The 107711-nt window shown below is 41.6% G+C and overlaps 3 protein-coding genes across 7 annotated transcripts; all 3 read right to left on the bottom strand.

The window, feature by feature from the left end:
* Positions 1–7568: 7568 nt before the first annotated feature.
* Positions 7569–15200, bottom strand: slc52a3-2b (solute carrier family 52 member 3-2b). Of its 2 annotated transcripts, none has more exons than XM_069693033.1 (4): positions 15074–15200; positions 9876–10953; positions 9518–9641; positions 7569–8380 (listed from the first exon to the last, which is right to left on the bottom strand). In XM_069693033.1, the coding sequence occupies exons 2-4, from the start codon at positions 10904–10906 to the stop codon at positions 8171–8173; spliced, it is 1365 nt and encodes a 454-aa protein (XP_069549134.1). In that variant the 5' UTR covers positions 10907–10953; positions 15074–15200; the 3' UTR covers positions 7569–8170. The 2 variants fall into 2 exon arrangements, with proteins under 2 accessions (XP_069549134.1, XP_069549133.1); XM_069693032.1 differs by lacking the exon at positions 15074–15200 and adding an exon at positions 13049–13644.
* A 7284-nt stretch (positions 15201–22484) lies between these two features.
* On the bottom strand, positions 22485–46132 carry macf1b (microtubule actin crosslinking factor 1b). Its single transcript, XM_069693040.1, has 40 exons — positions 45847–46132; positions 42041–42777; positions 41779–41835; positions 41497–41667; positions 40815–40981; positions 40571–40730; positions 40405–40489; positions 38657–38901; positions 36952–37071; positions 36743–36850; positions 36419–36637; positions 35869–36072; positions 35549–35780; positions 35213–35439; positions 35002–35124; positions 34814–34915; positions 34360–34461; positions 34084–34248; positions 33702–33857; positions 32504–32701; positions 31910–32038; positions 31620–31790; positions 31346–31501; positions 31041–31247; positions 30802–30921; positions 30533–30702; positions 30242–30401; positions 29669–29863; positions 29245–29370; positions 28790–28933; positions 28404–28592; positions 28113–28227; positions 27848–28014; positions 27508–27670; positions 27188–27342; positions 27038–27112; positions 26662–26779; positions 25741–25886; positions 24558–24678; positions 22485–24411 (listed from the first exon to the last, which is right to left on the bottom strand). The coding sequence occupies exons 2-40, from the start codon at positions 42695–42697 to the stop codon at positions 24386–24388; spliced, it is 6351 nt and encodes a 2116-aa protein (XP_069549141.1). The 5' UTR covers positions 42698–42777; positions 45847–46132; the 3' UTR covers positions 22485–24385.
* Positions 46133–56411: 10279 nt separating this feature from the next.
* LOC138617776 (plectin-like) lies at positions 56412–100464 on the bottom strand. Of its 4 annotated transcripts, XM_069693036.1 has the most exons (36): positions 99641–100464; positions 96443–96504; positions 92692–92781; positions 91182–91217; positions 90392–90469; positions 90200–90292; positions 88677–88843; positions 84813–84928; positions 84606–84709; positions 83780–83899; positions 82517–82612; positions 82284–82411; positions 81031–81124; positions 79574–79728; positions 79096–79420; positions 78892–78969; positions 78593–78754; positions 78331–78435; positions 78135–78230; positions 77910–78035; positions 77663–77815; positions 77421–77575; positions 77128–77254; positions 76639–76822; positions 76500–76523; positions 75009–75166; positions 74302–74480; positions 74071–74209; positions 73536–73892; positions 73357–73440; positions 73144–73248; positions 72927–73025; positions 67671–71024; positions 57742–64826; positions 57397–57513; positions 56412–57207 (listed from the first exon to the last, which is right to left on the bottom strand). In XM_069693036.1, exons 1-34 carry the CDS (start codon positions 99756–99758, stop codon positions 58647–58649), a joined length of 13647 nt encoding a protein of 4548 aa, XP_069549137.1. In that variant the 5' UTR covers positions 99759–100464; the 3' UTR covers positions 56412–57207; positions 57397–57513; positions 57742–58646. The 4 variants fall into 4 exon arrangements, with proteins under 4 accessions (XP_069549137.1, XP_069549138.1, XP_069549140.1 ...); XM_069693037.1 differs by lacking the exon at positions 76500–76523; XM_069693039.1 differs by lacking the exon at positions 91182–91217.
* Between the last annotated feature and the right edge of the window lie 7247 nt (positions 100465–107711).

Raw genomic sequence — 107711 nt, 5'->3', positions numbered from 1 at the left:
GGAGCCTGGCACTGGAGATGAGTTCACGACAATCACTGTGAGGCTTTTAGACGCCTTCTCCTCGCTCAATCTTCATTTCCCCTGACACTGATTTTGCAATAAGGATCCGGAGAAAAGGGGAATGTCCATCTATTCATTTTAATGATCCCTCATTATTGACTGCTGGCAGGGAGGGGGCGGGCAAAGGTAATGATTCTTTGTCTTTGCTAGCCAATCACTCCTCTTAAAGGAATAAGTCTCTAAATAAGACCACTAATGGATGCCCAGTCTGACCTAAAGCTGACCCCAGATGCAACCCCTGCGAACTGACTTCCCGAAATGAAGGACTGACAGGTTGCAGCTTTAGTTATATCCTTTTTTTCTGAATTGTTTATGATTTGTGCAAAGAGGCGAAAGAATCAAGATCATAAATGTGTATCCACAAATTCTGTGCTGTATGTAGATACTGATTTAAAGAAACAAGCAAAGCATGACACTCCACAGTCCTAATCAGTGTGTTGCTGTGAAGTAAATGAGAAAATTGATAGCACACCATTAAACATGAAGCTAAAGCAAGCGCCCTGTTGTGATAGTTTAACCTTAACACTGAAAACTTTAAAGCAGAATATTTAACCATTTAAAAGATTTAAAGAAAAATATGTGAAAATGACATGTGTTACAGGGGTTTGTGCGTGATTATTTGATCAGCCATTTTGCTCTCTGGAATTACCTAACAAGCTTAATTTGATGAAAAAAGTTATTGCGCCAGGCTAAGAAATACATTTGGATATCTTTTTCTGTCTTGTTGTAAGATAAATATGAAATCACAGCTAGGAAATGTTTACTTAGGAAACAGCTAGCCTAACTCTGCATAGGTAGAGAAAAACACCTACACCTTGTTATGTAACAATTGTCATTCTATAGTATGTTGTCCAAAACATCATGAAAATGTCATTATGGTATGTTGTCATGAATGTCATAAATATGTTATACCATAATATATCCTCCAAAATGTCATGAAAATGTATGTCGTCCAAAATGTCCTAAAAACTTAATAGTATGTGATGTGTGTATGTTAATATGGTATGTTGTCCAAAAAGTCATAAAAATGTCATAAAAATGTCATAATATAGCGTGTCGTCCAAAAAGTAATAACAACGTCTCACTAGAGTATGTCGTCCAAAAAGTCATAAAAATGTAATACTTTAGTATGTCGTCTAAAAAGTCATAAAAATGTAATACTTTAGTATGTCGTCCAAAAAGTCATAAAAATGTAATACTTTAGTATGTCGTCTAAAAAGTCATAAAAATGTCATATTTTATGACATATTGTCATATTGTAGTATGTCGTCCAAAGAGTCATAAAAATGTAATACTTTAGTATGTCGTCTAAAAAGTCATAAAAATGTAATACTTTAGTATGTCGTCTAAAAAGTCATAAAAATGTAATACTTTAGTATGTCGTCTAAAAAGTCATAAAAATGTCATATTTTATGACATATTGTCATATTGTAGTATGTCGTCCAAAGAGTCATAAAAATGTAATACTTTAGTGTATCGTAAAAAAAATCATAAAAATCTGTGGTCCAAAAAGTCATAAAAATTTAATGATATAGTTTGTTGTCCAAAAAAAAATCATAAAAATGTCATAGTATAATGTGTCGTCCAAAAAGCCATTAAAAATTTCATAATATAATTTGTCGTCCAAAAAGTCATAAAAATTTCATAATATAGTTTGTCGTCCAAAAAGTCATAAAAAATTTCAGAATATACTGTCGTCCAAACAGTTAAAAAAATTTGTCATAATATAATGTGTCGTCCAAAAAGTCATTAAAATGTAATACTTCAGTATGTCGTCCAAAAAGTCATTAAAATGTAATACTTCAGTATGTCGTCCAAAAAGTCATAAAAATGTCAAAATATAGTATGTCGTTCAAAAAGTCATAAAATTGTTATAATATAGTGTGTCATCCAAAAAGTCACAAAAATGTCATAACAGTATGTTGTCCAAAAAGTCATAAAAATTTCATAACAGTATGTTGTCCAAAAAGTCATAAAAATTTCATAACAGTATGTTGTCCAAAAAGTCATAAAAATGTCATAACAGTATGTTGTCCAAAAAGTCATAACATTTTTATAATATAGTGTCGTCCAAAAAGTCATAAAAATGTCATAACATAGTATGTTGTCCAAAAAGTCATAAAAATGTTATAATATAGTATGTCGTTCAAAATGTCATAAAAATATTTTAGTATAGTGTGTCATCAAAGATGTCAGTCATCGCACCCAACCAAGGACTAGTTCGACTCATAACCACTGGTGCTTTTCCTCTTGTGTTTTTCTGTACACATAAAATGTGATATAATATGTTAATTTGTGACCTTTAGAGGAGCTTGTAACCTTTCAAAGAGCAACTCTAACTTTTTCACTGTTAATGTGCTGCTGATCGACTTGACTGTTGGTTTCATATTTACCTCAAAGACGTAGGAGTGGTATCAATACTCTTATCTGACTCTTGGCAACGAAAAGAGAATTTCCCAAAAAGTCCAACTATTGATGTGAATCCTTTTCCCACCGAACTTATTTTAGAACCACATATTTTCTCTGCACCTTTGGCAAATTTATATTGATTTAGATGTCTTCCCCAAATAACTTTCAGATGACTTGTGAAGAAGTGAGAGCTCGAGAAAACACAGAGGTACCTCCTTCCTTGACTGTAACGCAGGCATTCTGGTTCATGCTGAATCCTACCGTGTGTGAAAAGCACAAGGATCACAGATGGCACATCATTGCACCTTTATTCTACTGGTTTATGTGAGTGTGTGCATCTCAGCCAGTCTTGGCTGTCATCCGTTTGTCAAGCTAATGAACCCTACTTTACTGCAGCCTCCAACAGCTCTTTAAGGCATACTTCACACCACCGAAGAAATACACCCAGGTATTAGTTGTTCTGCCCGGATCATCTGGTGGATGACGGCTGGGCGGGGATGTTATTAGGAGCATTCATCTACAAGGCTCCCCAAGCAATACTATACAGAAACTGACCACAAGACAACCCTATCATCCTCAAAGATTACCTGTCTCCTGCACTGTGGATGAATGTTTTATCATAAAAGCTTTTCTTTTTTGCTAAGTGCCTCCTTGAGTGTTTGCTTTTAACTTTTGATTACTTTATGTCTTGTTGCGAAGAAGAAAAAAAAAAAAAAAAAAGGCCCAGCCCATTTGAATATAATGGACTTAACGGGAAAGGTAGTCTCTCTTGCTTCATTGACAGGATATTTCGCGGCGGTGTAATCCAACACAAAGGGTGTTAATAAGTGTTGGCGGAGTGGTAATATCAGTGTCTTGAAGTGAGTTGAATTTTTATCTAGACATTGTCAAAGTGAGCCAAACAGGTGGAGAGCAAAGGGAGAAAACAGACATGACACAATCATATAAATAAAACAGTATGGCAGGCCATATGTTTCTGTTTCTGTCTGTGAGGAAATATAGGATGTCATGCATTACGGTGTATAAAGACTCATTTACAACCATTAAAAGCAATCCAGTTGAACATCTCTGCTTTTGTTGTGCTGGATCACATCTCATTTGGCTCTTTTTACACACGATAGCCAAGTTCCTCTTTTATAAAGTCTTGAGTCATTTAGAAGAAAAAAAAAATGTTTTTCTCTCTTTTGGTCCAGACGTTGAGGTTTCCAGCCCTTGGCCCCCCTCCTCCACCCCCTCCTCCGCCCCCTCCTCCACCTCCTCCTCCACTGCGTTTTACCAGACGTCGCGTTGTGAGAGGGGAATGGTCGATTGCATAACGCCAGGCGAGACTTGATCGTTCCTGGCCTTCTCACAAAATTCAATCATTCTCTGCATACTCCAATCCCATGACGGCCCATTAAAGAGCAGCGCGGGTTAGGATTTCCCCTCATGTGTTTTAAATTGAAATTACGGTCACAAAGTCTGCCATATGCATGAATCGAGAAAGACAAGGAGCTCAGGGAGAAGGAGATATCACAATAGATGAAGGAGAGGAAGAGAGGCGCTAGGCTAGAATGATAACCAGGAAGACCCCACTCTCCCTCTTTAAGTCAATACATAGAGACTCAATATGTACAAATGTTTTTGTTTTAAACGCTCAAAAAATATCAACAGTATGTGAAGAAAGACAGTTTTTACATTATGACAAAGATTTTTTTGGGGGCGGGTCGTAACGTCACCCGATTCCCAATCAGATTGCGGCAAGATGGCGGGGGCCAAATTACAAACTCAACGCTTCATAACGGCAGATCACATACCGATGGGTGACGTCACGGTTGGAAGCCACATGGTCTAAACCGGGGGTGTCAAACATACGGCCCGCCGGATGACTGTGCTAAGTGTGAAAATTACAGAAAGACATAAATTGCATTTCTATGAGAATATGGAGGTTTATGAGTACCAACGTTTTGTAATTTTTTTTTAATCGATCCAGTAATTGCTTCAAAACCAGCGTAAATGCGACGTCTGCTCCGGAGGCAGCAGCGCTCGCTGCTCGCTTTGTGACGCGTTTGACGTCAAACGCGTCACAAAGCGAGAGAATCTGCGGAGGAGAGCCGGGGCAGATAAACAGTGGGCTGATGTCTGAGGTTTTTCTCTTTATGTTTCTAGTTTATTGTAGAAAGACCTTAAAATGGGGTTTATCATCCAAAAACCTTCACCAATGATTCAAACAAAGAGAAATGTTGTCGTTATGTATGCGTTATTATGCTGTGAATTTACTGGTCTGGCCCACTTGAGATCAAAGTGGGCAGTATGTGGCCCCTTAACTAAAATGAGTTTGACACCCCTGGTCTAAACCGAGAATGAATAGAACAGTGAATGCAACGACAGCTGACATTTTTTCCAATAAGTGACTATTATCACCACGACCAGCTGCCTGCAGGAAACCACCATTGGTGGCGAAGAAAAGAAATTACAGAGACAGAAGCAAAACAAGAGTTAACACTGGCGTTGCTTTCCACCACTGAAGACAGCTCTTGGTCAGTAAAGAAATAACATCTCATGCTGAGCTGGCAACGTTTCTTCTCGACTGCTGGGTAAACAGTTGTTAAAGTTAACGTTGGCTATAAAGCGCTCGCCAATATAGGTAGCCAATCGTGTAACGTCATTGACAATGTTATAAGTTTGTTGTTTGTTGATATGCGGTCCAGACAAGTTAGAATAGCTGTACGTGACTAGCTGAATTGGTTTGGCATCCTGCTATCTATCGAACTGAAGCAATTTTATGGAGCAAACAAATCGGGCGTGCTGATCATTTTTGGACAATACAAAGCTGATCTTTCGTGCAAGTAACTAAACTACAAACACATAAACTACAGAAAAACATTCAGAATGACACCAATGTATTGATTTGCCGTGGCTGTTTTCTTACTACTGTGGTCTTGCTAAAAATGAAGGTAAGCAAGCTGTAACATAAACTATAGGCTTAAACTATCGATCACGATCTCAACTATTTAAGTTTCCAGTCACCAGTAAAACAAAAAAATCCAAATCAATATTGCACCACATATTGGTCATGTGAGAGAGACTGTCCATCTCACTGCATTTTTCTTTGTATGATTTCACAATACTTAAAAAGACCTGTCAAGATTTCCCAATTTCAGAAAACCAAATGAAAAATGGACCTGGTCTTGAATGTTTCTCCATATTCAGACCTTGCTAAAATCATTTCAAAGAGGTCTGCAGCTTTTAAACTCAGCACACCATAAGTCACAGAAGCAACAGGAAGCGATAAGGAGAATAGGTGAAGTATGAGACACCAGGAGATGATGACCCCAGATGTTCTCTGAGGAACCTCTGGGATCTGAATCAGACTCTGACTGGCCATGAGTTCCTCATTCATGTTTTTCCCCGCGGACTGGAGGAAGGATAAATACGGACACACATACTCACACACCTACATGGATAAGACACTCTCTCTCTGAGGAGGATGTGATGCAGACACAGTGACCTGGGCAAACGACCCAGAGAGACACATCACTCCTTCACCATAACTGAGGTTGGGCTATTTCTGTTTGCTTCAGGAAAACTCCAATACACACACACACACAAAAAAGCTTGTATATTTATGCCCAGCGTTTCAAACTGAATACATCCAAGATCCAATTTTACTGAACGACAGACTACTAAATATTATTGTATTGTGTCATTCAGCAAATTAGGCTCAACAAAACAACACTTGGACTTTTTTGTAAAACTCAGATCAAATCACTGTAGCAGCATTTGATTCTTGACATGACTGCAGCAGTGAAACACCGTCAGTTCCTGGTGATGATCTTTCAGTCTCACAGTGCCATCTAGTGCTGGTTATAAGGAGGTGCAGGCTACATGTACCGATGCTCTGCAGTACATATGAGTGTGGAAAGATTCTGACTAAAAATAGCTTTTTTATTAAAAAAAGAAGAAAATGAGTGGTAAATTAGCATAACAATACACAAATATATGATGATGAATTGTTTTGTATTGGGGGTAAGGTCGGCTATTTTCTAAATAGATAACCTGAGGAATGCATTACCTTTCAGATAATATAAAGCCCGATCATTGTATGACTTTCCATATATTTCATCTGCCAGATTTTTTTTCTTTTCTTTTTTCTTTTTTTTGGTCGTGCATATAATCGATTGAGTACCTAAAAACTGCCCATCATAGCCCATTGCGGAAATTCTGAGTTTAAACAGTGGATGTGGCCTCTCGTGTTTAGTGAAAAACACATCATACTGTCTGTGTAAAGCGGTACAGTGTCTGTAGGGAGTGAAGATTTATTCAAGCATGGATCCCAAATCCAGTATTCACCTTTGTAACTAAATTCCCAAAATCTATTTGTACATATTACATTACCACATGTTGTTGAGTATCCTGACAGTCATTATTTTTAGTTTCTTTTATCAGATAGTAATAGGATTAACATTCAATGCCTACCAAGCACTGTGCTATTGAAAGAGAAGTCACTCTTTAAGTAAAGTATTTTTCTTACTTGTTTGAAGATTAGAACATTCTTATTTAAAGATGTAATGCCCCACATGGTTTATATATTAAACTGTGGATGTCCTCCTTTTACAGTGTTTTAGGTTCAGACATAAATATATGTAAATTGTCTGAATGAGAGACAGTGATTTTTAATTTACAGTTAAGCAAATGGTTGTTTTCTTCCTTTCTTTGGTTGTTTTTCTTCTCCTTTTCAGTATTTTCTTTTCATTTTATTATATTTTGAGCTTATTCTGCAATTATATATCAGTTGTAAATTTACACTTTTAAAAAGCTTTTATGTAACACATGAAAATAAATAAATCGCAAGACGTGGAAACTAGAACTTCTTCCTCTAACATCCTGCCTGAATACGCACATATTATTTGACTGAAAAATGAATGACCTTATTTATACCATTTAACAATAAAGACACAATAGAAGCCATTTAAGACAGCTTTAAATGAGCACTGTCTCCCCCTGGTGCCTAACATGAACCCTGCTCTTTTATTTTTTTTGCCCCATTTACTCTCTCTGCTACAGAACATGGCAACTTCTGCTGCAGCTGGATAAGGATAGGACTACATGTTCGATGATTTGCAACACAATGAAACACATGTTTTATTTGGCATTGTTGAATAGTTTCTCCAATCCAGTAACAAATAAAAAGCAAGTTATCATGTTAAACAACCTTGTACACTACAAACGAAAAACACAGATCTTTTAGTGTTTAGAATTAAGGCACATTTTAAAGCAAAAAGTATCATCCGTTAAAATAAAACGAATGACTTTCACAATCATATACTTTTACATTATGTACATTATGTTAAGAGTTCAAGTAAAATAACTTTGACCTCTTGATTGAGGGATTGTAATATGTTCAGTAGTAAAATACTATTTTTGGTCTTGTGTGGTCAGAGAACCTTACGATGTAGATGTAACTGAAGCTTTGTGTATAGCTCACTCTATAAATCAATAAATACAGATATATGTATAAAGCATCGATCACTCATAAGAGCAATTCTATTAAAAAAAAACAAAAAAAACAAGGAGTGATGCAATGGTAGATGGTCACCTGTGACCTCTCTCTCTAATATGTAAATCTCATGACTGCAGTGAGTTCAGTGCTACCAGAAGAAGTGCAATCTATAACTGACTTATGTACAGCAGTGTTTAACTTCAACATATTTACTGTCTATCATGGGCACTTGGTGTTGCAAGCATCACCTGACTTGAAAAGGCCATAGACACTGACCAGTGGGAACATGGATACAGCACCGAGCATGGAGCCCAGCTGCACCACAGCCCCACACCACACGAGGGCGCTGTGGCCCTCATCTCTCAGAATCACCCCAATGATGACTTTCACATAGGACAGGCAGAGGACAAACAGGATCCAGGCCAGCACCTGCAGAGGAGGAGAGGTCAATGTGTGCATGAAATGGTATCCAGTTCCTATATACAGAAATAAGTCCGACTGAAACGCGTCCTGGTTTGACCTCAACATGTTAGCTGGCTCAGCGGATGTCAGTGTTAGCCACCATGACCATGTTTTGGACAGGAAGTTTTCAATCAAAACTAAATCTGAGTCAGTTCACTTATTATTTCCTTCTCTCTAGTTGGTGCTTCCATTTAAATACAACTGTTAAAACCCTGTCTTACACCTGCTTGGTAGAACTTTTTGTACATTCCTGAAGGTTTTAACGTGTTGCTGTTGTATTCTGGGTTTTTAACAATGTCTGAATGTCTCATTATGTTTTGCAGTTGTATTGTTTGGAAAAGTGTATCAACAAAGTCATCATTATTGTGACAAAATAACACCCACTAGAAAAACATTCATAACGTGTTGTACCACAAAATATAGATATCTCTATTGGGTTGATGTGATCTCCAAACCTGCCAATCACAGTACACTCTACAACCATGACAAATCTTACAAACACTGAGTGATTGTAACAGGTGGGTGGTACTTTCATTCTTTAACAAGGTTAAGTCCCATTTATAAGAGAGGACTCACAACTTCTATTTTAGAAAATGACCAACGCTGTATCACGCCAAAGTGTGTTTTAGACTCACCAGTCAACTAGTCGTCAATGTTAGGTCAAGGCACTAAAAATCATGTGATTAGAGTAAGGAAAATATCATGGTTTGGGTTATATGTGACAGAATCGCAGTTTGGTTAGGTTTGGGCACAAAAAAAATGTGGTTAGATAATTTTAAGATAAGTAACATTACGTAGGTTAAGGAACTGAAATATGTTACATTATGTAAGTAACTTACTTAAAATTACCACAATGACTTTTCTTTCTTCCAAGTCCAATGTTTGTTCTGACCAACCACGCCCAACATCTTCTCTTTTCAGACTTTCTCACTTTGTATTAACTTAAATGACCTCCTTCTTTGACGGTCATACATGTGTGTACTTCTAATGCCGAGGCAAAACTCAAAACTTACATAGTATCTTCTAGAGCACTGACGGGTGTATTTGACATGCAGGCGTGATATCAGGCTGGTATAACAATGTCTTTGAAAGAAAGAGGCTTACTATGACCACAGTTCCAGAATCAGTGTGGACCAGCAAAGGACAGGGGCTCAGAGCAGCCATGGCCATGATGTAGGATCCGAATCCAGTCCCAAACATGGTCAAAAAACACATGAAGACAAGAGACCTGGAAACAAAATCCAATGCATGGGGAAAAAATTAGCATTTTCTGTTACACTGCATCGGTTCACATCACCAAGCACACTAATATGGTTGTTTTTCAGAGCTTGTGACGACCTCCACAAGCTATTTGTGAACGCCACTTATTCCAACTGAATGTATTTCCTCTGTTTCCGTTTTCTGAACATCTTGTCATCATCAGATGTCATCAAATAATCATTGAGATGTTTGTATTTCTTACCTTACTGGCACAAACATGGCGATGAAACAGGCCATGGGGTTAGCGACAGCAGCCATGGTGGTAGCTAGATGGTAGGCCTTTTTCCCGTAGGGCAGACAGGAGTAGGACTGCACTGAGGGGAGCACTGCATTGGTCATAGCATTGACCCAAGCCAGTACAACGAAGATGAAAAGCAGCTCGAAGTTGCTGTACGTCCCCCTCCCAAAAGAGCTCCTGGGTTCCCTCTGGGCAGCCTCCAGAGAACTGATCATTGGCCTCTGCTCAGGTGATTGGCCATGCAGTGACATACCCTGCTCTTTCTTCTCACGCTCCAGTTCCCCGCTGAAGTACCGGTCGTTCTTGCTCTCCCGAGCCACAGCTGGGTGGTGGTTGAGCAGAATGAAGGCCACCAGGCACATGACCATCATGGCACTGAGGAACATAAAGAAGACCTCGGCAGTGAATCTAGCCGGCTGGTAGATGGCTTCTAGCTCCCCACTGCCAACCGTACTGGAATCATTAGCTGTTATATTACCAGCCAAAGTGGCATTTTGACAGTGGACTACACCAACACCTTGAATCAGAGCTACGAGTGCCGGCACCAGACCACTGAGGCCTTCACCTGCAAAGTATGTAGTAAGATATTGTGGATGCAGATGCATCATGAACGGAAGGAAGGTAACAGATGAGGTGCAGTCCACCACAGAAAGCAGGAAGCTTAACGTCAGCAAGGGAACGCTGCGCAAGGAGCCGCCTATGGTCATTGTCTGCTTCCAGAAAAAAGCCAGCAGGAATGTGGCCACGATCCCCAACGCAACAATGCAGTAGATGACCGGCCGCTCGTCCAGAGCTCCCGGGCGGAAGCGGTGCATCAAGGTGATGAAGAGAGCACTTATATTGGCCAGTTGGATGAGGACTGTGAGGTTGGAGGGCAGGTACCATTTCTCTGGGATATCATGTACGATCAAGGGGAGTTCCACCCACATCCCATTGATGGCCACCCAGGAGCCCATACCGAAGAAGCACGTCAGCAGGTGAGTCAGCAGTGACATGATGGAGACAGGAATGAGGCAAAACAGGAAATGTTGATGTACACAATCTGAAAGACATCAGCAACAACAGGAAGGTTGATTAGTGAAGTTTGAAGAATGACAATCTCAAAATGTGTTTATAGTTAAATGGAGCTCAGTTTAAAGGAATACGTATAATTTTCTTTTTTGGATATTTGGAATATGAGCCTTTCAGTTTTATCCAATTCTATATGTTATACCATTTGCATTTGCTCTGTTACTGCTTAGTCATACACAAGTTATCTGACATAAATTTAATAACTGAGGGTATTGTTGATATTGATCTCGTTACCGGTGTTCTGTTTGAGAGATTTCATAGACGACAGAGAAGAACATCACTATTTTCACATCAAGTAACCTTTGAAGAAATGACTTGCATTGGGCTCAATGTAAGCATGTTGGCATGCTCGATATGACAACACTAGCATGCTAATGTTTAGCAGGTTTAGTGTGTTTGCGTGCTGAAATGTACCCATTGGCGCTAAAAACAGTGTGCAGCTAAGGCAGATGGGAATGTCATGTCAGCATATTGAAGTTATTACATGAACTTGAATTTCTGTACCAGCATTCGTAACAATCCATTCACGAGTTGGTGAGACATACATTCATTTGAAAAAGTAAGTATATAACAGTTCATATGAGTTTCTTTAGTCTGTGACAAACATGTGGCCAAACAACTTTATCTTTGTTCCATCTGTTCGGAGCACATGAATCCATAAAGCCTGGTCTTTGCCTCTATGCTCATTAACAAACCGTAGTTTTGCTCTTATGTTCTTAGGCTCTTATGTTGTTCGGCTTTTTTCCGGCATGCCTTCCATACAGGTCAAAGTTTTTGCAATATTTTTGTGATTATAGACACCTGCACTTTGAGACCAACAGTCGCAGGAGTTACCAGCAGATCTTGTGAAGAAATGTCGAGGTTCTTGGAGACTTCTTATTGTTTCAAACTGTCTGCTCTTGGGCTGATGGTTGTTTGAAATCTCCACCACTTGTAGATGGTTTTCTTTAAAGGGTATGATATATTTTTTTTTAAATAATTTGGAGCTCTTTATTAAATCTCTTGCCAAACTCATCGGCATCTACTGTAGGCCTCAGAGGGATCATTTGATCTCGACATGATGACATCACACACCTCGATCGCAAAGAGAACACCAGGCCTTCGATGTCAGAGGATTTAATAAAGCAGGTCCACCTGTCATAGTTAAATTTCACTGAGGTACTTACTTTTTCACATGACTGTATCCGTGTGGACCAAAGTGGAATACAGAGCAAATGTCCTGGGGATATTTGGTAGCTACATAACATGTTAACATATATAACACATAGTAATATCCAATATCCAAATTTTAATTGAATTTTGCCTGAATGTAAAAGCCTGTGCCCGGGTGTGTGGGATTGACCTTCCTATAATCTCTGCCTCCTCTTCCATCACTCTCACATGTCTTGTTTGGCAATGGATGCATGGCCTTTCACACACTGACACACTGCCCCCATAAAAAGCACCATGTGGTGCCGACATCAACACACACATTAAAAGGAGATGATTGTTTATCTATGTAGTAAAACTACGTATAGTACATAGTGGATGTGAAGAATTTGCTCCATTTCAAAATGTAAACAAGTGGAAAACCTTTGCTTACTATACCATCACGTGTGTTTTTATGGAGTCCTCTAATGTCTTTCAATGGGACGGGGTCAAAGAGATTTTTCAGTGACAAAATACCTCCATATGAAGGGAACACCAGGGCTTGTAGCAGTCTAAAAGAGGTTTATTTAATGTAGAAGTTGACCTAAATATATATGAATAATAATAATAATAATAATAATAATAATAAAAAAGTATTTAATTCCAAACGCATATCAATAGAATCAATAATGTCACTCAATAATATTCAGAAACAAGAAAGAAAACTATAACATCAGCCTTACATGAAAACGTCCTGGTCATCAGAACCACAATATAATATCTTAACTCTTAAAGTTATCTTGGTAAATAGATGGACTACAGCACAGAGCAGATGCACTGTTAAGACTCGAGTCTTTGGGTTCTAGGATGATCCAATAACCCTTACTCCCTCCATGCATCGGGTCTACGCTGTTATCAGGAAGCAGAATCCATCTTACCTTCAGAGCACAGGAAGAGACATCTCTCCTCTGATCTCTGTCCTTACAAAACCGTTCACTCCTTTGTGACCACACTTTTTTTCCTGTTACATCTGCAATGTAAGTGTGTGTGTCAATACACTCCCTCTCCCCTACTTTTCTTACACACACACACAGGGTTACATCCCGCTTCCTTGTCTCTGCTGCACTTGACAGGGGAGGGACCGCACAGGCACACGTGTCCTCTACCGCCATGACACTTGCATGTTTCTCTGTAGGAGATTGGACGGTGGTTTCAAAACCAGACAGCCATGTGCACTCTGTTTCTGGGAGCTCAGCAATAGGAGGAAGCAGAGGAGGAGGAGGTCTGACTCCTCCCCTTCCTTTTCCCCTCCCCCAACCAGCAAACGACCTTGTGGTCTGCCCTCCTTTAAACACACAGGCAGCAGAGTGAGTGAGAGGAGTCCAACTGCTTTTGGCTTCACACTCAGTAGAGTTATATATCATATATAAACACCTCTACTCCTCTCTCCCTGCTTTTCTTTGTTTGTATGGCCTCACTGTGCCAGCAGTTGCCGTATGATTGTGAACCTACCCGTTTCCTCATCACAGATGGTGTGAATACAATTACTCAACTGAGAAGACCAGTCTGTCAGGTTCAACTCGGGCAGAGCAAACATGACATTGCAGTTTAGATGTTTTTAGTGTAAATCAGTTTAAATGGAAACATGCCAAACATATGATGGTTGTTTTTTTTTTTAAATTCTGAATATGGGTCAGTGCTCCACATTTTCAGTGAGACACATTTGATTGAAAGTCATTACGTGACTACAGTAATATGCCATAGGTATTCTGCAATTTAAAACAATGAACAATGATGGTGACCTATAAACAGCTTAAAATCACCCAAGCTCATGTTAAGCCAAAAGTGTGTAATGTGTCTGTCAATCTGTGTCAGTGTAACTTTTTACCTCACTAGGCGTAAAACGTAAGGTGTCCTAGAATGAGCACCAAACACAAACGCAAAGTGCCAACCAACAGGAATGTCACCCATTGGTTTGTGAACAGCCATAATGAAGTCTCGAGTTTGGATTTTTGACCGTCGCCATCTTGCTAGTTTGGAGCGGTTTTGAGTCAGAAGTGACCATATTTGGACGAGCTGAGGAGGAGCAGGCAGCAGATCTGACTCGATCTGTTTGGAAGCTCAACGATACTACGTACCGCCCACCGATAGCCGTAACCTGACTGCACTACAGGCCTGTCAATTAAATGAAACACCCCCAAAAACTCTGCTTTTTGAAGCTTGTTTTTTTTTTTTTTTAATTAATGACGGGATTATTTTCAGATGGGCTGCCAGAAAACTAATTAGAAGGAGTGATTTTAGCTAACAAAACCAAAATAACTTAAAAATGATTCACTTCAAATTTCATGAGAAGTTGAATGGGAGTCTATTTGTTGTTCTCACCAAATACACCAGGATGTCCTTCTGCAAGCTCACAAATTAATCAAAGCAGTCCCCTTTGTCAAAGTTGTCAGCTACAAGTAGGAGGCTGGGAACAGCTTAGCCAAGGCTGAATGTAAGACACATTTTATGTTACAGATAAGATTATTCTCCTGTTGGCACACTGTATTAAAAAATAGATATTAAAACTGAGTTTATGCTGCCTTTATCTCATCATGAAATTAAAAGCTTAAAACAGGTCAAATCAAATTGCTTAACTAAAGTCATCTCAGAAGATTGCATTAGAATATCAAATTTGGTTTGGATTCAAATTATACAGTTTAGTTCTTACAGATAAACACGGGGTTCGATGACATCATTTGTTAACGTCAGGTCAAAATCTGTGAGAGTGTTGTAGAAATCTACAAAATCTATCTTTGGCTGTAATAAATAAAATCATTTCTTGTTATTTAGTTTTTCTAAAATCCAAATTTGTAACAAAATTCCTCGTTATAAGATTACCTAACCAAACACAATAAACCATGTAAGCTGCTTATATTAAATCTATTAATTATTCTTTATTACACTTTAGACACACCACCTACCTGCTTGTGGGAACTGAAGCACACAGTTGGTTTTGATGTGAGGTTACACAAGTGCAGCGTTGCTGAGGTGTTGCTCCGCTCAGATATTTAATGGCTCTGCAGCCTTCTGATGTTACTGTCTGTAGAGTATGCATGCACAGTGAGTCCAAGGGCTTTGTACTTTACGGGTCTGGATCTCTGAATCCGTGTCATGTGACTGTTGAGGGCTGAGCCAGGGGTTCAGTTTGGGAACCAAAATCCTCAGCAGTAAAAGTAGGTGGATGAAGGGAATGAGGACAGACGAAGGAAAGAAACGAGGGAGGGAGGGAGGATGTGGCTCAAATGTTGGTGTAAGATAAGGAGAAAGGAGTGGATGAAAGCCTGTCTACAATATTATTACATAGAACATAGTACTCGTCGTTTACTCAGCGCGAATGCAGGCAGCCTAGCCAACCAGAAGATGACTAGGGACAGCTTTCTCAGTGGGTGTTGGGTCAGGGTCAGTTTGGCTTTTGTTCAGCACAAATTCCAGCTCAAATGAATGACCCCTGTTGAGCACCAACTTCACTGGATGGCATTTCATTGGAGTGCCCTTGCACCCACCTCTGCTCTGCCTGGAACTACATGTTCCCTTCCCAAGTACCAGCATGACTGTGAGATTTGGGATTCCAGCAACTGCTGCGTTTCTAATGAATTTGCTGTAGATATCAGTTAAACTTCTGTTCTTTCTTGTCCCCACAATTTTTCTCTATTTCATACAAGAAAACAGTGGAAAACTTGTTCTGTTTTGCTGGTAACAAATTAGATTACAGAAATGTAACAGCAGGGCACATTTTCTAGAGTAAGTGGTCTTGTGAATGGCTTTTTATATGTGCAGTAAATCTTAAACATAATGTGTTAATAATTGCACATTTTTGTTCACAACCCAGTCCCAACTTTTTTTGTGACGTGTTGCTGGCATCAGTTCAAAAATAAGCATATATCTTTCATAAAAAAAATAAAATGTCTTTGTTTCAAGATTTGTTATGTTGTCTTTGGTCTATCTGCAATTAAATATGGGTTTACATAATATACAAATCATTACATTTTGTTTTTATTTACATTTTACGCAGCATCCCTACTTTTTTGGGAATTGTTATCCACTGCAGCATGTTTGCTATCCTACAGGAAAAATACATCAGTTTTCCTCATGGGGCACATATAATAACATGGGGAAAATATGTGGAAGAGTTTTCACATTGTAATCTACACGAGTATCACATTACATCATGAACATTTTCCAAAACACGTTCCAATGGCCAAAATACACACATATCAGAATCACGTGTGTATGTCGTCACGTTATCATATGACTTTTTACACACGTGTAATTCATGTGGTTTTTCTGTAAGGCAACATGGCAAATTTTGATGTCTGTCCCCATGTGACCAATCTGCCATACAATTCTATAAAAGTCCTTATTCATTAATCAATCAATCAATTAGCAATCTTGTTTGCTGACATGGCAATGCTCCTATCTCTGGTTTTAAATGTTGTGTTTTGGGACTGAAGCGTGACCACAAAAGGAACCTCAAATTGCATTGAAGCTAACTTGGTGAGTATGAGTGTCATTTTTTTTATTTTATTGTGATGCAACATCACAGATACAAACTCTACAGTCTTCACAACTATGTGAGATTGTATTTTATGAGAGTCATTAACGCATCATCAAATGAATGAATATCTTTTGAGAGAATCGTGTCCAACCCTCCAGTAGACATTTGCAGACCTGAAGAGTTCATATTTTCTTTTTCTGACGTACCTAATGACCTAACAAATGATGAGTGAGCAGTAATAAACACATTGTACACATCGTGAAAAGATCCAAATCATTAAAGATAAGTTGGCTGTTCAGTTCAGATGTTTTCTGCTGATTTTATGACCTCTCTGGTCTGCTAAACTAAATGTGTTTTTATTATTGTGAGCCGAAGACACTGATGTCCAGCCACAGGACATGTGAAATAGACCTCAGGACTCTGGACGTACAGGGAACTTCAGTGACTTGGAGTCAGGGCGAATATTTGTGTAGAAACACAATACTCTGCTTTCTTTCTCAAAACTGCTGGGGCTCCACATTTAAACAAATATGTCTGTATTTTGGTACTGCTTGTACTGTGTGAGTGAGTCTGAAAAATTCACATGTTAGATATCAACAGGAGGTCAGTGTGAGCTGAGGAGCTGCTGATAAGATTTCTTTCGTTGCATACTTTATCATTAAATAAGAGTGAAGAGCATGCACACCTGACCTTCAGCCTCATTCTGTTTGCTACTGTGACTGGTCTCACAGCCTTTCAGCTTACTATTTGGATATTTACTTATCAGACTGTCACTATCATGTTGTGGAGCATCACAGACTAAACTTAACGACAAATTGGTTTTAGAATTTCATAGCAGCCTCTTTGAGTGCAAAGTTGCATCACTGTGTTGTAAGGAAATAATTAGATTATTTGGATCGTGATCATTACCTCTAATCTGAGCAGAAATACTGATTTAGTTGTGTTCCTGGTGAAAGTTGCAGCAGTTACTATCTTTACTGTAATAGTGAATTAAATGATAGACTTTAATGGTGAAAGGTAGAGGTGCAAATCCACACAGAATTATTAGCTGTGCAGTTCCCTCCTACACGGCAGGATTTCATCTTTTTGTCTAACTCTCGCAGCATTGTTCCCAACAGCATCAGGCAATATATGGTTTTGCTGTGGCTGTTTTCAGATTGCAGATCTTAGTGTAACCCTGAACTGAGGACAGACTGCCTGGATGCTACAGTGACTCACTACTGCCTCCTCATGCACAAAGTGGTATTACAAGATGGGAATTATGTTAATTCATAAGGAAGCGTTTCACCAAAAAAAAAAAAGAGAGACAGTTTATCTCGTAATTATGACTTAAAATCTCATAATTACGTGATCTAGATCTCGTACGAGAAAAGTTAAGGTGTATGGTAAAGTTAAAAAGATATTGGCAGATTTGAACTTCCCGACAAAATAACGGAACACCTAAACTTTTGTCAAAACCCAAATGAAGGCCCTTCTCGGAGCTGGCAAAATTACATTGGCCTTTTTGCACAGCCGGCTGGGAGACAAGTGGACAGGGACCGTCTGAAAAGTGCAACACTGAAAAGAAATGCTACTCACTCAGAGTAGTGACACATAAATCAAATTACCTATATAGAAAGTATGATTTTCCCTAATTCTGAGGAGTTTTAAATAGGAAAAATATTAAATAACTTCTGTCATTTTCCTTGTCATATCTCCAAAATCACTCAACAATAGTCTCCTGTTGGTTATAGACTAGGCTACTGCAACTCTTAGTTTATGCCTTTGTATAGCTGCGGTCTTATTCAATTGTAGTGTCACCAAAATCACTTCTCACTGATGAAGACGTAAATTGAACACTTTTGGAGCATTTCTTTTCTTTTCATTGGTGCACTTTGCAATCGGTCCCTGCCCAGTCCTATCAGCCGGCGAAGAGGCCAATGTAATTTCTCCAGCTTCAAGGAGGGCTTCTTTTATTGAACTACACCTTCCTGCAAGTAGGAAAAAAAAAAAAATCGTCAAATTTGAGTTTTTGATTCAGTAGGTTTGAATCTGCCAATATCTTTCTAACTTTACGGTACTAGCCAACGTCAGCGCCATGAGGCTACACCTTAAGTTGTCTCATAAATAAGAGATCCAGATCGTATACTTGTTATGTAATTGCAATGCTCTTCCGTAGTTTCAGAGAAAATCGTGGGTTCTTCTTTTTTTGTGGCACGGGACAAAAGAGTTTGCTCACATCTGTAATTGATCTCAATACTTTCTCCACCAGTGATGACTAAAGACCTGCGAAAGTAAAAACATTTTCATCCATTTCAGCTGTACTTTGTGTTTAGTGCCTATTTGCACATGTTAACATGCAAACACATGAAACTAAAATGGAAAACATTATACCTGCTGAACATCAGCATAATAGGATCGCCGTTATGAGCATGTTAGAACATAATTTAATTAGTTATATAAAAGGTTTGGTACAAAAATCTTTATGATACAACTTCAATCCTGTTCAAGCTCAATAAAAAAAATTCAAAATCATTTACAAAGATGTAGAACAAGCAATGATATGTGTTAGTTTTATTCGTTTTTATTTTTGGTTTAATTTTTTGGGGGGAAGGGTCCTGGGTGACGATGATAGCAGAAAGGGTGGGTTTGGGGGAAGAAGAGGGGTGCGGGTGAGAGGAAAGGGAGTAAAATGGAAGTATAGGGGAGAGAAAGAGAGGAACGAGAGTTTAAGGGGAAGGATAGAGGAGACTAACAGAGGAAAGGGAGCATTAGGGGAAGGATAGGGGAGACTAAGAGAGGAAAAAGGATTATTATGGGAAGGAAAGGGGAGACAGAGAGGAAGAGGAGTATTAGGGGAAGATAGGGGAAACTAAAAGAGGTGAGAGTATTAGGGGAAGGATAGGGGAGACTGAAAAAGGAAAGAAAGTATTATGGGAAGGATAGGGGAGACTAACAAAGGAAAATGATTATTAGGGGAAGGATATGGGAGACTCAGAGAGGAAGAGGATTATTAGGGGAAACTAACAGAGGTGAGAGTATAAGGAGAAGGATAGGGGAGACTGACAAAGGAAAGGGAGTATTAGGGGAAGGATAGGGGAGACTAAAAGAGGAAAGAAATTATTAGGAAAAGAATAGGGAAGACTAACAGTGGAAAGAAAGTATTAGGGGAAGGATAATGGAGACTAAAAGAGGAAAGTGAGTGTAAGGGAAAGGATAGGGGAGAATAAAAGGAAATAAATTAATAGGGGAAAGGATAGGGGAGATGAACATAGGAAAGAAAGTATTAGGGAAGGATAAGGGAGACTAACGGGAAAGAAATTACAAGGTAATGGATAGGGGAGACTAACAGTGGAAAGAATGTACTAGGAGAAAGATAAGTAAGACTAATAGTGGAAAGAGATTATTAGGGGGAGGAAAGGGGAGACTAAAACAGGTAAGAGAGTATTAGGGGAAGGATAGGGGAGACTAACACAGGAAAGAGAGTATTAGGGGGATGAAAGGGGAGACTAACAAAGGAAAGGGAGTATTAGAGGAAGATAGGAGTAACTAAAGGAGGTAAGAGAGTATTAGGGGGAGGATAGGGGAGACTAAGAGAGGAAAAATAGTATTTTGAGAAGGATAGGGGAGACTATAAAAGAAAAATGATTATTATGGGAAGGAAAGGGGAGACAGAGAGGAAGAGGAGTATTGGGGGAAGATAGGGGAAACTAAAAGAGGTGAGAGTATTAGGGGAAGGATAGGGGAGACTGACAAAGGAAAAGGATTATTAGGGGAAGGATAGGGGATACTAACAGTCAAAAGGGATTATTATGGGAAGGATATGGGTGACTCAGAGAGAAAGAGGAGTATTAGGGGAAACTAACAGATGTGAGAGTATAAGGAGAAGGATAGGGGAGACTGACAAAAGAAAGGGAGTATTAGGGGAAGGATAGGGGAGAATAAAAGAGCAAAGGAAGTATTCGGGGAAGGAGAGGGGAGACTAACACAGGAAAGAGAGTATTAGGGGAGAAAGGGGGAGATAACAGATGTGAGAGTATAAGGAGAAGGATAGGGGAGACTAAGAAAGGAAAATGATTATTAGGGGAACAGTAGGGTAGACTAAAATAAGAAAGGAATTATTAGGGGAAGAACAGTGGAGACTGACAAAGGGAAGAGAGTGTTAGGGAAAGGATAGTGGAGAATGAAAGAGGATTGAAAATATCATGGGAAGGATAGGGAAGACTAACAGAGGAAAGAGAGTATTAGGGGGAGGTTAGGGAAGACTAAAAAAAGAAATGGATTATTAGGGAGAGGATATGTGAGACTAAGAGAGGAAAGAGAGTATAAGGGGAAGGATAGGGGAGACTAACACAGGAAAGACAGTATTAGGGGGAGAATAGGGGAGACTAAGAGAGGAAAGAATGCATTACGAGAAGGATAGTGAAGACTAAAAAAAGGAAAGGGATTATTAAGGGGAAGATTTGGGGAGACTAACAGTGGAAATAAAATATTAGGGGAAGGATTGTGGAGACTAAGAGAGGAAAGAGAGTATTACGAGGAGGATCGGGAAGACTAAAAAAAGGAAATGGATTTTTAGGGGAAGGATAGGGGAGACTAATAGAGGAAAGAGAGTATTAGAGGAATAATAGGGGAGACTAAGAGAGGAAAGGTGGCTTTCTGTTGTTAAGCCTTTGCTGAATAATCAGTCACCTCCTCGTCCTCTTTCAGATCTCCCTTTTATTTCTTCTTCTCCTCTCTTGCTTGCTTGCCTTTCTCGTTCTTCTCCTTCCTTGCTCATCTTTCTCCCTCTGCACCTTTTTTTTTTTCTGTTCTCTGTCCTTCCTCTTTTCTTCAACTTTCTTTTTATCCAGTTTTGCTTTCATGTCTTTTTCCTTCTCAGTTTGTGATTTCTGTTGTCTCCTTCCTTCCCTCTTTTACTTTCTGAAGGAGCTCCTTCCTCTCCTCTTTTTTTTTTTTTAAGATCCCTCCTCTCTAGTTTACCTTCTTTCATGATCTCTTCCTGTTCAGCCTCCAACTCCTGATATATCCTCTGTTTCTTTGTTCGCCTTCACAACGTCTTTATTCTTGTCTTGTTTTTTGTCTCCAGTTTTTTGGTGCCTCCTGTTTTAATCTCGACCGCTTTCATTTCTTTCTTTTTTTGGTCCATTTCATCAATCTCCTCCACTTTTTCAGTTGTCTCCTCAATTCTTTTCCTCTGGCACTTGCAGGTCTTTATTGTTGTCTTTAAAGTCGCTGTTTGTCGTTTTACTTTTATTTCCTCAGTTTCTGAAGAAACCAAAATCTCAATTTATTTTTTCTCCTCCTCGTTTTATTTTTTATTCTCCTCCAACTTGCTCTTTTCCTCTTCAGTTTCTGTATTCTTGTCCTGTTCTTTCTGTCATTCTGCAGATGATGTGAAGCACAATAATCTGGGCCTTGTAACTATTGTCGCAACATCCAAGAACATTAATATATGTTTCTAATACATGTGACTCGTCTGTCTGCACAATCTCTGCATATTTCATCAATTTTTTTCCCAATAAACTTGAATTATTACTGTATATGAGGCTTTCACTTTGAGTTTGTACAACATTATGGAACATATTTTCATTCATTTAATTTCATATATTTATCAGGGACAAATAAAAAGCATGATCAACAGAAAAAAAAACCTGTATAGTTTCATCTGCTTGTTGAAAGACAACCTAAAATAAGAATAAAATGGTAGTTAACATAATTAATAAACACAAGCTAATACGGCAAACAGCCACCAATCAAACCGTGTCAAAACATAATTAGGAGGAATTACCAACAATCCATAATAAGTGAACATCTGTCTTTTGTGTTTGATTTGACGAACACAGCACTATGTACGGTTAATAATCATAATAAAGTTTTAATTTTATTACAAAAAAGATTTATTTTTTATACAAGTGGACGTAAAATTATTAGTGACTTTCATCTACAGTTTCCCTAAATTAGACATCAGAATGAGTGCTGGGTATAGAAACATTTAGAGTACAGAAAGATCAGGATGCATAGCAATAGAAGTGAAATCTGGCTGTTGTATTTTTACAGTACATTAAATTATCAACCTTCATATTCAAACATGAGGCGAAGAGGAAAAGGTACTTCATCATGTAGAAACAGTTTGGACTTTAAAAATTCCTTTTGACAGCTGCATAGACCAAATGCAATTACGAACATAAGCGACTGTCTTCAACCTCAGGAAGATCGAGTACGAAGGGACATGTACAAATATATCTGAAAACATATTCTGATGTGTTAATTGGTCTATAATGAATCCAGGCAGTAAAAGCCAGGCGCAGTGCAACACTGGTCAGCCTGCGCAAGAAGCTGCAGTTGCTTCTTTGTCAAAAAAATGGAGTTCACCTTTTTTTTTTTTTTTTACTACAGCAAAGCATAATAGTGTTTTCAGGATCATGGGTGACCTCGGAGGAAACTAATGTTATATGTTTCCTAAAAAAACGTTAAAAGTGGAGTAACAAAGTTAAGAAAGGTATGAAAGTTTATGATTTGATTGGCGATCAAATAAATCCAAACTCCAGCAGGAAAATGAAGAAAAAAAAAGTACTGCTTCTGTTAAAAAAAATGAAGGAAAAGGAAGAAAACTGAAAGATTCAACTGAAAGAAGTACTCTGTTCAACCATACAGTCCGACCTCTAGTGCATTCTCATCAATCACTATTGTAAAAAGTCTTCATTTTTATGAAACGCAAACTAAAATCATAATTTGTGTTTCCAAATTAATTCTCTTGCTCATGACAACTGCCAAATTTCCTGCTTAGCAAACAAACAGACAACATATTTTACAGTAGTGGGACACAGAAAAGTGCATATTCATGAAAAGAATGTGCTAAAAGAAACTTTGCTAGGAAGTTGAGTGTTATAAAGAAAACAACACATCTACATGTTCACAGTAATGTTCCATAGAAATACATACACCAAAAGGCAAAATCAGTCCTGAGAAAATAATCTCTACAAATCAACAATGACCTGTCGTATTTCAGTGCATTGTTCCTCACACAATCTCCAGTGTTTAAAACAGCCTCACAATAAAGAATAAAAATACATCATGATTTGAAAACATGGTGTCAAAATCAGACAAAAATCTGCGTGGCCCTGCCAACAATATCATCTTCATAAAAACAAAACTATCACAAAGCTGAAGGTCAGCGTACTGCACCCTTCACGTAGGTATGGTTTTGGTACATGGATTTATTTGGACACTCGGTAGGACAGTCAGACACCATCTATGAGTGTGTTCCAGCGGTATGACACTTAAAAAAAAAAAATCAGTTACGCCACAGCATCAGTGCCGGTTCCTGGTATCGTCTCACTCGGCTCATCTTTACAACCATAAAAGAAGAGAAAGATTGAAACTAAAGCAAAAAGCAAATCTGACTCAAGCAAGGCTCCGGCTACCATGCAGTAAGTATCCATGCAGAACGTCCTACTCTCTACGCAATCAGATATTAATGTAGGAAATGCAAGAGGGGACAGAAAAACTCTTTGTCTTGCATCTGGACTGACCCCTCACTGTCCACACAAAGACATTATCCTCACGTGGATTTCTCAAAGCTACAAACCCTTTAGCATCACCTCTGCATCCTACAGTTTCTGCTGATCACATGTGGCAAACTGCATTGTTTTTTCGGCCCCTCCATCACTTCTGCTTGTCACTCTGAGTCGGGAACCCGAGGCTGTGGTTGGGTTGAGTGCTGCAGCAAACGTATGGTGCTCAGAGGCAGGGGTTATCATGTGGGCAACTTCTCAGTTTCTTCTAGAGGGTGCAAAAGAATTTAAAAAAAAAAACAAAAAAAACAGTGCAGTTAACTCACCATATCAAGTTCTAACAGTGAATATTGTAGTTCTGCAGGATGTATGACGAAGCAGGCTTCCTGAAAAATAACTGAGGCGACTGCTGACCTGATGGAGAAGGAGAGTTGTCCACCCCTGCTGTGACAAACTGTAGATCAGACCCCAGAGCAGCTATGGAGCTCCTGGGACGTATGCAGCGGTCACCTGAGAAACTCCTGCGGAGTAACGCCTGAAACAGGACATGTGACACCAATCAGTGTCAGATACTTCATGTCATGGTGCTTACAGCGCTCTGGCACTGTTGCTGCATGGAGAGTTTTGCATTTCTAGAAAACCTTTAAAAAAACAGTTTTAGGATGTTTCAAGAAATTCAAACTTTGCAACTCTAAACAGTGTCACTAGAAAAATGACGTGTATTAGTTGTAAGTTCAAAAGAGGTGAAAGTATACCCACTTTGCATTTTACAGGACACAATTGGAGAAAGGAAAATTAAGCACAAATCATAGTAGATGCTGCAAATTTTCTCCAAAGTTGTCTTCTTTGTTTGTGGCCATGATATTGAGGGCTCTTAACTTACACCCGGCGTCAAGCACAACACAAGAGTCTTTGTTCGTTTCAGACCCACATGGTTATCATTTTACCGTCCAGCGCTCACATTGTTTAAATAGCAGATGTGTTTGCACATATCTGCGTGTGTGTCGGCCTTAAAATGGTTATTATCAAAATAGCTCATTATCAAAGCAGTAATACGCGACTATGTCAGCAGGTGAACACCGCGCTTATACTCTGCAGCAGCACACAAACATGCAATAGATACAAAAAATAATACAATGTGAACGATTATATTGTGAACGTCAGTCTGTTCAACCAGCGCCCGAGCAGATCCATGTCTTCTGCAGAGAAGCATTCTGTCCCACTCGTTGGCAAGTCGGCTGTAATAATAGCAATCCACCCCGGGCTTTTACAGGGAACAGGAGATGACACTTTGATTGGTTTATATCAAGGTACACCCAAAACACCCCTATTATTAATTAAGAAACTAATTGCAACCCTGTAAAACATGGATCTTACTTTACGCTCAGATTATCTGACGTTAAACTAGTGAAAGTGGATTGAAACATGGCGTAAATGCACTAGCGCTATGCACTTTAGACCGTAAGCTTAGATCATTAAAATAAAGCCAAAGAATTCTCAAAATCAAAAGGTTCACAACATCCTGATTGTCACATGCTACATGTGGATATAAATAAATGAATATCCACATGGAAAACAAGAAGTTTGTCCAGCTTGCCTTGCGTGTCATGGGGCTGGTGGGGGCGGAGGCACTGCTGTAGAGGCTGAGGCTGGAGTTGGACCTGCTGACAGTCAAACCCTTAGAAGTGCTTCCTGCAGGGGACAAGTACTTCTCTTTGATCTTCAGGTTGGTTCGACCTTTTACTGTTGGAGACACAGCAGGGGAAGTTCACAGAGAACTGTAAAAATGATCATTTACAGTAGCCACAACTTTTATAGTAGCCAGAAAACATGTATATAAAACATATTGAAGTTACAGCTGTTAAGAAAACACGTCAGCACTCATATGGTGGACGGTATCCACAGAACACTGACGAGACCGTAACTCAAACTGTAGAAATGCGACATGTCATTTTACAGATTCATGAACAGATTTGTTGCTGTCTCTTGAAAAGAATGTTTCTCCACAAAATATTACATTTTTACGAGTGAAGGAAACATCGCTGGATTCAGCTTTGCAATGATGTAATTTTCAGATAAACCATTGGATTCTATCACCTACATAGTTGGAGAATATTTTCATAGACAACTTAATCCTTTCCTTTTTCTGGAAAAATTGCCAAATTTTGAGATACATGGTTCAGAAAAAAACAAAATGCAACACATTGACACGCAATATCTGGCTTTAGTAACAGCTCTACTTTAGTACAGACAAAAAAACTATCAAAAATTCAAGCTGGACTACTTTCTATGTGAAAAATTATATTTATCTGGCATCAGAAAAATCTGTTAATTACACAAATAAAGTCAATTGTAATGGATTTCCATACAAATGATCTGTAAGGCATTTTCATGTCATGTGCTTGTTGCTTACGATATTACAGTTAATAATCGGTTCTCTTTAAAAAAAAACAACAGCTGTGTTTTTTGTTTTGTTTCGTTACAAGAATATTGTTTTTCTTGAATCAGTATTACTGACCTCTGCAGGGGTCGTTTTTGACCAAGAACTCGTCGAGAGCAGTCCAGCCTCCTCCGACTCTGACCATCAACGTGCTGCGCAGGATTCGAACCATCCGCAGCTGTTGGGAATCTCCAAACTGCAGCAGACAGACAGTAAAGATATCACATCTTATTTCACTTTGAGGTCACACATACTCAAGTAAACACATGGAGGCTGGTGACATTTTTGAATTTTCCCATTGCTCTGAAGGCCACGTTCTGTCTTTTATGTTTATTCAAGCAAACCACAGATGTAAACCAATCATTTCCTGTGTGGTGAAGCATTCAAGGATTCAAATAGAACATCAGTAGCTGCTTTAATATTTTCTGAATCCGGGCCTGTAGAAATGACTCACCCGGTATCTATTGGCACTTATTTGCTCCACTTGGAACCTCTTGGGACAATTGCACTGCGATACCTGTCGACTCACCTGAAGAAGGAAAGATAATGACAATAAACACACCACTGTGATCACTGCGTCTCCTTCTGCACACGCTGTCCTCACCTCCTCATTGATCTGATCTGCATCCAGTGTTTTCCTGTACGGATCTCTGCTGGGATGCAGCGCGCTCACAAACTCGTAGTAGTCAATGAAGCCGTCGCTGTTCATGTCGAAGATGTTTGCCACCGCGTTCATCTCCAGAGAGTTGGTTGGAAACTCTGCAGTAGAGGAGTGGGGAACAATATTGTCATGAACAGCAGTGGTACAGACATTTTCCCATGTGACGGGCATCATTGTTGATGTTAATGGGAGCTGATTTCATTATAACCCAGAGTGATACATGGGTGTCAACGCTAAGCTGGTTATTGACCAGAGGGTCTTACTCGAAGCGAGGACATAATCGATGAACTCTTTCTGACTGATGCGTCCATCCTGGTCCCGGTCGATGCTGCGAAACACGTCCAAGATCCGAGACTTCAAATGACTGATCCACTGCATGTAACGCTTTCGCCAAATATTGAAGTCAAAGTTTGCAAATTCTTCCATCTGCACAGAAAAGCAAAGCATCATAACCTCTGCTGTATGTTGGTTAAACATTTTGTAAAGCAGAATTTCTTGTTGGAAAAAAAATCATTTTAAGAAACTTTCTCTTATTATAGCCGCCTATAGTGGCACCAGAACCTCTTGACATTTTCACACTGATGTTTCAAAAGGCACAATAACCTCTTTGAGCATCTGCTGATGTTGTTCCAAACGGTTTTGTCTCGCTGCAGCCAGGAGCCACAGTTTCTGCCACTGACTGACCAGCTGACTGAGCTGGGGGGTCTGGGGGTCGAGGTGCTCCAGGGGGAGCGGTGCAGCAGGCTGCAGCTTCAGGGCGCTCCTCCTCTCTGGAGGAAGAAACAGTCACAGGGGAGTCCAGGTTTAACCAAGCAGATGGTGCACGTACTCACAGAATGTAAACTACACCGCTGTCATGGTGGCTTACTGGTGAGCGGCCGTTTGCTGGGGGAAGCCTGCTGTTTGGAAATACTCTTGTGTTTGCAGGATTTTGTGGCGTGTTCGACCTCTGGGAACTTTTTATTTAACTCGTCCATGAACACCTGCAGAGAGGAGTGAATAACTGTGATTACAAGGTGTAACACTGTAACCGCTGTAAAATGTATACTTAGATTCGATTATTTAAAGAACCATTTACACATCACTGCGCCTTGATTTGAGAGCACAGTTAACTATGTGCCCTTGGTATCTCTGAATGGAGAAGAGAGAAAACTCGTACTGTGTGCTGCTCAATCAGCTCCTGGTTCTGCTCCGTGGTGTCGGGCAGAGGCTCTTGATCTCTAAGGTTGAGGGCTTCCTCTGCGGAGGACATCCAGTCCAGTAGTCTCTGGACTTCCTCTCTCTCTGCCTCCAGGGCTGTCAAGCTGGCCTGGATCTTCTGGCCCTGCTGCTGGGCCCAGGTCTGAACCTGACTCAGAAAACGGGGAGAGGGAGGAAATTACACAGCTCTCAAATGTTTGACAGTGAAATCCATTGGACATTTTGTCATCTTACATTCAACGCCTCTTAGCTACATTACTGATAGCTTCCTAATTAATAGAGTTATTTATTGTGTATTTAATCCCTTGGATACATTTTAATTTGTAAGCACTAGTAGACACTCACCTCCTCATAGCGGGTCTTAGTGACACTGATCCAAGATTTGAGGGTGATGATGGAGTCTGGGTGACAGGAGGCCAGGATCTCCTCACCCAGACACTGGATGTTTTCTAACTCCACTGCATGAGCCTGCAAGGCACCCACTGACTCCTACAGAGGAGCAGAGATAAGATTTATTGAGTAGCACGAGTTGTTATCTTGAACTGACTGAACAATACGTGCGGTATAAGTTGTAGTCTGTGGCTGAACAACAGAGTTGCGTGATGGTCAAAGTAGTTTTCCTTGCAGCCGGGTTCAAGCATCGCCTTGTTTAACTGCTCTTGAGCCAAACACTGAATCCTTATCGGCACCAATTTGTTCTGTAGCTGACCCCGACCTCTGACCTCGCTGGGAGCAAAATAAGATGGGGGAATAAAATGAATTTCTCTGCAGGGAGTGACAAAGTATCATGTTAGACTGACCTCGTGTTGCTTGCGGAAGGTAAGCAAACCTTCCCCCTCCTCCGGTATGACCCCGTATTTCAGTATCCTCTCTGCCTCAGTGAGCCGCTCCATGAAGGAGTGAACAAGGCCATCAAACTTCTCCGCCTAACAAGAACAGAGATAAAGATACGGATAAAGGTATATTCCATCATATTTCTACAACTTGAATTTTATATGAAGACAACTTTCATGGTTTGCAATTACTGGTAAGATTTTTTTTCAGCCAACAAAACTGAAAGAAACAAAACTGGATGTCATTATTTTGCAAGGAAATTGTTCAATTTAAAGCCAATATCAAAACAAAGTGTTTTTGTGTTGACAAAATGTCCGTTTATACGTATACTTCATAACAGCTGCTGCCCATGCAGGATGTTTCAGGTCCTTCCCTGTTTGGGAGCAGTACCTGCTGAAGTGCAGCCTCCAGCCTGTCCTGCTTGCTGACTGACAGTTTGCACACGGCCTCCCAGCGGCCCTCCAGTTCATCCATCTGCTCCTGCAGCCAGTGAGCGTCAGCCGTGCTGCTCCTGGTCAGGTCCCTCACAGAGCGCTTCAGGGTCCTAATGCAGCCGGCTCGCTTCCCCAACTCCTTCTGGAAGGCCTGTGAGAAAGAAGGAAATGCTGAGAAGCTGCAATATAGTTTACCTAAAGGACCGAATGTAAAGATACTGCTACACAAAAATGCAATATGAAGTCAATGTTACACACTGTGTAACACTTCAGCAAGTCAATAAATGATGAGTATTAGTTATATTGCTGGAAACAAATGAGACCACCACTGAGAAGACTGGACTGAACTGCAGCCTCTATTATATATATTTTTAAAAAAAAGAGAGATTTCAACCACAAAAATTCTACACCAATTACCATGAATCCTGGGTCTCTGCTGCAGATATTGCTTGTTTGCAGAAGCTGCATAAAATACTGCATTATTATCACATTTATTAGCAGAAGAGATCCATTAGCGTGACACCTGTACCTTGTGTTTGTCTATGAGGTTGTTGACCATGTCTTTGTCTCCACCAACAGGAACATCTTCAGCCAGCTGAGGCTCTGCTCTGTACAGCCAGTCGTTCAGTGCCTGCAGGGCATCAGTGAATCTTCCTGAGAACAGCAGCGCTTCCTCCAACTTATGTTGTCTAACAGAAAAAAAAAACACGTACACATACAACAATGGGTATATTTTTTATCATTACTTTAAAAAAAAATGTTTGGCTCATTAGTAGGTAAAAATGAATCTGCTTATGTTCCCATTTTAACATTTCTATACCTCTCCATTGACTTGCCACTGATGGTGTCCCACGTGTCTTTGAGTTCGGCGAGGAGGTTCTCCAGATGCTGCCTGTCATGGCTGGTTTGAGCTCTTTCATGGAGGCTGCGACCACTCTTCATTGAGGCCTCGTACATCGGCCTCTTTGATCTCAGCAGTTTCTGGAACTCCTATTTACAAGAGTGATCCGTAAATATTATATTTACAACATAGTAAATAGACACAGTATTATACTAACAAAATTGTATTCACTGTAATGCCTGATGTACCTTCTGTTCAGTCAGTTGTTGCTTAATCTCCTCATGAGACACTGCAATCTCTTTATGTGTGTCCAATGTCTGTTCCACCTCACTCATCCAATCCACCAGGAGGCGCCAAGACTCATTAAACTGAAATAGAAGAAACACAGGCAGACTTTATACAACGGTTCCTCTGAGTGTCACTTTTAATTATAATTTAAGAAAGATGAAAGTCACGCCTTTATTTTGGAGGTGAAATAGACTTTTACCTGTTTCGCGTTCTTTTTAACATCCTCCAGCATCCGGCCTCGTTCTGAGGCTCGCTGCTGCACCTTCTTGTATCGATCCTGGACCGTCATGATTAGATTATGAATAACATCGCAGTCTTCCTTCCTGCTCAGCTCTGTTAGTCTGCAGCCTGCGTTCTCCACTGCGGTCTTCTTCTCACCGTAGACATTCACGTCATTCAGCAGGGTCTGTGCAGATAAAAGCATTTCATGAATCAAAAACAAACACTCAGTTTGAACTGTGGATCTGAGGAAGACAGAGGAAGCAGGTATAAAAGAAAACCTACTCTGTGATCCTGCAGCTGAGTGCAGACTGTGTCCAGAACAAAGCTGGGAGCAGGAAGAAGCCTAATAGACTCCTCACACTTGCTCATCTTAGTGAGAAGTTCCTGGACGTTACTGTGAAACTCCTTGGCTAGACTCAGTCCTTCTGTGAGCTTCGCCTGCAGAAGGAGAAATACACTCCGATGTTCAGTAATCATACACTTGTATTCATGTTAAAAAACAAGCTAGTGCTGAAAACAAATGTAACTGAGGTAACATGATGTTAAGTTAAATCACCTTCCTCTCCTGGACTTTGCTGTAAACAGACGCCCATTTCTGCTCCAGAATAGATAAGCTGTGCTCGGTGCTCGATCCTCGGACGACGTTGCTGCTCTCCAGCATCCTGTGAATGGCATTCTTCACATCTGTGTAGGCGTGGAGTTTCGACTCCATCTCAGTGCACAACTCCTGGTACGGGACAGAAGAGGTAAGAAGTTTAGTGATCAAGTTTTTCACTGGAGAACAAATGTTATTTTCCTTGGTTATATTTTGAATTTTGACTGTTTAATGAGTCTAATAAGTCTCACCAAGTGTGCATTGAGTCTTTCATTTGCAGAGTCCGGCATGCCCCACATGGTTTTGAAGGAGGACAGTCTCAAGTCTGTGTTTTCCAGCCACTGTAAAAGATCCTGAACCTCCATGGTAACATCTTGCACCTATAATATAACAATATTTCAATTAAATAAGGACATAAAATGTATCCAAATCAGCTATGGTAATAGAGGTGGCCATTTAGCACATACAGTTAGCAAAGGTTCATTCACGTAACATCATTTGTGATATAAGTTTAACCATTATTATCATTATCATTATTATTATTATAATAGAAGATAGTTAAATTATTGGCTTTGTGACAAAAACATAACTCCAATATCTACTAATCTATTCCAATAAAAAATAAAAAAAAATCTAAAATGTGTTACTATTCAGGCAGTGGTCACAAGAGGGCGCCTGCACACAATGATGAAACCCAAACAGTGTTCTTTATCATCTGCATTCCTTTACACTGTATTACCATGTACTGTATATATATATATATATACACAAGTAACTACTGATCTGTACCATCCTATGCATTTTGCTACAATTTTAACAATACAATAAAACATGTTTTTGTCCACCTGGCTGAGTCTGTTCTCCAACTCCAGCTGCCTGCGTTCAGTCTCACAGCGGACAAACTCCCAGCTTTCATTGAGATGCTCCAACCGAGACTGCAGACCATGTGGGCTGTCTCCCGACCCAACCTCCAGCAGCCCCCTGCCCGCCTGGTTGAGGGACTCCATCGTGCGAACGTGGGACATGACGTCGTTCCGCAACACCTTGGAGAAGACCGAAGAATCAGATGTTAGAGATTCATCATGGTATCAGTGTGTAACGCATAAATGAAACAGAACAACACAGAAGGTGCACACGCTAGTGGAAACAGAAGAAGAGGTTATTCATGAATTGTTGTCTGCAGCCTATATATGACAGTGCAGCCCCACTACGGGCCTGATTTACTAAGATCTCAAATAACGCGTACTAAAGTTCCTTCCAAAAGTTAGCAAAAGAAATGTTTCACCCGTTTTGCAGGTGATTTACTAAGAGTATTTACATCTTTGTTATCAGGCGCAAATCGCTGTATTTAAATGAGAGGTTTGCGTGTGTTAAAGTGATTCCAGCAAAGGAAAACAGAGCGACCGCAAAAGCAAAAGGAAATCTGATCCAATTGAAATGAAGAAATATAGATATAACAAGAACAAAACATTATCTAGGAAAATATCAGCAAGACAGTGAATACAGTGGGAAAAACAAGAAGGCGAAAAAAAAAAGGCTTAATAATAAAACGTCGGCAAATAAAAGAGGAGGGACGGTGGATGAGATCCTCTAACAAACACCGATCAGCAGGTTCAGATCTTTCTGTGATGAGCAGGTGACTTTTCATTCAGTGTCCCGCGAGTGAACTTAATGAAGTCACCTGTGAATTCTGCGGGACACATTCAGGACCTGTGACATCACACCTGAATAACGGGACTGGGTGGGATATTCAAGCAGCGACAAGCTGGAATGACCCAGAGGCAGGAAAATGCTGAGTCGTGAGAAGCGTTTTAATTGCTGGTATTTCGTGGCTCCTCCCTGTTGTTGGCTTTAAATCATTATTCAGTTCATTCAAGACATTTGAAAGACGCAATCTTCACTGCACGTTGTTGGTAAATCTGCTTGGACATTTTTTTGCGGGTGGTGTGGAGTTTACACGTGAGTTTACACATGGAAACCTTTAGTAAATCAGGCCTTAAGAGTCTTATTTTGAAACATTGAAGTATTGAGGCCACCACCAACCTTGTGTTTGGCCAGCTCTATTTCGCAGGCCTGCAGGTCAATGCTGATTGGCTGGCTGCCCTGCAGCTGTTCAGCGGTCCGGGAAAGCCATGTGTGAAGCTCGTCCAGTGTATTTTGAAACTGACCCAGACCCAGCAGAGCACACTCCAGCTGATGCTGCAAACGTAACAATGCATAGAACAATTTCAGATGACATACATTATTGATGGCAGCAACTGCAAACAAACCATGTATTCTTTTTGTTTTTCAGTTGGGCTAGCTGGCTGTTGTTGTAGCAACATCTTTTTTCCATTTGCGAATATCCTGGCATTGTTCATATAGTGGATGACTGTAGCTTGTTAGAATTAACTTGACCTCATTGTACCTGTTTCCATATTCTCACCTGTCTGTTGACAGTCTCTGACTCCAGCCCGTCCCAGCGCTGTCTGAAGTCAACCAGCGGGGACACTGACCCCGGACGCTCTGAGCCTGGAGACAGCCGGCACACAAAGCGATGGTTCAGGCTCTCGATCTCGATCTTCTTCTGGTAGAGTTCCCGCTTAAATTCCTGAAGAACGGAATAAAAAGTATTTGTTGGACTAACTTTCAGTCAATGAACAGTGGGTCACTTTTACAAGGAAAACGCAGGTGATGGCAGTATACTAGTGTGTGAACTCACCTTGAGATCACATAGCTGCTCTTTGACTGATTCCAGGTCAGTTCCTACCATGAACTCCTCTGTAGACCTTAACTCAGCTGACTTCAACCACTCAAACAGACCCTGTTAGCAAAGCAGTAACAGATCATGCATGAAATAATAATAATCTACAGTATATGGAATAAAAAGCTCATCTATTTCATGTTCATGATACTATCCAACTCATTTGCATGTTTGAGAAGACCACACAATCTGTCATTCACTTACACAATAAGCAAAGCTGTGGGGAATCTGAACTTCCCTAGTACAACAGAACAACAGACGAGCTGTGTCTTTGGCATGAGGCCACAGCACTGCTTGAGTCAGGCAGTCTTATCCAAACTGTCCTGTTTGTAATTGCTATGATACCAATAACTGAATGTCTGTAATATAAAGGAATGCAGATACATATAAAGAACTGTATTTCACCACACACCTGCATGGTGTCTTGATAATGCAGCGCCATCTGCATGGACTCTTCCAGCTTTTTGTGACATTCAGTCCACAGTTTGCTCAAGTTGTTCCACGTGCAATACAGCTTTAAGACAGCAACAAGACAAGGTTTTAAGTTAGTCAACACGACATCGAGAGTTAAAAATGATTTAATCTGAACGTATTTCTTACTTCATCTAGACTCTTTGTGACATCTGGTTTGTCTGTATCTCCACATGCTGACATGAGGTCCATTCCCAGAACGCCCAGGGTGTCCAGATCTCCCTGCAAACTGTCTATATCCTCCCTAACAGTCTACAAATGGAAAGGATGGAAAAGGTTATAGAGTGTTTGACGATATGGATTTCTCACACACGCTTCCTTTGAGAGCTTCCAGACAGACCTGCATGGTTTCAAGACTCTGGCGGATTGTTTCAGAGTCTGTCCGACTGGCATTGAGATCCAACACTGCCTGCTGAGCGTCATTGAGAGCCGCCGTGACGTCACTGACATCACTCCAGAACTTCATGGCGAGATCCAAGAGCTTGAGCAACCAGCTCTCTCTCTCCTGGCCCTGATTATGTGTCTCATCCCACAGCGAGGACAGGCTGGACACTCGCTCCTGGATCGCTGGGATCACAATGATGTAGCAAGGATATTGCTTAGGAACGACACTTTTCCCACCATGAGTGGCATTATTACTCGTACTACGGTGTGTACCGTCTGAGAAGATGATTACCTGTGCCGATGGCTCCATCACCAGCTGCCTGAGTGTTAGCCAGCAGCTCGTCTGCCTGTGTCTTGACGCTGCCGAGTCCCAGCTCCAGCTTGGACAGCTCAGCCAGGGTCTGCTTGTTGTCCTGCAGCTGCTCCTGGATCCTCGGGGTGAGGCCCTGAAGGGACGCGGGTGTCTGTATGCGACTGCGCAGGCGGTCGAGGCTCTCTCTGATGAGAGTCATCCTCTCATTCAGCTACAGGATCAAGAAGAGACAAACAAGTCGTTTACTTGTGTGAATTTGCAATACAGTGCATTTCCAGGATTAAAACAAGCATTCTTACCTGCGTGAATCGAGGCAAAGACTCCTCGAGGAGACTGGCGGTCTCTCTGACCCGGTCTCTGATGGCTCTGTGCTGCTCCTCGGCCTCTGTTGCCTTGAGACAGAACTGGTCTCCATGAATGGGGCTCAGTTCCGACAAGCGTTTTGCCACAGAGCATAAGCGCGCAATCAAAGGTCTGTGTTCAGCGATGGACTCCCTCAGACCCTGGGCAGTGGAGAGAAGAAGAAGGTTTAATTACAATGTGGAGAGCACATTTCTATTCCAGAAACAACCTGATTTTAGTTTAATCCCTAAAATAAGTAGAGGAAGTTTTGGAAAAAAAAAAAAAAAAATCACATTCTCTCACTTTCAGTGACAAAACAGAAATGTCTTTGTAAGAAGAGTGACCCTGGCGTGAAGTAGAGTACATTAATGAATAGTACTTGAACAGTTCAGATCTTTTCCTCGGGGGGAGAAATGGCAGACTGGAGATTAGAAAAGGACTTCTTTGTTAATCAGGACAAAGAGAGAGAAGCTGGCACTGTCATGTGGAGAAGCAGGTTTCTCCTACCTGTAAGAGGTCCTGTTGTTCCCGAAATGCTTCATAGCTGATTGTGCTCAGGGAGAGCTGGCCAATGAGGCTTTGGGTTTCTTCAAGCCAAGGTGAAACCTCAGCAAAGCCCTCAGAGAATTGGAGAAGAAGCGACTGAGCATGCTCAAGTTGTAGGACCACGTGGGCATTGGTGGCTGAGGTGGTGTTGCACTGTTCCTGTAGGGCCTCTATCGGGGTCTGCATGGAGATGTAATAGTGAAAATAAAACATTTCAACACCTTAGTAGTACATCTGTTTGCTTGATCAAGAAAAGGGTGATGTGAATTGCAGTTAAGAGTATACCCGGAGGTCGCCCGTGTCTCCTTCGTCACTGTATGTCATCAAGATTTCAGCGATCTTCACCATCTTCTCAATGTTGAACCTGTGTTGAAGAATCTCCACTGCTAAAATCTGTTCAGGAGATATGAATTAAATCCAATTCAATTCAAATACATAACACATTTTGTATAACATGGTTTAAAAACAGGCTTGTATGCATATAATGTTCTGACCTTCTGCTCGTAGAGCTGCTCTGCTATGAGCTCTGGATCCAGATTAATGGTTTTCAGCTTTTCAAGACTGAGAGCTGTCTCTTTGAACCAAGCCATCTCCTTCACCACCGCCTGCTCCAGCTGATAATAATACACAGTTTGTTAGCATTTCAACAATAACATGAATATTTCTGAAGTCTGACAACAATTACTGAGCATTACTCGAAAAGTTAATAACAATATTATACATATATATTATATATATATTAATATAGACGCAGATGGATATGATCTCACTCAGAGGGCTCTAACATCTTCCTTTTAACATCTATCATCTTATTTCTAACATCTTATTTCTAACATCTTACATCTTCCTTTTAACATCTATCATCTTCCATCTTATTTCTAACATCTTCCATCTTCCAGACCTCTCTAGTGACATGACCTCCACCTGAGTCTTCCCTGCAGTTCTTGTATCTGCTGTAAAGTTTCCAGTGTTCACTGTTACATTAAAGACGGGCACCACCTGCAGGTCTATCCGCTAAATATGGTGATATACAGTATTTGTTTGTTTGTAGTGTAAACACACTTACCTACCTTTACCCTTTTACAAATAATAAAATGTCAATATATCCATGGTTGCTTGGTTGAATTGATGTTTTGCCAAATTGTTGTGAATTACTGCGCCAGTGGGTCAGCTAACGAGCGAGCTCACTTTTTTTTGGAATCCAGCAAATTCCCTTTTCTTTTCTTTTTTTAAAGGATACGAAGTTACAACATGCGCTTTTCATTTAGCTTTGCATTTCTTGGCCATTCCAAAAATTAGAATTCACTTTTTCCTCGCACAACAAATTTAATGTAACTTATTCAGAGTCCACCAGTGTGTAAAAAAAACAACAACACATTGAGCAGGGAATTTGTGGGACGAGATCACGTCCTGTTTTTTGTCCCCCTGAATGTAAGCGAAGAGGCCGTCATCTGCAGTAAATTGTGACGGGAGGAAACCGCTCGGAGACCGCGGCAATCTCCGGTAGAGCAGCTCGACCGGGCGGGGAGCTTGTCGAGAAAACAAAATAAAGCAAACATGCCCAAACTCCAGGTCGTAAAAAAAAAAAAAAAAAAAAAAAAACTTTACTTCGACACCGTTTACCCCAGCTGTCTCAATTTGGACAAGAAATGCGTCCTCCTCCTGCTACAGACACAGCATGTGAAATAGTTACGCAATAAACAGGAGGATTGATGTTTTTAAGGACTAAAACACAGCCGGCTGTATTAACTTTGTCTTTAGGCTGCAGCACAAAGTAGGAAATGACAACAATGACCGCAAAACGGGACGAGAAAAAAAGAAGCCGTTTAACAACATTTAAATCAAAGAAACGTGTCCAAAATGAGGACGGAAGATAAAACGCTCCGCGCAGAGGACGGAACGGAGACGCATCGCACATCGTGAAGGACACGTCTTCAGTGGAATATGCGGGTAACGTGGCCTCCTGAACATCTTGATTTATTATTCAATATGTTTCGAGTTTTGAGGATAAACTTGAATATTTGTCAAACAGATTATTAAACTGCGCACACAGTTTTTTTGATTTGTTACTACATATTTTTGATGTGGTTTTTTTTGTTTTTTTTTTCAACCACAATACTCCGTACTATCAAATCCCTCTTTTGAACTTCCAACTAATGTTCATCTCTGACTCCTTTTAGTGTTGTGTGGCAACGTTACCCTCTGTCTCTCAGCCGCACAGAGTACTGCATCTCCAACATGTGCCTGCGCCCCTGCTGCCCCCAACAGCTCCCTCTCGATGCGGCTCAGCCACAGGTGGAGGTCCTCCTGGCTGGTGGTGCAACGACTGGAGGCCTCGAGGGCCTGCTCCAGCCTCTGCAGCACATCCAAACTGCTCAGACTCAGCACCGAGCAACGGATACGCAGTGCGTCCATCTTCTCCTGTACCTGCTGGGCTTCCTCCTCTGAAAAGGGGAAGACTAAAATATTGATCTGCAGATATGTGGGGCTGATATTGAAAACATTAGACAAGATTTACAGAATGCGCTTATATTTTTATTTTCAAATTTCATATTTCCCAGACATTTGTTAGAAATCAGTTACTTTGACTAATTTTGAGACAAACTCTGCAGGATCATTTAACAACACTGAGGGTGTGCAAATTGTGTCGTTCACGATAATATTGGTAGAATTTTTTATTTGAATCAAAAAAAAAAAATTCTAATTGTGATAATGGCAATAGTCCGACTTGTTCAATCAGGTCGTAGCGCTACGCAGCGATATACAGTCTGTGCTCCACCTACATGCAGCAGCAAGCATGGCTGAAAGGGGCTCCATGGTGGAGGAGCTAGTTCCAAAAAGGGGAGCAACTTCAATAGTTTGGAAGCAGTTTGGTTAGAAAAGATCAGATATACAACTGCAGTGATATGTTCGTTTTTATTATAGGCCTACAACAAGTACTTCCGAACCAGCGATCTGATTGGTCAACTGAACATTTGGAACGTGCTCAAGTCAGCATAACATCACACCCTGCTCATCACTAGAAATATCACTCCACCTTCTGAGTGGGGATATATATTTGGGATTTAATTTATTAACATATGCAATATAGTGTTGTTTTTACTTGTTATAGGTCTATTAAATGTGATCAATTTGGTGAAATCGCGTCTGTTTTGGTCCTTTGTCGCTCCGAGCAGCCGTACCGTAACACCATGGATACTCGCGTGTGTAAAATCCTGACGGCGGGAAACTTGACCGGTAATGTTTTAACCATAAACCGGTTTTAACACGACACGGTGCGACGTCTTTTTTCAGCGGATATCTTACTAACAACAAGATTGAGCGAGCTACGCAGTTTAGTGTTTCTATGTGTATTCATTCAGTTTGAGAATCGATCTCTGGAAGGCAATAAAACGGACTAGATCTCGTCTCTGTTGCTACGTCGTTACTAAGGATCGGACCACTTCCTGGAGTAGGAAACACTGCATACATTACATTAGCGTTACATTAGTGTTAGTCACACCCCATGTATTGCCATGGAGATGGAGATCACACTAACAAAAAGTTTTATATTTTGAGAGCAAATTTCCCCACAATATGAATACATTTAGATTACATATTTTATTTAGATGGTAACTAGTTGTATAATCGAAATATTACACAAGAGGGTGTGCTTTAATGTCATTGCTTAAATGAATATTTGCAGACAGACTGTTTGTTCTGTGGCTGGAGAACACATAATTTATTCTCACAGTTTGCTTATTCTGACATATAAAACTGCAACGTTTTGGTTATAATTCATTTGAATTAAGTTCAAATTAATGGTAAAATATCATTATTTTAGGGCCTTATCAGGCGACCCCTAAACAACATCTGCTGCCACTTGCAGGATTCTAAATGTCAGAATTTGTATAAATTATTCCAAGCAGAGTGACTAATGCGCTTTCACAATATTCAGTAAAGATTACCTGAAATTGCTTCCATTAGATCATGACCTGACTTTTGTAGTTTCCCTAGTTCAGCAGTTTTCATTTGAATCTCTTCAACAACCGCCTAAAAGAAAAGAAAGTGTCATATATTTTATATATACATTCACTTTGAATGCAGTAGAACCACATTCGGTAGATTTCTGACCTTGGCCCGATCTGTGGCCTCTGACAGGTGCAGCATCACTCTCTCTGCATTTCGTAGTTCAGCCAGCGTCTGTTCCACAGATATGAGCCACTGCTGCAGGCTGTCTACGCCCTCCTGGAAGAGCTGGGCCCTGGGCAGGATGAGCTCCAGACTCGCCCTCCTACCGAAGGTCCCATAATCAGTGGGTGAGATTTGTATCATGCATCAGGCCTTACCAAAAGAAAAGTGTGACATTGAAGCTGACCTTTGCTCTGCCTCCAGCTGTAAGGCCTCCCACTTCAGTTGGAGAGCGGAGAGCTTGACCTTTGCCTGCTCCCCCTCCTCGCCTGGGTGGGCCTCCACCAGCCGAGGACCCTCCAACGTCATAGAGTCCATACTACGCCTTCGGTCCGTTAGGAGGCGCTGCAAGAGCTGCAGAACAACACAACATCTCAGGTAAACACTTTGTGGACTGAAAAACATTTTAACATATGAGGCTTAATTTCCGAGAAGAGACGTTGCTAGCAGCAAGAGTTAATATTTATCAAGGCCCTATTCTGTTTTGTGCCTGCCTTTGTGTCAGGATGGAGGAAGCCCCGTCTCATGTGTCAAGCCTACATTGTCAAGAAGCAGGCCGGTTTCACCTCATCCAAAGAGCTCACAATGGGTGTGATTGCAGCTGAAAGGTGAGAGACTTCCCTGCTTTTTTTCATACCCTCAGAACGTGTTCACAAAGACTTACTGAAGCTCATTGTGGCTCTGAACGCCACCCGTTTACCACTGAATAGAGCAGAATTCATCTTTTAAACGAAGCGGCTGAGCATTTTCCATGACCTCAGCACACATTTCTATAGGTAAACCTCGGAGGTGTACTCTGCCTGCTATAGAACCTCAAAGATGCTTTCTAGAGCAAGAAATGAGGTGATGAGAGGATGGAGATAACAAACCTTTTGCTCTTGGAGCTGCGCTTTCACCACTTTGACCTCTGAGGATGGGGGTTTCTGATTGGCTGTGAGCTCCTCTATCTCACTGACCCATGTGAGCAAAGCTTCCAGGTTTTGCAGAAACGTGTCAGAATCTGTAGAGACATCTTTCAGCGCCAAGGCGGATCTCGTTCCCTTGAGAAAGGCCACAAAGTATGTGCTTAAGTTTAAATAAATACAAAATTATTTCAGAAGAAATCTGATCAGCTGCAACACAAGTAGAACAGAGGTGAAGGCGGAACATACCCTCCATCTGTCCAGACTGGAATCCTGGTCTGAGCTAGAATGTCCATCACTTTGAAGCTGCAAAGCAAAGACAGTCCATGTGTCGTGTTAGTTCATGAAATTGTAGTTTTAAAAAGACCCACCACCACGTGATAAAGACAAAATATAGATTTTAAAAACAGACACTTAGGTGAGAAGTTCAGATGATGGAAGGAAAGACGGAAAATGGAGGACAGATGAGATTTGTCGTGTTTGAAAGTTGGTTTTTTTTTTTTTTTTCAACCTCAGCGAGTTCCTCTGCGACACCGTTCAGGACTCTAACAGTTCTGGTCACTATGGGGTTCCCTCCTTTGTCTCCTGTCGGATACTCCGTCACTTCCACGATTTCTGTCACAGTCGTCTCTGTCACCTCCGTCACTTCTGTGACCTCACGTGATGCCACGGTCTTCCAGGACCAAGGGCTTCCCTCCCTCGAGTCTCTCCTCTGGAAGCTGGCCCTCCTCTCTGCACTGCTCTTGTCTGGGTGAGCCAGGGGGGATCTGGCAAACTCCGGAGGCACCGTCCTCCTCGTTAGTGTCCCATTTCGGGATGTTTTTATCGGAGAAGGGCTGCTGTGCCAAGCGTTTTCCAGAGTGCTGGTACTCCTGATTGTTGAGGCAGGAGAGCTGTTCAGGGGTTTATCTGAATTAGGAGTATGAGCCCCCTGCTCCCTCTTAAGATCGATTTCCTGTGCCTCCTCGTCTCCCTCCACGTCGCTTTCCTTGTTCGCATCGTCCTCGGCTTTGTCCTTGAAAGTTTCTTCTCTTTTGACCTCCCCATGTTGCTCCGTTGGCTGCCACTCTCTTCGTCGTTGGTAGCACTCCTTCAAGAAGTCCTCGTCCGACCTCACGTGCTTGGACTTCTGGCCCAGGCAGCTGGGCCGGCTGATGAGGTTACCCATAATCCTTCAGCCCAGAGGCTAGTGAGGTAATAGGTGAGGTAAGGCCCCTCGGCCATGCAAGCGGAAGATCCTTCAGCTACCTAAAATAAGACAAGGCGGCTCTGGGTCATCATGCAGTGAACAGTTTCTCATTTTGTAAATCAACAAAATTATGCCACCTCTTTCTTTATAAGCACAACTTTCCTGTTATAAAGCCACTCAGTACTACTTGCCACAGCCTACGCTTCCAGAAATCTGCTATCAGACAAAATGAAAACAGTCTTCCACCCTTTGTTTGCTAAATATCTGTGCCAGCATTGCCCTTCTCTTGGCACTGAAGCACCAGAGGGAACTACAGCAGAGGCACACGGCCAGGATATTCCCCGTCCTTTTGTTTCTCCTTCGACCACATACACACACGCTCCCCACTATCTCACATCACCGACTGAAATATTCTGGGCTTAGAAATCAATGTGACAGGCTTGTCGAGGATCCCACTGTTGAGCCTGGCACAGAAAATCCGGTGGCAACCAGCCAGCGCTTTCTGTAACTCAGCCTGGACCAGTCCTGGGAAACCCGTGAAGGATCTGATCAAATATGACAGCCATAAAAACGCAGACATCGTCCCATTTCTCTGGAGGGGGCGGAACACTTAGTGGCATGAGAGCAGTGGGGGGTTGTTAGCAAAACAGAGAGCAAACACCTTATAGTATGGAGTATTCAAATACAGGTGCTTTTACGCAAACAAATGCTTCTCCAGAAGGAGCTTGGAGGACACGTGCCTTTCTCTTACCACTACGTTACTCCATAGTACAACATTTGGAATCCAACATTGAGCTAATCAGCGTCTTATTTGACCAGAATTAGTTTTATATCTGAAAAAAACCCGATTGGCAGTGACAGTTTTAAACTGTGTCGCGCTGTCTGCTGCCCCCCCCCCTCCCCCCACCAGCTCAGCGCCTTCATGGTTTTGACAGAAGGGTTAGAGGTGAGTGTAATTATCTTGGCCTAGAGGAGCTGAGGTGAGCCCATCAGGAGATCACAGGGAGGACTCCTGTTGATGACCGATCCTCCCTCTGAGACGGAGCAGGACCGGTCCATTCACAATGATACAGGTCACCTCAGGTCACGCTTGGTGACTAAAGACCTGTGGGGGGGCAATATGGGTCAGCAAAGGGGAAATCGGGATGTTGGCTCCTCAAACTACTGACAGGGATGTTTTTTCTGGGGCGGATGTGCAGCGCTGCACGGATACAGTTACACGTCGGTTACGGCCATGCCGCAGGCGGACAAAATTATGCTGAATATGCAGCTTTCTTATCTTTGTCAGAGGTTAGACAAAGACAGTCTGCAGCCAGGGAGAACTTCACATTGTGCTGCTGTCAATATCCACCCCCAGTCTGAATCTAATGACATTTGGGTGTATAAATATGAAACAGAATAATCATGTGACTGTGTTTAACCCAATGAGAATCTAAACATTAGCTACTTCAATATGATCCCTCCATGTGCATTAGGCAAGTAATTAGCCACATCATGAATGTCTCTGCTGAGCAGATGATGCAGTCGGGGGGGTCCACAGGGGAGTACACAGTCTGATCAGAGAGTGGTGCCCAGACAAAGCCCTCGCCTCCAGATCAATGATTACCCGGTTAGCTCAGATCACTGGCCAGCGGGCTCCCGGGGAGGCCGGAGAGTGTCTGTGGCCGTGTCCACATGGGTTAGCAATTCAAGAGAGAGGGTGTGCCGTGTCTGGTTACTGCACCACATGTGTGGTCATTTGCTAAATGACATGCTTGCTTACACAGTGATCTCACAGCAGAGTCAGAGGCTATGCTGAGTAGTTTCATCACATTCTACACGAACAGTGAGATTTTAAATTCATATGCTTCTCTATTTTATTTTTCAGCATTTGATTCGACAGGGCCACTCAGACGCTGATATAAAGGAGGCATGAAGCAGGCAAATCTATCATTTAACAGGCGGTTTTTGGCCCTCACATGAGGGCATCCAACAAAACCGTGACCTACATTATTCTACAATGGAAGCAAACCAGGAAAACCCTCTCAGCACGCCTCTGTGTCTGATACACACCTCACACTCTCTAGTACAATCATACTAGACAGAGAACCACTCCACTGTTGAACTCATATTGTCGATGACCTCACCATCTCATCACTTAACCTATTTTGAAATGGCCCTTAAGTCAGACCAGCCCTTTTCTCTCTGCTCTCCACTGTGATTTATGACACATGACCGCAGTCCATTTCCTGATGAATCTGATCATGACCATCGGAGCTTTACCATAGTATGGCAAGAAAAATATGAGATTAAAAACCCTAACGTTATTATTGGTATCTCTGCAAGAAAGCACATACTTTAATTTAATTTTTCACGTCTAATTCTTAATGCAGGAGACATGTATGTTTGTGTATATATACACAAGTGTATTTAACAACATTTTAAACAACAATATATCAGACAAAAGGTCCCGTGTTCATCTTATTTGTCTAACTCTACGGTTAAAACAGCTCTGGATGGGTGGAGCTGCAATCAGTAGCAGAACAATAATCATTCATCACAACAGTAGAGCACCATGACGTTGTGTCACTGCTGTGTGTCGGTCTGTGTGAAGGGAGGTCCTGAAGTAGTAATCACTGTAGTGGTCTCTAATCAAGGATGGCAGCTGTGCGTTCACCCAAGGGACCCATAACATGTTTGGGTGGATATTGTACAAGGTCACCCGTTCATCTGCAACTCTGTCCTCTAAATGTGAAACGCAAAGCTGCAGTTCGAAATCAAATGTCAGCATGGTTTTAGCCCAATGAGGACTTATTTAATGAGGTATTTTAACTGTCAAGAGACTGTACACAAAGAACAAACTTTTGAACTGAATAAAATATACTCACATCAGGATGCTCCATTCACTCTGATGGTGTTTCTACTGGAATATTTCATGGCCTGCTGAACTTGTGATTTTCCCGCAGTTTGAATAAATAGAGGAAATCCCTCAATCAGAACAAAATCACTGTCACATGGCTCCCTGCTTTAATCACTGACCAGCAAAGTCCAAAAGCAAACTCTCTCTCTCTCTCTCTCTCTCTCCCCGCGGGCCAATCCTGAGTCCGTGGCAGTTTTGGCGGTTTGAAGCTGACGTGAATTGAACTTACCCCGCAGCAGAGTCGAGCATGAGTAAAGGAATCCGGCTTGTCCTCAATCACCATTCAGAAAGGGGGGAGAAAAAAAATCCAGCTTTGTTTGAGCATCCTTTGAACGGCCTCCCAGCTCCAACATCCCAAACTGAAGGCTCCTCACACACATGCACATGTTTACTCCCTCCAACACACACTCAATCAAGTCCACTCATTCACACATGCTCGCATACAAACACACTTTCTAAACACACTCACACATGCCCTGATAACTCCTGCTTTTCCGTTGCCCACAGTCACAGGCAAACAATGTCCTCCTCTCCCCTCACAGCGCACCCCTCCCCTCCCTTCCCCTCCCCTCACTTCTCCTCCCACCAGCTCTGCTCCTCTCCCTTTCTTCTTTGTTGTGGGAGCTGCGATAGAGGAATTCCTTCCTTGTTAACGCCCGCCGATGAGATAGTGCACCCAGATGGAGACAATGTATTCCAACGGCTCAGTTGAACTCCCACAGTTCCCGGCCAAGAGCAGTTTTCACATGGAGGTCAGATTGTGCCAGCTCCATATAACGACCCGGCGGCGGAGGCGGCATTTTCACCAGCCCTGCTGCTGCTGCTGCTGCTGCTGCTGCTGCTCAGGTTGCTCCTGTACCAGGCAGCTAGGCGGCAAAGTGCCCCCTTTACCTTTCTGAGGCTTTATTCACTCACTCTCTCCCCCTTCTCATCCAACAAAGCTCCTCCTCTGAGTCTGACTGTGGCTCAGAAACTCCATGCTGCTTCTGCTTGAAAAATGGGGTGGGGTGGGGGCAACAACAACAAAAAAAGGAGAGTTTTCTAAAGACCCCTGGGCCGCCCTCGAAACATTCACATGTTAAGTGACAGCTGCCTCAGCCCGTACCCTCTCACTCGATGGCGAGGCAGAGAAGTGCAGGCTACAAAAGAAGGGACCCACACCCACCCTGCTATCCTCCCACTCACACATTCACCCCCAGCCCCCTTGCAGTCCCCGATTCTCCATTCAGAGTCAGTGCAGCAGTCTCCACAGCAGCAACAAAGACGACTAATTACTGTAAAACATCTCAGATTACTTTTCAACTCACTTCCAGCCATTGCAGCCCAAGCCCATAAACAAAGAGGCTGCACGCAAACAGAAAATAGAGAGCAATGGGAAGATAATGCAGAGTGTTTTCTCTGCTTTTGGCATGAGAAACCAAGGAAAGACCCCTATGGGGTTGAATTCTGTCATGCCCAATTTAAATAAGTCACAATATTTGCCTTGGAAATACAATAAACCGAGGATACTGTATGCCAACACATCACGGAAACATCTCCTCACATTTTCTGCTGTTTGAACTGAACCCTGTGAGCGTGGTCTGTTTCACACATTTCAGGTATTAATTCATTCACAGCGAGCAGGTGCACTATAAACCAACAGAAGAGCGCGCACAGGTGACTTCCTTACAAAGAGTGTTTCGGCCCCAGATCCTGCCCTCTTTAGTCCTCTTTCTGTCTTTCTCCAGCCAACCAAATAATCTACCAATCGACTGATCCTGCAAACGCACGCATGCATGTACAGTACACCCACACACTCTGTCTCCCTCTGTCTCGCCAGTAAACACACACACACACACACACACACACGCACGCACGCACGCACGCACGCACACACACACACACACACACGCACACGCACACGCATGCAGGCAGATACCCGCCCCTCAGCCTCCTCCCGAATGCACATGGGCATAAATCAAAGTGTTCCAGTTACTATCGACTTTTATCAACAGCGTGAAGTGCACGTATTTTTTTTTTTTTTTTTTTTTTATTATTGCGAAATAATAAATATACAATTTATCTCTATTTCATTCCACAACAGTGTAACCAGACATTGTAATATCTTCTAGTAGCAGAAATGTGCATGCTTGCGTTCCACTGTGCAGGTGCACACATCACCTCACAAAATGTCGTCAATACCACGTGCTCTCATGTAAAGTGCCTGCCGTGTTACATGCGAGTGGAAACGTCCGCCAATGCAAATTTAGTTTAATCGGCATGAGATGTGTGCAGAGTCCTGCTTTATTCAGCGAAGGTCACAGATTACGATGTAACCCCGTTAACAAAGAGTTACAAGTCCACTGTCATCTACGAGAGCTCCACGCAGTGTGTGAGCCTTTTCAACTTAAATACGCTGTTCAACCAAAGGTGACAATTTTGTCACTGCAATGCCACGTTAGTCGAAACACTTGGAGACAGTGGATCGAATTTTGAGGACTTTGTCTCAAATCACATCTACAGCCACACTGCGAGGCTGTATTTTGCCACACAACTGTAATTTACAGTCCTAGTTTAGCCTTTCCTCAGCATGCTAACGTGCGCTATCTAACATGAACTTCAGGATTTGGGTATTTTACTGGTTTTGCTGATACTGAATTTATTCATCAAATTGAGGTCAAATCAGACCCAAAGTTCCTAGAATATTTATTAGTTCTGGGGTTTTAAATCCACCCAGTCATTATTCATTCCATTAATTGGGACCATAAATATCTGTAAAATTGTCTGGGAATCAAAGCATTACTTGTTGTGAGGTTTGAATCTGGACTTCAGCAGTAAACTGATAGACGGTCTTTGCCATTCCTAAATCTACGTTGCTAAAAATATATATAATATCAAATTGCAGCTTTTCTAAGTCAGTTGAAGGTGGATGTGATGAGGCTCCGCTCTGATTAGAAACTCTGACTAATCATTTGAGACAACTGCTGAAATCTATGGGATGTAAGCGAACTGGTAAAGTTTTGTTGTAACTTCACTTTACGACTGCTAACATGGCTATATTCTAACATTCATATTAGTGGAGTTCTCATCTTGAAAAACTGTCTTTTATGTGCTCAAAAAGCATTCAAAACCTCTCTCTATTAACTCAGACTCTGTAGGTGTTAAAAATAGGCTGTTAAACGTGCTGTGAAGCTGCTTCAGGTTTTCAGAGCGTTCCTCAGCTCCAACATTACTGCCCCATTTCTGACCCTCCTACTGCCTTCATTTATGCTGATAGTGATACAAAAACAAAACAAAAAAAAATGGCAGGGGGAAAAGAAAACTGAAAATGCCTGTGGCCAATGAGAGAGTGAGTGAATTGAAAAGAATGACCCCTGGAGGGTCAAGTTATTTAACCCCTGAGTACTCCAGAGCTGATGCAAGGCTTCCCAGTTACACCACAAAAGATGTCCTACAATCCTGGAAATGTACAGTTGTACACAACCCAGGTCCTCTTATACTATGGACTGCTTTATCTGACTAACTCAAACAGTTTAGCCATACAAAATCCACAACCTCACTGATAGCTGTTTCTTTGGGTCACTTGGAGAGCTCATGTCTTTAGCTGTTTAATGAGAAAGTAAGGCCCACATTCCCTGTCCTCCTTTTCTTTATCTGAAAGGAGCTGGCAGTGATGAGGCACCACTTTGCCAGTAAGACATTGTTGTAAAACCATGACACCTGATCCCAGCTTTCAGCATCATCCAGCCCCTCTGTACTAATTAAATGTTTTGCCAAAAATCTCTGCTCTCCATTTCACAGTAGGTGAACATGAAGCCTTCACATGGTTCTCAAAAAAGAGAGCTGATGTGGTTGAAGAGCGTCGGGCACGCTGAGCAATGCGCTGATGCAATAAAAGCTGCTCATGTGATTGGTAGCTGGTGAAATCAGCTCATTTTTCCTTCAGCAGAACCACATCCTTCCAAAATGCATGCGATGAACGAGCGGACGCAGGTTTGGAAACGGAGTAAAGTCAGCTTCCAAATTAATGTGATTCCAAATTAGCGTCCGATGGGAGGCAAAATTTGATCCCTTTTCCTTAAAGGATCTGAGAAAAAAAAGAAAGATACATTTTACGGGTATGTTTCCCCCCTCCCCCGCCACCTCAACCTCTCTGTTGCCTTCAAATTAAATAAGACCTCAGTGGCTCCTCTACAGAACATGGTAATTAGCCCTCTTCACCAGAAAATAAAAAGAGGGGGTCCCTTTTGGGGGTCAAACCAGAAGCACCATTCAGCATGCACACTGTCATTTATCACCGAAAGAGGTTGCTTCCAAGAAAAGTGGATGAAAGGCTGATGGGCTTCCCTACTGGGTTGCTCGGGCCCTGCTGGGCTGCCTGGATACTGAAAATCACAGTCATGGCTGAGAGGAGGATTTAGCCACTTGGGGATAGAGGAGTTCAACCACATCATCAACTCCACGTTTTATTCAATTGCTCCCAGGAAGAGAGGATTTACAGCCATAAGTTCACATTTTCTACTGCGAACAGGAAGCCATGGGCCATAAAAGAAGAGGCCCCGTACTGCCATTAACCCCGATAAAGTATGAATAAATCAAAATCTCTTTTGGGAGAGATTACTTAAAGTGTTCCAAGATGAAAATATATTTGACACACCAAGCAAGAGGAAAAAAAACATCTTTTGGTTATAAGATTTAATCCCAATTTGAGTCAGAATAAACAAGTTCATTTTAGCGCCATCTGAGCGTAATTCATTATTCATTTGTCTTGTCGGTGATTCGCTGCATTGAAAACAAGCCCCCCCCTCTTCCTTAAAGGTTATGACAGCGTCAGAGAGCGGGGACGCTGTCTGCTGGCTGTCAGAGACAGAGAGGCGACGGTAATAGGCTGTGATCTCTCACCCTGCTTCTTCAGCCTGTTTGTAAGTGCTGTGTACAAGGCTTATTTGGGGTGTAGCATCTGCCAGACTCAGGGAAACCAGAAACCTTTAAAACACAGAGAGTCTTTATCCAGAAGAACCTCATCAGCAAAAGGGGGCGGAGGGGGGGGGGGGGCAGACAGAGAGGAGAACTTTTGACCCTAACCTGACTGTCAGATGAAGAGACATCCTGTTCCATGTTAACATAAATACCTACAACTATTAACTTGAACCTGCACTTTCGAACTGTCTCTATTGCTCTGTGAGATAACCTTATGACCAATCTGTATCGGCACCATGATGTTCTAACTATGTTGATTTTACATGAAATTAAAACTTTCTAACACAATTAATAACATAAATGTTTCATTCATTGTGTGTCAATTCGAATGTTGATGTGTGCTAAAGAAAATTTTAATAGAAGAAAACAAATCGAACTTTTAGAGCCTTCAGACACCCAATGTTATATGACATAGGGCACAAAAATGACGAAGACAACGATCTCAAGGACAACGTATGGAGCCGCGTCGCCGAACAACCAGGCTGTCAGGACAGTGAGTAGTTGATGGTTTTTTCGGATGTACTAAAACACGACAGGTTTGATATAACGTACTAAAATCTCTTCTTTTATCGAGTGAGGAGGAGCGGGACAAGATCTTCATCACTGGATGATGTTGAATCAATCATTTTTCTGAAGAATGAGCTGGCGGGAATCTATTCAAACCCTTTAATGAACAACTGTCTCAAATCTGCATCGCTGCCGGTATGAATATACATCTGAGGGGTTTGAGTATTTCACATTTTTGTGCCGTTCGTTCCTCACGCTCCCGGTGTGTAAAGGCCTTTACTACAATGTTTACACTAAGAGAGTTACCTCTTTAATATCTTTGATAGCACTGGACTACTACAAAATAATACTCATAAGATACTACTGATAATAGTGCTATTCATGACCATACGGTATGCGTTCACAAATTACATGGCATTTCCATTTTGATCCTTATTATGGTCATGCTTGACAACCTCCAATTTAAGGCGCATGTGTTTCCCAGTGGTCATGGGAAAACAGTTTAAGATGTGCCAGTGCTTGCCTCGTGTTAAGGAGCAGGTGTGAGACTCTCTCCTGTGTATTGTTGGAGGGTCTCTATATGGGGGGGCTGCAGAGGGATGTCGTCATTCATGCTAGTAACTAACGAGTCCCTCAGGCCCAGACTGCAACCAGCAGTGTAGCAGACTTACAGCATTACCATAACAAAGGTCTGTGGTCGGATGCTGTATGATAAAGGCATGGCAGAGATGAAAAAAAAAAAAAAAAACACCCCCTTATTTCACACACTCACACTGGGGGTCAGAGTAAAGCTCTACAAAGTGCTCAAGCTTTCACAACGTGATAAGACATGCCTGTGCATCTTTCACGTTAGTCCCCAGGGAAACAGGCGTCTTTAAAACAAAATGTGACTGTTAAACTATTTAGATAATCTCCTGTTGAAAAATGTTGCGACAAAACTCTGATCGTGATCACGAAGTGTCATATTTTGTTTCTTGGCCCTTTTAATCAGTTAATGGTTCAAACATTCAGTCAGGACAATGAAACGCACTCACCTCAATGGACCATATAACTAAATCAGAACCAAAACTTAATCTTAGTCAAACAATAAAAAACATCAAACACTTGTGATCTCTGGACTCACTGAGAATATTCACATTCATTAGAACCTCTCCGTCCGTGCTGCACCTCAGAGTTGTGTCATGTTGATGTTGTGTGCGAGAATGGTCTTCAGTTGCTGCACAATATGAACCCCAATGAAAATGATCTGAAATCATGCTTTAAATGCCAATTAGCACTAAAATCCCGTGGGACAACCCCACAACTTATTGCTCCCTTGTACCATCCGACAAAGTAGCGCTGCTAACCAGACATTTCAGTTCCATTTAAATTAAAGCAAGGCTATATAACTTACACAACAACACATCCCTACACTCTAATAAAAAGTTCAATTTGTAAACCACAAACCACACCCTTACTCAGTTTGACACACATCAGGAGTTCTGCTGATACAGCCTTACTTGGCCTGGTATGAACAGTGTTTTTTGGGGACTATATTTTGCTCAGTTTAGTAAACCTTCCATAAATCTTGCTGTAGCATATGACTGATGCGTCTTTAACTTGTGTTACAGTTAAACTGCAGTCATCATTTTCCTGTCATTCTAATTGAAACTTTTAACCCAGTGACACAATGACTGGCTTTAGCTGTGACATCCATGTATAAATATTGGTATAAATAGTTGTATGACAAAACCTAGTTGTGTTCAATAAATGCCGACATGGTCAGATCTGAGCGCTCTTACCATAAAGATCCTGTTTTTCTTTTTATTTCTGCCCCCCCTCGCCTCTTCTTCCCATCTGAGTCTGATGTCTTTTCACTGTGTTCATTCATGTGTGCAGAGGGCCTCCAGTGCCAAGCGCTCCTCCAGCCTGGCTGTCCAGACCAGGCACAATGGAGCCTGATTCCCTCGCCCCTCCGTCCCCCTGTGGCCTAAAGAAGTCTCCCTGCAGGAGTGGAGGAGGACCACCTCAGTGTCCGTCTGAGGATTTCAGAAACCTCCACGCTCCTTTTCCTCATTGTCATGATCTTCAAAGTGTCAGTTTACTGACTGGCATGAGTCATTGGTTCAGTTTTCTCTTGATATCTTTGCTCTTTTACCTACAAATTCAATTCTGACCGACAGACATAGTTTTCAGGCTCAAGTATACTGTTGTTAAAGTGAGGTAAAATCAGTTCGATCATTTGAAAAGTTGGCTGCTGAAAAACGGGATGAATGGAGAGGTTAAAATTACAGGGGGTCGTATGGCGGAAACTACATGGAAGGACATCATACTATGTGACAAAACAACATATATTAATAAAACAATTAAAAAAATACTCTACGTTTGTAATCATATCCACAGATGCAGCAATTCAATGAGTTACAACAAAGCAAATTCAAGATATTTAGCAGCTTGTTTCTTGATTCATGTGGAGTAGAGCCCCAACAATGCTGGATTTTTAAGTCCAATACTTATATTAGGTAGTAAAAAAAAAAAAAAAAAAAACAAATATTGATATTTTGGCCCATATTTTTTCTTACCTTTTTATGTTGCTACCCAATTCAGTTACTTTGTCTTTAGTGCAAATGAAAAATGCAAGCAAGCTAATTTACTAAAACAACATGACCTTGGTAAATTTATACCTGTTAACATCAGCTTTGTCATAGTGAGCATTTTATCATTGCTGGCGTTGGCACGTAGCTCACAGCCCTACAATAGTAAATGAAAGTGCAGCCTTACAGAGCAGCAAGCATGGAACAAGTCAGGAATGAGTCTTCTTGTTGACTGATAATAACACAGTCTTTTTGCATTGTTTCTTGGTGTTTACAACATGTGGGCCCACACAAGTATTTGGAAAACTACTGGAGGAGACACACAGGAGGAGATGAAGAGCAAGAGGGAACCACAGGTATAACAGATGGATTTTCCTCATGTTGACATGCTTGGCAGGATGCCCACAGACACTAGTTTGGTACCAGGGGGTTAGATTAATGCAAATAAAGTCATGAAAAATAGAATAAAAACAAACCCTTGAACTGAACTGTTGAATGTTTGATTATATTCAATAACCTGAAATTTGAGAGTGAAAAAAAAAACTGTTGAAAATCTGATGAAACACAGGTAAAGGTGCTTTTCTGACCACTTGAACATGATGTATGGTGAAACAAAGCAGGCAGGGGAGACAACAGCAGGCAAGCAGACAGACAGTAAACCGAACTGACCCTGGGGTCCAGAGGAGGAAGCCTCATCTCCATGCTCGTGAGCCACTGTCTCAGTGCTTGGATTTGACTCCTGAACTCACACTGCCACTGGCTCATGTCCTCCATATCCCTCCTGAAACAGAGGCGAGCAACACAAAATGAAACGTTATATTGATCACATTTTACAGTCAAATAATATTGTAAACATTCTCTATAGTCAGGGAAATGGAAGACGTTACTTAAAAAGACAGTACAAGTAAATCATGGTAAATGTATGTCATCAATCAAATTCCTTTAATAATCATGAGGTTATACAGAGACGGATTGGTGATATGGCTAAAACATTGTTTTTCTGCTCACATGACTGCTCTGTGTGAACTCAGACTGAATCTTAAGCTGTTGGTTTCTTGCATCTTTGTATCTCATGTCTGCTGATATCATTTTTCAGGATTACTTTCTACCTTAAACATCTGTCTTCATTTTGCGGCACACTGACAGCGACACAGTACACTGGTGTTTGTCAAAAAGCACCTCACCAATACCTTGGTGTTACAGTATTTCCACTACGATGATTAATTACTGCTCTGTCAGGAAGTGGGTCATTTGGAGAATAGATAATAGCACAGACATGATTTGCTCTACAACAGGATGAGCCCTTCAAGAATTATTATTCTTATCAAAGGAATACAACCAGGGCTGCTCGGCTGAAAACATGATCAAACTATCTCATTAGAGAGGCATCTGTTCTCTACGTCTGCTGGGCTGGAACCTGGTTCTTTTTTTTTTCCACTGTGTTTCATTTATGTGATTTATACTGTCTGCTTACTACACAGTTCAGAGCTCTGTCTTTGCACTGATGGTGAATGCAGACGCACCGGTCTGCGAAGCTGATACAAATGACCAACTGTCGTCACAGGCTGGGTGTTTTGTTTAATCTCACTGTTGGTGGCCACATTCAATCAAGCAAGCATTCATTCCTTTGGACTATTGATTTTTTTCCAAGTTTTCTCACTTGTATATGTGATAAAGCAGAGTATTTCATTTGTACAATGTTACCATGTGTGGATTTAGTTATGAATTGTGGCACTCGTTTACAGTAGCATACCCATATCTCTGATCCTGTGATGAAGGTGTTGGAGATCCAAACAAAGCACTTCCTTTATCCTACAAGAAAGCAGTTGAAAAATATAGAGAATAATCCTTTTTCCACCTGCTGGAGCTCATACTGTTCCTTCAACAACTCATCACCGTACAGTATACAGTATATTATGACGTGTTTTTACTGTTCTCTGTGCTCTTACCTCCCTGTCATCAGCTTCAGACGCAGGGAGAGCTGGGAGGGAAGGGGTTGCATCAGAGTAGTCAAGGGAGCTGAGTGAAGAATTCAGGGAGGTGAATGCCCCGTTGCTTCTGGTGGCAGAATCCTCCATCAAACCCAGTGGCTAATGTTGGCACAGAGCAAAAATATGTATGCATGCAGTATGGTGTAAATCCACATCCATACAGATGGCTTGAAAATACTGTTCGGGGTCTTTTTTTACATCTCAGTCAGAAGATACATTCCAGGGTAAAAACTGAGAACGTCATTTTATAAGAATTTTATAAGACAAATTGTAGTTCAAAATAAGACGATTATGATTCTAGTTACGACCTCACTAATATGGCAGATGCCTTGCACATTACAGAGGGATGATCAATTGTAGAGCAGGTGCTGGACCAAGTAGCTGTTTCACCTGAAATAACTTTCTTCCTTGAAGATAAGAGTGTAAGTCGGTCTAACATTGCCCTCATGTGGTCAACGACTGCTTTTTCTAGTGGAACATTTCATATCACCAGTAAGCTGCGAGCTTCAGTTGACAGTATTATATCAACGGAGAATCAGTGCAGTTGTTTCAAGTCTTAAACTCACTGGGTATCATTTTCATTAAATAAAATTCACTTTCTGTGCAGTGGTTCTACTGGTAGTATTACTGTGCCAGGGTGAAATGCACAAAACAACAATATACTTCCATGACTCTTTATACATATGCTGTTCATCCAATGTAACTTGTGATTTGTGCCACCCTAAAATGTCTTCATGTGCATGGGTAGTGATGAATGACAAGAGTGCCTCTTCAGAGCATATTTATTTACAACATAGTGTTATGTTCACATACAACAACAGTCCTCACTGTATCATTCAAAGCAATATCTGCCCAATAAGCAAAACCAACCAGTTAGTTTGTGATTTGATATACTGCTAAAATTTAAATCAGCGCACTTCCATCTGAAGTTGTTTTTATTTTTCACAAAATATCCTTTGAAAAGTTAGTAAAACATGCAAGACAAATTAATATCAAAAACATGATGAAAACAAATTGAAAAGATTTACAGAGGTAAAACACTTTAGAGAAGCAAAACAGAAAATCTTTGATGTGGAAAAAAATAACTATGAGCAAAATAAAGCTTTGAGCTATTTTTCAGTTTGCAAAAGAAATCTGTGGCAAAATGCCACCTGTTCGTTTGATATAATACATACATTCATGCAACGTGGTGCTGCATCAAATAGGTCAATTCTCCTAATTTCTCCTGTAGGCCCTTTGGTTGAACTGAATTTTCTGTCAGATAATCAAAAAATGTACTCAGTGGACTCGCTAACTGAAGATGTGCTGTTGTATTAGTACAGTTAAACTCAATTCAAATTAAATGTACAAGCAGAGGTGTGTATTATCTGTGAGTGTTCTCAAAAAAATATCACGGTATGACAACCTAAATGTCACTATTAGCATTCATGTAATAAACACATGAAAAAGGTCATGAATGAGGAGTGTTCCCAGAAAGGCATCCCAAGATGGTGGTGACTCAGCCTCAGCTTTCTTCGAGTGTGATGTGCAATGGAAGAAAGGACATACTCAATGGCAGATCTAGAAATGAAAGGAAATGACTTTGAAATAAAACCAAAATTAATCAAACCATGAAGTAAGGAACAAAAAAATAAAAAACAGAAATGAAATGAAATGAAATTGTACGAGAAATCTAGATGAAACTTTGCTTCAGTTTTGGGCAAATGAAATGGAAATGACAATGTTTTCTAGAACAGTTGCACACCATACCTGTGTTACTGCGTGAGGATGACAAGGACCCACAAATCCATCAAAGGTGAGAGGATCGCATGCTCCGGCCAACTGAGTATGTGTGCTCCGATGTTGGGTTGTGAGGGACTGAGGCAGCTGTGAGAAACAAGAGGATGACAAAAAAAAAAAAAAAAAAAAAAAAAACAGCAGCAATGAGAGTTTTGAACAGAAGTATTTCTATCAGTGATATGCTACCATGGCAGTGTGCGGTACAGGGAGAACAATGGCGTTAATCTAGGCTCTGAGACCAGATCAAATCAACTAAAGAAAACAGACAAAACAAAGAAAAGAAAAATGTATAAATTAAATGATAATTCAACTTACAAGAATCAAAATAACAGGAGGCAGGTCTGTGAGGGAGAAGGATCGAGTCTGACATCATCTTGGGATTTACTGGGAACACTTGGTTGACGGTGAATATGAGCAATCCAAAATTTGTAGTGTGTAAAACATTGCTGTAATTAACTTAAAATATGCAAAAGTCCACTGAATATAAATGACATAAGCACAAAGTAATGTCAAACTGGTTTCAGAACAGTCTGCATAAGTGTGGGTCTGGCACTTCTTTTCAGTGTTGCATTCTTGTAGTGTCTCAGGTGTATTCTGTGCTGCAGTTTACTGGGTACAGTCTAGTTACCCAGGCAACATATAACATAAAAAAAACTTTAACACGTACTCTATACAAACATTCTGAAATTTTGAAGGCATCTATATATTTTAGTTAAAAACATTAAAACTATGTTGACATTCGGTATCTCACTACTTGTACTGTCGAAAAAGATAAAAAATAGACAAATATTCTTAAATTTCAAAGGAAAAAAGGAATACTGGAAAAATATTTCTTTTTGACATAGATACACTATATATTAGTTTCAGAAAGCAAAGTATACATCTTTTTTTAACGGGTGTAAAATGAAAACTATAAAGTCACTTAAAAAACTGCAGAAATGTCATGCTCTGCTTGAAAAATATAAACTGATTCTGTGATCAGTACTAAAAGAAAATATAATCTAGCGATGCTTGGTTATGTCTCGATATGAGGCACATGTTCAGACAGATGTTATATATGAAAAAAAAAAATCAATAGCCTAGGCAATTTTTGTTGTGACGACATGCAGGGAAGAATAAATAAATGATATTTTCTTTGTTAGTGTAACTAGTTTTTCCTGTTAGAAATGCAACTATAAAATGCATTAGTATTGTTGTTTATTAGGAACAGAACTAGCTGATTAGAATCTGCGGCCGTAGCTTGAAGAAGATGTGAAGGAGGTGGATGAGAAGTTCATGCTGAAGCCAGAGCCAGCGTCGATGCTGCCTCTCCTGGAGCCTGATCGGGATCCGGTCCTTGAGCCAGTTCGAGAGCCATATGCAGATCCAGGGCCACTGGCGTTGTAGGGACTGTAGAGGCCTTTGCTCGACTGTGAGGAGGCCTCCAGCAGCCTGAGGCTAGATCCTTCCTCCACCATGCTTCTGTCCATGGCATCTTTGAAGGAGATTTTCAGTTTGGTTTTTGGACATGTCAGATATTTAGAATAAGCACTGACATCTCTCAGCTTCTGGGCCGTGCGGGCGTCGATCGTGCCCTTCTTGATGGACTCATCTAGTGTCACTCTGCCCTCCACTTCAGGCTCAATAAGTCCACCAGTCAGATATTGAACCTCAAGGAATCGCTGGCCAGCCTCGTAATACAACCAGCCCTTCTTCAGGGCCTGGGAGGCAGACATCTTTACTTTAGTTCTGGGATCTTCAAATCCATTGAATGCTTTTTGAGCCAGGTTCAGGCGATCGACCATGACTTTATCCACCAGGCCTTTTTCTGTGGCGTCAGTGACTGAGAATCTTTCTCCACTTGTGGGGTCAATGATTCCTCCTGTGCAGGCTTGGGCCTCCAGCAACCTTTGGCCTGTGATGTTGTCTACTAGATTTCTGTGAATTGCCTCAGTGATAGACACCTTCTCCAATGTGTCTATGTCCAATATTCCGGCTACAGGGCCAGTGTCCTCTGTTGGGTCATTCCATATGACTGCAGGTGTTTTAATGGAGGGTATGGGGCTCATTGGGGAGGAGTACGTGGAACCAGTGGTGGACCCAAAAGAGGACGAGCGTGAACGGAAGCCTCCCATGTTTCCAGAAAGCATGTCAGCAAACTCTGTGATGGACAGGTTTCCAGCTCTGTAAGAATCAAGAGCGTTCTGGTCAATTAGACCACGTGAAATAGCGTCATCAACATCGTACTGTCTCCCAGACCTCCTGTCAATGATAAGGGATTTAACAATACCATCAGAGGAAGTCATTGTGATCTCTTCCCATTCACATTCCTGCTCGGAAAGCTCCAGGTAGGTTTGGTGGTCAATGAGTCCCTTCCTGTAGGCCTCATACACAGTCATTTCTTTGCCTGTCTCTGGGTCTACGATTACAACTCTGCGTTTACGAACTGAGGATTTGGAGGAGGTCTTCCTTTCCCGCTTCTTTTCTTTCAGTAGCAGGAGCACCAGGCCACTGTCAGGATCAGTGATGCACCTCTCCATCAGCTGGAGGTAGGTCAGGTTTTCCTCAGTGTTGGGATCAAAGAAGCCTTTGGTGTCATCAGATGGATCTGTCAGGATCTCATTCATTTCCTCGTCAAAGAGGCCGCGTTTGTAGGCCACCTCAACTGGCAGACGATGACTTTCCTCTGGATCGATGATTCCACCAGTGGCAATCTGGGCTTCCAGGAGACGGATACCATGATCTTTCAGAATGAGCCCCTTTTTCATGGCCTGGAACAGGGAGATTGTCTTGCCTGAATAAGGATCTCTATATCCTGTCACTGCACGCTCGGCAGAGAGAAGCTTGTCTTTGAATTCTGGGCCCACAATTCCCATCTTTACTGATTCGTGGACAGTCAGTTTGAGGTTTTTGATTGGATCAATGACGTACCCTGTCGCCGCCTGGGCCTCAAGGAGTTCAAATGCAGTGCCTGGCCTAATCATGTTCTTTTTCATGGCCTGGTAAATAGATAGACGTTCCTTTGAGGACTCCAAAAATACACCAGCAATACAGCTTGTGCCCTCAAGGTACCTTGATACCCTACTGCTAACCTCCTCCACTGTAATAAGGCCTTCATTCAGTTCTAAGACAGTCTGCTGGTCAATAATTTGGGAGCGGATGAGCTCCTCCATTGTGATCTGTTTTCTCAGACCCTTGAATGTCAGCCTCTTGTCTCCCAGGGAGAGGAGGCGCAAACCACCATCCACCTTGCACCTCTTGAGCAGCTGTGCATATGACAGTTTCTCATCAGTGACAGGGTCAACGAATCCCTTAACATCATCAGTCAATTTCTCGTTGGTTTCCTTGTTGATATAGCCTCTTTGCATGGCAATGTCTGCTGGCAGATGGAACTGGAATTCAGGATCAATAATACCACCACTGGCCGTTTGTGCCTCTAACATTTTCAGAGCATAATCCTCTGGAACCAGATCCTTTTTCATGGCCTGGAAGAGAGATATGACTTTCCCACTGTAGGGATCCTTGTATCCTGTGACAGCTCTTTCAGCTGAGAGAAGTTTATCATGGATCTCAGGGCCGACAACACCCTTACGAACAGCTTCATCGACAGTGAGTGTCTCATGCTTCACAGGATCAACAATGAATCCTGTCGCAGCTTGTGCTTCGAGGAGGCTGAGGCCGATTTCTGGTTTAATAAAACCTCTCTTTATTGCTTGGTATATGCTTATCTTGGAGCTGGAGTCTGTCGTGACCCCAGCAACGCAGCCTGTGCCATAGAGATACTGTTTCACACTGGTCAACTCCATTATGTCACGGATATCCCTCTTGCCCTGTTTGAGAAGGTTGTACATCTCCAAGTCAATGATGCGGGCATTGTAAAGCTCCTCAATAGTTATCCTTCTCCTTATAGTCTGACATGACAGTGGGCTATCATTTCTGATGATTTCTCTTTGCTCCATGATCTCAATGATAATGATGATCATCCGCTCTTTAGTGATTTTACCAGAGCGATATTCGTCCATGAGCCTTTGTCTCTCCTGCTCTGGAATCAGATTTGAGTTCATGACATCCCAGAGGTTCATTGGTTTGTCAGCAAGACCCTCAATTGGGATGTTAATTTGGCTGGTGGTCAGATCGCTCTGGGTTTGTTCCTCAGTGTAGAGGTATGTCTTCTCCACAACAGTTGGAGACTGAGGTTTGGAGAGTGGGAGGATGAACAGGCCTGTTTCAGCATCTCTTTGACATTTGTCCTTCAGCTGTTTGTAGGTTACATTCTCATCAGTTTCTGGGTCTGAGAAAGCCTTGTTACCATCAGATGGCTCAGATAGGGTGTTGGAAATTTCTTTACTGAAGATATTCTTCTGATATGCAACATCAGTGGGGACACGGTGGCTGTTTACAGGGTCAATGATTCCTCCACTGACCATCTGTGCTTCTAACAGGGGCATGGCATGCTCTTTCAGGATGAGATCTTTTTGCATTGCTTCAAAGAGAGATATTTTGCAGCCTGTGAATGGATCTTTATAGCCAGTGACAGCTTTTTCTGCAGAGAGGAGTTTTTCATGTAGCTCTGGACCAACGAGGCCTGACTTCACTGCCTCATCTACTGACAGGCATTGGTTCCTCACTGGATCTACCATGAACCCAGTTGCAGCCTGCGCCTCAAGAAGTGAGAGACCAGTGTTGTGTCGGAGGAGCTTTTTCTTCATCGCTTGATAAATGCTTATTTTCTCTTTTGTTGGTTCCAGGTAGATGCCAGCAACGCTATCAGAGCCCTGAAGGTATTTCTTGACATTGGGATTCTCACTGACTTTTTTAGGTGTTGTTTTGCTTTGTTGAAGGAGGTCAAAGGTTGGTTTGTCAATGATTTTGGAATCGTACAGGGAAGCTGCTGGGACAGGAGCTCTGAGTCCTTTGAAGCTCGACTGTTCTCGTTTCTTGGTTTCTTTCTCTTCTGTGATTGTGATAAAGATCTTTATTATCTTTTCAATAGTAACCTTTCCTGACCTAAACTGTCTGAGCAGGTCAAGTCTCTGGTCCTCAGTGAGATAATCAGAGTTGAGGATTTCCCAGAGGGTCATCTTCTTGCCCTTAAATGGTCCAGAGTCAAGCTCCACAGTTGCCTGAGTCATAGCCTCTTTTGTCTGAGCTTCTGTGTATTTTTGCTCCTCCTTAGCATTGATTGCTTCATCAGAAAGAGGCAGGAGCCGGAGACCAGTTTTCTTGTCAGTGACACATTGTTTGAAGAGCTGTGAGTATGTGACATTTTCTTTTGCGTTGGGGTCAAAGAAGCATTTTGTTTCATCAGTGGGGCTGCTCAGAGCCTGTTTCATTTCATCATCGAAATAATTTCTCTTGCAAGCCACATCATGGGGAATACGATGGCTTTTTACTGGGTCAATGATGCCACCGGTGGTCATTTGGGCATCAAGCAGTCGGATTCCTTGCTCTTTAGGTATGAGATCTTTCTTCATTGCCTGGAACAGCGACACAGTCTTTCCAGTGTAAGGATCTTTGTAACCTGTCACAGCTCTCTCAGAAGACAGGAGCTTCTCGTGCAGCTCAGGACCAACAACACCTGCTTTGACAGCTTCATCAACAGTGTATTTCTGATTATGAACAGGGTCAACCATGTAGCCTGTTCCTGCTTGGGCATCAAGCATAGCCAAGGCAGGCCCGGGCCTCATCATGTCCTTCTTCATGGCTTGATAGAAGGACATCGTCTCCTTGGATGAGTCAATGACTACACCGGCAATGCCGTTTGTACCCTTCAGTGCTTTCTTGACAGGCTCTGTTTCAGACACCTCTTTGACTGTCACATTGCCCTTGTGCAATTTGTTGTAAAGATCTTTGTCAATGATTTTAGATTCGAGGAGCTCAGTCGCAGGGACAGGTGCTCTCAGACCATCAAAGGTAATTTCCTTCTTCTTCTCTCTCTCCTCAGCCACAGTAATCACAATCCTAATGATCTTTTCGATTGTGATTTTGCCTGTCTTGTACTGACGGAGAAGGTCCTTCTTCTGGTCTTCAGTGAAGTACTCGGAGTTGATTATCTCCCAAATGGTGATAGTCTTTCCCTTGAATCTACCAAATGGCACAGACACGGTTGTTTTGCTGAAGACATCCTTGGTCTCTTCCTCTGTGTATATACTAGAGCACTGAGCAGCTTTGTCTGTGATTGGCAAGAGTAGCAGACTGCTCTCAGGGTCAGTGGTGCATCTTGCCATTAGCTCAGAATATGTCAAAGGTTCCTGAGTGCTGGGGTCAAAGTATCCCTTTGTGTCGTCTGAAGGTTTCTCCATAATCTTATTCATTTCTGCATCATACTGACCCTGTTTATAAGCTGTTTCTTTGGGTACACGGTGACTGTTGATAGGGTCAACGATGCCACCAGTTGCAAGCTGAGCCTCAAGGACTCTGATGGCATGATCATGTTCCAACAGACCCTTCTTCATGGCTTCAAACACAGAGATCTTTCCACCAGTGTATGGATCTTTGTAGCCAACAACAGCCCTCTCAGCTGAAAGCATTTTGTTGTGAAGTTCAGGTCCAATCACGCCTTCCTTGACAGCCTCATTAACAGAAAGTGTGTGGTTCTTAATGGGGTCTAGGATGTAACCTGTGGCGGCCTGTGCTTCAAGCAGGATCATGGCAGTTCCGGGGGTAATCTTCTTCTCTTTTGATGCTTGATAAATTGACATCTTTTGATTAGATGGTGTCAAAACACCAGCAATGGGGTTCTTTCCTTTAAGAATTATTTTTAGATTTTCAGTCTGACCAAGCTCTTGAACAGTGGTTTTGCCATTTTTGAGCTTGTCAAAGTCTTTCTTGGGTAAAAGACCAATGTCATGGAGCCTGCTTGCAGGTACCTTTTCGCGGATGCCATCGAAAGACAATGGGTCTGGTCTCTTGTCCACACCATCTACCAGGTCACCAGCATTTTGGCCATTGTAAACTTTCTTTGTTGTCTCAACCATTGTTACATGGACAAGCTCTTTGTTTGAGACTGCTTCTCTTGGGTGCTGGTCTTTCTGGGCATCCTCAAGCTGCTGTAGCTTCTCGCGCAATTTCTGGTTCTCATCTGCGAGAATCTTTTCCTGCTCTAGTCTCTTCTTCTCCAGGTCCTGCATTTCTTTTTGCTTATTAAGCATCTCTTTCTCAGCCTCTTTCTGTTTACTGAGTGCTGCATCCATGGTATCCTGGAGTTTCTTCTTCTCCTGTTCCATCTGCTGTCTCTGGCGTTCCTGTTCATCTTTGAGAGCTTTGGCCTTTTTCACTTCCTCTTCAAACTGGCTCTCCAGCCTCTTTTTCTCATCTTCAATTAGCTTCTCCTTCTTTAACAGCATCTCTTTTTCTGTCAGGAATGTCTGCTGGAGCATTATCTTCTCATGCTCAATTTGTTTCTGCTGTGCATCAGCCATCTGATTGAAAAAAATAGAAAACACAAGTTACAACAGGTATATTAGCTGGGAGAACTATCAAACTCTTTCATTCAAATAGTTTATCTTATTTATAATTTTTTTAATAAACACCTTTTGTACAATGCACTCTGCTTATGCAAATTATAAATGCTAAACGAATCATTAAATTATGTTCTAATATATATGTGCTTTTCTATAGGGCGTTTTTATTGATTGTGCAGTATTTTTTCAGGTAACTATTATTATTTTTTTAAACTTTGTTTTACACGATTCTGGATAAATCATTCTTGCATCAAATGCAATTTTTGTTTAGCCCATAAAACCATGTCTATGACATTTCCCAACTAACAGTTATACAATAAGAAATACAATTGAGTATAACAATTTGTCACAAGACAGATTATTGCATAAACTCAAATTCATCTGTGACATACATTTTGTTGTGAATTTGTCCTGCATAAAATCATTTGGACATACCATTGCCTGACATTGTTACTGTCTTGGAATTAATATTCCTTCCTGACTTGTGTGTGTGTGTAACACACAGTGTGTAATGATACAACCATTTCAACTTTCACTATAAAACAAATTACCAAAAAATACTCCAGATGATTTACTACTTGGAGTGCAACGTGTACCCTTACAAAATGTATCTGCAACAAAAGTTAAGCGATCCTAAAATAATAAAGTAGATTCCTATTTCTCCTTGGGGAATTTCTTATAAAGAAGTCATACTGACCTGAATATAGGACTCAAAACAATTGTTAACGCTATGGCAATTTGCCTTGAAGCAATATAGTCCAGTTAAGGGAAGTCATTGACATGCTCGTTCTGGTTTATGAAGAATTAAATCTGACAGTTAAAATTGTAAAAAAAAATCTGAGGGCTTTTATAAACTAATTATACAATCATAGGATATCATGCTGATTGTAGTAGTAACACAGCTAATCATTCTGTGCTGCCAACTATAGTGCTGTTTGCCACAATGCTATTTTCTTGGCTCTCACTTATTTGGTTAATGCATTTTTACCTCTGGCAAGGAGTTAATGTTTTCACTGCGGTTTGTTTGTTTGTCTGTTTGTCAGCAGAATTACAAAAAAACTATTGGCCCGATTTCCATGAAATTTGGTAGAAGGGTGTAGCACGGGCCAAGAAAAAAATACATTAAATCTTGGACGGATCTGAATCATGGGGGTTTGGGTCCAGAGATGATTTTTCTCTTTCATTAATGTTGGGAGCCACTCATCTTAAAATGCAATAGACATTAGTAAAGTTCAATTGTGACCAAACAGGCAATTATAAAATTACAATGACTCCATATCACAGTCCACATTCATGGGTTCATGGACTTGCTCAAACTTAATACAAAAAGTTGTTATGGCGCACGCAGGGACAGAGAACTGGAACCACTTCCACAGCTGAAAACAACAGCTTTAACCAGGTTGACGTGTATTTTGACATAATTCAAATAGTTTTAGAAATATATCCAGACATATATTGTGGTTACAGTTGCAGATACTGTCTAAAATAGAAGAGTGAACTATTGGCAGACTATTGGCCGAGGTCTGCGGTCTCCAAGCAGCCTTGTAGTTATTTACTTATTTATTTTTTTAGGTGCTGAATACGTATTTGGTGCATACTGTTAGGTGGCACTATTTTTCTGTCATGCGTTAAACACTCAAAGGTCTTACAACATGTAATCGATAATGATTTTCTAAAATTCTAAATGGCAAAGAATACTATTTAGAAAGACAAATCTGGTTTGCATGGAATGAAAGGATGGAACTTGTCGAAACAGTAAAGGGATACGCCACTGTTTGTTTTATGACTATAACTCTGTATTCTACTCTTGAGAAGAATCATCATACCAACGGTGCTCCTAATTCAGTATGAGGTGGATTGCCCGTATGGTAATGACATTGACGCATCACGGACCATTGCAATTCTCTAGTCTAGCATTCGGGCAGATGGATAAACCTCGGGGCGGGGGTTGAGAATGAAGCTAACATGAGCTTGATGACAAGGAAGTGGGGTTGCTGCATGTCTTTTATGTCTATTAAGTCAACTGGTGCACACCAATACACGTCATGGTCTTTTAATGTGTTGGGCTCACAGTATAAGTTGGCTCTGTCACATTTCAGCCAAAAGTCTTAGCATTTACTGTTGACTGTGTGTTTGTGCTTGCTGGATTAATATAAACACATATCTTGCAAGGGTGGAGACACGTTTGGTGGATGTTTGCATCTAGTACTCACAATGAACACTGGGTACTACAACAAATCGGAGGTTGACGATAGATGAAAAGGTTTTTCTCAGCCACTAATGTTTTTTTTTTTTTTATCATGTAAATACAAGTTCTGGATTTGGCTACCATCAATTAGGATACAGTGGAAGGGTTCTTTAAATTGAGACCAGTTTAAAATTTTGTTAGAAGTTCGAGTAAATCTTTGAGTGTCTGTCTCTCAAACTGCTACCACACACTAAAGTTAAAACTTTTTAACAAAATTCCTGATGGAAAATAATTTAAGCACTTGCACTTTATATGAATAAATAATATTGTGAAAAAATATTTTCGAGCCAGAGTTTTGACCCTGAAAGAAATATGAAGCATGTCTTCAAAATGGGGAAACATTCCGGGATATGAGGGGGCATTCGGGATGTGATCTGCATGAGCAAAGTGCAATGTAAAAAAATTAAAATCATATCTAAAATCAAAAACATGGTTTCATGATTAGTATAATAAGAGAAAAGTAAAGAGGAAATCTCAAGAAGGAAGTGTGTTAGTCTTTAGATAGAGTTAACAATGACATAAGCTGCTCGGTTATGCCATTTTTGACACAATACCTCTTTAGACTTATTTTGAAGTTCGTCAGCGTCCTGTTTCAGTCTAGCCTTCTCGTTCTCTAGGTCTGCGATAGCTTTGCGTAAATCGTCAGCCTCTTTGTTGGTACTTTGTCTCTGGACTTCCAGTCTTTCTACGACAGTCATTTTTTCTTTGGTGGCAATTTCAGTCTCATGAAGACGGGCAGCGATTTTATCAGCTTGTTTCTTGAACTTTTTAGCCTCTTCTTCAGCTTTGGCCTGGGCTTCACTGAGCTGAGACACCTGAAGTTTGAGTTTTTCGGCTTCAGCGATGATCACCAGCTGCCTTTTCCTCTCTGCTTCGAGTGACTTCTGGTATTCCTCAGTTTCCTCCTCCAGACGCTGCTGCATAAGTTGTTTGTCCTCCAGCAGTCTTTGTGCCTGTTCCTGAGCCAAGTCTTTCTGCCTTTGGAGCATCTCTGCCTCAGCTCTGAATCTAGAGGCTTCTTGTATGGCCTGCATTTTTTCTTTGAGCATTTTATCTGCAAGCGCTCGTTGCTGACTGAGGTCGTCTTCTGCAATCTGTCTCAGGCGTGCAGCCTCTTGGGCTTCTACACTAAGTCTAGCAGCGCCCTCTGCCAGCTTCTTCATATTCTCAGCCTCTTCAGCAAGGAATTTTTGTGTGTTGTCTTTGTCTTTCTTGATGAGGCGCTGGTTTTCCTCCTCAATTCTGAGTTTCAGTTTGAGCATTTCCTCCATCTGAACCTTGACTTTGAACAGTTCCTCCTCCACCTGGGCCCTTTGGTTGACGGCATCGTCAACCTCGTCCTTCAGGCGCTGCAGCTCATCATCGAGGAGAGATTTCTGTTTATCGGTTTCATCGAGCTTAAGCTTGACCTTCGTGAGCTCCTGCTCCACTTGAAACTTCTGTTTTAATGTTTGCTCTGCCAGTTTTTTGTGTTTTACCATGTCATTATCAGCTTGTTGCTTTTGCTTGAGTGCCGCAGCTTCTGCTTGTGCTCGTTTAGCAGCTTCAAATTCAGCCTCCTTCCTCAACCTCTCGGCATCTTCCTGCGCTTTAGCTTGGTTTGCAGCTTCTTGCTCAGCAGCTGCCCTTTGTCGCTCTGCTTCCTCTGCTTGTTGACGGAAAAGAGCTGCCTCCCTCTCTGCCTTCTCCTTGGCAGCTTCTGCCTCTTTGGCGAGCTTCTTGGCTTTCTCATACTCCGCCTTAAGCTTCTTCTGCACGATGCCATCCTCCTTCTGTTGAGCAAGGACACTTTGGACTTGATGTTCAGCTGCGTTGCATTTCAAGGCTGCTTGTTGGGCTGCGACAATCTGTTTTTCTGCTTCTTTGTCGGCCTCATCTTTCTGCTTTCTGGCTTCTTCTGCTTTCTTTTTCAGACGTTCAAGCTCTTCTTGGGCTGCCTTGCGCTGTCTGGCTGCCTCTTCCTCTGCAGCAGTAATCTTCTTGACCTTGTCCTCTGCATCCCTCCTCCTCTTTTCCTCCTCGAGGGACAGCTTCCTTAGTTTCTCAGCCTCCTCCTCTGCTCTGAGCTTGCTTTGCTGAGTTTCCTCAGCGATGTTTTTCAGTTTATTCAGTTCGAGCTCCAGATCCAGTTTTCCAGATGAAGCCTTTTCGAAGTTGAGCTTAAGAATTCTGATTTCTTCTTCGACAACGCGCCTCTGTTTGAGTGTGTCATCCACGATTGCCTTTTGTCTTTCCATTTCGACTTCGGATGATTTTTTGAGCAGGACGATCTTTTCCTCAATATCTTGCTTGTGCTGGTTGGCCTGGTCTTCGAGAGCTTTCCTCTGGTAGGATTCATCCTCGGCTTGCCGCCGGAGTCTCTCGTTTTCTGCCTCCTTCTCTTTCAGGGCAATTTCGGCCTCTGTTTTTAAACGAGTGGCCTCGCTGATTGCAGCCAGCTTGTCTTTGAGAATCCTCTCAGCCTCGGCTCTCTGACGAGCTGCTTCTTCCTCAGCGACTTGCCTCTGATGCTTGGCCTCCTCTGCGATGGCTCTAAGCTTGCTTGCTTCGTCAGCCAGATCCCTCATCTTGGCAGCCTCTGCCTCGAGAAGTTGTTTGCTCTTCTCTGTGTTGGACATGGTCTCTTTTTCTGCCTTCGACTTCAGCTGAATGAGAATATCCATTTCACTCCGGACTTTGGCCAGCTCATCTTCCAGCTGTTTCCGCTGTTGCTGAGCTGCAGCGACTTCATTCTTCAGGCGGTAAAGTTCATCTTCAAGAAGGGATCTCTGTTGTTCTGCATTGTCAAAATCTGCCCTAAGGCGAATGAGCTCCTGTTCAGCAGTGAATTTCTGCTGAGCTGTCATCTCAGCTACCTTCCTCTGCCTATCAAGCTCTTTCTCGGCCATATCCTTCTGCTTAAGGGCTGAATCCTCGGCCTTGGCTCTCTTTTTAGCCTCACGCTCAGCCTCCTCTTTTTGTTTCTCAGCGTCTTCTTGAGCCAGGCTCTTTTTGTGAGCTTCTTCTTCTGCCTGGAGTCTTAGACGAAGGGCCTCGTTGGCTTTCTGCCTCCATTTTTCAAGCTCTTTCTCAGCCTCTTCTTTGGCATTTTCTGCATCCTCCTGTTGTTTCTGGAGCCGTGTGGCTTCTTGCTGCAGCTGAAGGACAGCGCCATGCTCTTGCTTGAGTGATGCCTCCAACTTTGAGGTCTTTTCCACAAAAGAGATGTGTTTGCTCTGGAGCTCAGCGGCGGCACTCTTCTGAGCTGCCTGATGAGCAACCTGGATTTGTCTTTCCTTTTCGATCTCGGCTTGCTTCACTTGCCTTTCAGCCTCCTCTGCCTGCATCCTGAGGTTTTCAAGGTCTTCCAGAGCTTTTTGTTTTTGCTTTGCAGCTTCCTTTTCTGCCTCAGATTTGCGTTTAAGTTCATCTTCAGCCAAACGCTTTTTCTGGGTCTCTTCATTCACCTGTTTACGGAGCTTCTCGGCCTCTTCTTGGGCGGCCTTTCTGAGTTTCTCAGCTTCAGCTGCTCGATCGCGGAGCTGCTGGAGCTCTGATTCCGCTGTAGACTTTTGTCTTACTGTCGTCTCAAGTTGGATCCTAACGAGACGGATTTCCTCTTCGATCTTGACCCGGCTTTGAAGAGCGTCGTCCACCTGTTGACTTTTGTCTTTGATCTGCTGCTCTGAGAGGTTTTTCAGCTCATGCAGTTCCAGCTGGACGTTGTGCTTTTGTTTTTCTGCATCAACAGCAGCAGTTTCTCTCCTGCTTACTTCTTCCTGCATCCTGAGCTTCAGCTCTTTAGCCTCTTTCTCAGCTTTGGCAATGGCCTTTGCGTGACCTTCAGCTAACTGCTTCTGTTTGTCTAACTCAGCCTGCATCTCCGCCATTTTTTTCTGTTCTTCCGCTTTGAGTTTCTTTGCAACTTTCTGCATTAGTGGAAGCAAATGGTAAAGAAAGGATTATAATCAAGCATGACAGGTTAAAGGTAACTATACATTAACCAGCTCAAAACAGTGTGGATTAAAATTGGAATTACCATAGCAATTAACATTGGAATTACTATGGTAACTGCAGCCAAAACACACTCGAGTAGGAGCAACTTAATGTAATGTATTACCTAATCTTTGTTAATGTTAAAATTAGCTCAAAGATCAATCACTAGATGCAAATTAGATGCACATTCATCAAAGAGATGTTAAATTCACAATGCAATTAAAATAACTCATGACAAGACAATTCAGGCAAAACGGAAGAGGAGGATGTATTGATTAATGTATGGAAACAAAATATCACTTCACAACACAGCAGGAAAATCATATGGCATGCAACTGTAGCTGGAGCACTGACTTTGTAAAACTGCATTGTAACTATGATTTTAAAGTGGTATCACAGTCTATAGTCAAATTGTTTCAAATAACCTATATACCGTATTATGTGTGTATTTCCCACATATATTTATCATGTATAAAGTACTGAATTACAGGTTAAATGAATGTAAATGTGTTCAGTAGGGAATCCTCTATTGTAGGTTTCTGTTCAACTGTTTCACATTCAAATGTTTTATGTCTGTTGAATTGTTTGTGTGCAGAGAATGGAAACATTTGTTGAAACGTTTCATTCTGTATAAATAAATGCTTAATGTTAGAGTATCATTCCCACCATTCTCTTTGACAGTTTTTTTTTTTTCTCATCCCATGCACCGGGGGTTCTTTAAATCACTATTTGTGACAAAATGGAATAGAAAGGAAAGGAAAAGTCAAAGATGACGGGTTCAGGTGAAGTCAGTGTGGAGTTAAGACACCAGCTGATGACTGCGATAAGTTCAGGAAGCACTTCCATAGGCTGTCTATTTATAGTATGCAGTGTGAGCAAGGACAACAGTGACTGGGAGACAGCATGAGTTAGTTGCAGTATTTCTATAGATGAGCGCAGTGAAAATGAAAAATAAACAAGTAATGGAAAGCAGCAGTTTGAAGGAGACACAGATGTGAGAATGACAGAGGGAATGGAGATTATACAGGAGGTAGGTACCTGCAACACTGAATAATTTACCTCTTTAATGCTCAAACAAGTTAAGCATTCATCATGGCAAAGCACTGGCAAGCAGTTTAGAGAAGCAAAAGAAACAAACAAAACATCAGGGTTAGAAAAAAGAATGTAAAACTGTATATTTGTGTTAATGAGAACCAGGCTGAACCGGAGAGTTGTAACTTTGAGTTTAACCTCGGGAAATAAAGTGGCCAGCGGGATAGGAAAGAAAAGGGAAACTAAAAGAAGCGAAAGAAAGAACCCCTCGTTCTAAATTTATAACGGCACAACACACAGAATGGATGGAAATGGAATACATTGTTCTGTGTCTTTTAGACACTAAGAGTCATCGTCTCAATAAAACCGCTGACTGAATAATCTACGTTGACACCTCTTACCTCTATTCACTTGAATGTACGCACACTCAAACCTCATGCAGCATAAATGTTTTCATTTATTATTTTGAATTGTTTCCTGTTTTAACTGAGTCAAAACGAGATATGATCCTTCATGAAAGCACATAATGTGCTTCAAAAAATATGTGCTCCTCTGGCTAATAGGTCAGCTACAGCATGCCAATGTTTCATGCGTAACCAATGCAAAGGAACTATTTGTCGCCCGTACATTAATGTAATGTATGTGTGCGTGTGTGTGTGTGTGAGGCACACGGAGAGAAGTGCGTGCGTGTGCATGCGTTTCGGTGGTCGGCGGGTGTTCTCGGTTGGTTGATTATTTGTTTGGTTGGTTAGGTTAAGGTTAGAGTATAGTTTGTTTGGGATCCTCAGCCAGTTGTCACGCACCTCCTCATTGTCCAGGCGGCGCTGCGTGTCGGTGATGAACTTGATGTACTGACTGGTCAGAGTCATCAGCTCACTGTAGCGGGTCCTCAGTGTTACATACTGATGCGGGTAGAAACAAACACATCGGGAATATTTTTACACGGTAATTGTTAATGGTCGAGTTGCCTTTCATAAAAAATACTCTACATTTTCTAAACATTCTTTCGAATAAGCACACCTCCTGAATAATGTTGTCGGAAGCAGAATCCAGTTTGGTTTTCTTCAAGGGAGAAGCAAGAGGCTCCACCTGAGCGTTGTAGGCGACCAACTGGAGCTCATAGTCCTATTAGCATTAAAAAGATCATCAGTTACGCCACAGAAAGTTTCTCTGAATACTCAAAATTACAATATTTACAAAAATATGAGCTAACTAGTGCTGTTTAAGGCTCACCTTGATAGTGTCGATGTATGCCTTAGCATATTTCTGACACTCGTCAACTTTGTCTTTGTTCTGTTCGATCTCCTCCAGCAGTTTCTGTTTGGAAACAACAGTTAAAATAACAATGAAGCTCAGTAGTTTCACCTGAAAACAAAAAGAGTGCTGTTAATATCGAGGGGTGTACAATATACCTTCTCCTGGGCAAGTTGTTCTTTCAGAGTTTTGCTGTCGGTGATGGGCGTGGCCTGGATCTTTTCCTGCCGCTGCTTGGCGTCTGCGATCCAGTGAATGAGCCAATCGTAGCTTTCGCGGTAGTAACCGAGCTGGCGACCGAGCTGCTCCAGCTCTCTCTGGCGAATGTCCATCTGGGTGAACACGGCCTTCCAGCGGTCCTGGAGGCTGGACAGTAGCTGGCGGTAGTGGTCCAGCTCGGCGTCCCGCTCGCTGTGAACGCGATACATCTTGTCGCTCACGGCGGAGGCCTTCTTCAGCTCCTCTTCCAGGGAGTCAAACACCGGCTGTTCACCATCAGCCTCAGCTCGCATTTTCTGGAAGTTCCATATAAAAAAAGTGCTCATATTCATCAGGACAAGACTGAACTATCATTAAGATAGAGCTGTATTTTGTTGTATCTTGTTCTGTATTTTATACACAATCACTTGAAAGAGTTTCTAACAGATGTTGAATTTTTGAACACAGAATTAAAAATAGCCATGTATTGTTTACCTTAAGCTTGGTTCTGTACGTCTCCACTTCCTTGACATCACCGGGCACGGTGTGAACCTCACGCAGACAGTCCTCATACTGCTTGAGAACTCCCTCAGCGCCGTGGGTGTTACGGATGACCATTTCTACAGTCTTTAACCTGGGAACAAGACACAATTTATGAATTAAGAAGACCTGGTGGCGTTAGGAAACAGCGTACGTTCTCTTTAGAGTAAGTTGTTGGTGACTCACTTGTCGAGATAAACGGAGGAGAGCGTGTAGGCGTGATCCATCTTCTGCACAGTGACGTCCAGCTCTGACCGCAGCACGGGAGCTGAGGCAGACGGCTGAGGGGAGGCCAAGACTTCTTTTGTCTTTACAGACACCTTGTCAAGGTCCTTCTTAAGTCCCTGGAGCTGTACCTGGATTTTCTGCACGACAGAACAGGACCAGGGTTTTAACAAGATGAAATGGGAACAAAACATCAGCTAAAGTCAGCTTAATATGCAGAGCAGGTTCCACAACAATTGACTTCAGAAATGCTGCGAGGGACTTTTACAATTTAAAATTGAGCTGTGCAGGTTCTCTGTGTTCTGGATCAGCCAGAGGCACTGCGCAAATGTGCACAGTCTCAGATGAGGAGGAATCGGAGCAGCTGTCGAAGGTAGGTAACCACTGCACTATCTTCAGGATAAACTCAAAACCTTGAAGCAATTTCAATTCTCTGCTGTATTTTCACATTTCAAACCTACAACTATGGAAGCTTTCGCTTAATTTCTACAACTCATATCGTAGTGGCCTTGTGGACGACTGTGATGAAATATGGGTACAAACAGCTCTGCTTTTTATCCAATTATTGAACTGTCTTCCTGTTTTTTACCCCAGAATATCTGATCTTGTTTTGTTTAGACATGATTGCAATTTCTGCACATGACAGCAGTTAAATTGGAGTTAAGTACCTTCTGCTCTGTTGTCTTCTGGACACATTCTTTCAGAGGCTCGTTCTCCACAGGTTTGCGAATACGGGCCACAGTCTGAGTCTCACAGTCCTCTATACGCAGACGCAGGTCCTTGATCTCAGAGATGTAGTTCTTACACAGGGTCTCATCTTGTTGACCTGTGTGACAGCATTTGTGTTGGTTTAGAACAGCAGGAATAGAAAAGCGTATTGGGCCGAAAGGTGAGGCTGAAGGAAAAAAAAAACTTTTAAACTTAAAGCAAAGAACTGTTCAGATAAAAGTTTTTTTTACATGACACAGATATGTCATGTTTAGGAAGAGATATCAGTGTTTCCCACACGCAGAATTTATTTGGGTGTGCCGTCCAGGTTTATTATGGCTGACCCACTTCAGCAGTTTTCATTTTTTTATCCGTGAGAACAAGGCCAACCGTGATCAATTCACTGGTGGATAATCTCCCCTCGCTCTACAACAACAGCAAGGCCAGCCCTATGCGTCACTGAATGAGTGAGAAGGTTCGCTAAATACCGTGACTTCCCTTTCAAATTAAAGATAGTTACTTTATTAATCCCACAAGGGGAAATGTTTTCACTACAGCAGCATTTATAGTTACAGGAAAGCAATAAAACAACAGTAAAAAATATTAAATATAAAAATGCACAAAGACCTTGTTTCAAATTAAAAGTCCTCTAATGTTTTGCACAAAAGTCATCCATGTAATAGGTTTTGACCTAGTCTTATGTTTCTTTCAGAGCCTTGCTGGGAACACTTAGTTTCAGCTTATGTACATATTAGACTAGAATGCCTATTTTCACTCTTTTCAAACACAAGAATTGTGAGCACTGCAGGAGCTTGCATGTGAGGCATTTAAGTAATATGGTAAATTGTAGCATCTATCAGTAGTCTGCATGTATGACATTTAGTAGACATCTATAAATTGTAGCTACAGAAAATACACTTCCTACACTCTCCCCCTCTAAGCTGCATGAATCTCTGCATACACATCGCTTACACGCCGCACCACAAGTAAATTCTTACCGTGTTGGAAACACTGGATACTAATGCATAACTCAGACGCGATCATGTCTTTGCAAACATCTATTGCATTTTCAATCCATTGTTCCACTGCGGTGCATTTAAAGCCCGATCGTACATGCAGTTCCTCATGTGTTGTGTCTCAAACACACGGAGCTTCATAAAAGCTACATCCATAGCAGACGTTAAATAGCATGTATTTTCTATCTAAGTAATCACACCATTATGTAATATCATAACAAAAAGCATTAACACACTGTCGCCTAACTTACAACACGAGTTCTACTTGGTGCAGTGCTGCCAGAAAAAGAAACTTGGAAACCAAAACAACATGCAGTCACACAACTCTAATCTGAACACTAATGCTTGTAATGTGAACATCCAATCAAAGGCTCGGAAGCGTGTGCACGCATTAGATTGGTGAGCTGTAGCTTTGGCTGGCTGTACGTCACTCACCTTTGATCCTAACAACCATTAGTCCTGAAATGTGAATTGACAATCATATACTGTAAAATAGCTACACACTTATTGTATATTCCCTTAATATAACCAGGAATGATAAAACTGACTTTGTGGTTTAGGGAACAGATTGTACCTTTCTCCATGGAGCGCAGCAGGTTGTCGAAGTGCTGGGTGCACTTGGTGTAGTCCTCCTCGACCTGCATGCGGTCATCGGGGCCGAAGAGCTGCGAGTCCTGGCTGTCGCGCATGTAGTCCTGGTAGTGGAGCTCCAGGTTCCTCACGATCAGCCGGTATTCCTCTGATTTCATGGTCTTTAACTGCCGAGGGTGGAGAAGAAAGGAGGGAGGATGAGAAGGATGAGGAGGCAGGACTTTCTCTGTTGAATTTCATCTCAAATTCTGAAGGGGTTGATGTTGTAATTTAATTTGGTGCTGATTTTGTGGTTTGTTATATTGTTGAATCTATTGTAGAATCGTTAAAGCACAAACAATTCCCTGTTGCCGTTCATTTTGTTTCAGTGCCTTCCTTGAACAGCCCCCTCTTTGGACCTCAGGCTCTTTACTCCCAAACCTCAGACAGACATTGATTGTTTGGGCTTAGTTTACAAAGTGTTAATACCAACCGTGGTGATGTTCCAGGAGCGGATCTGTGTGAAGTCTTTCATCAGGTACTGCCAAGACAGCAGACTCTTCATGTTTGTATGGAGCATCTGCCACATGGACACCATCTGCTGATGACCTCCCTCCAGACTAGAGAAGAACAGGAATGACAAATAAGGAACAAAGAGATGACACCATAGAAATGATCAGGCAGAAAGTTTCGGACGTTAAATGACAGACATGGTGAAGAAAATTCCATATAAATATTGTTGTCACACAGGTGACATGTTTTTTGATTGTTTTACTGTATTCTGACCTCGACACGCTGTCCACAGCGTCCTTGTTGACTGGAGGCACCATGAAGCAGACAGAAGGCACCACCGCCTCGTGTCCGGAACGGTTCAACACCTTCCACTTGAAGGGCTGAGAGTTGTTGAGGAGAGCACACTCATCTCCTTTATGGACAGTGATCTGAAACGGAATCCAGGACCCATTAAAGAAGGCTTATTCAACAATATCACCACTGGAGGATGATTACTGTATCATGGTTCTTCTAACCTCCTGCTGCTTGAAGTCACAGACAGCCTGAATGGGCAGTTTGCCTTTGATGGAGGTGGTGGGGTTGCGTGGCTTCAGCTGGATGATGGACTTGGCCCTCTTGTTCAGGCCGCTCACCAGAGTCTTGAATTCATTCAGCTGTTCTTTCTCCTCCTGTTGGAAACGAGGACAACATAGATTAGAATAAAATAAATCTCCACCTTCCTGACACGAGTATACATGACTGTAAGCATGCACATGTACTCACCACTGCATCCTGCAGCAGATCCTCCACCCGCGTGGCTGTTGTAGAGCGATCGCAGCTGTATTTCTTTTTCATGTTCTCTTGCATTTTCTTCATCTTGTCCTGAGCGTCTTTCACATCAGCGAAGAACTGAAAAGACAGAGCCAGAAAATGTCTCAGTCTCCACAAAAATAGATGGATGTTTATAAGTGTGAATTTGACCGATTGATTAGTTTCAGTGCTCCACACCTGGTAGTAGGCTGTGTTTTCTTTGAGATGAGCCTCTAAGCAGCAGCACAGCTGGAGGAGCCAGCTCCACTGAGTCTGCAGGGCAGCTGTGAAGGCCTGGAGGACACCAAGAAGACATAGTGGCTTAGTTTGGTGATCGGTGGGTACATTTTGGAGTAAATGCTGTATGTGGATGTTTCATTACTCCTGTAATCACCTCAACTGTCTTCTTGCCAGGATGTCCATTCTTGACAAGTTTGTCTCCCATGGCCTGGATGTCATTGACCTTTTTCTCCCTCAGCTCCAGCTCTCTCATGAGACCCTGAACAATCCAGGAGACACAGTTAATGATAATCACGGGACAAAAATCCTGATTATTTATTTAACAAGGGCATTAAATGACTGAGATTAAAGAATTAAAAAAAATGAATGACAGCGTTGTGTGACTGCAGAGGTCTTGCTCTGCCTCTGAAACGTACCGAGTAATTGTCTTTCTTAGCCGACATGTTGCTGTTCCTGTCACTCCAGTCAAAGTTGACCTCTTCCTCTTCTTTGTCATTTAACCACATCAGTTCCTTCGTGGCAGCGCTGACAAAGACATGAAGTGAATCCAAATTCCTGAGGCGGGACTTAGAAGAGTTCTGAAAAAAGAATGAATCAAATGATCAATAGTTGATGAAGAAAAAAATGCATTCAAATACCGACAACTACAACTTAAGGTAATACAAAAATCTAAATGTTATCCACAAAACAGTGTTTGAAATATGAAAATATTTACCAGTAGTTTGCCGTACTGAAGGTCCAGTTTTCCAAGGTATTCTCTGTACGTTCCTTTACTCACAGGAGATAACTGGTTCTATAGAATATATAAGATGCAAGACATTACTCAGAAGCAAGAGAATCACTAACATCCACTTATTTTCTTCTAAAATCAATGTCAGACGGTCTGTATTTGTTTCCACTGGTCTGATAAGATCAATACCTCGTCAGCCCTGGCCCGTTCGATCTTGGATTTGAAGTCCTCCACGGTCTGATGCAGGCCTCTGTGGCTGCCCAGCTGGGAATCCACCGAGGGAAGATCAGATCCCCACTCAGCTTCATCGAGGCGATGCTGGTTCTCCTCCACCCAGGTCAGCAGGTCTTTCACGTAGCGCAGGGTGACATCATCCAACTCAGGCCGCACCTTAATGGTGGTCTGCTTGATGCTCTGGCTCATCAGGGGAACCTGGGCAGTTGTCACGGTCGACTTCAGACGAAGATTGTAATCGGTGCGCAAATTCACCAGGCGCTCATGGAGGCGGTAAACTCTGTGGAGGTGAAAACAACAGCCAGCTGTTAGTTCAACATATTTTGGACTTTTTCATTTAAGTGCTTGACTGACGTCCCTGACCTGCTTCGTCACATAATGTACTCTGCTGATAGTTTACTTTAATGCAGCGTACACATACTGTAGCACCTACCTGCGGTACATCTGTTCAGCCTGAGGGTGGCGCCCATCCTTCAGGATCTGCACATCATTGAAGAGCAGGCGAATCATGTTGTCTGCCTTGTCCAGCTCCCTCTCCACCTCAGCTGTGTGCTGAGCTGGTTTCCCTGCATTCAGCAGACGGATGTCCTGAAGGAAACACAGCAAATACAATTATTCCATTTTATTTCTTTTAAAGTGCCACCCAAAATGAAAGTGACGGACACGTAAACATATTTCTTTGCTTGAAGGATTGCAGAGTCCTCTTAAGATGTTTTTGTGTGGGTACACTCTTGTCTTATGAATATCTGATTGGATTGATGTTGAGTTTGACTAATTTATGTGACAGGAACCTAAAAACTGCTGCAATATCATTCGGAAAACGTGTTGTAGTAATGATGAGCTCTACGGCTACAATATCACGATTTTTACTACGTGATTATTGTAGCCAAAAGAATTCATGATAATGATATCGTTGCGATATCTATTGAAAATTTAAAGGAAATAATAATAACGCTATCAGGAGAGTTGTTACGCTATATCTGTATTGGTCACAAGTGGTGGTATTGATGCCTCATACTGATTACGTAAAACTGTGACACTAATGAATGAGGTGAGGCAACAATTAATGTTTTGAATTCATCCTTGATCTTTTTATAAAAGACCAATTGAATTTAATTGAGTATAGATCAATAATAAAATTCAAACCTGATTTGGTCGGCATACAAATATCCACCTACAGTTGATCATTTTTATGAATATACCACTTTCCCACCTTGTGCACTTATGGTATAAAGTCATAGCCTATTTTATTTATCTTTGTTTGTCTTTATTGAAAAGAGGCTTTGAGTAAAAACCATCACTGCACTAGGTTTGAAGGTAGTATATAAACCTATATTGATTATGTACATTACAAATATGTAAGTGGACGACCCTGTAATCTAACAAGGATAGAGATTACTCTTTTGTCTCCCCCCATATAAAGTACAACTTAACTACGACCATTGGTTATTATAAACCCTGTTTTGCCGAGTCTTTTTATTTGATAAATATACAGCAGGTGACAAACAGCAAAAAGGAACAAAACTGTCACCTTTAGTGTAAACCAGATACAGTAGGTACTAACGCTTGACTATTCAAGATCGTTTCAATGTGCTTAATTAACACAATATCAATATTTCATTATATCATTAATATCACAGTTATTGTCAACACCAGTATATCGTAACACTCTTACTCTAGACTGCTGCTAAAGCTGAAATCTGTATTCTCTCATTTTTTTTTTAAAATTGTGTTATTATTGTATTCTTTTTAGATATGATTTAATATGTAACTGTTTGAGAAACAAAATGAAACAGTAACAGTTATTTGTGATAATCTTCTGGATACACTGTCAGTTTATGAACACATACGGTTAAAGCACAGAGTAGCTTGGACCTGTAGAGGACTCACCGCTTGCAGCAGAGACTCCAGGTGGCTGAGCTGCTCGTCACATGGCGCCGACTCCATCTGGACTTTACTGAAAATCCTCTGGAGCCTCTCGAGTCTGGATAACATAAGATCCATCAAATAAAGTTGAGATTGATAAAACGAAATTCAATGGTGCTAATTCCTTAGTCATGCACAGTCCTTGACATTTCAAGGACTAAAAACCCTGTTACAAAAGCTAAAGTTTGCAACACGTCGGTCAGATAACTTACGCCCACCTGCGTTGCAGCAAATACTCCAATTTATGAGGGTCCGTCACAAACGCCATACCTCAGCTCTTCTTTATATATAATAGTCCAAGTAATGAGAAACTTAGCTCCTCTCACAGTCCCATTAATCTGGCACAAGCTCTGTGAGGCAAAAATGTCCTGACAATGAGGTCCAGTGTGTTCATTCAGCCATTCCAGCTCTCAGAACCGTAAACAAGGCTGTCAGACTAACAGATGATGACCGGACAATCTCGTGACACAACACCATCCCATGTTCCAGCCATGACGTAACATTGCTTTAAATACATACAAAAAAAATGCACCATGTCTCAACCTATTTCATCATACCTAATTAACCAATCATGAGGAATGCATCTCTCTGGTTTTGTTACAAGCCAACAAACAAAACAAGAAAAACAACAGTCTGTCACTAGAGTTGTATTTCTTCCAGCAGAGGGAAAGTGGGCAAAATACTTTAAATTGGTAATAACACATCTCTAATGCAAAAATCATGTTCTTAGTTAAGTAATTGAAGTCAATAGTAACTCAAAATAGAATTGGAAATGACATAATTTTATAACTGTTATTTTATCTTTAGTAGCAGGTCGGCTAATTCGATAACACTGAAGCTAAAGCCAGGCTTTTAGCTAGTTTGCATTTTTGAGTTGTTATTAGGAGTTCTTGATAAAACTAAATACATATTGGTCCTCTGTTTTTTTTAAATGGATTTTGTTTAATAACATTTTTTTTTATCTTATTAATGCTCTGAATTCAAATACCATGATGACAAATGTTCTTTTAGTATTTGTGTAATACTTTCTTCTTGGCGCTGCTGGTGGAAGCCATGATTAAGAATGATCCTGTAATTTATTTGGTTGATATGGTGCCTGACTGTTCCGCTGTTGTAACCACAAACTCACAAGTTCCATTTGAATGCAGCACGGCGACAATTAAAACTGGACCACTGTGACATACTGTGTATTATTCCATATCCACCACTGCACTAACCTCTCAAACTCTATCCTGAGCAGCCGTTCTCTCTCCAGGATGGCCACATGGAGTCGACCCCATTCTTTCTCCACATCAATGGGATGGTAGCTTGGAGGGACCTTCACCTGACCAGCATGCACTGCACTCTGTGGACAGGTTGAAGTACAATGCATTGGTTACTAAGCATGAATAGATTATTATGGATAGAAAAAAAATATAACACAATACCAAAAAAAATGTGGTTCGCTTGCCTCAAAGGATTGGTAGATGTGTTTGGAGTGGTTCTTGTCGGTCTCTTTCACTGGCAGTTCGTTCTCCTTGAACTTCAAGAACTGGCGCCAAAGAAGCTAAAGAAAGAATACACGCAAGGAACATTTACATTGGCAGTTCATATTTTCTTTTTTCATTCAATTAATTCTTAAGTGTTTTTCCTACATTTTGTTGTATGTTCCGAGAGGAAAGGATCCTGCATCAGTGTAACATAATGAAACTTTGAATTTACTGTGTAAAAATTACACATCGTGTCCATATTCAGACAACAAATTGAAACAATATGTAGATCACTCTCGGATAAATCAATCCTAATCTTCATTTTCTCAATAAAATGAGTACAGTAAAGTAATATAAAATCATGTGGCAGTTCTTGGCCTGCATACAGTGAGGCGATGTATCCTCTGAAAGCACCATTCACACATCCCCATGACCAGTGTAAATTAAATCCACCCTGTAACAGAATTACATAATTTTACTGTTCGGATTCCTACAGAAGAAATATTCCAAATTTAACTCGGTTCAGGGTTTTTAAAAAGCACACCCAAAATTGTTATTTTTGATGATGCTGTTCTGTGAATAATGTGACTTCAAAGAGAATTAGGAGGACTATTAAAGTCACTCTATGCTTTTGTTGTGACAGGGCTAACAGGGAGTGGCAGAGTGGTGCTTCTTCTTCTTAAGAGTAACCTTTTAAGCCCTAGAGGCCCCCAATTGGGGGCCGGGGAGAAGACTTAGCAAAACTATTATTAAAATATGGACATATGTACTGATATTTACACAACTGAACAAATCTCACAAGTGTTTCCTTTATTATTACACCAACATTATTCAAATAGACCTTGTGGTTGCATAGATATACTCTTTTTAGTATGGGTATGCAATTTTCGAGCAGAGGCCTAAACAATAGTTGTGTTTTTAAAAGGCTAAGTTGAACATTTTGGCTGCATTTTCTCAGCCCCGGTAATGCCACACCTACAGTTGAACAATGAATACAGTTACCTCTATCTGCCCACAGCCAGACATTATGTAAATAAGTTCTTTGAATCTACAATGGATGGCTGCCAAAACCACTTTTTCACAATAATTACATGTCTAATACATACACTGTTTTAATTGATCTTGTAATAACATAATGAGGACGTTTTCTTGGCGAGCACTGAGGGAAACATTGCTTTTTGTGTCATAACAGAATCCTCAGCCCAGTGGCACAATAACAGCACATCATTTGCATATAAACTCACCTCTATCTCCTCGTAGCTGGCTGGGAACTTCCTCTCTTCGAAGACCATGACATGGTGGCGGATCCACTGGAGCAGGAGAGTCACCAGCTCGTAGTACTCCTGCCAGCGCAGCTCCAGCTCCTGCAGCCGACACAGCAGAAAAGATCGCTGGGAGATTAACAACAACAAACAGGAGGGCTCTTCTTCTACTGCGTCTACCATTTTCATTCACTCACACACCATCCTCAACTCAATTAGGTAGCAACAATTCAGGTCTTGTGTAAGCAGGACAGCAAGGCAGAAAGTAGGGAAGGGGTTGTTGAAGCGGGCAGAGGTGGAGGGAAAAGTGGGAGACGGAAACAATGGTGGGAGACAGACGGAGAGCAGCACATTTTTTCAGATTATATTCATGTACAGTTGCACCTACGACTAACATAGACAATTGTCAAAAGTGAGGTCAATATTCCCTCTTATATCGGTCAACTTTAAGATCAAGGCTTTAACTAGAGTTAGAATATGAATCTGTAAATCTGTATAAACTACAAGCTTCACTTGAACAGACGATGGGTGTCAATCCACATTTGAGCTCCAGCCTCTGTCTTGGCAGTGCGAGCACCACAGTTTGCTAATTTCCTGTGATACTTGGTTTCACAAGACTTCTATTTCTCTTTGAACTGGTAGCACTGGAAAACCCTGACAACAAAAGCTCATCTATCAGCGCAGTCACAAGATTGTTCAGTTTTGATTAAAACTGATCAAGCATCCAATCAGATTAAACCAGAGCAAACATTTTTGTTACCCTGAAGCCCATTTATAGCATTGTATAAGTTTCCATATTTTTGCTTACATTAGCTCGGGCGCCGTCGTGTGCATCAGTGCGAGGCATGGCATCGTACAAGGATGACACGTACGTGATGATGGATTTCTCATCAGGGTGTTGGACATCAACATCTGAAAGGATAAGGTCATATTAAGTCATGTGACATGTGATCCAACAATCGGTAACGTGAAGAGATATCGTAGCTAAGACTAAATCAATTGTGGGCAGTCTTACCCTCCGGGTCCAGAAGGCGTGTCACTCCCAGGTCTCTCTCAGCCACTCCGAAGGCCTGTTCAAGGTTCTCCAGGTTGGTCTGTCGGTACACTTTACCCATGTCGATGAGTCTGGGACTAGGCAATGAAAAAAATGCAACTGATCACCCTCGGGGTCTTGTTGAGAGTAAAATTGTAATCTTCAGAAGTGAAGCGTATTCATAGACATCATAAAACGATTTGGTGAATATTTTGTGTATGAAGCTGTGAGCAATAGCTGGATGGAGCCAGAGTTACTGCAGACCAGAGTCAGTCTGTGTTGTGATTGTAGCGTGGAAACCCTGTTCACATTAAGATCTGCTCAGTCACTCCGAAGGATGGACCAAACAGTGACAAGTGGGAGTAGCTAAGTGCAATGAAGTTGAAGTCAAGTGTTTGTTTCGAAATGTAGTTTCAACAATAGCGGCTGGGGTAGAGCTAGATTACGCTATATGAACAGTTGTAACACCACTGGGTGAGGGTCTCTGTTGTTTACAGTTTGGTGAGTTATGGCACACAACATACATCAATGGTCCTCAATGCTGATTTGTTAAAGGATGTTCCAATAGTTTCAAAATAAACCCGAGGTCCACACCCATTAGGATACAACAACTGGAAACAATACCTACTGGGCGTAGCCAAACTCTATCTATTCATGAAGTCAATTTGGGTCCGGTAATATGAGACTACACTACAGTATCATAAGATAACTTCAGAGTTTTCTCAAAATCATCAGTTTATGACTATTGCCATAACCCTACGGACAGTGATGTCTAAGTGGGACCATATGGCCTTTAAGTAACCGTGCAGCCGTATTTATTGTATTTACTGTTCCACACATCAAACTGATAACCTGGGTATCAGTTAAAAGAACAGGATAAAGGGCTAAATGTCACACAGAAGTGCGCTGCCAGAATTAATGAGGTCGGTGCAGGCATGTAACGGTATTACCCAAATATGTTAGCAGAGAAGCTCTTGAAACCTTCTGCCAATGGCTAAATGCTGTAAAGAGCCCACCTGTTCACTTTCTGACAAACCTGTGTCAGCACCTGCCTTTTTGGCCTCTGGGCATTTGACTCTCCATGGCAGATGTCAGAGCATCTATAGGTGGAATGTCATTTAAAGAGAAGCGCACAAAATCAGAGCTGGCACATCTTAACTCGGCAACCAGCCACAGCTTGACCCCCAGAAGAGGCAAAAGTTCAAGTCTCCAGAGAGCACAATGCATCACAGAACCTCACCTCAACTATCATACGTACTTACTTGACTATTACACAAGTTACAATCAGAATATCCAACACTATAGCCATTTTAAAAACATTTCAAAATCATCAAAATTATTGCCATTAGGTCAGCAAAACCATGCAGATTCACACAGCTCTCCGATGCGTGGAGTGGAATGGAAGGCGGTTTGTCCATACACGGGGGAAGACTCCACATGATGGATTTCTCGAACAGAGTATTGCTTCGTCGGCCGAGGGGAGCTGTTCGGGCTCTGGCTCTCTCTTCCCTGAAAGCTACCGGACTTCCATCTGTGGCCCAGTTCCTCGCTGCTGGAGCGGACCCCTGAGCTATGAGAACCCCGCCCTGAGTCCCAGGAGGATCCCTCTGATGGGATATCCTCACACAACATGACCACCCGGTCGTCCACATCGCTGACCGATCCCGACTTTCCACCAAGGAAGCCCAGGCTGACCTTCTTCCGTTTAGACTTCTTCCTTATACTGAACATGTTAATATCTGCAGAAGGTCCTTGTCCAGTGCCAAGTAAACGATGAAGCTTTAGTTCCAGTTACAGGTGCATTTACTCATTTAAATATATCTTTTGAAGGCTTTGACGGTTGCATGTAAATCCACCCTGGCATTGTCTCAGGTGCCCGTCATCTTCTGAAGATCTTCTTAATCCTTCTGAAAAAGCCTCCTAGTTGTTCAGCCAGGTCACTGCTCCTTAATCAAGCGTTACTACCTTGAAGTTAAATTCAACTGTGGCTTTGCATATCCAGTTTGGAAACCTTCACACATGCACATTAACCCTGCATAATCTTGAATTCCCTGAATGGACACATTTTCAGCACTAGACTGCCCTGACTTTTGCCTCAGCACAAAGTAACACTGCCGTTTTCATACAGAAGACAAGTGAGTGCTACAGTTACGCCCACACACCACACCCCTGACCTTTATGAAAGGCAGCAGTGAGCCAGCCTCAGCAGTCTCCAAAAAAGAAAAAAAAAAGTTGCAGGTACACGCTCGAGTTGAAGGAAACCTGTCCCTGCAGGCATCTTTTTCTTTCAAGCCATAATGGCTCTAAAGAAATACACCTCACTGAGCATTTCTCTCATCAATTGAGTTTTTCTTTGCTCTCTGGCCTTTGCATGAATGCCACTGTTATGAAACCCACCAAGAGCAAACTTCATTGACAAATCTTCCTGAGAAATGCATGCACATACATTTCCCAGGATGTTGACACACAAAGCGATTTCTAACCACTAATTCACTATAAAGACACACAACAGCGACGGGGGAATTAGCATATTAAGGGTTCAGCTGCAAGGGCTTTACATTTCACTTTTTAATTCTGGGTTCTTAACAATTTAATGATAATCACATTTAATGGAGAAATTATCATCTTAACACAATAGCTAGGGAAGTAGAGAATTACTCATAGCCAACGCCTACCTGTGGTATTCCAAGCCTGAAGGCTTGAAATGTTCAAAGAGACACATAAATACAGATTTTATTAAGGAAGCCTGAGTACTGTTAGGTGCTAAGTAAATAGAAAAAAAATAGAGAATGGCAAAAAATATTACACTTTCAAGCCTGAGTCCATAAATGAAGCTTGACTATTTCAATTTTAGCAATGGTAGCACAAGTATGTACAGCAGTGGGTCTCAACTAGTGGCTCCAAAAGTGGTTTATGTGACCATTTTGAGGCGGTTGAAGATGGGCGCGTAAAAAAAAATGTTAAGGGGTGAGGTGAAAAAAAATCAAACTTTTAGTTTGAAGTCTACAGAAATTCTTCCTCCGCGCTTTTTATTTTCAAGGGTACATGTTTCCCATGACGCAGCGTCAGCAGTAGCCACTTGCTACCAGTGTTGGCATGACAGTAACAACCAAAACAAATACCATTGTCTCACTCGTTAGGACACGTTTGACAAATTGTAAACAAGGTTAGGATTAATTCAGTCTGACTTTTTACATACAGTTCAGTTTAAATTCCTGAAACTTGATGAGTATTATGAGTTTAAATTGATACGCTTGGAATTCATTGTTTGCTATTGTTTTTATTAGCCATATTTTAGCTTTTTTGTTGTCGTTGTGTTTTTAACAATGCATAAAAACATTGTGTATTTTTTACGAATTAAATTTGAGTGGTGAGTTAATGACTCAAAAAAAAATATGGTCCTGAGGCGGGACCGGTTGAGAACCACTGACGTACAATATATGAAGGCTCTACACTGATAAAGCAATATGACCCATCTTTCCATTAAACTAAATCAGCCATAGTACCATAAAAGAGCCACGTTGTGGTTATTGTGTCTAAAGTTGTTAAAGGAGTAGTCGATTCGTGTCAATACTGAGAGCAGGATTGAATTACAGAGCAGGTTTAAACTGGTATTGTGAAGTGTAATTTGACCTTTGAAAGCTTTCCAAGGTTTCCCTCCTGCTCCACTGCACTCAATATTAAATTATAATTAAGAACTTATTGATGGTGGTGTGTCATAACAACAGTGAGAATGCCCTGCATCTTTGGGACAGTACTGTTCTATACAATATATTTTGACAATGCAGTGACCTGCTGTTCTGTCTCTTTTTGTATCACTTTTGATTTGATATCGACCGCACTTACTAGTGCTTGTTTATGACGGCGTTGAAGAGTTTGCCATCCCTCCAGCTGGTGGTGAAGTTGTCGCAGCGGATGCCCTGGTAGCCGTCCGTCATCCTCTGGGACCAGAGCAGCAGCTTCTCCTTGGCCGTCATGTCTTCTGACTGGCCGTTGATCTGAATGTCTGAGATCTGAGATAATGTATACAGATAGTGTTAACACAGAGGAAGATGAAGGATCTGTAGATACTATTTATTGAAGAAATGTGAAAAAAAATTAATCTTTAGTGGAAACTAAAGGATGCAATTTAACAAGAATTACCTGAAACCGCAATAGTTCATTTTTAAGGCAATGTGATTATCATCATTACTGTTAGATTAATACCTTAATAATCATTTATTGATGTATTTTGTAGTTGAGCAATATATTTGCATTATACTGTATAAATCTATTAGGATTAGTAGATTGGTGTGTTGGTTCACATCATGCAGCAGGATTTCTGCCTGGTCTAGTCTGGGAAAACGCCGCTGCGGCTGTGGCATCAAGATAACTTTTCATTTGGGGAATTTGGGGGTAGAAAAGATTAGTCATAGCAGGCAGTGCTTTTTTCCATTGAATAAATGCGATTATTTGTGTGTGTGTGTGTGTGTGTGTGTTTGCATGTAATCAAGGCTGTTGGCACTCAAATTCTTCTCTTCTCGTTGCTCTAACCTGCAAATCTGAGAACTTGAAATGAGGCAGACATTTCAAAATAATATGTTCTAGAGACATACTTCAAAAGCATATCATTTCCTCTTTATGTGCAAATTAATTTTAATTTTGGATAATCACACTGTGGGATTTAACACTGCATTACATGTTAAGAATGAAATCGTACTCCTTCATCCTTTGATGCTGAGCCTCAATGACTCACTGGTAACCACCACCCAGCTGTCTTATTTTCCTTCTATTGTATAAAAGTATAAAGAGTCTGGGAACAGTGCGTGTCTAAGAGCCCCAATGGTATCTTTATCAGGTCACCTCATCAAACCACACCAATGTCGCCTTGGTTTCCCATGCTCAGCCTCGCCTTTTTTCAGTATTAACCAAAACAGCTTCTTACATGGGTGGCAACGAGCCATGATTACCGGGATTTCTGCCAGGCAGCTCTTTGCATACACAGGAAAAGTAGAAAACACTGGCGTGTATGGGATGTGACTGGGAGTGTAGCATGCCGACAGAGTTGTACACTCCGCCTGGCACACCCTCCCCTTGGGAGTGAGTGACTCATACTAACACACCCTGATGGTGTTTTATTTCTTTACACAGTTTATTATCTACAGAGCGCTACATAATGGACTGCAGAGTTAGTGTGTTGTCATAGTACTTCTAAGAATATGGTTATAATGAGGTTGTTTTGATCAGAAATTGTCACTCAGAGAGTAATTTTGAAGTCCATTCTGATTGGCTCCAAGGAGACGGGAAACAGGAGCTGATTGGTGCAGATCCCAGAGACAGAGGTACAGAGCAATATTATAATGGAGCACAACACTGACGGAGGAGGAGACCTGGAAATGGAGGATGATGGTCCATATTAACCCCAGGGTCAGCTTGGGGTTCCCATCTGCTATGTCATCATTTCGGATGTTAACCAGTTTAACCTAAAAAAAAAAAAAAAAACGGTCATATTAGCCTGATGATTACAGCTTCATGTGAATTCACAGATACAATCAGATGTCTGATAATTTGATGGATCATACCTGCCGGTGTTTGAGGAAGTCCAGTGCTATCTGTACATTCTGCAGTTTGTGGAATCGCATGCGGCCTTTCTCTCGGGGCTGTGGAGGATAAAGAGGAGATAAAGAGGTGTTAAAGTACACTAAAGACACTCAGCAGTGCCACCGCTGTCAGAGATGGTCCTTTTGGTGTACCGGTGGAGGAGGAGGGAGGAGAGCATTCAATAACAATAAAGAAATGAATGATGGGAAAAACAAAAATCAATCGGAAAGGCATGTCATAAAAGGAAGAAATGTGGGAAGACTGGTGAAACTCATCAATGGGTAAATAATTCCTATAGATTTACAGTGTTGAATCCCCGATTCAAAATATCTCTCCTTTATTTGCCTTAATCCCATTGTTCACCAGCATCCCACAAAGTGGAAAACAAAAGATAAATGAATGGAAATAGCCTATTACAGCAGGAATGTTGCATTGAATGGGCTGCAAAAATGTTTTTTTTATTATTTAAGTCATCTGATTTCCTGAATGAATTAAATTAAAACTACGAACAACAAACAATATAATGGCAGGAAAGTGATGACTAAGCAAAGGAAAAAACTCTGCAAACAAACGCAAACTAAAGAAACTCTATAGATCTTGTTTATATTCAGCAGGTAAGCGGTTAAAGCAAGCCTGTCAATGACAGACATAAAGCCAACGAGCTAAATCAACATGACTGCAGGTCCATGCACAGCCACATTGCTGGGAAAGTGCGGATGAATCATCAATAAACTTAACTGGATGCTGACTGTAAATTACAAACCCACTCACCAACCCAGCGCTCCTGACTACGTCCCTCTCCCTCAGCTACCCCCAGCAAGAGCAGCGCAGAGGAGAGGAGGCGAAGGCCAGACGGCAAAGATCAGCACACACAGAGGAAGGTTAAAGAAAGGTGAGGGAGGGGAGGAACAGCAGGAGGAAGAGGAGCAGAAAAGTAGATCAGATAGGAGTCCAGTTCACAAACACACACACACAGACCAAATGTGTTAATGTGTTCAGGCTATGGAGGCATTCCCAAGAGGAGCAGAGTCGGAGCCGGTGGAAGAGAGCGATGAACTACAGCCACAGCAGCAGAGAAGCTTCTGATCAGATCTGAACTCAAGAACATGAAGTACCAGCTGCCTGCTGCTGGCTTTACATTTGTATGTCAGTGGTATGATCAGGAAAAGTTAAAGAAATAGAAAAGATGACTCGTGAGATAAAGAGAAAGGATCACAGACTTAAAGGAGCAACAAGTAGGATTTTTAGTTTAACAGATCCAAAAGATTAACTGGAATTATCCACAGAATCAGAACAAATAGCAGTTTTGATATTACGTCAAAGACTTCTATGTCAGCATGCTAACCCGCGCTGTCACGTCTCGTGATACCAGCCCTCACCTCAAGAGGCAACAGTGAGTCACTGTGGCATCCAGACTGCCGTCAGTCCAACATGAGAGGAAGAGGAAGTCGCGTATGCTAACCTCTTGTTACAATTAATGGATCATTAAAGGCGACAACAGAGAAACATTGGTGTTGCTTTAAAATGCTGGAGAAAGCTCTTGGTGAGTTAGGGAACAAAATGTTCTGCTAAACTTGCAGTGTTTTTTAGTGACTGGACAGTAAACGGCTTTGAAAGCTGATGATGGCTGTGTAGCAATTGCTAATAGAGGTAAATACGTGTTTAACGTCACTGACTGTTAATATGTTAAGGAACCTGTTTGTAAATAACTCGATGAGCATGTTATCTACCAAACTGAAGCAATTCTGTGTAGCAAACAAAGCAAATGTGCTGACCTTCATTGGGCAATTCAAAACGAATCTTTAGTGCAGCCAACGACAAAATAAACTGGACCGAAAAATATATATAATGGTGCCCACTCCTGGGTCCATATAACCAACGCTTATATAACAACAGTTAACCAGCAGCAGAGCAATAATATGCAAATTTTGACCAAACTGCAGAAACTCTGGGAACCAGACTGAGGGCAGAATTGATGATAGAATGACTCACCATCGCCCCTTAACGTGCAAAGTGGTATTACAAGACGGGACTAAGGTCGTACATATTGCACCTTTAAGAACCGCGAGACTCAGTTAACGGGTCTTTGTTTAGACAGGTTCGGCTCAGGTTAGGCCTTTGACTGAGAACTTGGCTGCAGTGAATTATAATCTGTTGCAGCAGGTTGGGCATTCCAGGTCGACTTAAGTGCTCCCAGTGTTATCAGTCAGGATTAGGTTGGACGGTCGGATGTAAAATGATGCAGAGCTCAAATGCATTTGTCATTGACGTCAGGACTCACCAGTGTTTCCCCAGAGAGGACCTCCAAGAGGGAGATCAGGTTATGTCCATCTCGAAGGTCTTCGTACAGGTCTGTCACGTGACGCTGGGACTGTCGGGAGGAGAGGGAAACACAGAAAGGGTTTATGTCACGAGAATTCAAGATGCAACCACTGTGAATTAAACTGGCAATCCAACCTGCAAATTTAGTCAGAGCAACGTGGTGCAGTTTTGTGCAATATATGCAATATTACCGCATTACCTTATTTAACCTTTATATTATTATGTTGAAACTTTAAATCTGATAACATGGCAAACATGATGGCAAAAGGTTTGAGTTAATCATTTTTAGCTGCAGGTAAGTGAATAAATTCACTGTAGTGCTCAGGGCATTCTCCGAACTGGCACAATTCTACACAGGTCAGGAATGCATAGCCGTGAGCAGCCGAGCCTGACTCCAAATACCGAATGGCAGCTGCCAATCCTTCACAAATGATAGATAGGACTATACATAGTTATGGTAAAAAAAAAAAAAAAAAAAGGTGTTTTGGTTAATATGAAAGTGACTAAAATACAAAACTGTCTCAAACCCTTTCTTCAACAGTCAAAACTGCATTCATTGTTCACACAGCAGAGGTGGGGTGTACAGTAACAGCAACCAGACAATGAAGCGACTGAGATCAGCGACAGAAAGATGTTGCAACCGTGCCAAAAAACACAAGTTTGGACAGGAGGGAGGGACGGAGGGAGGGAACAGCCTCCATGTAACATTGACCACATTTAGTGCAGTCCTGCTGCAACGTGCTTGTACCTACTGCTTCCTTCCAGTGCTGCGTGATAGATGGAGGAATAAGAACAGATGGCGGAGTCATGGAGGGAAAAAAAAAGGAAAGAATGGAAACAAGAGAACGAGGAGAGGATGAGAACAGAAATGAACATGGAATGAAAATGGGGCTTGAGAGGCATTCATGATAAACATGATGACATGAGACAGAGATGAAACACTGAGACTGTTTTTTGTTTTTAGTTCCACGACAAAAGTTTGCAAAAAAACTGGGTGTGTTGGGCCTCGGCCCGAACATGAAATAAAAGTACATTTCCCCTGCAAGTTCCAACGGTGGCTGATTTATCTTGGCAAGACTTTCAGCAACATCCGACCATCCTTTAAGTCTGAGATATACAACAGTATGACCACCAGGGCTCACTGCTGACACTCGGAAACCTCTGCTGCCTGACAGTATGTGCCTTGTTGTGCTCGCCATTGTAGTGAACTGCACACAAAATGCCATCTTTTGTCTCTTTTATTTCCAATTTACATGCTGATGATCCACATGATATATTATCCTTCACTTCGTTTGTTAAAATGATGAATTCTGTGATTTTCAAACCTCCCTGTATGCGGTCGTCTCCTCGGTGTGTACTGAAGAGCCATCCATCGCCACCTCTCAATTACTTTGTGCTGAAGAGGTTGTGGTTGCTGCTGAATGGTGGGTGTTACGCTAAAAATGTCCCCTTCAAGAGTCAAAAAAGAGCTGCTTGTCAACCTTTCAAGGAGAAAACCGTTAGAGCACACAGCCGACAGCCTCCTCATACCAACAACACGCTGAATATGCCTCGAGATTTGCGCCTGTGCATCTAATTTACTCCATCCTCTCACTCATAGCCAGATATAATCTCAATTCTAAACCATTTTAAATCTATCAGGTTTTCACTCTGCAGCTGCTGCGCTGTTGTCGTACGCTGTCTGTAAAAAAGATTTACTGAGCAGAGGAGAACACTCAGTGGGCCTTTACAGCTCTTCATGGCTGCACCCAACCTGTAGTCTGGCCCTGTCAAGTCAACCATTAACCCATTAAATCAGTTTAACACCAGTATAACCTCAGCAGAGCAGTCCTGCACGTTCAGCTACAGAGTTTAACACTTTCCCTGCCAAACATGAGCTGACATTCCCTACTGCTGACTGCAGGTGGCGACAAAGGTCTTCTTCTTTCTGCTACGTTTAATAGTTTAATAGCAACATTTTCTACAATAAAACTGACATGATACATACATGTATAGATAAACTAAATCTGATATACTTATCTTATGAACGTATCAGTGCTGAAATCTTCATAAAATAAGTGTTATCCAACAAGAATGTCCTCTTTTACAGCATTCATTTTAGATGTGAAGCCCAATCACCCCCGAAAAAGTAAAATTTAAGCTGACAATCAGCAAATGGCTGCTTTACATTACATCATTTTTGGGTACAATGCTAACAATAATACTGATGTGAAATCTTATGTAACTCTCCACGCATCAATGCATGCCTTTCAGTTTCAATGCGGGCACGAACGCAGGCACCCAACCAGACCAAGGAGTGTGTGCAGCACATGTGCTACCGTCGGCCTCGCCCACCCTCGGCTCCGGGCCCAGACCAGAATTTTTGCCTTTTCAGAGGCCGCTAAGTGAGTCCAGATGTCTATGACTCACCCTGCAATATTCCCAGTGAACACTAAGGAGAAACAAAAGGGAGTAACAGCAGTATGTTCCCATACAGTGGCAGCAGAAAATGCTGCACATTCATGGAAAGGATAAAACTCTCTTTGTGCTAATTTTTCCCTCTTGTTCCATTTCTAGTAAAAAAAAATAAAAAAAAATGAATGGCTCTATGTCTGTGAAGTGAATATACAAATAACGTGGAAGCACTTAATGTAATGAGGTTGTAAATGTATTGCTGCCAGTGGGAGTTCCCTGGAAGAAAAAGTGGCCGAAGCAGGGGTATTTTTCCCGCTCTGGAGGAGGAGTATTGTGTTACGGAGGCTAATTTTTCACTCCTAATGAGGAACTCCAGAGTGAGGAGTACGGCCTGTTTGACTTGACCCGTTTACCTCCCTGAAGGTGTGATGCATTGGAGGGCTTTCAGGCTCGCAGTTAGAGAGTAGAGAGTGAGGTAGGCGAGAGCGGACGAGCGCTGATGGGCGCTTTACACGGTCGTTCAGCCGATGACAGACCGGACTTCTGGTGAGCCTCGGTGTGACCGAGTGTGAAACATGAACTGACGAGCTGATGTGTGTTTATGGGAGCGGGGGTGGAGGGGAGGGGAGGGGTGGGGTTACTGTTGGTAATAATTTCTGCAAAGACACTTAAAATAAACAGGTGAGCGATGGACTACATTCAACATAACAATGTCCTGTCTCCCAAATGAATCCACAATGTAGCAGTGCATTCTGGGAACCTGATGAGACATCTGATTCTGCTGCCATAAAACTGAGTCAAACTGACCTTAACTCATAAAACCTTCTGCAAACCAAAAGTGCAATACATGCTAATTAACCGACATGATTATTGATTTGATAACCTACTATATTAGATCGTTTATTTAGCCAACACCCATAGAAACCAAGTCCAGCTATTTACTTTAAAAATAATAGTTCATGGTCATAATTCTGAAGGTTGAGATCAGTAACCGCTAATTATCTGAGTTGAACATTTATCAAACTTTCATACAGAAACCTGCAGTTAAAGGAAAGTCAGAAGAATGATTCACTGTTCAAACATTCGATGTTTGCCACTTTATGATTTAGGCCTCGACCACAAAGAGGCTGATTTACCCTTTGATACTCACTATGATTATTGGGAAGGAAAGAAAGCAGTCAATCAAATGTTTGTAAAAAGTGATTTTTTTTTTTTTGTCCCCAAATGTACCTTGTTCATGTGAAAATGTCTGGATTGTGTGCATTAATGTGACCTTTAGTTACAAAAAAAGGAAAAATCCAGAACAAGATCCTCACCTTTATCAAGTGCTTGTTCACCCATTTTGTGAAGGTCTTCTTCTGTACTCGGTCTCGTTCATCTGCAACACAGAGACACACCAGTTAAACACGTACAAGTAGGACAAATTCAGAACGTGAGCTATAGCAGGTGTATGATTGATGGAAGTTTCCTTTATTTTAATTGCAAGTAAACAAAAGAGGAAAATCCAGGGAAACCAGACTTGTCTGACTTCTGCAGGACAAACACGCCCACATCTGAGTCAGGCCACATCAGAGCACATTCACTGTCGGCAGATGAACCCCTATTGTCTGGAAAATAGTGTGTTCGCAAGGTCATGTCTCACTCTGTGACACCACTGCACTGCAAAAAAGCTTGGCCAAAATACCAGAAAAAAAACAACTCACTGAATCTAGGGAGGTAATGACTTAATACTGCTGATGTTTTCTGTACAGGCAGCGAGTTCATTTTAGAAATGAAAATAAATAAGCTGGTTCCTGTCAAGAAACAAGTGAACTCTGATACATGTTCAAAGATTAGAAAGAAGTAGGCAATGCTGTTTTTTTGGTCAAATTTTAGATCAGACTTAACAGTACGGTAAGAAGTAAAATACACTGAATATTAGTAAATAATTCTTAATTACATTTTTTTTAAGTCCTACTTTGAGCAAACTGAAAAAAATAAAAGCCAAGAAACAATAAAGTAAATAACTAATTTGGGTGGAAATAACTTGGTAGGCCAAAATCCCTATTTAATCTAATAACAGACCTCAATCCTAATCTACAGCTTCTGTTTCACATTCACTCATTCACACACACACAACAGTGGTGGACGTATGCCTGCCATCAAGATCATTGTCTACAGCATGTAGACCTGAGGAACCAGGAATGGAACCAGTGACCTTATATTTGCAGCCATCGCAAAAGTTAATTTATATTATTAATAACTGAAAGTAGTCTGGAAGTCTTTATAGTTCTAGTAATTCTAGCTTCAAGACACACTGGTTACAAGAAAGTTGATGTTTTACGACATGTCCCTGAGAAAACACAAGATGATCCATGTATGCTTAAACCAACGAGATGTTAAATCAAAACAATGTTTTACTTGAAGCTCCACAGTTTTTGCAGCGTACCTGCTGTTCTCTCAGACAGACACCAACAAAAGGATTCTATCATCAAGGACAAATCTTCCTGAAGATCCTCTGTGTGATTACGACAAGACATAACTATCAGAGCAATTTTCTGACAAGCTAGAACAAGGCCTCGGGACGGTATCCACCCACTAGGACAACAAACCTGCGTATTACCACCTAATGTTGCGGAATGCGGGCCAAAACCACAAGGTGTGTCGCTGCAGCGTTTATTATGGACACAAAGGATGGATCTGTTTCCAGCTCACTGATGTGACCCCACCTGACCTAAAGGTTCACTTCGCAGTTTTAATCTCACAGGACGCACCAATCACGAAGCTTCAAGAACTGCTTCGCTCACTGCCACTTTTGTTTCAGCTTCACTGTCTGCAGTACCGTTCACCTTATGGCAGAACGACCTCTGGAAACAAAGTCCTCCATCTTAACAGCTGTAAGGCAGTGATCTAACTGTCTATGCACAGGGACACACCCAGCAATGAAAAGCAACGCACAGTGATTCAACGCTGACACAAAATAGGCGCCCGCAGGCTACGTTTGTTTCCCCAGGAGGGAGTCGACTTCTACAAAATGTGTTATGGAACTTACGTTGCCATGGAAACCTAATACAGACCTAATATAGACCTCTAACCCCTCATTTTTCATTCACACTGAGTCTAACTATGTGACCTCTGAGCTTCTACTTCCTGTCGGGGGGGGGGGGGGGGGGCAAAATGTCACCCAGAGCGGGGACGAGGTGGCTGGTGACACACAGACTAACTGTCTGGGATGTTTCCAAAAGTATGCTGGTGTTTCCTAGCGGGGCTGCACCTTGACCTGGAGGTTGTTGTAGTCTGTTTATGCCATGCTACTTTTTACTAACTGAATATCTCTCTGTGAAGTCTTAAAGTAAAGGGCGGTGTGGGAATGGAGGGAAGTGGGTGGGGGGGTGGGGGGGGGCAGAGGGGCACTCAGGTATCACATGTCAGCAGACACAAACAGGCGTCAGTGAGGTGCGGAGTTTATGGTGCAGAACAGCACGACAGGTCGACAGCAGGAGAGGAAACTATGGTAACCGAGTACATTTAGTGAAGTATTGTACTCAAGTACAACTTTATTGCACTTTATATTTTTCCAAATGATCATACTGAACACTTCTACTCCTCTACATTTATCTTGCAATAGTTATTAATGCTTTTCAGAATAAGATTTTACACAACACATGCGGTAAAGAATTCTCAAAAAAAGATGTTGTTTTAATAATTTCTACTAAAATGAAGCTCCACCTGAACCAGGAAAACACTTGAATTATACTTATCAATAAGTTTTACTTTAGTAAAGGATCTAAATATTTTTTTCCAGCACGAGTTAAATACAGTTTTAAGTCTGGTATCAGTTTTGTGGAAACAAAGACACAATTACCATGAAAGAATCAGAGTAAAGTCTAATGAAGACTTCTGTATATCACTCTGTGGCAAAGTCATGCCATTACTAAAAATAAAAATCCTGATTCTGCAGAAATATCTTGTAAAAACACCCTTTTAAAAGTTGCATGGGAAAAAAAGAGGAACAATGTGAATGAGGAAAGGGACAAAAATGTAACATCCTTCAGTCTGCCTCCAAGGACAAACAGACTGCAACTACAGTAACTCACTCACCCCAAAACACACACATGCTGCACAAAAACAAGAAATTGTGAATGGGCTTTGCTGACCAATACCAAGTGAGGAAGCTGCTGATGTATTAAGGAAGGGGAGTATCTTCCTGAAAGTCACTGTGCACGGCAAAAACTGGACACTCAGAATAACCGTGTTTCTGTCCTATGAGAAATAATCAGCCTCTGACAACAATAAAAACCCAAGCAACATAAAACGGCATCATTTTCCATCCATGCAACAAGAAACCCAATCAAGCCTGAACATAAACCTCTTCAGGCTCTTTCAGGCTCTTTTGAGCACGGGCCAATTCAATTAAACACTCCTCTCACCTCTTCCTGGAAAAACACTTCATTCCTTCCCAGCAGCTTCTCACACATGCACAGATCAAGATCACGACTACTATTTTTGCATGAAGTGCCAGCATATACTGGTACCTTTCCTGCCGTCCGTAGCCTTTAGCATCCCTTGGTAATAGGCTTCGTCTGAGGGCATCCTCTCCCTGCCCGCGCTGCCAGACGAGAAATTCTTGTACCTCTGCTGTGGAGAGGTCATTGTAACCGTTCGTCAGCACGCAAAAATAATAATCTTGATGATAAAATATCCTTCTCCTTGATAGGAACTCCTCCTTTTCTGGCTTCTGTCTGTCCCTCCGGCCCTCGGTGCGTCCCAAAGTATGCAGTCAATGCACACAATCCACTCAGCGCTTCACAAACCTATGATTTCTCTCCCTCCTCACTCCCTCCTGGGGTTCTGCCCTTCTTTTTTCCTCCCTGTGTTTTTTCTTTTTCCTCTCTCACTTTTCCTTTTTCTACCGCTCGCTCTCTTCCTTTCAGAGCAAATGGTGCCTGTGGGTGATGAAGTCTGGGCCTGTACTAGTGTGTGATGTGCAACTGTGTATTTAGTGGCACTTGTGTGTGGAGGGGCACGGTGGGTAGGGCTCTGGACACACCCCTTCCACTATGCTGTGTGAGGAGAGGAGGAAGCAGGAGAGGCGTGTGAGGGCGAGGTGTAGAAACCTGCGTGCACTATCACTTAATCACTTCGCTTGTGCAATAAAACACACAGACAAGCTGAGTCACAGGGCTCCATAAAAAGTCATAAAAGTGGGTGCTGAGGACCTTTTTCTGTGTTGTATCACATGTATGTAATTAAAACGGACGTCAGGAATGACAACAAATGTCCAACAATAACCTTAAAGAGTGAAACAAAGTCTTCTCATTCACAAAGAAGAACACACACATATTTCTGGTTAATCATCACTTATTCACAGCATTCCTAAGTCATGTCACATCAGGAGCCTGTGACTGTGGGGGGTTTGGGAAGAGCTGCAGTCTATTCCAGATGGTGATGTGAGACCACACCCGGAACATCACTGACTTACTGAGACATATAACAGCTACAATCTCAGAATGTAATTCAGATTTATTTGATTGACATTTCTATAAAAGTCATTCACACTTCAAGGTGAACATGTAGAGCACTATATATATATAGATATATATATATATATATATATATATATATTTCATGAATCTAATCAAACCATAGTTCCAGTCTCTCGTTTGACTCTACGCAGCCAGAACTCGTCTCTTTGGCTGTTCAGCTACAGTCACTATAATTTCTCACTCTACCCTGCCCTGCGGTATTTAATCCAAACAAATTAGGGAACAACAAATGCATCCACTTCCAATAGAAACCAGATGTCTTTGCCAGGCGGGCGCATGCAAACAGTGTTAAGAACAGCAAATCTAATATAGCAAGCATTTCTTTTTGAAGATAATTGCTATAGGTTTGCCTCATAACACATGGAAGGCATATTTCTGGGATCAAACACCAGGATTACACAAAAGGTTATTTTTTCTGTGATAGATTAACCTACAGCAAAAGAAGAAAGTAGGAATGTTTTTAAGTTTTGACATCCGGGACACCCCTGTGTAACCTTTTGCTAAACAGCAGCACCTGTGGCAACAAGTGGCAGAAAATGTAAAGGCTAGAAATCCTAAAACATGTGTCTCAGATGGCAGGGCAGGATGCCCACCAATCATAAGGGTGGGTGGTAGTTTGATCCCTGTGTCCTCCTGTACACATGCCGGAGTGTCCTTGGGCAAGACACTGAACCCCAAGTTGCTCCTGATTGCAGGCGACCACCTTTTATGCAGCTCTGCCACCATTGGTGTCAGAATGTCTCTCTGAGTGGGTGAATGGGAAGCAAACTGTAAAGTGCTTTGAAACTGCTAAGGAGTGCATTTACCATTTAAAATGCAAATGAATACTAGCTGAAAAGAGCGACCCATCCAGTCAGTCAAATGACTTAGTAATAGCATCCACACAGCCACAATAAGATAGAATCCAATGCATTGAATTAAGCAACGACACAGTTTATTCATTCACGAGTTGAAGTATTTGTTTGTAAGGGGAAGATCGTGTTATTTCTTATTTCAGATGTGACATGTACCCATTTTAAAGGCACACATATTTCCAGCTCCTGAGTACAAAGTATTTCTTCAGCTCACCGAAAGACTTTCGGGGCTTACTGTCTCAAAGCCCCTCCTTAATGGTCCCCTATACAGCTCCTGTAGTATGTGCTGACAGCTAAGCTGGAGGCCAGGGTGTGACCTACCTCTGTTGAATCCTGCTCCTGTGGCCTCCAGCTGGGTATATCTCCCATCTCCCTACCCTGACTGACATCACTTCATCAGCTATAAGAGCTCAGGTTATTCACCACAACCTGTGTGAACATGAAAGCACTTAATGTGTCAGTGTGAGTGTGTATGCGCTGTGTGTTGACTCATTTTAAGCAATGTTAGCACATTTGGAGACACACCTTCATAATGCAAAACAACGTCTCGGCAAGCTACGGAATTAAGGTGTGGTATGTGGGCAAGCAATTAAATCTGAAAAAAGGAAAGGGGTCCAACCGAATACAGACGTGGCAGTAACAATACAGGATTTGACTGTAAACTTCCTGTAAATTCTGAAACTATACATGCAGTAATAAACATTTAAACAGCTGTTATATACGAGGATTTGATTTCTGACATAAAACAGAAACTAAAACGGTTTTCCAGGTTATCTGAGATGCAAAAGCAACAGTAGACGCTAACTGAGACCAGGGTGATGTTCTGGCTGTCGAACATGTACTTGAATAGGATTTCTGAACCTCATGGGAAACACTAGCAGGGGACCCAGATGGGAACAGGCAATGGCGCAGAAAGTGTGGAACATCTCAGTCATGAGATCTTTCCTACAGAATTAAAAAAAAAGGGAGACATATCATTAAGGTCTCAACATGCTTATTACTGTGCTCCTTCATCTGGCTTCATGGAAACCAGATGGAGCACTCGGGCGTTTTATAAGAGCAGAGAGCCGGGTGAAAATATGCGGAGAAAGTATTTTCTTTCTAAATGACAAGTTTGGAGTTTGATCTTATTTTGTTTAATGAACTGACGGTCTTCCTCCTCCCACAGTGCTGTTACATTCATTCTGCCTGATACAATCAGCTGCATCAGCTGCATGCATAATATACATCTGCATGCTATCTGGTTGCTCGTTGCATTCAGAGGTGCTCAGACTGTGTACGTCAAACTGTATTATCCTCATTTCCCATTCTGAGTATGTCGTTCTGTTAGTTTGTGCTCCTCTGTGACAGCCAATTTAGGGGTTCAATTTGAATGTGCTTCATGCCACTCTCCACACCATCAGTTGGTCTGCCCATCACTTTAGTTGAGACTGATCTCAGCAACTACAACAAATCACCATAAAATAATGCCCAGACGTTTGTGATCTAGTAATAATCTATGTCTCAACAACTATGGAAAAAACTACCATGAAATGACTTTCAGATATTTATGTTGCCTCTCGTGCTTTGTTAAAATCTGTATCTATGATCAAATGGCTGCAACACTAGTCATATTCCCATAATCCTCAGCTATATTTTGGGTCTAGTCCTCATTAGCAAACAAAACAATGCTACAGTATGATGGTGAACATTGTCGACATTATTTCTGGATTCCAAATGGTGCACTTGTACTAACACTCACTATTTTGAGTGCACAAGTGCGTTCACATGGTCAGTTATGGAAACATACAGTGCAATGAGTACCCGGATGGTGAACTCATAATGGTCACAATTGAGTGTGAAAAAATGTACACTTTTTTGGTCGCCATCTTGGCTACGTAGCGGAAAGAGAGGGACCACTGTTGTAAAAAAAATTTCAAATGAAGGCATCTGAAAAAGCTGCAGCTATTTTTTACTACGTACCACCATACTGCCGATGGACAGAAGCCATCAGTGTGTATATTGTGTGCATTAAACAGAGGGCAAGAAAACATTCATTTCTGGGTAAAATAATCAAAGCCAGCAGATATGTTGGTGGGTGATGCATTCAAGTGCTAAAACATATCTGGTAAGTGCAGAACGGCAGTATTCAGTTTATGACAACACTACCGTGTCAAAATTCTAGAACTACACAAGTAAGAGTCCTAACATGTAAGAGTACTGTGTTAGTTTACTAAGGGAACAATGTCATTTGAAACACAGCCAATATCTGCACATACGTCTGAGCGTGACCTGCGTGTAATCTTTGCTACTGTGTGTGTTCAAGAGTTTAAAGCAAAACTCTGCCTGAATGCAGTCAGACGGGGCCACAAGCCGCGGCTGTAGACTCTCAGTCTTGTAACCAAACAATATACTGTATCATTGTGAAAATGGCTTGGTGTAATTACCATAAACAAATCTGACCATCGAACATTATGGTTTGGTGGGTTCTATCCATCAGTGTTTGTCATCCTGAATCCCAGATTTCCCATAAGCCCTTTTTTTTTTTAAATCGTTCGTGCCAGAAAGAATTCAATGTTTTTATATTTCATACACGTGTAGCCATATCTGTGACATCTGTAGGATTTCCACTGACTTGTTTTTGCTAATAATGCAGCAAAGCTCCAGAAAACACAATTCAGTTGAACACATTTAAACAGAAGCTAAAATCAATTTGCTAAAATCCTAGGATTTAGCCAAAACATCTAAATAAAGCTGAGCCGGGCATTATGTTGTCCATATAGCTGTTTATACAGTAAACGTACTTCTAATAGATACTGACTAACAGGACATGGCTTGCAGCCACTTAAAGACTAGAACAACCTGTCTTTAAGCGCTGGGGACGGACGAAGCAAACAAATTAGAGGACAAAAGAATTCTAAGAATGTGTGATTATGGTTTTTGAAAGTGCTGAACAGCAGAGCAAAGACGAGGTTTTGGACTGAAGGAGGACAGACAACACCTTTTACTGGAGGGGATGAAGTAGCTGCGGAGAGGATTTTCTCTCCCAGATTAGGTTACCTCTCCTCTGAGCTCCCATTTTTCTTTAACCCCTTCATTTCTTGGTCAATTACAGTGAAAGTGTTTACTGAAGTCTGAGGCCACCATACCTTAAGGAAAAGAAATGATGATAACACCAGGAGGAGCCCGAACACACCCATAATTACCAAATCAGTTCTCTTCTGTAACGATGAAGAGGAGCAGAAGGAGACAGAGGAGGAAGAGGAGGCAGGGCAGCCTGAATCGCAGCACAAATTGGATCATATTTCTGATGCATACAAAGTTCACCGCTGACATGCCGTGCAGAGGGAGATCCTGGGCAGCGCGACTGTCCTTCACAGAGATTAAAAGCTGTATTATCCAGACTGTGTGCTCAGTAATGGACTCAAACCTTAAAGCCAACGGCACAACACATTTAACATAAGCCATTTTTCTAATGCAAGCTGGAAGACGAATTCCAGTGAAAGTCTGTTCTAAAACAGAAACAAAAGACTCCACTGTGAAATCCACTGTTAGAGCAGCTTGTTATTCAGTCAAGCAAAACTAATGAAAGCACTCAGGCTGCGCTATTAAATATAATTGTGTTCAATTGTCCGCTCAGTCTGTTTCATACATCAGGTGAAATGCGCTGTGTTTCTAATCCGGTTCTGCAAGTGAAAGACTAAAAAACTAAATGTACAGTGGGTACGGAAAGTATTCAGACCCCTTTAAATTTTTCACTCTTTGTTTCATTGCAGCCATTTGCTAAAATCAAAAAAGTTCATTTTATTTCTCATTAATGTACACTCAGCACCCCATCTTGACAGAAAAAAACAGAAATGTAGAAATTTGTGCAAATTTATTCAAAAAGAAAAACTGAAATATCACATGGTCATAAGTATTCAGACCCTTTGCTCAGTATTGAGTAGAAGCACCCTTTTGAGCTCATACAGCCATGAGTCTTCTTGGGAATGATGCAACAAGCTTTTCACACCTGGATTTGGGGATCCTCTGCCATTCTTCCTTGCAGATCCTCTCCAGTTCCGTCAGGTTGGATGGTGAACGTTGGTGGACAGCCATTTTCAGGTCTCTCCAGAGATGCTCAATTGGGTTTAGGTCAGGGCTCTGGCTGGGCCAGTCAAGAATGGTCACAGAGTTGTTCTGAAGCCACTCCTTTGTTATTTTAGCTGTGTGCTTTGGGTCATTGTCTTGTTGGAAGGTGAACCTTCGGCCCAGTCTGAGGTCCAGAGCACTCTGGAAGAGGTTTTCTTCCAGGATATCTCTGTACTTGGCCGCATTCATCTTTCCTTCAATTGCAACCAGTCGTCCTGTCCCTGCAGCTGAAAAACACCCCCATAGCATGATGCTGCCACCACCATGTTTCACTGTTGGGATTGTATTGGGCAGGTGATGAGCAGTGCCTGGTTTTCTCCACACATACCGCTTAGAATTAACGCCAAAAAGTTCAATCTTGGTCTCATCAGACCAGAGAATCTTATTTCTCATAGTCTGGGAGTCCTTCATGTGTTTTTTGGCAAACTCTATGCGGGCTTTCATATGTCTTGCACTGAGGAGAGGCTTCCGTCGGGCCACTCTGCCATAAAGCCCCGACTGGTGGAGGGCTGCAGTGATAGTTGACTTTGTGGAGCTTTCTCCCATCTCCCTACTGCATCTCTGGAGCTCAGCCACAGTGATCTTTGGGTTCTTCTTTACCTCTCTCACCAAGGCTCTTCTCCCACGATTGCTCAGTTTGGCTGGACGGCCAGGTCTAGGAAGAGTTCTGGTCGTCCCAAACTTCTTCCATTTAAGGATTATGGAGGCCACTGTGCTCTTAGGAACCTTGAGTGCTGCAGAAATTATTTCGTAACCTTGGCCAGATCTGTGCCTTGCCACAACTCTGTCTCTGAGCTCCTTGGACAGTTCCTTCGACCTCATGATTCTCATTTGCTCTGACATGCACTGTGAGCTGTAAGGTCTTATATAGACAGGTGTGTGCCTTTCCTAATCAAGTCCAATCAGTTTAATTAAACACAACTGGACTCCAATGAAGGAGTAGAACCATCTCAAGGAGGATCAGAAGAAATGGACAGCATGTGAGTTAAATATGAGTGTCACAGCAAAGGGTCTGAATACTTATGACCATGTGATATTTCAGTTTTTCTTTTTTAATAAATTTGCACAAATTTCCACATTTCTGTTTTTTTCTGTCAAGATGGGGTGCTGAGTGTACATTAATGAGAAATAAAATGAACTTTTTGATTTTAGCAAATGGCTGCAATGAAACAAAGAGTGAAAAATTTAAAGGGGTCTGAATACTTTCCGTACCCACTGTAATTGTATATCAAACATTGTGACTCTTCTTTATTTAGATTCATGCTTAAGTCTGCTAAAGCTGACTGTAGTCAACATACTATTTTACTCATGTTGGACCTTTCTGCAGCTTTTGTTTTTGAAAAGTTATTATTATTATTATTAATTTTAAGTCAATGCTGACAGATCAAATATTCATTGATATTCTATATAAAATGTATAATATTCAAATAATATCCTCCAGCCGACACAAAAGAGTCTCTCAATGTTTTTCTAATCACAGGGATGTTTGTCGTTGCTGTGCCGTGACACACCGTCCAGTTATCACCCACACGGATCTCCGGCCTGACGGCGGCCCTCCGATGATGTTATCAGAATTAGGTTAGAGCGATGAAGCTGCAAACCCAATTTAACTCAGACTCAACAAGCGCTCGGATTAGCCGCAGCAGCTGAGTTTTAAAATAGCTCCGTGCTGAGCTGCAGAAGCCTCAGTGGAAAGCCCCCACATCTGGGGCTGGGTCGGTTGCTAACGTTTCATTTGGATGAATCCAAATACAACAAGGTGATGTGGAAATAGCTGAGAGCTGCAGCCTGGCTGGCACGTAACATGTAGAGCGGCATGTGTCTCCCTCTGCAGGTGGAAGCACTGAAATGTGGTACTTCAACCATGCTGCTCTCACTTGGCTTAAAATGTAGTTATAAAACAGGCCAATTCATATAAAAGTGGACTTCACATAAATTAGATAAAGGTAACTAAAAGTAAGTTATTTAGCACAAATTCAGAGTAAATTGAATTGCATTATTTGAATTCAAAACTGAACAAGTTAACAAAATAGATCTCCCTAATAAATTGTTTGTTTGGGGGAGTATTAGTTATTCGTTATTAGTTATATGACCAG

The sequence above is a fragment of the Brachyistius frenatus genome, unplaced genomic scaffold, assembly GCF_029030835.1.
Source record: "Brachyistius frenatus isolate BFR_SWC_R1_liver_20210118 unplaced genomic scaffold, ASM2903083v1 Contig_14, whole genome shotgun sequence".
Lineage (NCBI taxonomy): Eukaryota > Metazoa > Chordata > Actinopteri > Embiotocidae > Brachyistius > Brachyistius frenatus.
This window is presented reverse-complemented; position numbering and strand designations above follow the sequence as displayed.

Coding starts and splice junctions, on each gene's coding strand:
- LOC138617776 (XM_069693036.1), bottom strand. CDS start 99,758: ATGACCTCTCCACAGCAGAGGTACAAGAATTTCTCGTCTGGCAGCGCG. Junction 96,505..99,640: donor GGCTACGGACGGCAGGAAAG/GTACCAGTATAT, acceptor TCTGTGTTGCAG/ATGAACGAGACCGAGTACAG. Junction 79,729..81,030: donor TGGAGTCTCTGCTGCAAGCG/GTGAGTCCTCTA, acceptor TGTTTCCTTCAG/GACATCCGTCTGCTGAATGC.
- slc52a3-2b (XM_069693033.1), bottom strand. CDS start 10,906: ATGTCACTGCTGACTCACCTGCTGACGTGCTTCTTCGGTATGGGCTCC. Junction 9,642..9,875: donor GCCATGTTTGTGCCAGTAAG/GTAAGAAATACA, acceptor TTTTGTTTCCAG/GTCTCTTGTCTTCATGTGTT. Junction 8,381..9,517: donor ATTCTGGAACTGTGGTCATA/GTAAGCCTCTTT, acceptor CCTCCTCTGCAG/GTGCTGGCCTGGATCCTGTT.
- macf1b (XM_069693040.1), bottom strand. CDS start 42,697: ATGGGTAACCTCATCAGCCGGCCCAGCTGCCTGGGCCAGAAGTCCAAG. Junction 31,502..31,619: donor GCAAAGTCCAGGAGAGGAAG/GTGATTTAACTT, acceptor CTCCTTCTGCAG/GCGAAGCTCACAGAAGGACT. Junction 29,371..29,668: donor TGGAGGCTGCACTTCAGCAG/GTACTGCTCCCA, acceptor TGTTCTTGTTAG/GCGGAGAAGTTTGATGGCCT.